At 35.2% G+C, this 144,179-nt stretch overlaps 1 protein-coding gene and 1 pseudogene across 1 annotated transcript; both read right to left on the minus strand.

The window, feature by feature from the left end:
- Positions 1-8,889: 8,889 nt before the first annotated feature.
- On the minus strand, positions 8,890-14,223 carry LOC117023204 (LETM1 domain-containing protein LETM2, mitochondrial-like; annotated as a pseudogene).
- A 4,083-nt stretch (positions 14,224-18,306) lies between these two features.
- Positions 18,307-101,581, minus strand: BAZ1A (bromodomain adjacent to zinc finger domain 1A). The gene is made up of 27 exons (XM_033108549.1): positions 101,186-101,581; positions 100,527-100,697; positions 89,352-89,630; positions 64,673-64,816; positions 61,422-61,523; positions 59,008-59,095; positions 55,136-55,270; positions 53,749-53,848; positions 52,957-53,123; positions 50,904-50,999; positions 50,038-50,176; positions 48,628-48,774; positions 44,291-44,386; positions 43,941-44,165; positions 42,820-42,985; positions 42,540-42,653; positions 39,474-39,598; positions 36,105-36,701; positions 34,317-34,480; positions 33,450-33,604; positions 32,187-32,335; positions 25,613-25,860; positions 25,302-25,528; positions 23,334-23,803; positions 21,553-21,695; positions 19,425-19,512; positions 18,307-19,298 (listed from the first exon to the last, which is right to left on the minus strand). The coding sequence occupies exons 2-27, from the start codon at positions 100,637-100,639 to the stop codon at positions 19,102-19,104; spliced, it is 4,674 nt and encodes a 1,557-aa protein (XP_032964440.1). The 5' UTR covers positions 100,640-100,697; positions 101,186-101,581; the 3' UTR covers positions 18,307-19,101.
- Between the last annotated feature and the right edge of the window lie 42,598 nt (positions 101,582-144,179).

Below are 144,179 nucleotides of genomic sequence, written 5' to 3' on the forward strand. Positions count from 1 at the left end.
CCCTAACCCCTAGCAACCACTAACCTCCTATCGCTATAGATTTCCCTGTTGTGGACATTTCATATGAATGGAATCATGTAATATGTAGTCTTTTGTGACTGGTTTCTTCCACTTAGTCTAACATTTTCAAGGTTCATCCATGTTGTAGTATATGTTAGTACTTCATTCTTTTTTTTATGGTCAAATAATATTCTGTTGCATGGATATACTACTTTTTCTTTATACATTCATCAGTTGATGGGCATTTCAGTTGCTTGCTCTGTTTCGCTATTGTGAATAATGCTACTGTAAACATTTATGTACACATTTTTGTGTGAATATGTATTTTCATTTATTTGGGGTCTATACCTAGGAGTGGAATTACTGGGTCTTACGGTAACTTCATGTTTCACATTTTGGGGCGCTGCCAAACTTTCCCAAAGTGGCCATACCATTTTACAGTTTCACCCACAATGTACAAGGGTTCCAATTTCTCCACATCCTTACCAACATTTGTCACTGTCTTTTTTATTTTAGCCATCCTAGTGAGTGCGAGGTGGTATCTCATTGTGGTTTTGACTTGCATTTCCCTAGTGGCCAATGACATTGAGCAATCTTTTGATGTGCTTATTGGCCATTTGTATATCTTCTTTGGAGAAATGCCTATTAATTACCTTAGTCCATTCTTTCATTGGTTGTCTTTTATTAAGTTGTAAGAGTTCTTTGTATATTCTAGATATGAGTCCCTTGTTAAATATATGATTTGCAAAAAATTTCTTCCATCTTGTGGGTTGCCTTTTCACTTTCTTGACAGTGTCTTACGAAGCAGAAAGCTTTGAAATTTTGATGAAGTCTAGTTTTTCCTTTGTTGCTTCTGCTTTTGGTGTTATAGCTAAGAAACCATTCCCTAATATATGTTTATAAAAATTTACTCCCATGCTTTTTTCTAAGAGTTCCAGCTTTAAGTTTAGATCTGTGATCTGTTTTGAGTCACTTTTTTAGTATGGTGAGGTAAGGGTCCAGCTTCATTCCTTTGCATGTGGACATTCAGTTGTCCCAGCACCATTTGTTGAAAAGATTATTCTTCCTCTCAAATTTGTTTTTTAAATGCTATTACAGGTACTCTAGCAATCACATTAAAAAAATACTATCAATTTTTAGATTTATAATTGCTTACTGATGAATTACAGTATGAATTACTTGTTATGCTTACTGATAACAAGAATTTCTTTTGTATTTCAAGAAATTACTTATGTGTCTGAAAACTAATTTCTTAGTAATATAGCAATAGAAATGTATTTATGTATGTATGTATGTACATATGTATGTATTGTGTTTTTACCATGTGCCAGGAACTGTGCTGGACTCTGGGTATAAGATGAATTTTCATCAAGACACTATTTGCTTTCCTCAAGTCCCGCAAGGGATGGTGGGCTCTGCCCCCTGCAACTAAGATTGAATACAGCACCTTGAGCTGAGCTGATGCCGAGCTCCGGGATGGCTCAGTCGGTTGGAGTGCATCCTCTCAACCACAAGGTTGCCGGTTCGACTCCCGCAAGAGATGGTGGGCTGTGTCCCCTGCAGCTAGCAACGGCAACTGGACCTGGAGCTGAGCTGTGCCCTCCAACAACTAAGACTGAAAGGACAACAACTTGAAGCTGAATGGCACCCTCCACAACTAAGATTGAAAGGACAACAACTTGACTTGGAAAAAAGGCCTGGAAATACACACTGTTCCCCAATAAAGTCCTGTTCCCCTTCCCCCAAAAAAGTCTTTAAAAAAAAAAAGAAAAGAAACTATTTGCTGAAGAAATTCCATTAAGATGGTTCAATTTCTCAAACATTTTTTCTATACGTTGTGTTTAGATAATTTCTTCCATGTTCTTTATTCTGATTTTCCAAAACTAGTTTCAGTAGGATGAGTTTTTTCCCTTGTGAATGTTACAACAAAGATTTGATTTTGTGATCAAAGATTTGATTTTGTGAAACATTTAAAAATTTTCTGTACATTTAAATTTTTCTGTACATTACTGAAAAAATTTTTGATAATGGCACCTGCTTTATCAATTTTCTTTTCTCTTGTTTCTATCAAATCTAATATTTTCAAGTATATAAGGTCAAAAAATTTCATTTGCGAACTTGTTGCAAAGATGTTGCTAAACTTTTGTGATATCAGAGGGATTCATTATGAATTTGTACCAACTGGACAAACAGTTAACCAAGTTTACTATTTGGAAGTGCTGGAAAGGCTGCGTGAAAAAGTTAGACGACTTGAACTTTTCGCCAACAATTCATGACTCTTGCATCACAACAATGCACCAGATCACACTACACTGTCTTTAAGGGAGTTTTTAGCCAGTAAACAAATAACTGTATTGGAACACCTTCCTTACTCACCTGATCTAGCCCCCAATGACTTCCTTCTTTACCGGCAGATAAAGGAAATATTGAAAGGAAGACATTTTGATGACATTCAGAACATCAAGGGTAATAGGACAACAGCTCTGATGGCCATTCCAGAAAAAGAGTTTCAAAACTGCTTTGAAGTGTGGACAAGACGCTGGCGTCGGTGCATAGTTTCCCAAGGGGAGTACTTCAAAGGTGACTGTAGTGATATTCAGCAATGAGGTATGTAGCACTTTTTCTAGGATGAACTCGCAAACTTAATTTTCTGACCTCGTATGGTCCCTATCTTCATGGAGCTTGTAGTCTAGTGAGCAAATAACGGGGCTCTAATATAGATTAGGGGAATTTATTCTCATTCCAGTGGTGGATGAACCCCATTGATCACATTTTTGCCAACAATGGTACAGTATATGTCTGATTCTGTATTGTTTGCTGGTTTGACTGTGTGAACTGGTATTTCACTACAATTTTAATTTTTACTTGTCTGATCACTAGTCCTGTTGACCATTCTATGCTAGTTCATATACTTTATAACATTTTCTTAGAATCATTTTTCTTTTCCTTATTTTTAGTAGTTCTTTATATATTTAGTATACCAACCCTTTGTCTGTTATATACATTGCAAATACCTTCTTCCATTCTGTGGACTATCTTTTAATTTTGTTTATGGTGTCTCCTAAGTAAAGAAGTTAAAAACGTATGTCATAGAATGTATCAAGTTATTCCTTTAGGTTTGTGCCTTTTCTTTTATGTTTATGGTCTTCCCTCCTTCTTTCCTCCCTCCTTTCTTCCGTCTTTCCTTCATTCTCTTCCTCATTCTCTTCCTCCTTTCTCCCACACCCTTCTTCCTTTCTTTCAAGAAATCCTTCCTAATCAAGTATTTGATGAGCTCAAGGAGTTAGTATTAAAGTTTTTTTTTTTAGTGTAATAATTGTATCGAGGTCTTTTTGTTTAGAGTCCCTTTTCCTTTAGAGATACATTCTGAAATACTTACCAATAAAATAATGCGATGAGTGGAATTGTCTTCAAAATACTATGGGATGGGAGTTAGGGGGCTAAATAAAGCAAAGTTAGCCATGAGTTGGTAATTGTCAAAGCTGAGCAATAAGTACACGGGGGTTCATCATACTATTCTGATTTTGTATATGTTAAAATTTTTCTATAATAAAAACCATGAGGGAGAGAGAGAGAGAAAGAGGAAATCCTTTCCAATCTTAATATAAAATATTTTCCTATATATTCTTCAAATAATTTTAAAGTTTTGTTTTTTTGCATTTAGGCCTCTAATCCCTGCGTAACTCAGAAGGAACACCATAGAAGAGGACCAGAGAACAGGTTTTTATTGGGCTATTCAAAGATGGTCAAGACAGAATGCTTGTGCGGTTGGCCAGGTCCTCTGACAATCTTTGTCCTATGAAGGCCTTTCCAAACCAATGAGGACAATTTGTCTTGACTATGTAGTAACATACTTTTTGATCCAAATTTGAAGAAAGAAGCCCATTATATTCTATGAAATAGGAATAACCAAAGGAAGTAATTGACATTCATTAAAAAAATTTTAAACCCTTGCTCTGTTTTTGACCATTTATCTTTCTTTGGCCATAGGTCAAAATATTTTTTAAAATGTGATAACTGCATTTATCTAGTAAAATAATTTTGCTGAAGACTTCATCTCAAAAAGTTAGTTCTTTAAGCTCCTGTGCTTGGAATTCCTACCTTCAAAGTAACATGCATATTTAGAGGTGAAGAGCTTCTTCTACATTTATGTTGGAGGGGAGTGGCAGATGTTTTTAGATCTACTAGGAAAGAGTTCAAGCTAAGAGTCTTTGATCTGCTGGGATTTCTAACACATGTGAACTCTCAACATACTTTCTGTAATTCTACCAGATGTAGCCAAAGTGTTCATAGTGAGTCCATCAACTTATAACTTACTTTAGTTACAGATCTCTTGCTTTCTATTACACAGGATGGATTTTCAGGGCTTTTTTTTGTTGTTGTTCTTTTTCTTCTGATTTGTAGTTTGCTCATTTCCCTCCAGAAATTGTCAAGAGATGGTCAGGACTGGTAGACTGTTTGGCCTAAGAGACAGCATTGTTAGGCCACTCGGTAAGTTAAACAAATACAGTACTTTGCAAATCTGACATAGTTAGTTTAGACTTTAGAGAGAAAAAAAGCTGAGTTGAAATGGAGGAAGAGTATTAGGAAGTATTAGAAAGAAGCACATGGCTTGAGAAAAAAATTATTTTTTCTTGCTCAGAATTAATGAGACAATCTAGTCTCAATGAGATTCAGAAGATCTCAGGATGAAGGTAAATATCCTATTGTAACACAGCCTAGCACACACATCTCTTGGGTTTCTTTCCTGCAAGTTTCACAGCCTTATTATTTTAGCGAGTATCTACTGTGTGCCTGGTATTCTCTTGGCCCAAGCCTTTCTACAGAAAGGCTTAACTAACCAATTATTAACCCTAATGGTAAATTAAGCAGATAATTCAGGAACAGTTCTTCAAGCAGATATACAAGAAGTACATTTTCGTTGTCTCTGCTTATCTGTCCCTGTGGTTAAGAATAGTTACTTGTAAGAGACTCAGAAAACAGATATTCTCATCTCTACCAATACTCAACTTTTAATAACCATAAAAATAAGACCCATTATAAAATGAGAAAGAAAACATCAAATACTCAAATGTCTCAGCAACTTCCACCTTGCCCTGAGAAAAGCAAAAAACAAAAAACACACGAAAAACCCATAATGAGTTTATGTCACTTTTAGTACCCACTGGCATCATTTGATCCATAACCTGGCATCAGCATCCAAGGACTTTGAAAGCGTGAGCTGCTTTGCTGCCATAATGTTGCAGACTGAATCATTCTGAGTCATATTGCTTTTCTAACCCTTCAAATAGAAAATTGCAAGTGTGGGATAAATGTAGATGAGAAACAGAGATGGGATAGTTGAATAAAGTTTAGTAGAGTGTGAAACAATGAGAAAATGACTAGGGTGTCGTTCCATCCGTTTATTTATTTACACTGTAAATTCCTCCAAAAAAAAAAAAAGCAACACAGGAGTTTAAAGTTGCTTAAAAGACACAGGGTTGAGATATTGCACTTTACTATATGTATATTATATTTCAGTTTTTTAAAGGGCACAGAGATGATGAAACATTAAAAATTAGCCTTTAGTTTTTTGATGGTCAAGACAAAAGGGAAAGTCCTTCAATTAAATAGCTCTAGTTAGCTAATAAAAAGAAGCATAAAGTTTGTAAGGAAAAACAGTTTTTTTCCTGGGACTAAATTCTAAGAGAAATTAATGAAATAAAAAAAATTAAAAATTGGGTGCTCGATGCCAGTTTTTGCATGTGTTTTCTCACTGAATCCTTACAAAAGTACTGTGACACAGATTGTGTCATCTTTGTCCTACAGCTGAGGAAACAGGATCACAGCAGTTATGTTGACTAGACACAGCCAGCCAAGTTTTTTGTTTTTATTTTAATTTATTGGCGTGACATTGGTTAGTAAAATTATATAGGTTTCAAGTGTACAAGTGTATAGATTGTATCATCTATATATTGACCAGCCAAGTTTTGAGCCCTGATATCTCTGAATTAAAAGCCTATACTATGCTGGTCACACCACACTGCCTCTCAGTGGACACTCATGTATATTATTTATGTAGTTTGGATGGTGAGTTCATTGTCAATGGGGCTTTATCATGGCAATATTCTGCAGCCTGGACTGAGGCATAGTCCATCCAGAATAGTTTTGTGTTTGTTTCTGTTAGGCCCATCTGGTATGATTAGCTCCCAGGGTTTCTTTTGCTAGGTTCTTGAGGTAGAAGCTTATTGATTTGAGACTTTTCCTCTTTTCTGATGGATGCATTTAGTGCTATAAATTTCCCTCTCAGTTATGCTTTAGCTGTGTCCCACATATTTCGATATATTGTTTTTTTTCGTTTTCATTCTGTTCAATGTAGCTTTTAAATTTCTCTTGATACTTTTAAGATATGATTAATTTAAGGACCTCAAATTATCCTCAATTCTCTGGGTGAGTGTAATCTCATCACATGGGTCCTTAAAATCAGAGTCTTTCCTGGCAGTGGTCAGAAGAAGATGTCACTATTGAAGAAAGATACAGAGAAATGTAAAATCTTTGAAGATGGAGGAAGGGGGCCATGAGCCAAGGAATATGGGTGACTGCTGGAAGCTGGAAATGGATTCTTCCCTAAAGCCCCCAGAAAGGAGAGCAGCACTCTAGAAACTTTATTTTAGCATAGTGAAACTCGCGTCAGACTTTGACCTACAACTAATAAATTTGTATCATCTAAGCTGCTAAATTTGTGGTAATTTGTTATAGCAGCAATAGAAAACTAGTACAATGGAAACTTTCTATTTTTTCATTTGTTTCAAGTATGTTTATAATTGCTAACTGAAGCTTTTTTTTTTTTTTTAAAGATTTTATTGGGGAAGGAGAACAGGACTTTTTATTGGGAAACAGTGTGTACTTCCAGGACTTTTTTCCCAGTCAAGTTGTTGTCCTTTCAATCTTAGTTGTGGAGGGTGCTGTTCAGCTTCAAGTTATCCCTTTCTGTCTTAGTTGTGGAGGGCGCAGCTAAGCTCCAGGTCCAACTAGTTGCGGTTGCTAGTTGCAGGGGGCACAGCCCACCATCCCTTGCAGGACTCGAGGAATTGAACTGGCAACCTTGTGGTTGAGAGTCTGCGCTCCAACCAACTGAGCCATCCGGGAGGCAGCTCAGCTCAAGGTGCCGTGTTCAATCTTAATTGCAGGGGGCGCTGCCACCATCCCTTGCGGGAGTCAAGGAATTGAACTGGCAACCTTGTGGTTGAGAGCCCACTGGCCCATGTGGGAATTGAACCGGCAGCCTTCAAGTTAGGAGCATGGAGCTCTAACCGCCTTAGCCACTGGGCCGGCCCTAATTGAAGCATTTTTATTATGGTTGCTTTAAATTCTTTGTCAAATGATTCTAACATCTCATCTTGATGTTCACATCTTTTTTTTTTTTTTTCATTCCGTTTGAAATCTTCCTGGTTATTTGTGTAATTTTCAATTTAAACATGGACATTTTCGTATTATGATTGGATCATATTTAAACTTTCTGTTTTAGCTGGCTTTCTATGACCTCACTGACAGGGGAAGTAGAGGCACTACCTTGTAACTGTCAAATGCAGGTAGAAGTCCAAGTTTCCCACTCAGCCTCTGCTGACACCAGAAAGGGGTGTTCCTCATTATTGCTGGGTAGTGGTGTGAGTCCCCAGTCCCTCACATGGTCTCCACTGACACTGTGGGGAAAGAAAGGGATACCTCATTACTGGCTGGTGGGGATGAAAATCCAGACTCTCTACTTGGTCTTCTCTAATACCACTCCATTGAGGGTGTTGGGACACCTCATTTTATCTATGAGGGTGGAAGTCTAGGCTCCCATCTAGTCTTTGCTGGTATGAGTGTAGGTGAGGTCATTTTTTTTTTTTTCTATGGTGTTTGGCTGAAATAGAGCAGTCATTGTCTAAATGGTTTTTTCTTGCTAGGCAGCTCCTTTCCTGGTCCTTTGGCTAGAGAAAGCTTTTGCTGTGGTTTTCTCTTTCATTTGGAATTTCTGGTGGCCAGCTTCTTCAGCATTCTTTGGATATATGAGACAAAAAGAAAACCCAGGGAACTCATCACTGTGTCTTTCCTTGGATCCCAAGGTCCCTAGTCAGTCTGCTTTTGCCCCACCTTTCAGTCTTAAGTTTGCTTTATATAATATATAGTGTTCAGGGTTTTCAGTTATAATGAGTGGGAGGATTATGGGAAAGGATGCTTACTTTATCATCCTAGAAGTGGAAGTGTGACTAAGGATAACTTTTTTCTTTTTTTTCTATTTAACTCACCATTTTGTTTTCCAAGAAGTTTTTTCTTTATATTCAGAAAGATCTTCCTGGAGAGTATATCCATTCCATCTCATACTTTGTTTCCAGGGACTATTCCTACTGATAAATAACTCTGAAAAAGTTGGTCGGGTGCTCTTACAGTGTTTTTTGGAGTTCCCAAATTCTTACTCATGTTAGCAAGCTATAGGAGGCAGAGTTACCTCAGGCACTAAGCTGATATCATTATGCAAAAGATTTCCTCCCTTAAAGAACATGGGCACAAATATGAAGGTGTTATAAACAACATGGGGGTGGTTTACACAAAGTGTTGTGGGATGACGTGATGATACAGAAGAAATGGGTTTTACAATTATATTTTTCTAAATGGTCTGAACTTGGTCTCACAGCTGACGTAATCTGGACTGGTTTCAAGGCCTCGAAAGACTGCTCCAAGGACAAAGTGGCTGATCCTGTACCCAGACCAGACAGATAGTCTTAGCTGGGAGGTCTGATATGGATGCCACTGCTGAGGGCAGGAAGCTGGAGAGGGACCGTTTCATTCTCTAGTAGTCCTTATGGTCAAGTCCTTATGCGCCTTGCTGTTCTGGGTTATCTTTTGTGATTTGGCATGGAATATACCTTATTTAGCAGAAGTGATGAATCTTTTAGGTAATGAAATAGGTGTTGATGGTGTTATGGGTGATGATACAACTGGTGGCAGCTGCATACTTTTTTTTTTTTAAGATTTTATTGGGGAAAGGGAACAGGACTTTATTGGGGAACAGTGTGTATTTCCAGGACTTTTTTTCCCCCAAGTCAAGTTGTTGTCCTTTCAGTTAGTTGTGGAGGGTGCAGCTCAGCTCCAGGTCCAGTTGCCGATGCTAGTTGCAGGGGGCGCAGCCCACCATCCCTTGCGGGCGTCGAACCGGCAACCTTGTGGTTGAGAGGATGCGCTCCAACCAACTGAGCCATCCGGGAGCTCAGCGGCAGCTCAGCTCAAGGTGCCATGTTCAATCTTTAGTTGCAGGAGGCACTGCCCACCATCCCTTGCGGGACTTGAGGAATCAAACTGGCAACCTTGTGGTTGAGGGCCCACTGGCCCATGTGGGAATCGAACCGGCAGCCTTCAGAGTTAGGAGCATGGAGCTCCAACCGCCTGAGTCACCGGTCCGGCCCCTGCATACATTTTTCATCCTTAGTATCCTTCAGTTGAGGTGCCAAATCCACCATGCTCTCTTTGGATTCAGGGGAAATAGGGGATTCCACAGGAATATCTGTCTTTGGAGCCTCCCCACTTTTGAGATCTCAGTTGGCTTTGGCTTCACATTTATCAGGTAGAAGGTTCTTGACAGTAGCATAGGAGGAGGGACAGTCTCTTTCAGATGGAGGTCCTGCCACTCTCTTGGCTGTTGTCTTAGTTATTTCTCAGTGAGACCCAGGGATCTTATTCCTTAGGCCCTATAGGAAGCTTATAGTTCTGACACACTCAAAGCACTCACTCCTTCTTTGGCAATTATTTCATCATCTGCTTTAATAGATTTTAATTTCATCAGGAGCTGAAAATGGAGCAAACTGTTGGTTCCAAGGGACTGCAATTCTAGCAGTTTGTAAAGGGCAAGCAGCTCCAGGGTTAGCTGATCCTCAAATACTTTGGAAAAATGAACTTACTCATTTGTGCCAATCTGGACCTATTTGATGTAGGATGACAACTGTGTAGCGCCATCTCCCAGTTTAGCACTGTTCTTCCTTGCCATTTCTGTAATCATTTTGTGAAGAAATTTTGCTAGTTCCAACTTTGAAGCCATTTTATTATTTTTTTTTCTTCCTTTTTAGATTCACTTTCAAAAGTTGATGACAATATCTCTGGGAAGAGTTTCAGAAACACTGGTAATAAGAATTCCATGAAAGGAATGCTGGTCAAGATGGTGGAGTGGGTAAATGCTGTGCTTGCCTCTTCCCATGAGCACATCAAAATTACAGCTAAACTACAAAACAACCGTCATTGAGAACCACCTGAAATCTAGCTGAATAGAAGTCTTATAACTAAGGAAATACAGAAGAAGCCACATCGAGACTGGCGGAAACAAGGAACGGGCTGGTCCCATGCCAACCTATAATGGTTAAAAATTGGGAGGGATACCTTGGCTGTGGAGGTCTCCCTGAGGAGCGAAGGGTCTCAGCCACACATCAGGCTCCCCAACCCAGTGTTCCAGTGTTGAGAAGAGAAGTCCCCATAACTTCTGGCTGTGAAAACCAGTAGAGATTGTAGCTGAGTGAGACAGATGGCTGCTGGGATCCCAGGTGTTTCTCTTAAAGGGCCTGGGCATGGACTTATTCACTGACAGTCTCACTCACTCTGAGCTCCAGTGCTGAGGCAGCAACTTGAAAGGCACCAGAGACATATGGTGAGGAACTGAGTTGTGTGGCCTCAGGGTGAGGGCTAGAGGGGCAGATTTCTCCCAGGCAGAAGTGCTGGAAGAGGCCAGTGTTCTTTTGTTGAGCCCTCCCCATACCCAGCATGCCAGGCAGGTGCCATCTCTGTGTCTCCATCAACCTGGCTAACACCATTTGCCCTGCCCTGGTAATTCCCTGAGACCCACCCTACCCAAATTTCTGGCCCACCCAAGCCACTTCCAGTGGCTTTTCCATACAAACGGTTTGGCTCATGCTTCAGACTTACCTAAAATCTCTCAGTTTCAAAAACCCAAAACAAGCAGCATCTGGCCTCATGTGCCCTGTACCTCTTGCTGAGCAGCCCCAAGCCTGGCACTAGTGGGAGCCGGCCTCAATTCACAGCTTAGCCTCTCCCAGACAACTCCAGCACAAATGGGAACTATCTGCAGATTACTTTGCTGTTCATACCAAGTGGCCCCACGCAGGGTACAGGCTGTGGCTGAACTTGGCCTGTATCAGAGCCCCTCCCAAGAGGCTCCAGAACAAGTACACCTAGTGGCCAGCTTCACAACACACCAGAGCCCCATCCAACCACCTCCACACATGACACACCCAAAGGGTAGACTCAGCAGGCACCAGAGCCCTGCTAAAGTGAATCCTGCTCCATAGGGTCAGCCCCTGTACAACAGCTCCCCTGTAGTCACAGCCATTCCTAACACCTAGTCAGCCCAAGGGTAATCACTCCCACTGATATGCCAACAGCAATTAAGTCTCATCTACAACAGAAGGGCACAGACAACCCAACAAGGGACACATCTGGAGCACCTGACTCAGGTGATCAGGTAGGCTGTATCACTGGGCCTGACAGGACACCTACTATGTAAGGTCATTTTATCAAGACCTGGTGGGGCTGCTGGTTGGCTCAGTTGGTTAGAGCCCAGTGCTCATAACACCAACATCGCCAGTTCGATTCCCACATGGTCCAGTGAGCTGCACCATCCACAACTAGATTGAAAGCAATGACTTGATTTGGAGCTTATGGTTCCTGGAAAAACACACTGTTCCCCAATATTCCCCAATAAAAAAAAATTGAAAAAAAAGAAAAGACCTGGAGACATAGCAGATCTACCTAATACGTAGAAACAAACACAGAGAGGCAGCCAAAATGGGGAGACAAAGAAACATGTCCCAAATGATAAAACAGAACAAAGCTCCAGTAAAAGAACTAAACAAAATAGAGACAATCAATCTACGAGAAGCAGTTCAAAACACTCTTTATAAGGGATGCTCAATGATCTCAGAGAACCTCAACAAAGAGATAGGAAACATGAAAGTGGAGACATAAAACATAAAAAAGAACCAGTCAGAAATGAGGACTACTAATAACTGAAATGAAGAATGCATTGGAGGGAATCAATAGATTAGATGAAGCAGAGGATTGAATCAGCAATTTGGAAGATAAGGTAGCAGGAAATACCCAACAAGGACAACAGAAAGAAAACAATTCAAAAGAAATGAGGATAATTTAAGGGGCCTCTGGGACAACATCAAACAGACCAATCTTCCCATCATAAGCGTACCAGAAGAAGAGATAGAGTAAGGAACTGAAAATGTATTTGAAAGAAAAATGATGGAAAACTTCCAACGTGGTGAAGAAAATAGACATATGAGCCCAGAAAGTGTATAGAGTCCCAAACAAGATGAACCCAAACAGGCCCACACCAGGATACATCATAATTAAAATGCCAAGTGCTAAAGACAGACAGAATCTTAAAAGCAACAAGAGAAAATCAGGTAATAACCTACAAGGGAGTTCCCATAAATTGTCAGCTGATTTCACAACAGAAATTTTGCAGGCCAGAAGGGACTGGCAAATATTCAAAATGATGAAAGGACCTATAACCAAGATTACCCTACCCGGCAAAGCTATCATTCAGATTTGAAGGACAGAAAAAGAGCTTCCCACACAAGAAAAAGCTAAAGGAGTTCATCACCACCAAACTTATATTACAAGAAATGTTAAAGGGACTTCCTTAAGAAGATAAAAAATATGAATAATAAAAAGGCAAGAACTACATATCTATTAACAATTACTTTAAATGTAAATGAACTAAACGCTTCAATTAAAAGACATACGGTGTCTGAATGGATAGGAATACAAGACCTTTACATATGCTGGATACAAGAGACTCACTTCAGATTGAAAGGCACATACAGACTGAAATTAAAGGGATTGAAAAAGATATTTTATGAAAAAGGAAAAAAACAACAATAAAAGCTGAAGTAGCAATACTTATACCAGCCAAAAGAGACTTTAAAACAAAGGCTATGACAAGGTACAAAGAAGGACCTAGTAATTCCATTTTTGGGTATTTATCTGAAAAACCCAAAACACTAATTTGAAAAGTCATATGCATCCATATGTTTACTGCAACATTATTTACCATATAGCCAAGATATGGAAGCAACTCATGTTTCCATCAACATGTGAATGGATAAAGATGTGGTACATAAATTCAATGAAGTATTACTCAGCCAGAAAAGCAAATGAAATCTTGCCATCTGCAACATGGATGGACGTAGAGGATATTACGCTAAGTGAAATAAGTCAGACAGAGAGAGAGAGGCAAACACCATATGACTTCATTGGTATGTAGAATCTAAAAAAAACAAAACAAATGAATAAACAAAACAGAAAGAAACTCAGAGAACATTTCGATGGTTGCCAGGTGAGAGGGCGGTTGGGGGAATGGGTGAAAAAGGGGAAGGGATTAATAAGTACAAATTGGTAATTACAAAATATGGGGATGTAAAGTACAGCATAGTGAATATAGTCAATAATACTGTAATAACTATGAAAAAGGAAACAAACAACAATAAAATCTGGAGTAGCAATACTTATACCAGCCAAATTAAAGGGATTGAAAGATATTTTATGAAAAAGGAAACAAACAACAATAAAATCTGGGGTAGCAATACTTATACCAGCCAAAAGAGGCTTTAAAACAAAGGCTAGGTGGGTATTAGACTAATTGGGGGATCACTTCATAAATTATATAAATGTCTAACTACTATGTTGTACATCTGAAACTAATATAATATTGAATGTCACCTGTAATTGAAAAATAAAATTATATGTGACATAGCAAAAAATAAAGTTTGCAAATGTAAAAAAAAAAGAATTCCAAGAAGGCATGAAGGGTCCAATTATGAACACCATAAATGGAATCAAAGAAATCAGCACAAATCCTCAATAGCTTGTTTGGGCAATAGCTAAGACTGAATTATAACTATAGACGGCCATTTTTATATTTGTCTGAACTAGTCAACATAGGTAACAATAGGGAACTATGCCTGATAGTTGCCATAGTAACCATCTTAGAGTCCTGAGCATCTCTTTTTATAGTTTTTTTTTCTCCTTATAGATTTTGGACCACATATTCGTACATTTTTTTCCAGTCTACATTTTTAATAAAGGTATGAAAAACAAAATTTGATTTTACATGGGTTTCCAATTCAACTCTGATTTGAATAAGCCCCAGCGCTTCTCGCCATGTAGTTTTTCTAACAAAACCCCCATAGTATTAAGACCATCTTTACCTGCTGCCCACTCTCACCAGGACAGTTACAGCTTCAGATCATGTCACTATCACAATGTTTTTTTCAACCACTGTCTTGGTCACTTAGCTATGAATTTAAATAGATGTTCGTTGTTTTTTAGTTAGCATTTCTGGGTGTTTTAAATTTATATATTTTATCGTGGTAAAATACACATAAAATTTACCATTTAAAAGTTCATTGTGGTAAAATATACACAACATAAAACTTTCCATTTTAACTATTTTTAAGTACATTCATACTTTCATGCAACCATCACAACTCTCCATTTCAAGAACTTGTCATCATCCCAAAAGGAAACTCTGTTCTGCGTGTTTTTAACCAAACCAGCTGGTGAAATGATGGTAGAAAGACGGAAAGCACAGCCAGTTAAAAGGCATGGTGTTAGAAGAGTCCTAATATCTGAGAAACAACGAAGTCCAGTGCGACAGGAACCAATACATAGATGATGTGGTGGGGAAGTGATAGACGAGGCTGACAAAATAGTGTCAGATTGCACAGGCCAAGCCAATCCCATTGTAGGTTAATGGGGAAAGGAAATTAATAAGAAGTTGAGTTGCTAAATTTTGTTATTTAGGAAGATAACTAGTTATAGGGAGATCTTGCATAGATCTACACTATTGTCCAATGTATGAAAAGTTTGTTGATAATGCTTTTCCAGTTTTCTAGTTGTTTACAGCAGGATGTCAAACCCAGTAGCAATTCCTCCTTCACACACAGATGCCGCGGACCAGCGTAAGGCAGCTGCTGTCTCAGCACAGGACTGGATAGGATTGCTCAGGGACGATGTACAGACCTCGGATAAAAGAGAACCAACGATGAGTGTACAGGTGAATCTCTACTTTGAAGGAGTGACCAGAATAAGGACTAGTGAAGGGAATAAAGAGTTCTTCCTGTTTGTAAAATACCTTTGTTTAAATTCTGTTATTATTTATTCCAGATCACGGATCAGCAAACTACATCCCGCAGGCCAAATCTGGCCCACCACTTGTTTTTGCAAATAAAAGTTTTAGTGTAGAAAAAAAATGTTTTACTGTAACACAGCTACACCTCAGTTTATACATTGTCTCTGGCTGCTTTTGTGCTACAATGGCAGAGTTGAATAGCTATGGCACAGATGGATGGCTGGTAAAGTCTTAAATATTTCCTATTTGGACCTTTACAGAAAGTCTGGTAAACCGTGTCCTAGAAGATTGTGGTGACTAAACAGTAAAAAGTGCATATGATAAGGCAAAAGAGGAAATACCACAAGAAGCAGCCAAGGCTGGAAAATATTAAAAATTAAATGCCTATTAGCTGTAGAAATGCTATACTGCCCCATTATCCATTTTTTAGTTTGTCACTCTTCTGGCCTTTAGATCAGCTGTTATATACCTAAAAATGATTACTAACATGAGTTAATTATAGTTAGCCAGAATATCCCAAGGAAATTGTATTTTATAACCTAATTGTTATCAGATCACTGGTTAAATAAATGCAGGACTAGGATATCTGAGAGAAAGGTTCTAAACGAGGGAGTCCCAGATACAATGGATCACTGGACAGCACATAAATGAATATAGGTGTCCACGCTAAGTGTATCACACTAAGTGAAAAAGCTGCTTAAAATGATTGGTATACCATGATCTCATTTTTGCTGAAGAAAATTATCTGAAAAATTATATGCTGAGTTTATGTCTATTTTATATATTTAGTGTTTTCTATCTTTTGGACAATGACCATTAATTTAATGACCATTAATTTAATTAATTTAGTCAATTTTTCATTTTACTAGGGAAACGAAGTATTAAATATACCTCTAATACCGACTAAAGCAAAGGCTTAAACGACCTTACATTTTACAGATTTGTTCATCAATATTCTGAATATATTTTCCTCAAACTTCCTTGAGAAAACTTTTTCCTCAAACTTCCAAGACAAAACTTTTATGAGAAAAGAATGACTAGAAAGATTAAAGGCTTGCTCAGTCACTCGCACACCTTTAAGTTACTTATACACTGATGTTCCTGCGTATCAATTCCAATGTAGAGGTTTGCTTTGATACCTGAACACTGTGAGCTGTCTTCAACAGTGCATATAAAGGCTAATAGGGAATACGTAAGCACAGTCTTCCTGGTGTTAGAAAAATTAACCTGAGCACTTGGCCCATTTTTTTTTTTGAAATCAAACAATGTACCCACGTGTGAAATTCACCAAACCTCCTCTTCTCTCAAGAAAAAGCCTAAAAATTTTTAATATTTTAACACAGGAGTAAAAAGCAAACAAGTGAGAGAATGAACTATGTTGGAAGAACTGCTACCTTGCCATACATATTAAATTTCTGTTTCTAACACATTTCTGCATATGCTTAGATAGTACTAAGGACCCTACAGACAACATTAATAGGATCTGTAGCCAAATACACACGGGAACTAAATTCAAAGTTTGGAAGACAGCAGGTTTTTCAATACTCATGCACCCTTCAGCACATATTCTGAGCACATGGCTAAAGAGTATGAGAACAGAGATCTTCAAAAACTATAGATAAAAAAGGAAAAAAATCATGTGCTTACAAGGAATAACACTCCAAAAAATGTGATGTAAACTATGATCTGACATGACTACATAATATACATACACATTTTCCCTTTTGTCCACCCTTTTATATTGTACATAAAAATAAATCTACAAAAAAACCCAAAACCTGCGTTATTTCTCATCTTCCTGGATGTACCTTAGTAATGGAAAGATGGAACAGCCTAGTATCATATACTCTGTAATACTGGGCAAGTATTTAAGAAAAAAATCCATCTGAGTCTAAATCTCATTTGAAAAATGGAGAGAACAACAAAAACCTTACAGAATTGCCCTAATTAACATAAAAAGCATTTTCCATAGTTATTAGGTACAAAGGATAAAAACTTTTCTATTAATGGGCTTGGTATGTAACACAATGTGTTAATTTCTTTCTCTTCTGGCACTCTCTTGCAATTACAAATCAAGTACTTTTAGAAATAGAATTTATCTGGGCTTAGGGACTAAACTCAGTGAGAGGTACCCACCTGACTGAAATGTCTCTTTCGTTATCTTGGACTTTATGTCTTTGTTCCACTTATTCCATTAGTCATTTTTCCTTGAAGAGGAACATTAAAGCAAATAGAAGTCAAATAATGCTGACTGCTTTCCTGATCATGTCAACCACTACCATACATCCTTGTGTTAACTTTGTTGCTGTATAAAATTTCAATTACTGCAGGTATGTATGGGAATAAATGATTTTTGTGTATAAGACAATCTGGCTGGGCACGTTAAAAGGCAATGTCTTATTTTAACTGGGTCTAAGAAGGCAACGTGTATGATAAATTGCAAGTTTTAAAACTGACTTTCAGACTAAATAATAAGTAGTTGGGCAGAAATGGTTCCTTCTTAGTGCTTATTGTCTAGAAAAACAAATATAAAAGTTACTTGTTAACACTAAAAAATAAAAGAATATTAATCAGATATTTTTAAATGTTTTAAATATTTCAGAATTCCCTCCTGAATATTTAAATGCTATTAAGTAAAATTTCCTAAGAAATTTGGCTATTGGCATATGAAATGATTACAAATTTACCAAAATTTATAGATATGAACATATTCACACAAAGAATCCAGAGAATTGATAATCTCAAAGTATCTGAGAAAGAAATGAAAGAGGGGTAACTTCCCAAATAAGTGAGCCTAGTTAAATGAGAATACAGCGTGTTCAGGATTTTAGATGAGAAAATAGAGGGATGGGAGAACCCAAAAAGCCCTAGAGAGGACACCTGCCTTTTGCCTCCTAAAAAGGAACAGCGACTCCTACAAACTGAGGCCCCTGTATATCTTCGACACCTAAGAAATAGCACTTCCTATTTTCCATAGATGTTACTGATGGGATGTTTCCTACTCTTCAAGGGTGTGGGCAAAATTAGATGCAAACCACTGGTCTAGAGATTCAGGTATAATAAAACATCGGTTCCTATGGTCTGTATGTATCAGGTGTAGAAGGCCAATTCTGATTTGTAAAAATTCCAGAAATTCAGAATACTTGAAAAAATGTATCATTTTATTTGTACACTTAAAAAGTTGTACATAGAAACTTATAATACAGTTCTGTAAAACTGGAAGAACTGTAAGGGAAAAGGGAGGGTGTTACCTTGTATTGACTGATCATTAAGGAAGTTAAGAGAAATAAAACAAAAACAGTAAAATGTTTAAAAAATTAAAGAACATTTTCCAGGTACAAATTTTATAAATACAAAACAAATTCACAAATTACTCTGAATGCTAAATAAATATCTAGTTAATAAACTCAGACTTAATACCTCCAGCCAGCACTGGTACAGCACTTCAAGGATATAAAATTGGACTCATTCATGTGTAGTGTTGAAAGAATGTGCTCACTGAACAATTCTTAGACATACATACTTTTTCTAACCTGTGCTATAACAGAAGATTTATCTGTGCAGATAAATCTCCCTTAATACCACACTTCTAAGAAAAATCATCAATGACAAAATAAATCATAGGTGAAAAAATATTTTCCAAGATATTGGGACACATGAATGATCTCAAAATGTACAAAAACCTCTGTAAACCAGTACTGTATCCAATACATCTATCAAACTTATTAGATACTGAAAAAACTGTAGCAAAGGAAATCTTTCCTACATTCTCCTGAGTGCTTAATATTAAAATTGAGACTCTAGTGCAGGCCACATTTCAAAGTGGTCAATCAGTTGTTATTGCTTTATATATATGTGTGCTTTATAGCATGATTTAATGTTCCATTTTCATGAACAATTTGTTTTCCTTAAATATGTCCTTTAGAAGGACAAAATTAGATTCGTGACTTTTTTGCAGCCGGTGGTGCGCTAACTTGATCCACATTCCCAGGTGTGACATGCAGTCCAAGTTTCTGAGCTTGAATATGAAAAAATGCTTGAAGCCTAGTTCCAGCTTTTGCTTCACTTGTGTTACGAGGGTTGTATTCAAAGCAGTTCGAAAACATTAACTCAATATCATCAATAAACTCAGCTAGAAAGAAAAAAAACAAATGAGATTAGAATGGAAGTACTGAAGTATATAACTTTTGTTTGTATATCTGGAAAACAGCCTCTATCTCTTTAAACAAAAAATAATTATCAGAGAAAAATTACTTACATGCTAATTTATATTCACATTTGTTCACTTTTTCACGAATTATATTTAAGGCAATGGGCTTTTTGATGATGTCGTAATAGTCTGGGACCTGTAAAATAATTCAAATATTATCTCTCCTACATGAAGTTTATCAGAGACAAGTGGTCAAATACATGAAGGTTTTGCATTTAAAAGCAACTGCATATTACCCTCTGAATACTATTATTCCATTAAAACCACATAATACGTTTTAGTTATTTAATGCTGTAGAAGCCTATTTAATACTACAAAAAATATTAACAATTCACTGTGAACAAGAAAAAGATTATGGTTTTGTTTGTGCTCTGTCTGCCTTTATATGTATCTATGAAAATTTCTTTAATGAGCATTATTGCATTTGTAATGAAGAATAAAATGTACGTAAGAAAACAATTCAACACAAAAACTCAGGAAAAATGAGTCAAATTGAGATTTAATTTTTATAAGATGCTATTCAATGTTCATTAATTCTTTACATTCTTGCTCTCAAAATCTCGAAGTAGAATTCTGCTGATGTCAGTTTTTCACTTAGAAACTTCACCTAAACATGGACAAATGAGACCCTTTATATAGTGTGTCCAACTAGTCTGCTCCATTCAAACAAACCTACATTCCCCATATTCTCATTTCTGGATTTTTAACTTATCATCACTGATTCCTGAAATGTCTTATTCCATTTCTCACTGTTGAAATTCCATCTTACTTCAACGACCAGACCAAATAGTGCTTCAATAAAAGTTTCTAATTCTGTTATTCCCTCCCTCTAAAATGCTCAATCTCCTTTGCTTCCCTACTTCTGAAAGACCATTATATAACTTCTATTATATTACTATAACACTGTCCTATTGCTGCTGTAGCATATCACATTTTGCCATATAGGTATGTGCATGTGTGTGTGTGTGTGTGTGTGTACACACACAGTTGACACTTGAACAATGGTTAGAGGGTTAGGGGGTGCTGACCCATGTGCAGTTGAAAATCTGTGTATAACTTTTGACTCCTCCAAAACTTAACTACTAATAGCCTACTGTTGACTGGAAACCTTACTGATAACATAAACAGTCAATTAACACTTATTTTGTTATGTTATATGTATTATGCACTGTATTCTCACAATAAAATGTGCTAAAGAAAATGTTATTTAAAAATCATAAGAGAAAATATACAGTACTGTACTTTATTGATACCATAGTTTACCTAAGTTTATGTCATCTGTTTACACGATGAATCGTTTGTTCATACCTACATCAATACTGTCTTATAGGATACAGAACACTGTGGATGTTACACCTATTACTAACACTAGATGTCAAAAATGAGAAGATAATGTGAAAAAGAAATTCATATTTATTTACAGATATAATGATTGCTTTATGGTAGCCTAGTGTAATTGATATATGATTGCTTCGTGGTAGTTAAGAAGTCTCCAAAAATTTTTTCACTATATTTAATTGAAAAAAAATCCACATATAAGTGGACCTGTGCAGTTCAAACCTGTGTTGTTCATGTCAACTGTATAAATAACTATAGCATCATCTCTAACCCCTTAGTTAGGGGGTTAGGCCATCTCTGTTATTTAAGAGTACCTATCTTTTACATCAATGTTTCTCAAACTGTGGTCTTTGGATCAGCACCAACAGCACCATCTGGAGACTTGTCAGTAATGCAGATGGTTGGGCATCATCCCAGCCCTAGTGAATCAAGAACTCTTGGGTAGGACCCAGTAATCTGTGCTCTAATAAGCCCTCCAGGTGATTCTGGTATATGCTGAAGCTTGAGAACCACTGTTTTACAATAATAGAAATACCAAGAATGATACTCAGTTGAGTCAAGTCTATTCATATTCATTATATAGAATAAAAACTTTGAGGTTATTTCAACACATGTCATCACTTACAAGAATCAGTCACATGATTAGAAGGGACTGAGGAGACTGCTAACTCCATTTTTTTCAATATAGGAACCAAGTTTCCAAGTGTTCTTTTTTTTTGGTTTTTTTTTAAAGTACAAAGTGACTAACAGGTGTTTGGACTATCTCAAAATTGCCATGCAATTTTGACTAAATCAGATAATATACATGAATACATTTTATGTAGTCTAGTAACATTACCTGGATTTTAGAAACGAGTTTCAAAAAAGGCCAGCTGTCATCATGCCGTACCAATTCTACAATAAGATGTTCAAAAGCTGACAATTCATGAACTCCTCCCTGTCGGCCTGAACTCCTTCGATTCAGTGTCATGGGAGATGATTCTGAATAAATAATTAATTTTAGGTGACGACAAAGCAAAATATTTGATCACTACAGGCTAACTAGGGCATATAAATAGGAACTAAATTCAAACAAATTTGACACTATACAATGAGATATTAAACGAACATTCTGAGATATATGAAAATCTGGATTCAATATTCATTATTTCCTTTGCGATCTTAAAAATTTCCTATTGAATTGAACATTCATTGGGACTAGATTATGAAAAGAGCGTAACACAAGAGAAAATTCTAGAACACAAAGTTGGTGGACTTTTTACTCCATTTTATTAAAAATACATTTTCAAGTACAGTAAAATAAAAGTAAGCAATTCTCCAGTATTGCTTACTTAGGAAAGTTCTCTTCAGATCTTGAAACCAGGTCTATTTAAAAATTATCTTGCATAATAGAAAATTCTCAATGATAAAGTAAAAGATTATTCTTATAAATCTTAATTTTAGTTGGAGAATTTTCTCAAAGCAAAATGCTTTCTCAAAAAAAAAATGCTTTCTCATAAAATCTACAGTATATAATGAAATCTAACATGTATGAATTAGTAGAAAAGGGTAGTATAATCCATATATGAATTCAGGAATTTTAATTCTCTACTTAAATGTTAATCCACACATTTCCCCCTAACCAGGTCAGTCATTTCACAATTTAGTTAAAAACAACACTTTTTTTTTTTTTTTTTTTAAGCAGAGTGTTTTTGAATAAAAATGTTTCAGGTGTACCATTTTCCCCAACAGTTTTGAGTTCAGATTCAGGGAAAAGCAAAATAGATAAGTGGATAAGAAAAGCTAAATTACATCTTGGTGCAAAGTTACCCGACACTTCCCCATCAAACGTGACCTGATCATAAATATACTAATGGAACTTTATAACACTATTTTATAATAAAATTGTCACCATTTAAGAAAACTTATCACAGCTATGAGTTGGGTATTTAAAAAAACAAACACATCTTGGAATCACACATGAAAGTAATCTAATGTATATTTCAAAACAACTTCAAAAACAGACAAATTATATTCCATTCTTTCACCAATGAGTTCCTTAATCCTGTCATTGTTTGTATCATGCAATATACCCTATCTACAATTCTTCAAAGAACAGTAGCATTTTTTTGTTTAACTTCATTTTTTGGAAATTTTGAAGTTTCTTACTACTGATATTAACAACAAAAAGAATAGGATTGAAGAGAAAAATGGATAAAGAGATTATTATATGGATGAAGATTGTCCGCAAATTTGGTATGTCAATACAATGTAGCTTGTCTAGATGATAATGAGTATGTGTGTTTTGAAGGAAGAGAATGAAATGTGTTATAATGTGTTATTCTGCGACTGTTCAAATATTGGCCAAATCTCTCCATTAAAAACAGAACAATGTTTGCAAATTTCTTACAACTACCCTGCTACACTAGTAGAAATACTAATAATATAGTTTACCTTTATTCCCCAAATAGCTGCCCATTCAATGAATATTATGCTGCAGGTCAGGCTGCTCCCTAAAAACTCTGTATATCTTACTGACAGCCTTCACAAAAATGATCAGAAATATCTCAATGCTCAATCTTTGCACCAAATTATTCAATTTTCTTAGATAAGGATAGTTTAAATTAGACTTCTTCATACCTGTACATTGTCTTTTCCTGCCTCTTCTCTTGTAGTCACTATCTTGGAGAGAAAGTTTTGAAGCAACATTTGGAGATCTTGACTGCTCACTCGACTTTGTGGCAATGACTCTGTAGTTAGAGAAGTTGGGACTATTTTCTGGTGTATTATTAGCACTTTTCCTGCCTCTGCCTTTTCTACGAGGACTAAGTAGTTCCACAAATACATCTGCTTGCAGTGGGCCATGACTCTGGCGAGTAGAACGACTGGCAGTTCTTAAAGATTTCATTTCTGTAGGAGGAGCAGATTTTATTTTTCTTAGGCTTCTACCAGTAGGTTTTGAAGAGACAGTTGTTTTGGGTGTACTCTGCTGACTCCTTGAAGTATATCTTCCAGGATCTTGTCGTTGGCCACGACTTGAGAAAGAAGAGTTAAGTCTCCCTCTTGTTTTAATTGGTAATCTAACTTGTGGTCTTCCTCGTTTTGGTGGGCTACAAATATTGTTAGAAAACACAATTATTGTCCAGAGCAATGATAAATAGATGATTACTTCCACTCTTCTTGTTCTCGTATTCAGCCAATGAGTTCTACATATATTACTTTTCTATATTACTGAGACGTAGTCTATACTCAATTCTTTCCATTTACAGTTAATAAAGTTTTCATGGAGATCTAAAATATGTTTTCATATATTTCTTTGTAATGCAAAGAGACTATTTATTATTTTTTTGGTAACTCCAGGACATTGTCATGAAAATCAAATCCCAAATTGTGATAAACTATAATAAAATCTACAGAACCAATAAATAGACTTAATCAGATTGAAAAACTTAAAAGAATGATGAATTAATCTTAAAATGCAAATCTTCTGTCTCCTTATGTATGCTACAAATGACTGTCACTTTTCATTATCACCGATACTGAGGTAACCCACAGTTTTGGCCAGTGGCTGCCTTAAACCTGTGGTTCCTGAATACCAAGCCAAGAATCTCTCTGCCATCTTCCGATTCTTACTGTAAAATACAAAACTACACTCAATGTTTTAATTGCCTTTAAGTTGTAGACAAGGATGAAACAACCCCATTAAGCCTCCTTTTATCCATCTCCCCACATACCTGAACTTGCAGCTTATCTAAAATATTTCCAAGAGTTTTCCAAATTCTTTATCCTCTTCATGCTTAACACAATATTGCCCTTAGGAGCTAAGGGAATGTGGCTCCCGCTAGTTGGAACTGTTAAAAACCATCAAAATCGATGGGGTGGCTCTCTCTGCTTCCCCTCCTCAGACTGCGGCCTTTCTGTACTTTGTCAGTTCTAGGTTGCCCTTGCTTCACATTCGCTTTCCTGATTCCACATGAATGGAGTTCAAATGTTAAAAGAGGGGGAGGTCTTAGGGACAAACATGGGGAGATTGCCCCAGCACTGCCGCAGCAGGAGTAACCAGGCCCTAAACCCACTGATTCGGCCTGGGTGGCATAGCTTAGTAGTTTGCAGCATACTTGATTTTATGGTGCTACAGAAGTTGTTTCTGAGTGCTGATGCGGTAAAATATAAAAATGTAATGTGCTTCCTGGTATCTCTCTCTCTGACTGCCAAGATCACCAAAATTTGGGTATAACTCCTTGAGAAAGCAAGAGAAACATTGGGAAACTGCATCCATGTTTATCTCATGAATACCCTCTGGACTGTTTATTTGCTTCTTTAGGCATAAAATTAAGTAAAATCAACCTTGATGTGGGTCTGAACTGGCATTCCTGTCCAAAGTTGAACTCATACTTGATTTTATGATCTGGCTAAGCTCACGCAGATACTATACTTGCTTGGGAAAAATTGAAATGTTTATAATACACAAAGCAAGGATAACTTCAGGCTACTATATTATATACTACTTAAAAAAAATTATGGACTCCAACCACTCTATTTGTATTTGAATTGTTAAGAGATTGTCTAATTAAGACTCGAACCCTCATTTATTATGTTAGGACTTACCTGACTTCTTCTTCTTCTTGAGAGTCGTCTTCATCTTCTTCTATCTCATACTCTTCCTCCTCACTTTGACCCTCCTCATCATCACCGTCAACTTCATCATCTTCACCTTCCATACTGTCTTCCATCTCTTCATCACTTTCCAAGGATGGTCTCTGTCTAGAGGAGAGTCTTCTAGAACGTTGCTTTGGCCGACACTCTGGACAAAACCAATCTCCTTCAGGCACAGTCTGACAAATCACATAAATGATTATTAATCACCGCTCACTCAAAATCTCAATTCTAATCTGAGAAGTAGAAGAAGAAAACAATACCTTGAGCTTTGGTCGAACACAGTAGGTATGATGACCCCGATCACAGCCATCACAAAGTACCATGTTTTCAGCATCACCCTTCTTTCGGCAGATTTTACAACGAGCATTCAGTATAGATTTAGACCATATCACACTACGATCCAAGGTGGAGAGATGAAGAAAGACTTGGGATAGACTAGCAGAAGAAAGAAGAGACTCTCTCCAACGGTCCAGGACTGTTTTATAAGAACGCCCACTGTCACTGGCATCTTAAATGAAAAGGAAAAGTGATTATAAAGTTTCTAGCTAAACCCTAGACATCTGCTAGAACTATTTTCTTGGTAGTTTAAGCAGGACAGATTTTACAGTTCTTCTCTTGTAATACTTAACAAAAAGACTATGCTGATATTAAAAGCAAAAACCTCATGTTAAAGAAAATATTTGCTGAGCCACATCTTGTTTATGACATAAGGAATTAATTACTTCTTACATCTGTAAATCAAATGCTTGGGGATTTCAATAGTTAAAAGAGAAAAATAACTTAGGCAATGTGTTCTCAATCTAATCTTTGTATCAAATCTTGATCTAATTTAGAAAACTGGCTAAATATGGTTATAAGTCAGCTACTATTCATTGGAGTTGAGGATGTTACTTCCTCATTTTCAGATGAAAGACTGCTCTCTCAGTTAAGTATCAATCATATATGAGGTTTCTTTTGGGGCTGATTAAAATGTTCTTAAGTTAGATAGTAATGGATGGCTGTACAACTGTGAATATACTAAAAACCACTGAACTGTAAACTTTAAAAGGGTGAATCTTATATATGTAAATTATACTTCAATATAGCTGTTATTAAAAATATCAGTATGTATAAATGTCAACTACACTGTCTTCTATCTCTAAGAAAATATTATTTTTAAAGTGACATAAATAAAAAAATGTTAATCTCCCAAAAAGAACTTTCAGCACTATATAATATTTATATAGAAACATTTGAAACCTTCCGTCATGAATAACATCATCCCTTTGTCTTCTGGGCTAAATAATACATTTGGCTAGATGCCATTAATCTAGCCAGTCTACTCCACTGGCATGTGATTCTATCTTCAATTAATCTTCAACATTGCTACCACCTTAGTTTTCCTAAGACATTATACTTAATTATGAAGGGCCTACCACGTTATGTCAAAATTCTGCATGGCAGATAAGACCCCATGAAGAGTTGGTCCTATCACGCCGTATTTCCTATTATCCTCAAATAAAACCTCCTGGGCAGTAGCATATGTTTAAGAGAATGGGCTCCAGAGTACTAGCTCCCCTATGAGAGCTTGGGCGAGTTCCTTAAGCCCTCTATGCCTGAGATTCTTCAACAGTTATGTAGGTGATACCTACCTCTGAGGAATGTTGGGAAGATTAAAGGAGATAATACACATAAGACATGTAAACTGAATGTCATAGAGAAAATGCTGCTATTGTTATCATTGTTCTTGCATTATACTGTTTCTATGCGCAGCACATTAGAACATATGACACAAGTCCCTACCTTTAAATTTTTTTTAATATAGCCAGGAGGGTGAAGATATACACAGTGAGTTGAAGTCATAAAGCAACAGACCTGCCAAATACTAGTGGGTCTTGAACTCCCTTTTGACTACTGGGCAGGGTAAGAGAGAGAGAGAACACGAAACATAGGGCCCACCCAATATAGTGAGTCCTCTCTAAAGAGCTAGGACCCCAAAAGGCTATACTTTCAAGATGGAAAGGGTACCATGAAGAAATAAAGAGGTAGCAAGGAAATCTGCTCATCTAGATTTTGATGTTGAGTAGAATGGGGAAATAAAGGTATTCTAAGAATACATAACTGTAAAGAAATTCTTAAACACGTTTAAAACTGAAAAACCACAAGCTAAAATTTTTAAGTGGTCCAGAGTTGGTAGTGACCTCAGGTGAATGACAGAAACAAGTACAAATTGTTGCATATTCTCTCTGAACAAATATCCATAGATCAAGTTCTAAGGAATGAGTTAATAGTCAAAACCCACCAGGCTCATGTGGAAATAAAACACTATAAGCAAGAGTCAGCAGAAACTTGAGATACTAGAATTAGACACAGAATATAAAATATGTTTAATATGTTTTAAGAAATAAATGTGCTGAAGTTGAACAATATTGTATGTCAAGTATAAGTTAATATATATAGTCATGGTATATGGAGTATAGCTAGGGAATAGAGTCAATGGAATTGTAATAGATTATATACGATGTCAGAGGGGCAATATATTGGGGTATGGAGGCTTATCACTTTGTGAGGGATGAAATGTCTATTGCATTGTTTTGTACACCTGAACTAATTAAAAAAAAGAAAGAAATGTTTGAAAATGAGTAAATAAAGAGGTTTGAAAAACCATCAGAACTTCTGAAAATGAAACAGATTAATTACTCAATGGGAGAGAGGAAAAAATGGATAGGTCAAATGGCTCCTCAGACAAAGCTAAAGCGTAATCTGAGCAAAGGGGGAAATAAATGCAGTAACACAGTCCATTTGATTTATGTCTACCCTTCTAATTTTGTGCTTTTTATTTATCTGGGGTTTTGCTAAAAGGCTTCATGAAAAGTTCTGGCCTGAGTGGGGACCTCTAAGGAAGGAGACAGTAAGAACTGCTAGTTCCTGAAGAAATCCTGAAGAAATCTTTCTGGATAAATCAGAGGGCATTCTTACTGGTAATGGCAAAAAATAAAGTTGCAGAGGCCAATGTGGAAGAGGGGAAGAAAAAGGTAAATTATGGAGAACCTTTGGGACCTTGAAATTCAGTTTGAATGGTTTTTAACTCAAAGGTTGGTGAAACACTATAGGTTTCGATCAAAGAGGTGCTGTAAGAAAATTAAACAGTGGTAGCTCAAGGTTCAAGTTTTAGCCCACCTATTCCTGCTCACTTTAAAATATTCTAAATATACAATATGAAAATAGATGGATGTCCACATTTTTCTATTTTTCATATAGTACTTAAATAAGGATAAAAAACAGTATACACAATTGAGTCCATTTTTCTGTTGTTTTTTTTTTAAATCTTAAATCCAACTCTCACGGGCAGAAATGTCTTGTTTCTCTCACTTTCCATTATCTGCTAGCACAGAAAAATTCCTCAAGAAATTACTAAATGAAAGCATTTTACTATTGGTAGAGTCATATGATCAAATATTACACTGGGAGATTTCATACTGTTAACTGCCAGTGTACAGTAACCTATGTGACCATGCCACGGAGGCTTCTCTAGGAGATAAAACAATAAAAAAAGCCTACTCTGAATTCTCCCTATGCGAGTAAAAGAAAAAAAAATACTGTGAATAAAGACTATATGCAAAATAAGTAAACATGCATTCCATAGCTGTTCATTCTTTTATGAACACTAATATCTAAGTATATTAAGATTCACCAATGTTAACCTTTTACCTACCAATTCAAAAGAGTGTGATTAGCTCAGGTGTGAAATGTAAAACGGAAAATGTTAGGAAGATGGTACTGTTTTATAAGCTTGCCCAAAAAACTATTCCCTTCCAAAATATAAAATCCAAGGTTTTGGGGTGGCCGGATGGCTCAGTTGGTTAGAGTGCGAGCTCTCAACAATAAGGTTGCCGGCTGCGCTCCCTGCAACTAAAGACTGAAAAACGGCGACTGGACTTGGAGCTGAGCTGCACCCTCCACAGCTAGATTGAAGGACAACGACTTGGAACTGATGGGCCCTGGAGAAACACACCGTTCCCCAATTAGAAAAAAAAAAATCCAAGGTTTTCTTTCAAAAGCTAAATATGTAAACCAGTACTCAGTAGTATAGAAAGTAAAATTATAATTCTTTAAAAAGACAATTCTTTAAAAAGTTAAAAATTTACCATCTCTCACACTAGATTGATCTTCCTCTGTCTTTGTCTTGTCCTTTTTTTTTCTATCTCCCTTTTGATCTTTATTAATTTCTGTGTTACCTAATTTCAAATTGATAAAGTTAGTTTGAGGATTTTTTCACAGCTTAAGGATTTAACCATAAGCATGACTTTATAAATGATGAAATTATCAACCTAAGCAATTTTCACATCTTATCTAAAATAATTAATTGAAATATGATTATCTTCCCCAACTTAAAAAAATCCTAGTTTTGTCAATGTGATGAATCACTAGAATAAGAAGGCCACACTAGGGAAGGTAGAACATAGTAGAATTTGTTATTTCTTATTTGTTTCCTCAAGAAACTGAAATAATCTCTGAACCTAAACAGGAAAAATTCCTACTATAGTTAATTTGCTATGTTGAAAAATTATTGAGAATGAGGAAATTTTATATTCTACTCAATCATTTATAAAGTCGGAACCCTCTTTTCTCTCCCAGATTAAGGATATTCTTGATTACCTTGTTCTAAATATTTAGACTATCTTGAAATCCCACAGGCACCTCCATCTCCTACTATCCCATTCAAAACAGACCCTTCAAAGACTTAAACATAAAGAGCTACTGACATCAGTTATAATATTAACACTTTATGGGTCAGCAATGGTAGATGGTAACCCCCGTATTATAAATGATGAACAACTGACTTTGACCAATATATACCACCAAAGTAAGTTGACCTTTTCCTATTTTACAAGAATCCAAATTAAAAGTTTTTAAAAATATCTTTCAGGATGAAATGAATGTTCTAATACTGCTGTATATAATGCTGCTGTATAGTACGTAAGAATCCTATAGCACTCAGCTGTCATACAACCTATTAGATATAAGTTGCAACATCACCCAATGTTAACTTTTTTCCTTTGTCTAAAGGGTTAATAAGATGTACTGATGGAAACACAGACACACTAACAATTAATTTGATTTTTTTTCCTCTTGAACTTATAAACAACTTTAATAGATGGCAATTTCAGAAGTGGAAAAATCAGAACTGTTTTATCACTTACCTCTTTTGAAATCACAGGACTGATGTGTACTAGTAATATGTTACATTTATATGAGCTACGTGATTTACATGTAACTTTTAATTGAAATTTTAATTGAAATAATTGTAGACTCAACATGTGGTTGTAAGAAATAATACAGAGATCCCTTGTGCATGTAATTTGATTTAGACACAAAAAATATTGAGAAATATTGAAAACTGGGAAATAAGAGTGATATAGTAAATACAAACTCTGATATCTTTGTGAGCTGTGATCATATGCATTTTATTTCTTAAAAATGCTACTTTCAATGTGAAAAGTGAGTTATTAAGCTCATGGTGGAATTATCAACTTATAAAAAAATATGGATCGGCTTATTAGAACAATGAGATACTGGCCAGAGCTCTTCAATTAAAAATAGACACATTACAAATATATTCATGTTCCAAAATTGCTCTGATAACACCATCTATTTATAAAATTTTGTTTTCACTACTCAATAGGTAATATTCAAATATTTTTTAAAGGATTTTAGTCTATATGAGACCAAAATGGTATGGTTTTAAAAAATTGTTTTTCTAGTACCCAGTTATTGATATAAATTATCTTGATATGATGAATTATAAATTAATTCAACATTTGAGAAAGACCACAGGAAAGCAGAGGTAGTTACGACATTAAAATTAATTCAGAAGGACAGTTAGGGGAATGTAATCAATAATGTAAAGATTTTGTAGGGTGTCAGATGGGCACATGTCTTATTAGAGAGACCACTTCATGGATGGTATAGATGCCTGACTACTGCACTGTACACCTGAAGCTGAAGCTGAATAATATTGTATGTCAACTATAATTTAATATATATATAGTCATGGGATATGGAGTACAGCATAGGAAATAGAGTCAATGGAATTGTAATAGATACATATGATGTCAGAGGGGCAATAGATTGGGAGAGGAGGGTTATCACTTTGTGAGGAGTGAAATGTCTAACTATTTCATTGTTTTGTATACCTAAAACTAAAAAAAAAAAAAAAAAATTGATTCAGAACTTGAAACATATTTTCCTAAAGACATAATGATTATGTTCTTGGATTAGTCCCTAGAAGCATATTAATTTCCTAAGCTGCTGAAACATGATCTAGACAATATTATTTCTATCATCCTAGCCATAAATTATAGAGTATTTTCTCATCTGTGTAGCATTTAACACTTGGTATTTATGATTTAGCACTCATACAGTTCTCAGGTTAGTGACCCACATTATCAAACCATACCCCTAATGGTGGTATGTAGTTACATTTATGTAACTCTTTGGGGTTCTGTTTTAAATAACAATAAAATAATTTATGTACAATCTTTGTTTATTCAAGGTCTGGCTAGTCACAGGTTTTGGTCATGTTTCTTTTGATGAAGCTTTCACAAAAGAAGAGACTGACAGAAATAGTTAAAAAGACAGTTATTAAAATGAATGACTATCTAGAACAAAATTTTAAAATAGCATTTAAGTATTATTTAAAAATAAATCTCACCTGAAAGAGCTCATATATTAAAATGAAAACACAATCTCAAGTTTTTCAAACCAATCAATTTCATTATGTCAGCCAATAAAGTTCTACTTCAAAATTATTTAAAACATAACTACTATTTTGAATTAAAAGCAGATACTTACCAAGTGGAGCTTTGAGAAAACGCCGCTCAATGCCCTGCTCTATTTGAAAAAGTGCCATTGCCAGGTAATGAACGACGTTGCTCACTGATTGCGGTGTACTTGTATTAGTTGAGACAGTACTTGGAGTTTCTGTTTTTATGCCCAAAAGTCTACAATTAAAACAATGAAGAGTTTAGGGTACTTAAAAATACTATTAGGTGAAACTTGAGTCCACTCATTCATCCAAATGCTTCCTTATACCTATAAGTGAAATAGTTTCCTCAAACTCAAGGAGTTCTCTTAAGATAGTAGGAAAGGCAGATAAATATATGAATCAAAAGCTAAACTGAATATCAAATTATTTAAGGTGGTCAGAAGGGCAAATATTTGGTGTCAGTAAAGTGGATGAAACAAGGCATAGGGAAAAAGTTTTAGTGAGGTGACAATGATGGGCCTGAAAGATAAGTATCTCACACAGCTTATCTCTGTTTCTCTTGCTTCTACTTTTACTGGGTAGGACACTTACAGGTGCCTTCTTACTAGTCCCTTAGTCTCCAATCTTACTACCTTGGCAATAAATCTCCATGCTGCAGCTGAAACGGTCATTTAAAAGCACAAACCCGTCCACTCAAAGCCTTTGGTACAACGTCTTCCCTCCTAGTATCAGATCTTTCCCATTTAGGTCTCAGGTTTGGAGTCACTTCCTCTAGCATTTCCTTTGCTGTCTTCCATGTCTGTCTACCAAGACAAACATTTGCACTGGGTATTCACTTCTACCAGAACGCTCACTGTATTCTCTAATCGCTAGCTTAATGTCTTTCCACCATTTCCTCCTAGACAATAAACTCCCTTTAAGGGCAGATATTATCCAGAATAACTCCAAAAAAGTAAAAATATTTATCTATAGAGATATAGGTTCGGATAACTAGTTCAAATAATGTTTAAGTCTACCACAATTTACTAAGTTTTCCTACAGAAAAGTAAAATAAATAGTATAAAGTTACTTTCTGAAATTAATCAAATGTTAAGTTCAAAGACTTTTTTTTAAAACTTGAGAAATTACCATTATCCTAAGAAGTTGCCTTTTGGCTGTATCAGTACAAAATAGAGTAACAGAGAGCCTGAGGTTTAGCAAAATCATCATTTCAGTAGTTATAAATATTAAAGCCTTCACGATAAGATTTTAAAATATTTTTTTTTGAAGAAGAAACATTTACATCAGAAAAATTTACAATTAGAGTGGCAGGGAAAAGTGATGGTTCCTTTAAAAAACTCATTTTATACCTGTCTTTTACTATGACCTTTGCTTGCTCATCAATTTCCACCTCTTCCACATTTTCATTCACAGTTTTAATTATCCCATTTTCCTTGTTTTCCTCACTTAAAAGCTCATACCGTCCATTTTCTAATGCTGATCTCCAGATGTGTCGATCTGCAACCTGTAACAAAACTCAAATTTACTAATCCTGAAAAATGGCGTATGTTGCTCCTAAGAAGTATGAGGTTTAATGCACATATGAAAAATTCATGAATATTCTAGAACAGATTGTGAATCAAAAAGGGATCTAAAAATAAGATTGCTAAGTGGTCAAAATGGAATTCGTATCATTCATAGATGGAAACTTGGTACCTTATTCTCTACGTAGGGAAGTCATATACAATTCTAAGATTGGTCACCTGATAGTAGCAAAAAAAGTGACAGATGATAGCAAAGGAATGAACAGAACACATATATCAAGCATGAATTACTTACAGATTTTAAAAAGGTAACAAAGAAACCAATAAACAAACCAGACTCAGCAGAGCAGGCAGGAGCTAGTCAAGGAAGAAGAAAATATCCTTACACATTTCAATATCTCGGAGGAAAATACCATAAAACAGATATTTTAAAAAATATTAGAAATTAATATTAAAAAGGTCAATATGTTCATTAAATTCTGTTTAGGAAAATGGATAGTCATATAGCATATTTAAGAAAGATTTATATCCATATGTAAACATTTTGATGGGAATAAACTTAGTTTTTATAAAAAAAAAATCATCCCCTGGTATTTATTCAAAACACACATGCCTTGCTTATATCAAATAAATGAACAGATATGACCAAAATTCTGGTAACTAGGTAAACTAAAAATGGGAACAGTTACAAACCTTTATTGCTCCTAATGTTCCTTGGTAGATTCTGTCTTCAATATCCAAAAGAAAATCTCTCAGCCTTAATTCAAGCTGCCTTTCTGCAGACATCTGAGATGGATCATATGCATTGGAAGATCTTCCCCGACTGTATGTAGGTTTGCTATCAGTTTGAGGTTTGTCTGAAATAGTTATCCGACACCTTTATTAGTATTTCCTTATTAAAAAAATACAATTACCCCATGTGACTATTATGATTGTGAGATAATGGATATAAAAACACTTAGATAATCCTCAAGTGCAATTAAAAGCGGGGGGAATGTTTGCACATTATTTATCTGATAAGAGACTTGTATCTAGAATATATAAAGAACTGTTGGAATTCAATAAAAAGACAAATAATCCAATTTTTAAAATGGGCAAATGATCTGAATAGACTTTTCTTTAAGGAAGATATACAAATGGCTGACAAGACCATGAAAAAATGCTCAACATCATTAGTCATTCAGGAAATGAATGTCAAAACCACAATGAGATACTACTTCACACTTCTAGGATGGCTAGAATAAAAAAGTCAAACAACAAGCATTGGCAAAGACATGGAGAAATCTTAATCCTCATACACTGTTGGCAGGAGTATAAAATGGTGTAGCCACTTTGGGAAACAGTCTGGCAGTTCCTCAAAGGATTAAATAGAATTACCATATGAACCAGTAATTTCACTCTTAGGTTTATACTCAAGAGAAATGATGTATGTCAACAGAAAAACTTGTATGCAAATGTTTACAGCAGCATTATTCTTAATAGCCAAAGGTGGTAACAGGAAGTCCATCAACTAATGTATGGATAAATAAAATATGGTATACAATGGAACATTATTTGGCCATAAAAAGGAATGAAGTGCTGATACATGCTACAACTTAGATGAATCTTGAAAACATTATGCTAAGTGAAAGAAGTCAGTCACAAAAGACCATGTATTATATGATATCACTCATATAAAACGTTCAAACACAGAGACAGAAAATAGATTTGTGGTTGCTTACGTCTATGGGGGATGGTAGCTAAAGGTGTTTCTTTATGAGGTGATGAAAATGTTCTAAAATTGACTGTGATGGTTGCAAATATCTGTGAATATACTAAAACCACTGAATTTTACATTTTTCATGGTGAATTGTATGGTATATGAATTAAATCTCAATTAAGCTGTTAAAAAAAATTGTGATCCAGTTTTTAATCCTAAACAGAATTAAAGTAGTCATGGTAATATGCCTCTACATTTAAGTTCTCTACCTAGACAATCTCAGTAATATAAAAACTTACACTTAAACACACCTTATTGCTTTTTCTTATCTGTCATCAATGGACCAGCCATCAAATAGGAAATGTTGCTACCTGATCCGCCCTTGTAGCCAATCTCCAAAGAAGTGATCACTAATGGAACCTGTCCCTGGACTCTCAGCCAAAACACTTAATGAGTGGCCTTACTCACTATTAGATCTCTGAAACTGATGGTAACCTTAGTGCCCGGGGTGTTCAGAGTCTACTGATAAAGGAATGAGATCAGGAAGACTATGTATCTTCTCACATAGCTAGATGTGTTCCTCATAATCCAAATGGAACTCAGTGGAACCTAGAGAACCTTGTTTCTCTAAGTGGCGAACTTTCTCTTTCAAACCGAGAACATGGTCCAAACGAAAGATAAGGTGTTTTAAATACAGCTCTAATAGTTTGAAAAATGTTTAATTTTAACCAGAGCTTACAAGGAGAGAAAAATAAAGACAATAGTTTTTATTGCAAGTTTACCTGAAAAATGAAATTTCTCTTCAGAAAAATGGGCTAGCTGTGCACATATTCTGCTTTTCTCTTGCAACAAAGTTTCTTTTAAGGCACTTTCTCTATGTCCTCTAGAATTAAGAGCTTCGATAAGCTGGTCAAGCTGTTCACAAGAACTGTAAAAGCACCACCGATTTGGCTTACGCACTGGTTTTGGCAGCTGCACAGAATAATCATATGGATCTTGGTCAATGTTGGAGGTAGATTCAGACAACAAAGACTCCCCAGTTTTAGTGGATATCTGAAGATTTTGAGACTGTACATTATTCTGAAAGGATGAAGGTCTAGGCAACAGCATGTCTTCAGTGAGACCAGAATAATCCTCTTCAATAAACAATCCAGGAACAGAAGGGAAAATCCAGTATCGCCTATACATGCGGTCACGGCCCAAGGGAAAGATGTTGGTGCATGCTATGGCACTTTGGATTTTTTCTAAGAGCTCTTTCTCTTTTCGTTGGTGTTCCTGTTTTAAAGCTTCTTCCTCATCAGCAGTGAAAGGCTCTCTTGTTACACAGTTGATCTCTTCTTGCCTTGTAAATTCTTTAAATCCATTTTGTCTCCTTTTCCCTATAGTTGAAACAACATTTGATCATCATCAACGTATTTTAAATTTTCACTGGAAAATATAAAGTACTCTAAGTTATTATGTGTTACGGACTGAAACGTATGCTCCCAGATTTACAGGTTGAAATCGTAAACCCCAATGTAACTATATTTGGAGACAGGTCCTTTAAAGAGGTAATTAAGGTTAAATGAGGTCATAAAAATAGGGGGCCCTAATCCAAGAGAACTGGTGTCCTTATAAGAAAAGGAAGAGAGACCAGAGAGTGTACTCTTTCTGCTTGTGGGCACAGAGGAAAGGTTGTGCAAGGACAGAGAGAAAGTGCTATCCTGCAAGCTGAGGAGAGAGGTCTCACCAGAAATCAACCCTGCGGGTACCTTGATCTTGGACTTCCAGCCTCCAGAACTGTGAGAAAATAAATTTCTGTTGTTTAAGCCACTTAGTCTGTGGTATTTTGTTACGGCAGCACAACAGACTAATCTACTATGTTAATAAGAAGCTGGTACACTTAAATATAAAGGGACACATAAAAATCTGTGATCTCCATACTGGAGAGAGTGGCAGAGTCTGTTATTCTACAAAACATATCCAGTCCTTCCTAAGGAAGGAGTCAGCCAACTACTTCTACAAAGGGCTAGCTAGTAAATAAATATTTTAAGCTTTGTGGGTCATATGCTTTCTGTCACAGCTACTCAACTCTGCCATTGTAGCATGAAAGCAGCCATAGGTACTATGTAAATGAATGAGCATGGCTATGTTAAATAAAACTTTACTTATGATCACTGAAATCTGAATTTTCTATAATTTCCACATGTCACAAAACATTCTTTTAAAAAATTTTCAACTATTTTAAACTGTAGAAATCATTTTTAGCCTATGGGTATATAAAAACAGGGGGCAGGGCAGATTTGGCCAATGGGCTGTAGTTTACTAACCACTGATTTAAGATACAAGAACCCCTAACTTTTAGTTGGGCACACAGAAATCCAAACAAAGGACAATGCTTCCCAGACCCTCTTTCCCCAGTAGGCACTGCTCCAGGAGAAACGTCTGGTCAGAGACTGTAGCAGAAGCATTACATGTAACCTCAGAGTTGTGCCTCTCTTTCTTCTTACCCTCTTCCAACTAGCTAGAATGGAGACATGATGATAAATCATTTCGGAATATGAGGATGGGAGAAAAATATAAGGATGGCAGTACCAATAAGATGGAAAAGAGCCTGATTTCTGGTGACCTGCCTGGCCTTTTATGATGTATTGAAGAATTAAACTTCTCTCTGATTTCAGTCACTAGCAAATTGCTTCAATAAGGTTGAAGAGTGTTTTTTCTACTTTTTTTGCTTAAAAGAGTTTGTATAAGATTGGAATTATCTGCTTCTTTAAAACTGGCAGAATTAACTAACCTATGAAGTTGTCTTGGACTGATATTTTCTTTGTAGGAAGATTTTTAATACTAATTCAAGATCTTTGATGGTTTAGAATTACTCACATTTTTAATTTTTTCATGAATCCTTTTTCATAATTTATGTTTTTCTAGGATTTTGCTCATTTTGCCTCCATTTTCAAATTTACTGTCATAAAATTGTATATATTGTCCCTTTATCTTTAAACTTCTACTTTATCTGTAGTTATGTTACTTCCCTTTTGAGTCTCAATTTTGTTTATTGTGATCCCCCCCCCCACAATGAATTGCAACAAAAGTTTGTCTCATTTGTGTCTTTTTCAAAGAACAAACTTTTGGCTTTGTTGTTCTCTATTATGGTTTTATTTTCTATTCATTTCTACTCATATCTATTGTTTCCTTGTATTTGGGTGGATTATTCTATTTTCTATCTCTAACTTCTTAAATAAATGCCCAGATCAAATTGCCTTTCTCCATTCCAAATATGTATTAAAGCTGTAAATTTTCCTTTAAGTAGAGGGACTGTATCCAACAAGTGTTAAGATGCAGTACTGATTAATTTTAAATATTTCCTAGTTTCCATTAGGGTTTCTCTTTTGATCCATTGCTTGGAAGTATGTTTTAAAACCCTAATCATATGAGGTTTATTTGTTTTGGACTTCTAAATCAATTGCATTGTAATCAGAGAATATAGCCTCTATGATACAGGTGATTGTCTGCCTATTTATAATAACCATTTACAAACTAATATAGAAAAAAAAATACCATCCAAATTATAGGCACAGAATAAACATAAGGCTCTCCTTCAATAGTTATCAAATGAAGATGGTTAAAGATCCTCATAAGTAATTTGTATCTATAGTTTTCCAAACATGTATTCTCATTGATCCAGAAATTATTTTAAGGCAGTAGAGACTTCCATTCTCAGCGATATGACACCAATCACAAGCATTTACTGTTCTATTTAAGAGGCATTCAATGTATGTTGAATGAGTACATTACAGAATTAAAATTTCTATATGGCCTAGTGTAATGTAGTTAATAAAAAAACTCAACAAAACTCGCTAACCAAAAGTAGAAGTTATAAGTAACTGACCTATTAAAGAGAGGAATATTGTCTCTCTTCCCTAAAGTATAAGTTACATGTGAATAAAGACCTAACCATAAATATACTAATGTAACTTCATAACACCATTTTATAACAAAATGGTCATTGAAAAAACTTACCACAGCTATGAGTTGGGCATTTAAAATATAAACACATCTTTGAATCACAAATGAAAGTAATCTAATGTATATTTCAGAATAAATGAAATAATAAAGTGCCTTATCAATTAAAAATAAGCAAGTATGTCCTTAAGAAATTTCTGTATTACCCCTTCTGCCTCTTTTATGTGATCCTGGGTCATCTTCGTCTTCAGTGACCGTGTCTTGATCTAGTTCCTTTTGCTCTATTTCTTTGCTCTCAGTGCTAGTATCAAAATCTTCCCTTTCTTCCTCCCTTTAGGATAAAAAAACAAAGATTATATTAATTAATGAATATATAATTCCATTCATGAAAAATTTATTGCCTGCCTATGAAGTGCCCTGCATCATGCATAGGAAGCAGTGAACAAGATGACACAGCATTTATAGTATTGCAGAGAAAACAGATAATTACATAAACCATTGTAAAATTAATAAATGTAATAAGTACTAAGAAAGGAGAAGTTCAAAGTGCTATGGAAGCATTTCAAGGAGCTCTAGATCTAGTTTCAGGGATCAAGAAAGGCTTGAAGAAGTGACATTTAAACTGCAATACTGGAGACTGGGAAGGAGTAAGGTGGCAGAAGAAATCTCCATTTTTGGCAGAGGTGATAATATATGCAAAGGCATTGAGCTGAAGAGAAAAGGAAGAGCTTTTAATTTTGAGAAGACTGTAAAAGAAAAACAAGTAATCCAAGATATGGACGAGAAAAAGGCAGGGTTAGATCATAGTGGGTCTTGTAGGGCATTATTCAAAAAGCAATGGTAAAAAAGTAAAAGAGTTTAGAAAAGGGAAGCAGTATGATTAAAGCACTTCGGCTGCTATGTGGAAAATGATCTGGGAGAGAAGGTAGATGAGGGGAAACCAGTAAAGAGGCCATTATAATAGTGCAGGTAGCTGGCTGGGAGGTTATGGTGGCTCAGAGTAGAAAGGAGATAAACAGACAAAGAGTGGAGGAGAGAAGTAGATAAATTTTATATGTAGTTAAGTAGGCAGAATAAACACAGTTGGATGTTTTACCTAATCCATTATATTGTCCAAATTAAAACTAAAGTTGTATGAACCTTGAAATAAATTCCACCATATATGTCCTATATACAAAATGAGGTTTGCAACCTGCAATGTATTCATTCAGGAGCCAGAGATAATGGAAACGAGTACGGCTAGATGAATATAAAAAATACAAAGTAGTGGGATCTATAACACGCTTATTTTCTTTAAAAAAAAAAAAACCTGAGATATCACAAGGAAAAAATTTGTAACCATATGAGGTGACGAATATTAACTAAACTTACTGTGGTAACCATGTCGGAATATATGCATAAATCAAATCATTTCATTGCACACCTTAAACTAATGCAATGTTATCTGTCATTTACATCTCAGTATAACTGGAAAAAGTTTACAAAATGTAAAAAAAATTGAGATATAATTCACCATTTTAAAGTGCACGATTCAGTATTTTTTAGTATATTCACAGGGTTGTGTGATCATTACCCCTATTTAATTCCAGAACATTTTCTTCATCCCAAAAAGAAAAACACCATAGAAGTCACTTTCCATTTTTTCTTTCCCATTGCCCCTGGTTACCAATCATCTACTCACTGGTATGGATTTGCCTATTCTGGACTTTTCATATAAATGGAATCATACAATACATGACTTTTTGGGACTAGCTTCTTTCACTTATAGCATAATGTTTTCAAAGTTCATCCACATTGTATAATAGCATGTAACAGAATTCCATTCCTTTTCATTGCTGAATAATATTCTGCTGTACGGATATACTACAAAAGGAATATATCATCCATCAATTGACAGACATTTGGTTGTTACTATTTTTTGGCTATTAAGAATAATGCAGCTATGAACTTTCATGTATACATTTTTGAGTGAACATATGTTCTTAGTTCTCTTGGAATTATATGGTAATTCCCTTGCTGTGCTATATGGTAACAGGTGGTTTAATTGTCTGAGGAACTGCCAAAATTATCCAACGGCTGCACCATTTTATATCCCCACCATCAATATATGAAAGTTCCAATTTTTTCCACATTCTCACCAGCACTTGTTATTGTCTCTCAATTGGATTATATAGCCATACCAGTGTGAAGTAGTAACTCATTGTGATTTTGATGTGCATTTCCCCAATGACTAATGACACTGAGCATCTTTTCATGTGCTTCTTATATATCTTGTTTGGAGAAATGCCTATTAAAATCCTTTGTCCATTTTTTGAATTGGGTTGCCTTTTTATTGTTGAGTTGTATGAGTCTTTATATATTCTAGATATTACACTATCAGATATATGATTTGCAAATATTTTTTCCCATTCACTGGGTTGTCTTTTTATTTTCTTGACAATGTGCTTTGAAACACAAGTTTTTAATTTTGATGAAGTCCAATTATCGACTTTTTCTTTGGTTACTTGTACTTTAGGTGCCTTATCTATTAACTTTCTTAAGGTATCCCAAGTCAATTTCTTAAAGTATTGTTGATGGACATATATAAAGTATAGTTTTCCAAGTCTGTGACCTATGATCTTAAAACTTAATACGTATTTTTACACGTAAGTTTAATCAAAAGTCAATGTATTAATTTTGCAATATTGGGGATTTTGGAATCTTCCATTGCAGATTTTTTTTTTTTTTAAAAAAAGATTATTTCTGCTAACTTTAAATATGGTTTGCCATTTACAATATTCCCACTTATCTTCACAATCAATCTTCATCCCAAATATTTTGAAATGCAATAAAATACTTAGGTAGTCACTAAATTGCTTAAGGCGCTTTCAACCTTTCCTTATACCGTCTACCAAAACCGCCCATCTTATCCCTATTCTTCAACAGGCTCAGAGGAGCTCTGGGAAGCACAGTGTATAACTGCAATGATGGTGGTAGTAGAGGGGGTAGATATTACTATTAATACTAGAAATATATTACTGGTTAAAAACAGACTATTAAAAGTTTTCTGGGAAATTATCTATGAGAAAATGAATTCTAGATTCCCTGTATTTTGAAAACACAACACATGTATACTTGAGGACTGTCTATATGTAAATTTCATAGGCTCACTAACATATTAGGTACCTATAGAAAACTAGTTTTCTTTAAAAATTTGAAAGCATTTTAGAATATAAAGTCTTGATTTTTATTCTTTATGGAAAGCCAAATGAACAGTATAATTCAAACCATACCCAATAGATATATCTGCAGCTGAATTTCTTTGCTCGTCTTCCTTCAGTTTTTCTTGTTTCTCTTTCATTTTTTGTTCTTGCTCCTTAAGTTTTTCTTCCTTCCTTTTACGAATTCTGAAAGTTAAAAACCATAATATAGTAATCCATTCATAACCTCTTGGTAAAGCCATTAAACATCAGTGTGAGCCAATGTCACATTATAGTCCAATGTGAAAAATGGTTCTAGATGCAAAGAAATAAACAGCTTTCATTAGCACAACTGACTATAATTATCTCCTACCTAGCAGCTGCTTCTTCCCTCTCTTTTCGATGTTGTTCTGCTTTTAATTCCCGGAACTCCTGTTTTGCCTGTCGTAATATATCAACATAATCTTCAATAAAATCCCTAGTAGAAACTAGGGTCAGTAGTTTCCCACAGAGAGCATGAAGTATCTTCATTTTTTCTCCTGTTAAAAATCAATAAATAATTTCTACATTATTAATGACAAAAAAGAAACTGTTTTGGAAAAATTTTAATTTGTGGCTCAATGTAAAAATGCTTAATAAAGAATAGGGGAAAGTCTCTTAAGATCAAACATGCCAATGGCATGTCTTCAGAAAAAAGCACCTTTGAGTCCAACTGAACAGTTATGTGATATAAAGGCATTTCAAATACTATTGACTACCTTACATACTAGTTACATAGATATGAAAAATTTTCAAACTACAAAGCATTGTTTTTCAAGTTGCAATTTTTAGGCTCACAAATGAAGTTCAAATCAAAACAAAAATATAACCACATAAATTTTTAAAAAATGGCAATAGGCAAATTGCTACTCTGAAAAGACTATATAAAAACTCTACCATAAATTATAAAAACTATATGAATGTTGAAAATTAAGGTACTCTACTTCTATTACATGTTCTCTTAAGCACATTAAACTATATATATTTGTATAATTTTCTTTTTAAAAAATAAAGTGAAAAAGAACTTCATCTTAACTTTATATACTGTTTCTCATACCTCAAATACTTATTCAAGGAAATGTTAAAATTTAGCAGCCACAGCTTACACTTCTGATATACTAATTAATAAAAACGAAAGCTAGTTAATTCTCACTTATCCTTTTAAACTTAGATTCAGTAGATTTACCATAAATTTTTAAAACAATAGAAAATCCAAAAAAAAAGGAAAGAAAATCATAAATAATTAAAGCTAATATGAACAACAACAGTAGTTTCAATTTAGGTCACTATTGGTATACCAACACTTTTTTAAAAAAATAAAACTTTTCTCTCTTTCTTTTTTAAAACTGATTATCATCTAAAATTTCTCATCAGCTACCTAGGTTTTCTGGATGTAAGAGGCCTCAAAGGGTAGAAAGTGGGCAGGTTATACAGACCCTAACTTGCCAAGTTTACCTGGTGTCAAATCATACACTGACGTGCTTGACAGTTTCTTCACCAGACTGGGATTGCTTAAACGAAGCTCCATACAGGCATCGTCTGTAGCATCAAACCCCCCTCGTTTCTGGTATCTGTACTTTGCATTTGCTGATGTGACATCAGCACCTGAAGCTAAGATGTGTAGTCTGAGGATTTCAGAAAGAGTGCAGCTATCAAGATCCAAGCTTTTCAAACTGCAGCCTATAGTTGTTAAAAATGAAATAGTCATTTAGAATATAAACAGCAAATTCTCAGCAATGTAAAATGTACCTTTATAAAATTAAAAATAAAAAGCCAATAAAAAAAAAAATAAAGCCCACACATACCCTGGTGCAACTGCGGCCATGCAGCTGCCAAAGATGCAACTGCAGACAGTGCAGATTTTGTGGGGTCTGCATCTTCATCCAAAGCCTCTGTTAAATCTTTAAGGAAATAAATACTTTATTCTAGTGCAAATCAAAGCTGGAATATTTGGGAACAATGCCCTTTTAAAATGATGAAAGACACAGCAAACAGCTTAACATTCACGAACCTCAAAGGACCAACACTAGGTACAACAAGCATCATTCACATTCTGGCTAGTCTCCATCTGAAACTACAAATCCTACGACATGCACCAAATGCTAACATTCTCCTTACCTAACATAGAAAAGACAATTTCCAAGTTACCAACAAGATGTATATACACATTCCAAAATGGTAAAATGTACTTTAGAGTGAAAAACAAATCTCCTTGCTCAATATAACTTAAAAATCTACTCTGAAAATCAGAATCCACTTGAAGATATCCAATCTTTTATAAATATTTTAAGATTGAATCATAACAAAGTATAGGTTGTAGTCATCACAAATCCAGCACAGAAAAATAGCTAAAAGAACTGATTTATCCTCTTCATTTAAATTGCCCGTTTTTAATTTGAAAACTCTCCAGTCCAAGAAATAGGAAGATTTTCCTGTATTTTCTAAGCAAATTGCTTTAGCTTTGAAAACAGTGCTTAGGGTACAAATAGGACTAAAGAGCAAATCTATAAGTACAGATGTATTTAAAGCACTAGTATACACAATTATTTCTAATTGTAATGCATAGATGACAAAAAAAATTAGTGTCAGCTTCAAAAACTTTAAGCTTACAAAAAACCCTTCTGCTATATCATAGTATAGTGGACACAGCTTCAGACTGAAAGTCAGATAATGTATATTCTGGTCTTAGCTCTGCCAGTCCCTAGTTCTTAGTTATGTAGCCTTCAGACAAATCATTTAATCGGCTTCATTTTTCTTAAAGGGCTGAGTCTAGATGAGCAGTTTTCAAATTCTTCAAATATTTCTTAGAAGCCCAACATAAAAGAGATAAAAAGTGCCCTTGTTAAAGTGGGGTATGCAGATGACAATCCTGCCCATTCATCTTTCCAACTCTCCTGCAGTGGCACCGAGCAATCACAGTACAACTTGTAGGGCTCTATGGATTAGAATTTGGAAAATCACTGGGCGAAACTGGTCCCGTGGTTCATTAACCTTCTACAACTATATGGTTCCTCTCCCCAAGTTCACAAACTCACAAAATGAACCTTAGAGAACAGAACTGCTGTCCTTTACTACAGGAAAAAGGCAGCTCTAGGATCATGTCTGATTACAATCAGTGACAACTTCATGGCAGTTAAAGCATAAACAATATCACACAGGAGAAATTATCTGACTAAGTATTACATATATGCAGAGGTTATTCCTACCAAGCCGTGAATCTAGTTCAAAGACAGACATTACAATTATATTCTTCCTCACCAAGGAAATATTAGACCTAAGACTTTCTTAATTTTCATTTCACATATAAAGCCGAACAAACAAAATTAATAGGCACTCTAAAATTAACAACAGTCCTAGTTGAAGAGCTGTGAAAGTGTACTGGCTCTCTCCCTTTGCCGCAATCACCACATCCAACCTATTTTATCTATTGTAAGTTACAATTTCCTAAGACAAAGGCTAATAAAGGCCTTAGGAAATGGACAACCAACAAAACAACAGTTTACTTTTAATTGTATTAAACTAACATGTTAAAAGACACATTTATTATCATAGTAATCTAAAATTAGGTACATAAAATTCCAACATTAAACAATGATGTTGCGGCAAATACACAAAACTATTCTATATAAGGAGGATACTCTTTTCCCCATACTTTGAAGGGTTTTTAAATTTATGATGTAAGACTAAAGAGAGGAATAAATATTTTTAATATAAGATTTTAAAAGTTGCTGGTCAAAATTTCGAAGATTTGATATAAAAACAGGGAGATTAAGGCCCAAGAATTAGATCTTCTTGCAGCTAATTTTATAGGCAATGCTAGGGGAACAAATATTCAAAATTTCAACTTCTTAGCCATATTATGAGGCCAAATAGCACAGTCACTATGAGGCTAGACCAGGCTGCCGGAGTTTGTATGCCATCACTTTCTTATTAGCCGTGTGTCTTTGGGCAAGTTAATTAAACTCCTCAAGTCTAAGTTTCTTTATATGTGAAAGGCAAAAATAATTATATCTACCTCACAAGGGTGAGATGAGGAGTAAATGAAACAATGCATATATAGTGTTTTATATCACTTATTAGCTATGTGATCTTCAGTAAATAACCTCATTGAACCTTACGTAGATTTCTCATTACTAAGATAAATTCATACTTTTCCCTTCTGCACAATTTCCCCCTTTCTAGAAATGGCAGGAAACACCAGCTAATAACATCAGCTAAAGAAGTCAGAGAATATTTACTACTACCTGACTATTCAATTGCTTTCAGGAAGAGTGTGGAAAAGCTTTCTTGTTACTGAGATGGGAGAACGTATGAAAAATACCTGGGGGAACAATCTACGCCCTTATTAAAACTGAAATAACCAGGTAAAATGTGGCCAATAATAGGGAAGTGAGAGAAAGGTGAAAAATTCCAAAGTATGTTTTTTCCCTCCCTAACATTTAAATATTTTCAAAACGAGCATTAAAAACTTTATTCAGAGGTAGACCTTATATTTATAGATGTAGGACTAGAACTATAGAAATTACAGGTCAAACAAATCATGAATAGAATATATAATAACAATACAAAAATACCAACAGTCATATATATTTTGCCTTTACAATGTAAAGTTGTTTTTTTCAACACAATTTTCTTGTCACCCCACTTTTTGTCATCAAGACTTCCAAACTACAATACTCATCTGCTTCAAATCCTGAATTAAAGACAGTTTTATGTCTTGTATTAAGGTCATAAATATTGTGTTAATGACCAACAACATCACTTGGTCAATAACCCTGTGATGTTATTGGTCGTTACAATAACCTAATGGTTACAAGAATGAATATTTGCTGCAGTGTATCGGTCTTAGATAATCCATTTTTAGTGCTGGTACTTGTCATCTTAGATAATCTTTAGACATTTTATAAATGGATTTTCCCTTCTGTCTTCCCTTTAACAGAATCTCATTTAATTGACTAAGTCACCTGAGATGAAGATGGGGACTATATTGCTACAATGGCCTTGATAAGGGACCTATGGTGATTGGCACTCAAGCTAGAGAATATACCAGTAGTGCCAAAAATATGTATACACATGACTTGTATTCATTTTTTATCGGTATATATTGAGTATTACAATTTTAATACAGTTTTTTCCTTTCTTAAAATGTGTATACATTTTTTGGCACTCTCTGAATTTTCCTTGAACTCAGGCTGTAAAATCAAAAGGCAACCAACATTGGATGCACATTCATCATTATCCTGTTGCTCCAGGGACGAGGCCTAAAAGAAAACTGAGCTCAAATTATCTAAGGCCGACAAATACTATCCAGATGGAGAAATGTCCCACTTTTCTGTACCAGAACTCTGCTATCAAGATGTCTCCCAACAGTTATTTCTTATTGTGAATTTTTATGCAATCCACTAAAGTATTGTTTAATAAAGCTTTCGATCCTAAATCACACATGTGGCAAAGTTCACAGAGTGTTGTTTAGGAAGCCAAATTAACCTCTTAATATAAATGCTTAACAATTGCTGTGATTGAGGTAAATCCTAAACAAAATAGTGAACATATCGTTTTAAAAATAAAAAAGGTTTTCTCCAAGAATCATTCATATATTAATGTGTACCACACACTGACTCTAGATACTTAAGTGCATAGAATTTAAAGAGCAAAATTTCAAGTTCAAACTAATTAATGAAATAAAACAAAATAAATTTTACTTAACCCTGATTTAAAAACTGTTGGATAAGATCTGAAAATGAAATCACAGTAATATTTTCAATTTAAAGTATTAATAACAACAATTAAAATATTTCCTTAGATGGAGGCAAAAAAATCAGTGCTACTTAGCAGAATCTCTTGGAATTACAGACACTGGTCAATGACATCTGCAATGCTCCTAAATTATAGGAGAAATCTAAAGGAGTAAATAGCAAGATAGATTGGGGAGGAAATATTTTTAAGGTCATCAGAAACAGGATACATTAAAACAAAGTTTTTATAAAGCAACTGATAATGTGCTGTTAGTATACGACTCAAGAATCGGGTAACTTGAACAACTATGCTTTATAACTGTAAAAGCAAGTTAATTTTAAAATAACCTTCAAAATGAGTTTCACTACAAAGTTACTATCAATCATCAATAACACTGAGTTCTGACCTTTGGTGTCAGCATCAGTTATTTGCTCTTTGGCTACTTCCTCTTCTTCTTCCGCTATCGCCTGGAAGATGGCAGTCAGGAAGAAAAAAAGCAATTCACATAGTGGGCCTTCACTGTCATTTCCTACAAGAGCTTCCTCTAACACTTCTGTGAATAAAATGTTTAAAATGAATTGAAAGTTCTGGTCAAGTACTAACAAAACAACTCCAATGGAATAATAAACATTTCAATCAATAATAGGCTGTGTAACTATTTTCTTAAGTGCCCATTTATCAAAATAAAACCAAGTATTACCCAAGGCAAAATCAAAAAACAATTTTATAATGATTACAATAAATTCTAATAAAACCATAAGCGAAAATCACTATATTCAAGAAAGCCAAATTAACCTCAGTAGATGAATACAATATTTCAAATAAGTTTAAATTTGAAGTGCAAATTAAGGTACATATTACGAACTATAATTTTATTCTAATTTGAACAACAATGCAGAGATCTGTTATTATCCCACTGTTCTTAAGAACTATGGGGACATTACTGTTTAACAAATAGTGCATTGGGAGGTAATCCTCTGCGTCAAGTGTACTATCGTGTCCAAGTAATAAATGTTTCCTGTCTAATTCATCTTACCTAAACCAGCATTGTTTAGACATTGATCTATAAGGCACAATGACTCATACCTCACCAGCTCATAAAGAGAAATTAAGGGAGTATGAAAGCCCTCCTGAAGAATTCCCTCTTATTAAAACAAGAGTGGCATTATAATTCTGTCTTTGAGGGTCTTTACTTGGATCTCAAGAAAATTATTTTACTATTTGACAGCTGAAAATCCAAAATGGGATCCAAGGCCCTCCTCATACCAATTAACCTCTTAAAAATGATGTTTACACGAAGTAAAAGTGTATTAAGTACAGAGTCAAAACAGAATCACAAATGAAAGGTAGGCAACAATTTGTTTCCAAATACGGCTGACATCAATTTCTTCCCTCCCTCCATTTACCTATTATGCCACCCTCAAGAAGTGGAAATTTATTCTTTTACCCCTTGAATCCCAATAGGCCTGACCAATGGAATACGGCAAAAATAAGGCCTGCCAGTTCCAGGCCTTGCCTGGAAGAAGGTTGGCAGTTCATTTCCTGCCTCTTGGAGCCCTCAGCTGCCACATAAGAAGTGAAGGCTGTTCTCATGGAGTGGGAAGCACTAAGGCACCAGGCAGGTGTGTGAAGCCGTATTGAACATCTAGCCACGTGAGCCTTCAGATGACTCCAGTTCCAGCCATTGTCTGACAGTAAACTCCACGAGATGACAAGAGAGCTAGGCCCAGTGACTCCACAGAACTCTCAGAGATAATGATTTGTTCCTTTAAGCCATTAATTTTAAGGTGAACTGTAATACAGCAATATCACTTGCCTAGGGTTACTCCTTCAGGAAATTCATCTTGAAGATCAAAAAGTTCCCCAAATGCATTAAGGAATTCCAAAACCATCAGAGCATCACCAAAGATTTCAGGAGGTAGTCTAGTTTTCACTGGAGTTGGTTCTGGAAGTTCCTGCAAGATTAAACAATTTACATAACTACTTGAACCATGTACAGGAAACTGTAAAATGTAGATATGATATCCTTTTTCCTAGTAAAACTTACTTCACGTAGACTAGTGCTTCTCAACCCGGGATGTTTATCACAATCATCTTTAGAACTTTTAAAATTATAGATGTCCTGGACTTACTACAACTTCACTAAATCAGTCTCTAGGGACTTTTCCTTCATCAAACTAAGAACATAACTTTAGGCTGGCATGCACTTCTGACTACATCTCCTCATTAAGAGGGTCTTTTATCCTAGATTCTGAGGGTAAGGCATCAGCTGTGCCAATATTATCTTGAATGCAGGATCTCCTTAGGATATGGAACAGAATTAATCCACCATCTACTGGCTTAGAAATGGTGATGAATGAGTTTGATTTGGATACTTTCATCGTTTCTGGAGATGGGAAGAATCTTTACCTAGCAATTAAGCTAAAAGCATGCCTGGCCCCAGTGGTTTTTGAATATATCAAGCACATATAAGCAATTATTTCTGCAGAATCAAGGTCATTACCAAAACTTGTTATAAAATAGTAACAATGCTACCTTGGAACTCTATAAATTTGCTTAATTGGCTATTTCTTCTCAGTTAAATATGAAGAGGCCACTATTAAAAAAAGAGAAAGATTTCTTCAGCAAAGCCACACAGGGCACATAGAACATGGGTGGGTGAAACATCAAATATGCTTATACCTTAAGATCATCACATTCCATATCTTCTCTTGGTTTACTCCACTGTTTTAAGTATTCCATATATTTTCGCTTTTCTTCACGTAATTTCTCTCTTTCCTAAAACAAAAGGTTAATAAAAATTCTTACAAGAAATTGATAAGACAGCATCAGCATCATCTGGGAACTTGAGCCCTACCCCAGCTCTACTGAATCAGGAACTCTGGCGTTGGGACTCAACAACTGATGTTTTCAGAAGTCTTTCTAGTAATTTTGACGCACACTGAAGTGTTAGAACCACTGATTAAAACAATGCCTATCTGACAGAGCTGCTACAAAGACAGATGGAAAATGTCCGACACACAGTAGCTCTTGGATAAATATTAATTCAATCTGACCCTGCCTACAGGGTCTCCCCCTACTTCAAATCAATTAGATCCTGACAACGTTGGTAACATTATTAGAGTACCTAAAATGAAACCTTCCCTTATATTTGCAATACACTTGTTGTTTTCAAGATTCATTTAAACCTGACTGCCACTCTGGGGACACACAGAGGGAGCAGTAATTTAAAGCAATATTAGAATATAGTTGGTGAACTTCTCTTGCTTTTTAATCCAGGCCATTTCTCTTGCTCACTTGGTCTTTTGAAACCCTTACTTCTTGGTTCTGATATGTGAAACTGCAAGATAAATACTGACACTAAAATGTCTCTAATAAAGCGGAGCATAATTAAAATATCTTATTGTAATTATTTTCCAATAAATATGTTTAATGTTAATATTATTCTTCTCCTTTGAAATTTATGAACACCAAAGGTAAATGTCCACTTAACAAATTTTCAACATAATATGACTAGATGGTTACAGACCTTACTAGCCGTGCTTTAAGTAGTCTCCTGCAATAAGTCATACTCCCACCCTAACATAATTCTTGTTGGATGGAGTAAGATGGGTATTTTCATTCACTGTAGCTAACAGCGTAAATAAGCACAACACGTTTGGTAAACAAATACCTATTGAAACTTTGAAAAAAAGTACATCCATAGAAACTTTAAAAAAAATTTTCTCACCCTTTGACCTATTTTTCTGCTTCTACAAATTTATTCAAGGACATAATACATAAATAGGAAAGACTTTTATTCACAAACTTGAATAGAGTATCATTATTTATGAGCAAAAAATTATAAAGCACTTACCTACACCTATCTGATTAACTATTACGTAGTTACTAAAAATTCCAGCTTAGTTTAATAACATGAAGACATGCTTATAATAATGTTAAACAAAAAAAGTATACACAGTGATAAATGGTGGATCTCTTTAAGGCCCAGAGTAAAGACTAGAAATAAATAAATCAAAGTGTTAATGCTACCTCTAAATGTTACCATTTGGATTACAAGTGTTCTTTTTGTTCTCTACATTTTCTGGAATGAACATATATTAGATATCTCCACCCCAAACCGAATGGTCTATTTGAAATAACTCAAAAAACTTCAGGCAAATTAAATGAGCACAGTGTATAACATGATTATCTAATGCTACTTGTGCATATCTCAGAAAACCAATGGCAACGACTGTCTTTGGAAAAAACAGCTATAGAATTCCCTAAGGAATATTTACCATTAAAGATTATAATAAAGATTTGCTGATCTACCCTATTAGCATAGATACCTTATTCTTCAAGGAGAATAAGAACACTATAATAATTCTTATTAGTCATTGACTTTATTGTATTTTTCTAACTATGTATTTTACTTAAAGGTTTTACGCATATCACCTTCCCTAAATCTGTAAGTCTAAATGATGAAGAAGATCAACTTTAGAATTGCATTTTAGAAGAGGCTTTGAGGTGTAAAGGAATGGGAATGCATATATATGTTGAACCTTAAATCACTCATTAAATTTTCCAAAGCAAAAGGGAGATAAACCAATACTGTTTATCAGTGCTCTGTGCACACCTATATGTGAATGTGAATCAACGTGGTAAAAGCACTTGAAGATTAACCGTGAATTTAAATATGTAAAGCACTATTTACTGTATGTAGCGAGCATAGTTAATATACTTCAATGAATACCTTTTCTCTTTCTATTTTAAGCCTTTCTTTTTCTTCTTTCTTCTTTAGTCTCTCTTCTTCAACAATTTTTTTCAATTCTTCCTTCTTTTTCTCTTTATCTTCCTTTTCTTTTTTCTTTGCTTCTAGGGCATCTGCTTTTTCTCTTTTTAATTTAGCCTTTTCAAAAGCTGTGGAGAAGGTCATACTTAGAACTGTATACAGATGGAAAACAACACATTTTTTAATGTAACAAAAGATTCCTGAAATAATTTAAGGTTAAGTGAGATCAGTAGAGACTCACAGGCGTTGTCAATTCCTGGAGGAAGACAGCAGGTGATTAAAATGGGAAAAGCAAGTTGGCTGAGTTTAAGACAAACTACTGCACTGGGACAAACATTTACCTGCCTTTGAAAGCCAGAGTGTGGTCCTAAGACCAGCAGCAAGGTTATCACCTTGTTAAAAATGCAGAATCTCTTCTCTCATCCAGACCCACTAATACAGAAATTTTGTTTTATTAAGGTTCCCAAATGATTCAGTCAAGTTTGTGTGAATCAAACAAAATGGACCAAAAAGCCCTAAAGACTCCAAACTTGTGTTTAATCTAGCATTTGGTCAGTTTAACAGGGGATATATGCTCTACCTTGAAATATTGTTTGAAGAGATGAGAAGAGGTCTCATTTATCATAAAAATCAATAGATATCAGGTGGAAAAAACTATGCTTAAAAAAACAAACAAAACAAAAAACCCAGAAATATACAGAGAAATATTCTTTCCTCTACTTAAACAGTTTTTGGAGAGAATTTAAAACTCACCCAGTGACTTCACTTCTTCCTGTTTCAAAACTTTGTCTTTTTCTTTAGTGGCTTTGTTCCTATAACTTGCAATAGTCTGTTTATTAGCAATGCTGTCCTCCTAAAAAATAGACCAAGAAACTAAAATTGTAGACTCACAACGTTTACGAACAGATGGTCTGCTTTATTCTTACAATAAGAGTAAAAACCCCCAAATTTAAAAGCCCTCATCAATTATACTTTCTTTATACCGTGTTTCCCCGAAAATAAGACCTAGCCAGACAATCAGCTCTAATGCGTCTTTTGAAGCAAAAATTAATGTAAGACCCGGTCTTATATTGTATTTTGTTAGCTAAGACCCGGTCTTATAGTAAAATAAGACTGGATTTTATATTAATTTTTGCACCAAAAGACTCATTAGAGCTGATTGTTCGACTAGGTCTTATTTTTGGGGAAACACAATACCAAAATGAGGTTTTATTCTAAAGCATAACTGAATTAAAAAAAAAAGGTATTTATTAAAGTAACAATGGTTAATAACATTAGATACATTTCAGGGGTACAGCATTATAATTTGACATCTGTATACTTTATTGCATGCTCACCGCCTAAAGTCCGGTTTCCTTCTATTACCATATATTTGACCCCCTTTACCCAATTCACCCTCCCCCAATACCCTTCCCCTCTGGTAACCACCATCTGTTGTCTGTATCTATGAGTTTGTTTTGTTAGTTTGTCTGATACCTTTTATTTTATATTCCATATGTACGTGAAATCATCCAGTTTTTGGTTCTTTTTTCTGTCTGACTTATAACCAAACTCTTAATAACTCTAATCATAGTAACATATCGAATGAGTTAATTCTATAGCTCTACAAATTAATACTAAAACCTCCCAGAAAAACAACTGGTAACATATAAAGAGGGACTTAAAAATATGTGCTAGAAAACAAAACAAATCTTCCAGGGTACCTTATAAACTAGATGGTATTGACATTAAATATGTAAGAAGTAGAGAAAAGACCTACCAGAAACATTCTTGTGGCCAATGTTAATTAAACAATGTCAAAAGTTTGTTTTAAATGCTCTTTATGTTTCAATACCATAATTTATTCCCTGTATTTCATCCTGCTTTACATTTTTAATAATTGCTTATATGCTTGCTTCCACTGTGGTATAAAATCCCCGTGGCATGAAAGCCATGTCTAATTCACACTTGAAACTTCTACAAGCCTCACCCCTGAGCAGTTATCATATAGCACACACGTTTCGTGTGTGAAGGAATGTGTTCTCTCCTACTGGCTACGGAGGCAGGGGAGCCAAACACTACTACTGATTTTGAATAGTTTTATTAAGAGCTTACAAGGTATTTTTTAAAAATACCTGTTAAATACCTGTTCTCTACCTACCTGACTAACAGATCCTCGTTTGGGAGGTCTCCCTCTTCTTCTGTTAGCAGGACTGAAGATAAAGGTGGGTGGATCATCAGGGAAGAAATAAGAAAAATCTTGTTCTGCTATTTTATATGTTGAAAGAGATGATGCCTAATAAAAAAGACATAGGGTACAATAATAACACATTAGTAAACCATATATATATATATACGCTCTAATATGTCATATGACTGCTGTTAAAGACCAGGTCAAAAACATTAGAATTTGTGTTATTATGTAGTAATATCCTACCATGTTGCCCCGAAAATAAGACCTAGTTGGACAATCAGCTCTAATGCGTCTTTTGGAACAAAAATTAATATAAGACCTGGTATTATATTATATTATACCAGGCATTATATTATATCCGGCATTTGTTATATCCGGTATTATACTATATAATATTATGCTATACCCGGTCTTATATTGTATTAAAATAAGACCGGGTCTTATATTAATTTTTGCTCCAAAAGACACATTAGAGCTAATGGTCTGGCTCGGTCTTATTTTCGGGGAAACATGGTATATAACTAATCAGCTTTACCAGAAACTAAAAATAGACCAAGCAAGACCACAAAGGATTGCTTCACCATAAAATACTCAAGAATGTTTTAACAGTTTCTCAATTCTAAAACTATTCTAAAATTATGTTTCTACAATAAGCTTTTTTCGTTTGCTTTGCTTTTGACAATTTTGTATGAGATTTTCTATGTAAATAAATAATCCATATATTTAACATTAGAACCGAGTGTATCAACCAGTAATTTTTTCTTAACCATTTCCTAACTGCTGAACGTTTAAGATTTTCAACCCAGTTTGGGGAGATAAATATTTTTAAACTCAAATATTTTTATGTATCAGAATTTAAAATTGGTCTGGATAAAAGCAGAAATATTGACCAATTCCTATAAAGTTTCCATTCAGAATTTAAGTTCAGAGAAATCAACCTTATTTTTATTAGAAGTGGTGTGGTGCTAGAATAACTACTAAATTCAAAAGTTTCTCTTCTTTTACTTTGTACTCAGAACTTGTTCATCTTTCATCCATGTTCAACTTTAGACTTTTTAACTTTTGATTAGCAATTCTGAAGACTATTTTAGTCTAATGGCCAAGATCATCATTCTTTCTCTCAAAGAAAACATGTGCCATTTACAGAAATATCAGGGAATGTATAAGAAAATAATGATATACAATTTTAAATTATTAACAAAACAGGAATACTTCTGGGAATTCAATTTTCTGTATATTTTCATTTTTAGTGTAACATAGCTTTTAGCATCTAAAATTCAATTAGTTCTAGTCATCATAATAAATTAAGAATCTATTAAGATTTTACATAAATTTCATTAAGATGGTCATCTACTATCCCACATAAATAACCTCTGATATACAGAATTGCCCTTTAAGTATGAATATAAAGAACATGAGTGGTTTCTCTCAAATATGTATATACACTCAAGAAAAGTCAAAATACGCTTCAATACATTAATTGCCAACATTTTTTTTTTTTTGCGGTTTTTGCAATTATTTATTTATTTTTAAAATTTATTGGGGTGACAATTGTTAGTAAAATTACATAGATTTCAGGTGTGCGATTCTGTATCACATCATCTATAAATTACATTATGTGTTCACCATCCAGAGTCAGTTCTCCTTCCGTCACCACATATTTGATCCCCCTTACCCTTATCTCCCACCCCCCAACCCCCTTACCCTCTGGTAACCACTAAATTACGTCCCCAGATTAATTTTCAAACCCCGTGGCCATCTTGTGGTTAGAGATTGTTTTAATTGCCAACATTCTTTATTCACACATACGTAATACACAATAAAGATAAAGATCCATACCCACATCTTTCTGTGCTTGTAGGTACTCCTAACAACAGACTATATACACTCACTACACTGGGTATCAAACTTTGTTGTTTTGGGATGTGTGTGTGTGTGCGCGCGCACACACGCTTGCACCAGATATTCACTAATCATTCATTATACTCTAAGAGAAAAATGTTTACTGTCTCCTTAATTTTCATTTATTTATTAAGTTGAACTTCTTTTCATGTTTATTGACTATTTATTTTCCTTGGTAAATAACTGCTGATGTCCTTTACCACTTTTTTCCAATTGGGTTGTTTTTGTTCATTGGTGTAAGAGATAGGAATTGGCCAAATGGCTATTTATGATACACATATACAGCTTTTCATACATCAGCCTACCAAGTGCCAGGCGCTATGCTAGCCACTTATCACAAGTATCAAAATTGTTAACTTTTTGTAAGCATCATTTCACATGGCTGATATTCAATCAGTGCTATAGATAAAGCATACCGTATTTTGCCGTGTATAATGTACACTTTTTTGCCCAAATTTGTGAGGGAAAAATATGGATGTGTGTTATACATGGGTAGTACTAATTCTGTACCTATATAAATGTTTTTAATTTTTTTATTTATGCTTATGAGTTAAAAGTGCAATAAATAAATGCTAAAATTCCTTTAAAATACAAAATACAAGTACCTACATATAAACAAATAAAAATTTGAATTAAAAAATTAAAATTAAAGATTTTTTTTTCCCCTGAAAGTTTGGGCCAAAAACGTGGGTGAGCAGTATACATGGGAGCTTATTATACATGGCAGAATACATGGTAATTTAAGCATTCTCCCCTTATCAAGACAAATACATAAATATGCTCACATTAAAAAACAACTTTCTTTCAGATGATTCTCTTATGTTTTCAAGTTTTTATATTTTCATCCACTGTGAAGTTTGATGTCTAGTTGTCTAGTTTTTTACTGGGGTGCTTATGTTGTTCTAATTGATCTGAGCTCCTAATTATATTCACTGAGAGTATTTTTCCTCCAGCACTTGCCCTTGAAATCTATTCATGACATTTTAAACCTATGTTAAGTTTATACTGTCAAATCAATCCCATCCTTGGTATTTCTTTTCTATTGCTCCTCCTAAGTACTTCAACATGCATAACATTACAATTTGTTTCATTTCATTTCCTTCTTTTTTGAGTTAGATCTAATTTAATTTTTCCGAAGAGTTAACTAAATGTCGCAGTTTTATTTAATACATAATCTACCTTGGTCTCTAAGAGATTTAAAATGCTACTTTTCACAGAGAATAAACTCGACTATTCCCTTTTTTAAAATTTCTCTTTTTTTTGATGTAACATTTACAAATAATGAAATACATTCAACAGCTGATTTCTGATAAATGTATATATCTCTCTAACCCATTCTCTCTAACCCATTCTATTGCTTTTTTATTTAGATTTAATGTTTCTCCCAATGTGAGATAAATATTTCTCATTTTTAAGAATAATTTTAGTTTTACTTTTTAAATTTTTCTCAGTGTGCAATGTGAGTTTTCTAAACTTGATTTTTCCCTTTCTTAATGGTTATGAATAAAATATAATCTATCTGCTTAGTATTGGTCTCTGATTTTTTAAATATATATATTGTTCTCCTATCTAGTAAGATCTATTTTAGCATTGTTCTTTGCATCTATTTTTATGAGCTAGAACCACACTATTAGAAAATTATAGTTGCCCCACACCCGTAACTTTGCTTTCCCCAAGTTTTCCATCTATTCTCACCTAATTGATCTTTTTTACAAAAAAAAAAAGTGGTAGTACCTGAACCACCTAGCAATTCTAGAAATTGCGAAAACAGTATTTAATCCAATAAATATAAAGAAAATTACTAAAAATTGGCTGTAGATAAAAAGAGAGCTATTTTCAACCAACTTTGAAGTAATATTTCTGCAATGTTACAACTTTATACTACTACCCATTTCTCTATTTTTTCTTCTAACAAATAATTTCACTGTTCTAATTACCTTAATTTTAATGACTCCATCTTGTGGTTCACAGTGTTGCTTTAGAAAAAGCTTTAGTTTATCACGAGAAAGTAGGTGTTTTCTCCGGCTAACGGGGAAAAAGAAGGAGAAAGGAAAGTATTAGTATTAAAGAATTCAATCCAAAGTCCATAATCTCTATAAATCCATAACCTCAATTTCAAGCCCAGGAAAAGGATATTTCATTTTCTAATAGTATTTATGTAGAAGTAACAAGAAACTTTATACAGGAGTATTTATGTAGAATGCTGAAAGATCTACTTGATTAGATCTTTTATAAAAGTCCATTTAAAATAGTATATGCATTATTGCTTAGAAACCACTTAGAAATCAAACCTCATGGAAAATATACTACAGAGAGTAAACCAAATCTTATAAAATTAGGTGCTCATTCCTACAAATATCACCATTAAAATTCTTTAAAAAATTAAAGCCAGTAGGCAGATGTCACATAACACTGAGTAAATCAACATTCAAATGGATCTGTCAATAGAGTTGAACATGGTTTTTATCAAATTCTAAAATATTTGTATTTAAATTTCATATGGCGGCAGGCAACAAATTGATGGGATTAAAATTAAAGAGAATTAGAATTCTTAAGATTCTAAGAATATACTATTGTTGATTCTCCCTTGCCCCCAAATTCAAAAAGAGCAACCACAACAGTAACAAGCACCACAAACAAAACAAAAACAATAAACAACACACAAGTATTTCTGAAAAGGTTCTGGAAAGAAAGTACATGTTCTAAATTCAATGTATTCCTTTCAAGAAAAAGTGTTTAAAAGCGTCTATAAATGAATAAACAATATAGGAGTTTTTAAGTCGTGGCCCTCCCAAAAATGTATATTCTTTTCCTAGAATATAGAAAGGAGGACATGAGAGAAAGGATTCTAGTTTACTGTTATGTCCCAGCACCATATAGGAGCTGACAAGAATGTAATTAATCATCTGTTTATTATTGAGTAAATATATCAGTCCTTGAGAACTGTATTGTCTTATATGGCACCCACTAGCCACGTGTGGTTTTTTAATAAAATTAAAAGTTCAGTTCCTCACTATTACTAGCCACATTTCAAGTGATCAATAGCTATAATACCCACTGGACAGCACACATATAACATGTCCATCATTGCAGAAAGTTCTACTTGTCAGTGCTATTCTATCATATCAAGTCTTCCTTACAGGAATAGTACTACTACGTTTTGATGCTAACAAAGAGCTGCAAGTCATTTAAGCCTTCTATTATCAAGTATAACTTTTTTACCTTATAATTCTCTGGCTCACCAATTAGGTAGAAAATGAGTTAATAAGACTGTGACCAAGATTTAGCAGAATTGTATGTAAAGTATAAGTCAAAGAGTAGGTAGAAAAATGAAAAATATTAAATAGGGAATTACATTATATAAAGAACTAAACTAAGGGCAAACTTAAACTAAAGGCAAAAAAAAAAAAAGACAAAACTCAACTATGAATAAGGAAAACACTGGTAGTTTCAACTATGCCATTTATTAGTCCATAAACGGGAACAAATGAAAAAGTTTGAATAATCCACGAGCATTATCTTGGGAATACTATTTTTTAATATACTATTAAATGTAGAATGCTTCAGAGATCTTAATGATGGACTTAAAAGAACAACGAAAGAAAAAACTACACACACCTCCATAGAATTACAGAAAGTAATATATTCAACTCAGGAGTCACTCAACACTTACATTATTATCAATTTTCTTTGGACACATGAGTATACATGGGGCAACAGGGATGAGAGAGTAAGTAATAGTATTTTACATCAAACGAAATGCCAAGATCGACTCCTACGTGGCAAGTTGATAGTTGGCTGATTAATGTTAACTTACTTTCAGATGACCAAGAGCCTTACTTCAAAGGGCAACAATAGGGATTTTTCTAAAATATGTCTATGTATCCTAAAGACAGTTCTTTTCAATATCAACCACTCACCTCTCTCTTTTGATTAGGTCTCAAAGAGGAATTTTTAAAGATACTCATTTTTTATTATTTAACTTTCTTAAGGAATGAGAAGAGACTGACCAGATGTTTGTGTCTAATGAATAAAATATTACAAATGTGACATATTTGTAAGCACATATTTGTAAGCACCATCAGCTCTGAAAATTGAGTTCTCTCATAAATAGGATCCTTCTTAATTTCTTAGATGTGAAGACTATTAGGGGTTAGTTATTGATCTAAACAAAGGGCTCATGGAATCCATTAGGATTTACTTTATCAGTCTATGAGCATACAAGCATACATTTATTTTAAAAAGGGAAGCAATCACTTGTAACACTACCCATTTGTTCTACATCAAATCGTCTTAATTTAGCATAATTATACTACTTTAAACCAGCATAGAGGAAGATATTGAATTTTACCTGATTTGTGTTGCTTTAACAATAGCACACTCATATAATTCTTTCTTAGTGGGTTGCACCTTGTACTTGAATAATAAGGGATCAACTGCATCTCTTTTCTTCCTAAAAAGAGCAAAGCAAAGACACAAATAAGTTAATATAATTTTTTTTTTTGGAAATGTGAGATTTTAAATGGAAATCTAGTTTCTAAGAACATACTGTAACAGAATCTAATGCATTTTTATTTTAACTAGGATTTTATAAGTTACTGATATTTCTCACCATTCTATAAGCCAAAATAGTACAAAGCACTATTTTATGTTAGATAGGTACTTTAATTCTTGTTTGATAAATAAATTTTCCTTAGGGGAAGAAATTAACAAGAGATGACCAGGCACAGAGTATCCAGTTTAGGTTAGATAAATTTATAAACAAATAGCTCTTAGATTTGCTTTTAAACTTTCTTCTTCACAGCTATGTAATCCAAGAGCAAAAGTGGAGATAATGTAGCTTACCCTGTTTTAAGAATTGGCAAGGAGGCTACACATTTAATCCCCACCTCCAACCAATTTCTCATTTTTTTCCTTCCCTTTGAAGCATTCATTCATTCATTCTGTTATAAAGTTCAACATGCTACAAACATGGATGTACCACACAAAAGAACAGATATTGTATGATACACTTATATGAAACATCTAGAATAGGTAAATTCAGAGACAGAAAGCAGATTACTAGGGGACGAAAGGGGAGGAGGAAATGGGAAATTATTACTTAATGGGCACAGAGTTTCTGTTTGGGGTGATGAAAAAGTTTTCAAAATAGTGGTGATAGTTGTACAATACTGTGAATGTAATTTACATTCAATTAATGAATGCTACTAAATTGTACATTTAAAAAGGTTAAAATGGTAAATATTGTTATATGTGTTTTAACACAGACAGACAGACAGACAGACAGACACACACACACACACACACACACACACACACACAGCTGGTGATCACTTTGAGCACCTAGGCTTAATTCTAAATATACGGCCTTAGTATATCTTGCAGATATAATGAACTATACGATGCTGGGCAAATTTTCTAACTCTGAACTTTTATTTCTCCTCATTATAAGAATATGACTATGACCATCTACCCTTATAGAGTGGTTCTGAGGAATAAATAAAACAATATATGTGAGTGCTGTTATAAAGTTTAACTCATATGGAAAATGCCCAATAAAGAATTGTTTCATTCCCTTCCATTCAACCCACCTACTGAAACATGAGAAAATCCAGATTATGTTTTGTCGGCAGGGAGCAACCTAGAAATAAATTTCTTACTCACCTAAGTAATTAACAAAAATAACTCAGAGTAATAGTTCAAAGATGACTATGTTTCACCCTTCATGGTATTTCAGGGTACAGCAGTAGCAATCTATAAACAACTAGGCATTATGACGTTGATATATAATGAAGGCTCAGATTCTCTGAGAAACACAGATTGAAAGTATCTATAAATAAAATAATTGCCCAGTTTACTCACTTTTCCTACATCAAGGGTCTATTGCAAGTACCTATATTCAAGGGATAAGGCACAGCCTACATAGGTGGAAATTATGAATAATTATGCCTATAGCCAAATTCAATTATACTTTGTGATGAGCTTGTTACAAGTGGCGCAGGTGGGATTTACCAATGGAAATTTTCCTTTAAATGCTACATATAACAGGCAAAATATTTACTATTACTAATTGGGATTCTAACTAATTTGCTTTGTACTCAAGGTATAAATTAGCCACAAAATATGCAGGTAGCTTATATTTAAATCTAAAAGGAAGGGACAGAACATTAATGCGCTGAATAGAGTGTCAGACCTAAGAATCTAGACACTCCTCATCTCAAAGCACCTCAGAGCACCTAAAAAATTTAGAAGAATAGATTAAAAGTTACTACAAAGTAACCTGAAATAAGAAATCATTTTAAAATGAAAAAAATTTAGATAAATGTTTACCATATTTAAACATCAATTTAAAAAATATCTTTTATATACAAATCTGTATTTCACCCTTCAAGACTCATCTAATATATAACTAACTCCCCATTTAAGGGTCATGATCTTTGATACAGTCCATAAAAACACACAAACTAGTACTGTCAGAGCTGCTAAAGGATATATGTACCTTCATTACTGCAATACCCACTAATTTTGTATCCTAAACTCTTCATTCAGTGAGAGACACAGACAAGTGACTTTAATTTCTTTTTCTGCATAATAGTAGCAACTCAAGAAAAACTGAGATGTATCAAAGGACTTATACAGGTCCACTTCATGCTTCATTCACTAGCCCCAAAATCATTTTTCTGTCAGGCAGTGTACTAGCTAGATGTCCTCATGCAAAGCCAATGAATGTTTCTAAAGCTCAGGTTCCTCTTGTTAAACAAAAATAACAATACTCTTGCAGAACTGACACACACTATGCATACCAAGCACTTAGCACAGTGCCTGGACATAGTAAATGCTCAAATGCTACTTACAGATAAAATAGTTCAAATCAGACAAAATGAGAACTTGAATTATAAGGTTCGTAGGGACAGAACTTGATAGTTACTAGTATTTCAGGAGCAAAGGAGTTAAAGGAAGTAAGAGTGGCCTCAGGTTTCTTATTTGAATATTATGGTACTGTTCACTAAAAATAGGGAAGAAAAAGAAAGACATACGACAGGCTAGGAAACACTGTTAAGTCTGAGATGCCGAAAAGGCAGAGAGGAAACAAAATGGAGCAGTGAAGATTTAGACAATTCAAGTGTAGGGCAGGAGGGAGCTGAGCTAAAACATATAAATGGACTTTTAATCAGTTGAGGACTCGGCTGAGATTTTAAATTTACTTGCAGATAGTGCCAATCTACATGTGTTTGTGTGATTTTTCTCCAAGAGCTCTGACTGAATTTCAGGAGGTTAAAGATATTCTTCATCATATGCACCATAAAGTGAATAAGGATAATAATTAAAGTACAGAATGAATTTTCCCAAGTAAACAAAAGTGGAATGTGTAAGTGTAATTGAATGAAGTGAGCTTCAATTGTTCTTAAGCTGCTGATAAGAATTAACTGGGTAAGTTTCAATTCTGCAAACTCTAACATGTACTGTTGAACCACACTGTCTAGATGAACAGTATTTCACAGCATGACTAGAAAGGAAGAAGGGATTAAAGACAAAATTGTTTCAGTGGGATATTGTTAGCCAATTTGATATACATTTTAAAAATTAATAAAAATCACTTACCCATTTTGAAAAGAACTATTCTGTGTTTCTGAATCATCACTATCACTGATAATAATAGTTTCCCCATCTATACTGCTGACATGTCCATTAGCAAAACCATTTTGATGTGATGGAGGGAGGACTTCCAAAATCCTACACTGTAACCTGAAAGAAAATGATACATGTCAAAATGCAAATCATTTGATATTTTAAAATCAAACATTTCAGAACAATCTATTTTGAACTGAAGAGTTATTTTCTTTTATAGAGACTATGGTTGCTCGATGTAACCAATTTACTAAAAAAGAAAATCTATAACATCCAATTTTAGCAAAGTTTAGCTGTAATTTAAAATAACACAAAACTATTTTAAAGGTCAATTTATCAAGGTCCTTGGCAATTGTATTCTTAACTGAAGTTACTATTTAGAAAATCAAATTCTGAAATAATAACTCATTATACAGATCAGGCCTTACAGTTTTTCAAAGCCTCTGATATTTTAAATTCTGAGTTTCTCCTAATCATAACCACTTTTATTCTCACTGTAATTTCCAATCTCTGGAAAGCTTCCTATTTACTAACTCTATTATCCCTATTTTGGTTTCTTTCATTCTGCTCACTCTATCTGGATTTTATGGGGTACAATTTCAGACTCATTCACCACAATCGAAATATTCCTCAATCCCATTTTACTGTGCCAATTTTCAAGTGAAATAATTAAAATGTGGTATATCCATACAATGGAGTATCATTCAGCAAAAAAAACCAGAAATGAAGTACGAATACATGCTATAGTATGGATAAACCCTGAAAACATTCTAAGTGAAAGAAAGCAAATGTGAAAGGCTATAATAGTGTATGATTCCATTTATATGAAAAACAAGAATAAGCAAATCCACAGAGACAGAAAATAGACGAGTAGTTGTCAGGAACTTGGGGGAATGCGGGGAGAGGGTGAGAGAGGAGAGCAATGGCAGGCTGCTTGCTAATGGGCACCGACTTTCTTTTTGGGGTGGAGGAAATGTCCTAAAATTAGTTTGTAATGATGTACAGCTCTAGGAAATGCTACAAACCACTGAACTGCACATTTTAAACGGGTGAATTTTATGGTATGTGAAATATATCCCAAGCTGTTAAAGACAGTGTAAGTAAAAGCAGGATAGAGTAGGGAGGAAAAAAAGAGAGAGAGAGGGAGGGAGGGAGGATGGGCATTGCTAAAATTATACCTATGGTACCCCTGTAACTCTTAAGCAATCTGGGGGGAGGTTTTATTAAGTAAGACTATTTTAAGCACATATATACCTACCAGGGAGTAAATCCCTATTCTCTAGAGAAAAAGTGGTTCAAGATTAGACAAATTAGTTCACTGCATCATTCATTTGGTCATACCAAATGACCAAATGAAACCATACAAAAGTTTTAATATATTGTGGACATTCATAAGACTGCCTGTCTATTCACCAGCCCCATTCTCCTAAGAACTTCATTCTTCCCACACCCCACCTTTTTCCAAATAGCTACTAGTAGAGCTGTCATATTCCCACAAGACTGACCAGAGTTAGTTGATACTGTGGGTGGGCACCTTTTGCTGAGTGAATACATCTTTTCCAAGATTTAAAAATCTGGTATCTAGAAAGTAAAAATCAGCTCCTCTCCTATCATGGAATCTCTAAGATATAAAATACTGGTACTGTTGGCACCCACGTTTCCTGCCACATGGAGCAGGACAATGTGCAGTGAGAGAAGGTAAGGCCTAAAACAGAGAGGAGATGGCAGGGGTACCAGAAGCAATCAATTCTCTTATTCCTGTCTTTCCTCAGACTTAGCTGAACCTTGCCCATCTCAGATTTAAGTGTTTAATCTTCCTTTTGATTCAATAAACTGGTAATTTGCCCTTCTGCATATGTTTTTTTAAAATGAATTTTTGTCACAGCCAAAATTAACAGAATTATACAATTCTAGAAAGACAAAAACGGTATAGCTAGAGCTGGTTCATTTTTGGAAGCAGGTGGATGGATGTTTATAACATAAGAGCACTTATTTTCATTAGTCTACATTTTAGCATATGCTTATATACTCCTTTAGGAAAACATCTTTAGCTCTCCCTACAATATGTGATATTGCTATCAGGCACAGAGAAAATCAGGATGGTTGATTCCTGCTAGAAACTTTGCACTGGACCCAAATAGAAGGAAGCAACTGTTTCTACAGCACCCCAATGTTTAAGAATCAAAATGTAGACTATGTGGGTGAATTCAAAGCACTCAAAACATCTTATTTTCCACCTTCACTCATTTCCTCTCACTCTGAGACTTACACAGGTTAAATTAAAAGTATCATATATGGTTCCTTTATAATTTTGTCTTAAAAAAATTTGAGAAAAAAGAGAGGAGACTCAAATGACTAAAACCAGAAGTGTAGTAGGGACTTTACTAGAGATTTTACAGAAATAAAAGATTATAAGAAAATACTATGGATAACTGCATGATGACAAACTGGATAACCTAGAGGAAATGGAAAAATTCTTAGAAACACACAAACTACCAAAACTGACCTAAAAAGAAATAGAAAAGCTAGAGAGATCTATAACTAGCAAGAAGATTGAATCAGTAATCAAAAAACTCCCAACAAAGAAAAGCCCAGGACCAGATAGCTTCACTGGTGAATCCTACCAAATTCTTCTCAAAATTTTCCAAAAAATTGAAGAGAACACTTCTTAACTCTTTCTATAAGGTCAGCATTACCCTGATAACCAGGCAAAGACATGGCAGAATGTGTAAAGAGCTCATAACGCAACAAAAAACAAATAATCCATTTCAAAAATGGGCAAAGAACCTGAACAAATATTTCTCCCCAAAAGATAAAATGGCAATAAACACATGAAAAGATTCTCAGCATCATTATTCACAGAGGGAATGCAAAGTCAAAACTGCAATGAGATACCACTTCATACCCACTAACATAGCTATTATTTAAAAAAACAAAAAATGGAAAATGTCCAGCATTGGTGAAGATGTAGAGAAATTGTAACACTTGTGTACTGCTGGTGGGAATGTAAAATGGTGCAGCTGTTGTGAAAAACAATATGGCGGTTCCTAAAAAGATTAAACAGAATTATCACTGACCTGGCAATTCCACTTCTAGGATATATATACCCAAAAGAATTTAAAAAGGGAACTCAACAGATACTTGTACAACAATGTTCATAATAGCATTATTTACAATAGCCAAAAGGTGAAAATGACTCAAATGTCTACCGACAGATGAATGGATAAACAAAATGTGGTATATACACATACCACAGAGTATTACTCAGCCATAAAAGGGATGAAATTTTGATACATGCTACAACATGGATGAACCTTTAAAGCATTATGCTCAGTGAAATAAGCCAAACACAAAAGATCAAATACTGTATGAATCCACTTATATGAAGTATCTAGAATAGGCAAATGCATAGACAGAAAGTAGAATAAAGGTTACTGGAGTGAGAGAGAAATGGGGAGTTATTGCTTAATAGGTACAGAGTTTCTGTTTGGGATGATGAAAAAGTTCTGGAAATAGTAGGGATGGTTACACAACACTGAATATACTTAACACCACTGAATTATACCCTTAAAAATAATTACAACGGTAAATTTTCTGTTATGTTTATTTTTAGCACTATTTTTTTGTTTTAAAAAGAGACTTTTTTTGTGTCCTAAAAGTAAAGCTTAAGAAGGCTCAGTTACCAAACCTATATTGGTAGCAAACGGAAATGGTGTCAAAAGAACTGAAGGTTAACTTTCACTACTGGCTGACAGAACTAAACCAGTTAAAGAGGAACAACTGTACAGGAAATCATATCAAAACTTGTTAGGTAATTATGTAGTCTAATGATAAAAAGGTTCTGTAATTTAGTGACATGAACTGCACAAAAATATGCAAGGAATGAAATGGACCCACTTTTGAAGGGCCTGAGTATCACATCCAGGGATCAGATTGCTCAGGGTTCCAGGAGGTGATGAAGAAAGCTTTGCAGTGAACCTCTGATAAGGTTCTTCAAGTTAGAAAATGAGATGGTTTTCACTGGCAGAGCCCAGGTGAGTGCCTCTAAGTGGTGATGGTGGTGGCAGTCATGAGGGAAAAACAAAGTAAATGGGTGTATTCTGGGCACAGGTATGGATGATGTAGTGCCTAAAATGGTTTGACAGTTGTTTGAAGGGAATAGTTTATGACCCCAGTGAGGCTCACAGAACTACAATAATTTAAGAACTAACATTTAAAACCAACAGAAAATTGACAGAAATGCAATTCCCTGACACAGGAATAAGGGAGTAGGAAATCCATACAGCATAGGAACATTGCCTAGAATGTAATAAATTATATATAAATTATACTAGTTACTACCAATGCTACTATTAGCTTTGTACCACACCTAAACAACAGGCCACATTTCTTGTTAATCTAATCAAGGCTAGATCTCTTGTTGGTACTTAAATTTCAGTTAAATACTCAAGATGTCAAGTCAACACCTAATAGATTTCCAAAGAGACTTAGACGATGTCTTTCAAATCCACTTGCTACAATTTCTTCGTTCTAGGGAGTCCAAAGAAGATTGGAGTATTAAAAAAGGTTAAAGAATCACGAAATAAACCCAGATAGTGGGTCTCTGAGAGCACAGAAACTCTCTAAACTAAACTTATGCTCCATTAGGAGGAGGACAGAGTGGAGGTTGCTGATAAGATGGTTCTTAGTAGTATTAGAGTTCCTGAGTGCCAGGTAAGTATGGAAATTATACATATTTCTCTCCTCTTATCAATTCTGCAAGTTACACACTTTCCAGAAGATGAAATTCAGGGTCAGAGAAGTTAAATCATTTGTTCATGGTCACACAACTGGTAATGGTACAGCCAAAATGTTGTTTGACTCTGAAGCCCATATACTTTCTAATTTTCCCATTCTATTACTGGAGTTGAGGGGAAACAGCAACACTTTATTGACCCAAGGGTATTTCAGAGCTTTACACCAAGGCAATCAAGAAGCTCCTGAAGTGTTAACAACTTAAAACATTTCAGAGTGAAATCAAGTCTGTGGAACACCAGCAAGCACAGAATGAAGACATGGCAGAAGTTAGCCATAAATCTGTAGCGGAGACAAGCTAAATAAGGAAACAGCCTTTTATGAGAGTATTCTGGAATGGTATATACCTCTCCCCCAAAAAGTTTTTGTTTTAATAGTCATTTATTTTGTTTTAACAGTCATAGTTTATATCCCAAAATAGAAATTCATTAAAGCAAAAGCAAATTATAAAACACTCTAGAATTGAAATATATGCAGAATTTTTACAAGGCATTGGGGTAAAGACAAACAATTAACAGCGAAAGAAAAGACTAGAAACCTGGGGAGATCTACTTGACATAAAAGAAGGCCCCTCTCCCTTTGGGTCTCTAACAATAGAATGTTGAGTCTCTGGCGTACTTCTTACTTACTCTTCTGTGCTACCTCATTAACCTCTTATTTTCTTGTAATACAGGTGCCAAGAACATTTATTAAAAAATGCTGTGCTTGGATAATTATAGGTAGAAATAGAGTAAACTGGTTTAATTTGAAGTTCAATTTAAAAAACTCAAATTAAGGAGGTTATGTGATACCTCATTTTAAGTTGAGGAAACTAGACCGGTCAACAAGTCTGCTACTTCAAACAAGACAGTGAATTAAGTTCATTACTTGTGAGGGGGGAAGAGGAGGTCAGAAATGGTTGCTTCGTTTGTAACTCCTCACTTTTTAGACAGACTGATCAGAGTAGCTCAACGAATGTTTTATTTTGAACTGTTCTAAGACTCTTTATGGATCAGAGAACCAGGTCTTATTATTTCTCCAATTAGCATTTGACCTACTACTGTGTTTCCCTGAAAATAAGACCTAGCTGGACAATCAGCTCTAACGCATCTTTTGGAGCAAAAATTAATATAAGACCCGGTCTTATTTTACTATCATATAAGACCAGGTCTTTATAATATAATTAATATAATATAATATAATATAATATAATATAATATAATATAATATAATATAATATAATATAATATAATATAATATAATAATACTAGGTCTTATACTAATTTTCACTCCAAAAGACACATTAGAGCTGATTGTCTGGCTAGGTCTTATTTTTGGGGAAACGGTATTATAAGCCTAAATATCATAACAAAAGTATTAGATTCTTACTAAAGATTAAATCTATTATTAAAACATATAGTAGAAATAAAAATCTTTGGAAATAAAATTCTAGATATAAAATATGGATTAAACTTATATTCTAATAAGTTTCAAACACCTGGATATTATCAGCATGCTGCTAAAACTCTTTAGTATTCAAAATTATCTTAAAGCCACCATAAGTTAGTTTGGCAGAAGTATCAACCAAATTAATTAAAGCTTTACCAAAATACTTTAAAATTCCAACGAGTGTATTCAAATTAATAGGTATGCAAACTGTTTGTGGGCTCAGTTTTATGTTGGCCTAGCATACTGATGCCAACACGTAAGAAGGTATGATAACCCTCCAGTGCCCTGCTAAAGCGAATCCTGCTCTGTGGGGTCAGCCCCTGCACAACAGCTCCTCCACTGTAGTCAAGGCCAGTCCTCACAACCAATCAGCCTGAGAGTCAATCCTTCTCACTGATGTGCCAATCAAGGCTCAACTACAACAGGAGGGTACACACAACCCATACAAGGGACACACCTGGAGCACACAGCTCAGGTGACCAACAGGCCCCACAGGACACCTACAGCATAAGGCCACTCTACCAAGACTGGGAGACATCGCAGCTCTACTTAATATCTATATCTATATCTATATCTATATCTATATCTATATCTATATCTATATCTATATATATATACAAATACAGGGAGGCAGCCAAAATGGGGAGACAACTGAACATATCCCAAATCAAAGAACAGCACAAAGCTCCAGAAAAAGAACTAAACAAAATGAACACAAGCAATCTAACAGATGCAGAGTTCAAAACACTGCTTATAAGGAAGCTCAATGACCTCAGGGAGAACTTCAACAAAGAGACAGGAAACATAAAAATGCAGATAAAAAACATAAAAAAAGAACGAGTCAGATGAAGAATATAATAACTGAAATGAAGAATACATTAGAGGGAATCAACAGTGAATTACATGAAGCAGAGAATCGAATCAGTGATTTGGAAGACAAGGTAGCAGAAAACACCCAATTGAAACAGAAAAAGAAAAAAAAAAGAAAATTCAAAAAAATGAGGATAGTTTAGGGGGACAACATCAAATGTACCAACACCCACATCTTAGGGGTACCAGAAGGAGAAGATAGGAAGGAATTGAAAACCTAAAGATAGGAAGGAATTGAAAACCTATTTGAAGAAATAATGATGTAAAACTTCCCTAATCTGGAAAAAGAAAGACATACAAGCCCAGAAAACACACAGTCCCAAACAAGATGAACTCAAAGAGACCCACACCAAGACACATCATAATTAAAATGCCGAAGGTTAAAGATAAAGAAAGAATCTTAAAAGCAGCAAGAGAAGGCAGTTAATAACCTACAAGGGAGCTCCCATAAGATTGTCAGCTGATTTCGCAATAGAAACTTTGCAGGCCAGAGGGGATTGGCACGAAATATTCAAAGTGATGAAAAGCTAGGACTTACAACCAAGATTACTCTACCCAGTAAACTATCATTTAGAATCAAAGGACAGATAAAGAGTTTCCCAGACAAGAAGAAGCTAAAGGAGCTCCTCACCACCAAACCAGAATTACAAGAAATGTTAAAGGGACTTCCTTAAGAAGAAGAAAAAAGACAAAAATATGAGTAATACAAAGGCAATAACTATGAGCATATCCATCAACAATTACTTCGCATGTATATGCACCAAATGCTCCAATCAAAAGACATAGGGTGGTTAAATGGATAAGAAAACAAGACTCTTACATATGCTGCCTACAAGAGACTCACTTCAGATGGAAAGACATGCACAGACTGAAAGTAAAGGGATTCAAAAAGAATCATGAAAAATCATGAAAATCATGAAAAAGGAAGCAAACAATAAAATCACGGGTAGTGATACTTATACCAGACAAGAGACTTTAGAAGAAAGATTACGGCAAGAGACAAAGAAGGACCCAGCAATTCCACTTCTGGGTATTTACCAGAAGAAACACTAACTTGAAAAGACATACGCATCCATATATTCACTGAAGCATTATTTACAACAGCCAAGATATGGAAGCACACTAAGTGTCCATAAATGGATGAATGAATAAAGAAGAGGTGGTACATATATACACTGGCATATTACTCAGCCATAAAAAATGAAATCTTGCCATCTGCAACAACATGGATGAACCTAGAGCGAATTATGCTAAATGAAATAAGTCAGAGAAGGACAAATACCACATGATTTCACTTATATGTGAAACGAACAAAACAGAAGCAAACTCAGATACAGAGAACATTTTGATGGTAGCCATATGGGAGGTGGGTTGGAGGTGAGTGAAAACGGGGAGGAATTAAGAAGTACAAATTAGGGGCTGGCCCGGTACTCCTAACTCCGAAGGCTGCTGGTTAGATTCCCACATGGGCCAGTGGGCTCTCAACCACAAGGTTGCCAGTTCAATTCCTCGAGTCCCACAAGGGATGGTGGGCAGCGCCCCCTGCAACTAAGATTGAACACGGCACCTTGAGCTGAGCTGCCGCTGAGCTCCCGGATGGCTCAGTTGGTTGGAGCGCGGGCTCTCAACCACAAGGTTGCCGGTTCGATTCCTCGACTCCCGCAAGGGATGGTGGGCTGTGCCCCTGCAACTAGCAATGGCAACTGGACCTGGAGCTGAGCTGCGCCCTCCACAACTAAAACTGAAAGGACAACAACTTGAAGCTGAACGGCACCCTCCACAACTAAGATTGAAAGGACAACACTTGGGAAAAAAAAAAGTCCTGGAAGTACACACTGTTTCCCAATAAAGTCCTGTTCCCCTTTCCCAATAAAATCTTAAAAAGTACAAATTGGTAGTTACAAAACAGTCATGGGGATGTATAGTACAGCATAGGGAATATAGTCAATAATATTCTAAGAACTATGTATGGTGTCAGATGGTATGGTGTCAGATTTATTGTGGTGATCATTTCGTAAGTTATATAAATGTCTAATCACTGTGTTGTACACCTGAAACTCATTGTATGTCAACTGTAATTGAAAAAAACAAAACAAAATTATTAAGAAAAAAAGAGATGATAACCTTGTGAGGAGGTAAGACCAACATATGAAGATCAGAGACAACAAAACATTAAATAAAATGAACGCCATCCATTTAGCAGCAAGTGACCTTTTGTTTTTAACATGATAATATCTGAGAACACTTAAATAGGCTTCTGGGTGAAGGATGGATACAGGAAGAGAAGCAGGCTTCTTGCCTTTCTTCTATCTTGCTGTCATCCTGAACAAAGAAAGTAATGGTCACAAACATTGGATGATGGAGCAGAAAACAGCAAAAAGCCTAGGTTCCTGACAACTTTGTGGACCTGCATTCCCAGCCGTACACTACAATGCCTGCACTTAATTTTGCATGAGAGAAAAATTTCGATTTTGTTTATGCCACTAAAATTTTTTCTATTATATGCACCCAAGTCAAATCCTAGCTGATAAGAAAAAGCAATAAACAATCTTTTAGGTGTACTAGGTACTTTTACTAAACATTAGTTGGTTTATACACATTTTGTCTATGTTAAACTTATTTTGAGTGAGAATGTCGTATTCTTCAATTCAGCCAATAAAAACTGAACAAGATTTTCAAACTTCAAAGTTATACCTGGTCATTGGCAATATAGATTTCAAGTCCTATTTGTTTCAGGAAGCTGAAAATCTGAAGAATGAAAATAAGTTTAACAACCTATGGTTTCTGGGTGTGGCTATAAGAGAGCAACAGGAGGGATCCTTGTAGTGACAGAAATGTTGTGCATCATAACAATGAGTACGTCAGTGTTAATATCCTGGGTGTGACACTGTACTGTAACTTTGCTAGATAGTACCATTGGGGGAAATTCTGTATTATTTTACAACTGCATTTGAATCTACAGTTACTCAAAATAGAAAGTTTAATTAAAAACGCTAATTATATTTTTTGTTTCTTTATTTGTCTGGTTCCTTTGTTTTCAGTTTTATATCTCACGTATCAGTGAAATCACATGGTTCTCTACTTTTTCTGTCTGACTTATTTTGCTTAGCATAATAATCTCAAGGCCCATCTAATTCATAGACATAGACAATAGTTTAGTGGTTACCAGAGGGTAAGGGGGGAGGAGGGTGGTAGATGAGGGTAAGGGGGATCAAATATGTGGTGATGGAAGGAGACCTGACTCTGGGTGATGAACACACAATGTGAGATATAGATGATGTATTACAGAATTGTACACCTGAAACTTAGGTAACTTTACTAACCATTGTCACTCCAATAAATTTTAAATTAAAATTAAAAAATGCTAATGATAAATATTAAGAAAGTATTAATTCTAATTAAAAGCACTCATTTCACATCATAGGAAATCAATAAAAGATGAATGTATAATATATGCATTACTAAAAGCTACAGTAAATAAAGACACTGTAGTATTAGCAAAAGGAAGATAAAAGGGAGAGAAGAGAGTCCAGAAATAGGCCCAAGATTCCATTTATATTTATATTCTGCAAAAGGCAAAATTATAAGGACACAGAAAACCAATCAGTGGTTGCCAGAGGCTAGAGGGTAGGGGCAAGGGTTGACTACAAAAGGGCACAAAAGAACTTTTGGGGGTCATAAAAAATGTTCTATGTCATACTGTAGGCGTCAAAAGTCAGAACTATATACTAAAAAGAGTGAATTTTCTCACAAGAAAGTAATGTACTCTAATAAAGCTTTATTAGTTTAGACTACTTAAGATAAAGGCTTACGGAAAGTAAGTTATTAAACTATTCTTTAACTTAAAAGAAAAACATTTATTGCTTTTCTAAAATCATTAATACATATAACAATGGCAAACTGAAGTGGGTTCACTTGCTAGATCTCATTGAAGTATAGACTGGTCCTCTACATTTATCAGAAGAAAAGTCACAGAAAGTTCTGTGTAATGCACAAACTATGTAAAGGGAGTCTTATTCTACATTTTGTTTCCATGTTAACCATAAACATTATAAAAATTCATCATAAAATCCCTATTTTTCATGGAAATAAGTTCAATATACTGGTATTTCCTCTTACAACCTAAGTTATTAGTCAAACCAAATAAAATCAGATGATTTCTATACAACAAAAATACAGTGCATAAAAGTAACTACGAATTTACAAAGAAATCATTACATACACAACTAACAAATTAAGATGACAAAACTATACTTATTACTCTGCATTCTCAAATTCTTTTAGCTGGAAGCTCAAAGAAAATAACCTAAATATTTTTACTATCCTTAGGGTCAATAAACATTGTTAATATACCAATGAAATCAACATGCTGACTCATTGGCTGGAAGCAGATGAAGAAAGATGCAAGTATGTCTTTATAAAAGATAACTTAGGTAAAGGTAAACCTCAGTCCATTCTAATGGCCAATCATAGCAAATTATTAATGGAGTGCTAAATTCATTTGGTACTACAGTACTTTTTATTCATTCTATTCGAATGTTAGTGATGTATCACTAGCCAATAAGACTTATCTATGTCCTTTTGCCATTCCAATTTTGTTGAGAAATAATTGATATATATCACTGTATAAGTTTAAGGTGTACAGCAGGATGGTTTGATTTACACATTTTAAAATGATTACCACACTAGGCTTAGCTAACATCCATTATCTCATATAGAAACAATTAAAAAACAGAAAGAAGACAACTATTTTTTCTTGTGATGAGAACTCTTAGGATTTATTCTTTTGACAACTTTCCTATATACCATATAGCAGTGTTAACTATAGTTACCATGGTGTACATTATATCCCTAGTATTTATTTATCTTATACCTGAAATGTATACCTTTGAACCACCTTTCTTCTATTCCCTCTCCTCTTGATGTCTCTTTATGCATTTATCTTATTAAGTACTTTATTAGTCATTAATATGTATTTCACTTATCTTTGCCCAGGAAACTCCATTCCTACTACCAATAGCTTATACAATGCTTGAGAACAGTTAAGTATGAATGCTTTACTCATATTTGATTATCCTGTTGCATCTAACGCAGTGGTTTTCAGAAGTTATTGAATTCAACTGGCTGAAACAAAAAAACATGACTTGAGACTCTATCACATCAAGTTTCATTTTCTTTACAGCACTGATGAGTATCTGAAACGATCGTGATTTGTGTTTCTCTTGCACTTAAATGAAAGCCCCTACTCCTTGTTTTATTCACTACCATCTTCCCAAGACCTACAACAATACTGAGCACACAATGTTTATTGAATGAATCACATAAAATATGGCTTTGTGTATATTTTGAGTACAAAATTAAAATATTCCCTACCATCTCCAAGAAAAAGACCATAAATAATTGCATTTTCATCCCTGGAAACTGTGCCAAAAGATAGAAAAACAACAAATAAATGAAAATTCGATTTTCCCGAACCATGCTCGCAGTCACCTTTTGTTGCCACTAGATAGCATTCTTTCATCTGCAAGCAAAACATTTGAAAAGAAGATAGTTTTAAACAGCTTAGAGTACAGAAGTAAAATAATTAAGGTACTTTCTGATAAGTACAATGGTTAAAAATTTAAATAGCAGGAGAGCCTGTTTAAATGTTGGAGATTTTCCCTCTTTCAATCAATGATCAGAAGATAATGCTGATTTTTTCAGACACTCAACAATAGGAGCTGGATCACTCGTAGGGTGTACGATCAAAAGCTTAATCTAACCAACTATATACAAAATCCTATGTCTCTTGATGCTTTGAGAAAAGTTATAAAATGCTCAAGTAACGTGAGAAGTAAATCGTGGGTGGTCAGTAAGTACATTCACCTATTATCTTTTAATCCTGCCGAAGTGCTATCCTTTAGTATTTTTTTAAATACTCATGTATTCCTCCTAAACAGAAGCACAGTGGTTCTGACACTGCCTATGCTTGAAAACTTCATCACTTGTGACCTAGGGCAAGTTTTAATTAATTAACCTGTGTATGAACTCCTCAACTGTAAAATGAGCAAGTGAGCACGTATCACATACGGCTGTTGTGGGAATTAAATAAGATAGTATAAGTAAAAAAGCTTAGAACAGTGCTTGGCAGAGAGTAAGCTCTCAAAAGTTTACTGGTAATGTCATCATCTCCCTAAAATGACATGTAGTGGACTCTTAAGAACAGTGATTATGGTGTGAGAAAATAAGGGATGGGCTACAAAAAAGATGAGTAATCACAGTTGGCAGACTCTTTACTTGTCTGTCAAGTACAGGAAGGATCTAGTATTTCCTGAATGCTTTTTGTGCCAGGCACTATGCTGGGCTTCTAACAAATAGTGACCACCGTGGTGGACTGTTGCAGTTATGGCCCCATTAAATCACATGTCCCTGATCCTCTCCCATGTTAATTCTGGATTTGCTCATGTGACCATCCATGGAACACTAACTAACATGGAGCATGCTGAGGCTTGAAATGTGCTTGCATATTGGAGTTTGCCCTCTCTTGATGCTGGGAACCCTGCTGCCACCCTGGGAATAAGTTTGGACTAGCCTCCTGAAGGATGAGAGGCCACAGGAAAGTAGCCACTCCCGTCTGAGGCCCCAGACAGGCGAGTAAGGCTATCCTAAAATAGAAGCCCTAGACAATCCAGCCCCAGACAGGCCAGCCCAGACCTTAGGAACATTCCAGCCAACCACAGAATTGTGAGAATAATGTTTATAGGCCACTAAGTGTTGGAGGTGGTTTGTTATGCAGCAAAAGCTAACTAATACAACCACCATATAAATGTAGATATTATTTCAATTTTATAGATTAGGAAAGAAAATTCCAAGAACTAGTAAGTCAGTTTGACTCCAAAGGCTTTTTTCTACCATACCAAGCAACCTCTGCCGCCATACTGAGGTTCTAGATAAAAAGGGGATTTTATTCTATAATCCTAATTTAAGCAGTAAGCTTTCCTCTATACCAAGAGTCAGCATAGTATGTATGGCCCATGGGCCAGATGCAACCTACTACCGCCTGTTGTGTATAGTCTGCAAATCATGAATGGTTTATACATTTTTTTTTTTAATTTTTACTGGGTAACAGTGTGTTTTTCCAGGACCCATCAGCTCCAAGTCAAGTCGTTGTTTTCAATCTAGTTGTGGAGGTCACAGCTCACTGGCCCATGTGGGACTCGAACCGGCGACCTTGGTGTCATGAGCATGTACTCTAACCAACTGAGCCAACCGGCCGCTCTTGGTTTATACATTTTTAAATGGTTTAAAATAAAAATCAGAATATTTTGTAACATGTAAAAATAATGTGAAATTCAAATTTCAGTGATCATAAAGAAAGAATTACTAGAACACAGCCAAGCTCATTCACATATTGTCTAAAGCTGCTTTCGCACTTTAACAGCAGAGTCTGGTGGCCAGTACAGAGACCACATGGACTGCAAAGTCTATATTTACTCTCTGGCCCTTTATTTTAAAAAAGTGTGCTGACCTCTACTCAGGTTTATTCTCTTGGCATATGTTTTAATTTAAACAAATTTGGCTGGCCTCTAGTGATGAGGTTGTTTTTTTTTTTGGTACTTTTACAACTTTTCCTTTCATTGAAAATAATTTTAGCTTATGTCATTTCTCTCACTTAAACCTTTATCTTTGGATGGTCTCTGAATTTATCTAAGAGAGACAAATAACTCAATTTTTAAAACAGTAATTCAGAACCAATAGGTCAAATGAATTTCACTTATATGCCATACTATTGGCCTCCACGGCAGCATAGAAAATTAACAAATTACGATTTTATCTTGTTCTCAGAAAAATTCGAAATATATATAAGAAACTATATATATAAGAAACAAACTTACGTTGGCCAAATGGAACAGACTATGAAGGAGGTTGAAAAAATTATGGTATCTTATTCACAAGACCCTCTAATTTCTCAGCCCTAAACCGTGTAATAGCCATGTATACATGAACTTCCCTTTTATTCTTCAGAGGGATTTCAGGACAGAAGTAGCTATACACACTCTCCCCTCTTATGAGATTCGTCTAATATTCTCCTGTCTAGGGAACTAAGAACTTCAGAGCCACTACTATTCTGCTTCACCCTCCTGCTGCTGCTAACTAGTTCAATGAGATACAAACTGACGCAAACACTTGATTTCCCTTTATCTTAGAAAAGAGGTAGACCTCAATTTACTTGCCACTCCCCATTTTTATCCTTTTTCTTACCATAATATCCCCCAGTAATGCCTGTAAGTCCTGATGAAGACTCAGCTGACTTACTGTACTTGGCATTCATGCAAAGGATCAATAAAGAAGTTGCCATAGAAACTAACCACCCTCACCCCAAACATTTACCATTCAATGACTCTTGAGAAACATTAGACAGATGCTCCTAATGGCCAATGCAATGTAAAAGGCCTTAGACACTGAAGAAAATGATTAAGTTGGTATATCAGTCTAAATTTCACAGAATTCTTTTGTTAAGCATCACACAGTTGAGTCCATAGAGAAGGATTTACAACATAAGCTTTATGTTATTTGAATTAAACGTTTAGAAAAACAAATTTATATTCATTTATTTCTGTGACTAGGGATTTTAGGGTATAAAAAGGTTTCCCAGGATGGCCTTCCAATTTATATGATTATGCAAGTAAGTAAGGATTCTAAATTTTAACTGTTAAACTTGCACTGACAATCCAGGAGTCAATTAAGTTTTACGTATGGGCCTCTGGTATATAAAACAAATACAATACAGATCTAAAGAAGATGGTTCCACTGTAATTTAGAATTCCAAAAGAACCACCAGCTGTCCCAAATAGCTTTCTTTTTGTTTCTAATAAAAATTATATCATCGACATATTAATAGGGTCATCATTAGGGAAATAAAGACTTAAAAAACAACAATTTGGGAATGTTGCTTAGGAAGCAGGAATTTTGACCTTAAAAGGTCAGCATTATTTACAGTGGCCAAGACATGGAAACAACCAAAGTGTCCTTCGATAGATGACTGGATAAAGAAGATGTGGTATATATACATAATGGGATACTACTTGGTTATAAGAAAAGATGAAATACTGCCATTTGCAACAATATGGATGGATCTTGAGATTATTAGTATGCTGAGTGAAATAAGTGAGACAAAAAAAAGTTAACAACCATATGACTTCACTCATATGTGGGATATAAAAGTGAAAGCAACAATGGAACAAGACAAACAAAGAAACAAACACTCATAGACACAGGCAATAGTTTACCAGAGGGTAAGGGGGAGATGGGTGGTAGAAGAGGGAAAAGGGGATCAAATATATGGTGATGGAAGAACTCACTCTGAGTGGTGAACACACAATGCAATATATAGATGATGTATTATAGAAATATATACTTGAAACCTATATAATTTTACTAACAAATGTCACCCCAATAAATAAATTAAATAAAAAATAAAAGGTCAGTAGTGTAAGCTGATTGATAGAAAGCCTTCTTTCTGAAAAAGAGCTACAAATTTAACTAATATATGTTGCTTAAAATTCTATATTATCTTTGCATCTAAATAAGAAGCCTTCCTCCTTTAATCCTTTCCACTCAAGTATATTTTTCTTTGCCTTCAAATCTCTAGTTACTAGTCAAAAAACCCTTTTCCAAAAATTGCTCCTTGATTAATCCCCCCAAGGTCAAGTCCTTTACATCCAATCACGTATGTTTAAATAAAAAATAACTATTTGTTCCTCACTTACATCTTTTATGTTCACCCTATCTTCTCAGTATATTTCCTTGTCCTCAATATTAATAAATTTAATTATGATTCACTAATACCATTTAGGCTAGAAATATAAAAGAACCCAAAGATCTTTGAGAAGCCCATTTTCTCATTTCAAATTCTAATATAAGTGCCTACTCTCTCCACTATAGGTTTCTTCGGCTAATTTTCTCTTACTTTATTAGACTAAAGTGCTTAAAGCATTTCACTAATGCAACATAGAAAGCCACAGGGAATATACTTTAATATTTAAATAGTTGAGACCTCTAGTTGGTTGGTCTGTATCTGATGACAAAATTGGTATGTTTGTAAGATTAAAAAGTATCTATAATCTTTATTTTACAAGGCAGTTCTAAAAACAATATTGAACTGTAGTTTCTTGTGCTTCTTGATTAGATAATATTTTGTAAATTTTAAATATAAATAGTACTGGGGTAATATTCGGTAAAATCTAGCTACAAGTGAAACTCTTTGGTGTAAATCCCAATTCTTTTATTTTACTGATTTAACCTGCATTGGGAAAAAGTCAGTTAGTCAAATGTCAAAGATTATTTGGAAGAAAATGCAGTTTATTATTTCCAAAGAGAGAATTCACACAAAGCTAGCAAATGGAATAACTTTCTATATCCTCCGAAAAAGGCAACATTACAAGTAAGCTTTTTGGGATCCAGTAGTTTAACTGGTTTATGCAAAACCAATTAGAAATGGTGTACATCTATGTGTTCTGACGCAGTAAGACATCTAAACCCTTATGAACTGAAAAAGCTGCTTGCTATTTTTTAAAAAATTTAGTGTAGAATAGAAAAAAAGAGAATTAGGCACTAAATATTTTGACCGTGGAGATCTCAGGGGAGGATTTGGGAAATGCACTCTAGGCCTTCACCTTCTGTGCTTTTCTTTAATATACGTGAACCTTTATAGGAAAATAAAGCAGATTTTTAAAAAACTATAAACTTCAGCTTCAGCAGAGCATACTTTTTTTTCTTACAGATTTTAGTTTTATAGAGCAATTTTAGGTTCAGAGCAAAATGGAGAGGAAGACATAGAGATTTCCCGCACACCCTGCACCCACACATGCACAGCCTTCCCCATTATCTACATTCCCATCAGTTGCGCCTTTGCTACAACTAATGAACCTACATTAATTAATAACACATCATCACTACCCAAAGTCCACAGTTTACAAGGTTCAGTCTTGGTGTACATTCTAAGGATTTGGGCAAATGAATAATGACATGTATCCATCATTACAGTACATACGGAGTAGTTTCACTGCCCTAAAAATCCTCTGTGCTTCACTAATTCATCTCTTCCCCTCACCTCAAACTCTGGCAACCCACTGATCTTTTAACTGTCTTCATAGTTTTGCCCTTTCTAGAATGTCATAATTGGAATCATACCACATATATCCTTTTCAGATTGGCTTCTTTCACTTAGTAATATGCATTTAAGGTTTCCCCATGTCTTTTCATGGCTTGATAGCTCATATCTTTTTAACACTGAATTATATTCCATTGTCTGGATATACTACCGTTTATTTATCCATTCACCTACTAAAGGACATCTTGGTTGCTTCTGTTTTGGCAATTATTAATAAAGCTGCTATAAATATTTGTGTGCAGGTTTTTTGTGGACATAAGTTTTCAACTCCTTTCCATAAATACCGAGCATATAACAATTTTGAAAATTCTAAGTCACCCATCAATATCATGAGAATTAAAATGAAACTGAAAACACTGCCAACTCTGCAACGTCTTCTAATACTACCATTATGTACGGTGCCAGGGCGTATACTTTGTAGTTAACGTTAACTTCCTGTCCTTCTTTGCTATAGGTGCTACTTCTTGCTGCTGTCAGTATATCAACTTTCAGAAGTACCTTCTCACACCTGTTGCTTCAAATCTCCACGAATTCTTGTAGCTCTGAGAACTTCTTGACTGTGCTTGTAAAATGTCTGAAAACAAGTTGCCCAAAACCAACTCTAATTTCAAAGAAATTACCAGATACACAATTATATTTTGACTCAATTTTCCAGATTCTCTCAAACTCTAGTCTTGAATAATGATTCAGTTGTCCAAAATGTTTGTTTGCTGTGTAACTTCTACCTCCTTTTTCCTTATTTAATTCTCCAATTCCAGGGTAGGGGAGAGAAGATGGGTTTATCATGCAAGCATTTGAGTTCTCTAGATCACAATCCTACCAACTCTTTATTATAAAATGATTATCAGGCTTGCTAAAAAGATATGATAAAGTTAATTGAAACATAGATGCCTTAAAACTTGCTTGTGTAGTGTTTTATAGAAGATCATATACAAATGTGGAATGACTTCAAAAACAAACAACTATGTCTTTCTAAGACACTGAAATTGTTAAAGGGGGTTTCCTTTCAGAGTTCCAATAGGGAATTTGATTCCAAGTAACACTGGCTCCGGCAGCTACTGGAGCCCCACATCATTACTGGCATCTCTTAAAACAAAACAAAAAACAAAACAAAAAACCCCAACAAACTACATGGCACTCAATAAACACAATCAAATACTAACAAGACACCTACATCAAACGGCAATATTATATAATATAGCTTAAAAAGATTCACATTCATTATGTCATTTCAACCTATGAGGCAACACTGTAAGGCGGGGGTCTATTTAACAGATGAAAAAGACTAAAGCTTAAAGAGCTTAAATTACTTGCTCAGAGCCAATACTGCTAGTCATAAAAGGCAGAATCCAAAACTAAGGAGACAGTGATACAGTGAAAGAACTGATTTTGTAAGTCAGCCCTACCTGAATTTAAATCCTACCATTTACTACTTTTAAGGCTGGAATGGAAGCTCCAATGACTTTGTTTTGTTCACTGCTCTATCTCCAGTGTCTAGAACAGTGCAAGTAAATTGCAAGAAATGAGTAAATGTATGTTGAACAATTACAAAAAATCATTTAACTTCTTTGGATCTGTTTCCTTATCTGTAAATGGACATAGTGAGTTCTTGTCTCATATGTGCTGATGTAATGTGTACACAAAGCATCTGGTAGGTATTTAAGAATTAATAGACCTGACTCCTAGTTTAGTGTTCTTTTCACAAGACCACCCATCTTCTCACTTCTCTTGTAGGCTCTAAGGAAGTAGCCTAGAACAAATGTCAGCATTATTAAGAGGCAGGCTGGGTGGTAATCAGGATGGGGAGGGTAAAGAACTAAACTGTTGGCTCAGTCAAGTAGTTAGCTGTTCTCTTTACTACCTCTGCCATAGCAATGACAAAGGATCTCTAGAAGAATCTGTTAGCTGATTGTGGTACTATCAAGAAAGAGAAAAGACAACTCAAAAAATGGGAGCAAATATTTGTAAATCATATATCTGCTAAGTAATTCTTACAACTAAGTAATCAAAAGATAAACAACCCCATTTAAAAATGGACAAAGGACCAGTATAGACATTTCTTGAAAGAAAATATACAAATGATGAATAAGCACATGAAATGATGTTCAACATAATTAGTCATTAGGGAAATGCAAATCAAAACCATAATGAGGTACCACTTCACACCCCCTAGGATGGCAAAATAAAAATTACAAAAAAGGACAATAACAAATTGTCCATACATATGGCGTGTTGGGGATGTGGCGACACCGGAAGATAAAATGATGCAGCTGCTTTGGAAAATGGTTTGGAGGTTCCTTAAATCTTAAACATAGTGACCATATGACTTTGCAATTACTAGAATACTAGACATATACCCATGGAAACTGAAAACTTATGTTCACAGAGAAACTTGTACATGGATGTTCTTAATAGCATTATTTATAATAGCCAAAAAGTGGAACAACTCAAATGTCCATCAACTGATGAACAGATATATAAAAATGTAAGAGATCCATACAGCAGAATTTGTTTATCAATAAAAAGAAATAAAATAGATGTTACAGTGTGGATGAACCTCGAAAACATAGTAAGTGAAGGAAGCCACACACAGAAGGATACATATTATATGATTCCATTTATAAAATGCCAGAATAGACAAATCCATAGAAACAGAAAATAGATTAGTGGTTGCCAGGGTTTGAGAGGAGAGGGCAGTCGGGAGTGCCTGCTAATGAGTACAGGATTTCTTGGGGTGATGAAAATATTCTGCAATTAGATAGTGGTGACAGCGGCACAACCTTGCGAATATACTAAAACACGCTGAAAGGCACATTTTAAATGGGCAAATTTAATGGTGTGTAAATTATATCTCAATAAAGCTTGTTTGAGAAAAAAAGCAGAAGATAAAAATGTGTACACTATGTAAGAAAATTCTTCACATTCTGTGGAGAAAGGATGAAGAGTGAAAGGTGGGAGTGGGAACACAGATATCTCATACTAGTGGATCCCATGAAGACAGTAAGTGACTGCTATTTCTGTCACTGGGAGAAATCCATTTAATTGTCTAAATAAGCCCCTAATGATAAACCTCAGGCTGCTGCCAGGTATAAAGGCCGAAGGAGCCTAAACATGAAAGTCAAAAGGGACACTTAGGAAACTCAATCTGGAGCTTCTCTCATCACTGAAGCTGGGCTCCCGCTAGCCTACCTCTTAAGGATGCTGGGATCTTACCACCACCATCACCACGAAACTGAACTCAATCCCAAAGTTACACAAGTAGATGCGAAGCCAGAAGAGACATATATTCCTTGGGGTCTAGAACACATTCCACACGAAAAACATCATGCCAAATCATTTCTCCGTATCATTGTAACAGAACAAGAGTTTGTAAGCATGACAGAGAACTCAAAAATCAAAATGGGAAAAGACTAACTTTTTTTACTTGTTTATTGAACACTTGCTGTGTGCCTGGCACTTTACACACAGCATCTCAGTTAATCTTCAAAATAATTCTACCAAGTATGCAAAGGAGAGATAAGTGATGCTAAATATTTGCAAAAAAGTTACACATGTAGTAAGTAGGTGGTGGAGGTACAATTCCAACCTGAGGAAATCCTGTCATTAGGCAAGTTTACATATTAAAGTTATTCTAACTGAAATTTAAGTTAGATATTTAAGAAAAAGGTAAACGGATAGCGTATATGCAGGAACTTAGAATCAAAATCGCTGAAATCTCAAGTCAGGCTTGAAGCTTAACTACAATATAAAATATGATTTTTAATAGAAGCTAATCAATAATAGAAGAAAAATATTAACTTCCATATAAGTCTCTTGAGCCAATAACAGCCTTATTTCCCCAGTAAAATGCTGCTATATTCCATTTACGAAGCAATTCAAAATGTATACCGCATACACTCTTTTTAGTCTCACCATAACCTGAAAGGATGTCATTCTCCAACAAGGTCATTCTGACTCCAAAGCCTAGACTATCACACTATTCTGCCTCCCATAAAACTAGAAATTCGTAACTTTTCTCAAACTGTACACAAAAATCAAAGATAAAAGTATTCTATTAAAACCAAGTGGCAAATGCATGAATATTTATTGTATTTCTATTCTTTATTCCTTAATTATATTATTATTCTTTATACATAATTTAAAAATTCTTTTTACTCATAGATTAACTACGTATTTAGGAAAAACAATGAAAAATAAAATGGAAAAACATTTGCAACAACATGACTAAGAGTACAATATCCCTACTATTTAATAAGTAGCTCTCACAAATCTATTAATGACAAACAAGCGAAAAGAAAAATGGGCAAAGGACTTGAACAAGCAAATAAACACTGAGATATCACTAGATATGACAAAGATTAAAAGATTATATACAGTGTTAGAGTGAGTTGTAGGGCACCCAGGCCCGGCCTCTCCGACACTCTATCTAGACCTTGATGCTCCTGAATTACTTCATTCATACGTTTATTTTAACACTTGGCAAGTCAACATGTTTATCTCTCTTTTAACTGAACTCTTTAAGGGCATCTTAATCCACTTCATACCCCAGAACCCAATCCAGTGTCTAGCCTAAAAGTGACACTTATGAATGTCAGTGAAACACAATTATCACAGCAATCAAAAACATGTGGGCCTGAGATAAGGGCAAAGATGGCTAGACTCATGACATTACTTTCTGAGGCTTCTGCATCATATTATCCACCCAGCTGCTAAAGACAAAAAAGCCAAGGAGTCGTCCACAATTTATCCGTTCCCGCACAAAGATTAAGAATGGCCAATATGCATTATGAAAATTAAGCCTTAAGTTTTCAGAAAAATACCAATTTCTTACACTTTACAATTTAAAAGCTTCTTAAACAAGAAGAGGTATGTTTCCTAACAAATAATCAATAAAATTATGACTCCCAGATTTCCCATTTCTACAATGTGCCCTAGTTTACTGCTAACAGCTACAACTACTTAAAGTTCATTTTTAAAGTAAAACAAAAAAAGCTATACAAAAACACTGAACCACTACATTTCTAGATATAAGCAATATTACTAATATTAGTTTAATGTATTCCAATGATTTGTAATCAGAAAACATTTTTGGCATAAGTTAAATAAAAACAATGACTATATGGAGAAAAAAATTCTTCTGGTTCTCAAACATGGCCCTATTATTCCTTTCAGGTAATACAGCTTGACACTCAAAAATCTGTTTTCTATGTAAATCACCAAAAACCAGAAAACATGCCTCAAAACAGTATTTATAATTTGATCTTTTTAAAAAGGGGTATATTATTGGTGGGATTACTGGTGACATATTAATCTCTCCCCTTAAAATAAAAATAAACTTTTTTCCAAAAGTCACTACACATGAAAAATTCTTCAATTTTTGCCATTTGTTGCGTCTATAATTAAGAAAAAAACCTTATTCAATTATTCACCAAAATCAAATCCAAACAAATTTAGATCTTAATATAAACATCTCTTTGCTTTTTAAGATTCATGTATAGTATGATTTAATAACTAAAATGGATTATAATTTAAGACATTCTGAAATTACATATAAACTCATGATTTTCCAAAATAAAAGATAGTAAATAATAATTAAAAAACTTTTGACTTCTAAAGTTTAAAATTCAGAAAGAAAAAACTACATTCAGGTCAATACATAGGGGGTAAAAACATCCAGAAAACATTTTATAGTCACTGCCCCAAAAGTCAAGAGGCAATACAAAGCTTTAATGCAAATAAAGATTATTATGATAAATATCAGTGACTTAAGCAATCACAAATGCTTAAGACTTTAGGAAAACATTGATTAATTTTTAACTCTGTGCCACAGATAGTGTCATTTAAAATTTTCATGTATGAAAAATCCACTTTTTTATTGAAGACCTGGGTAAAAGAAAACTTAGTGGATTATATAAAACTCAGTCCTCATTAAAGGAACTACTAAAACCCAGCAAGAAATATAGGCATACTTAAACTTTCAAGTAAATAAGAGGACATAGTAGATATCTTTAAGGTTTTTTTAACTCTTAAATAAAGATGAAATTTCCAGGTAATGGACTTATACAGTAAATGAAAAAGAGAAGGAATGGTTAATAAAGCAATGGAATGATCTTCAAGATATTTTAAGCAGAAAAAAAGGTACAGTGTAGTGTACGTTAGTTACCTTTTCCATTAAAAGGGGCAGGAGATTGTGTGTGCGTGTGTGTGTACATGTTTTTGATGGTCTATATAAAAATTAGCTTTCGAAAAATACATAAGAAATTGCTAACACTAGAGCTCTAGGGAGGGTAACAGGGTAGCGAGAGGATAGTAAAAGGAAAGCTTTCTTCAATTAACCTTTCTGTGTACTTTGAATTTTGTGCAATGTGAATGCATGGAAAGCAAAAGAAAAAATTAAAAGTACTTTACCTGGCACCATTGTTCCTAATGACTTCCACAGTTTCTTCAACAAAATATCGATCTTTGACATATGCAAAAATATCATCACAAATTTCATGTAAGCGTGAACGATGGGTAAGGCTGGTCAAGTATAACACTGGAATAATTAGTGGTTCTGGAAAACTCTGAAGATTTTGTCTTGCTTTTTTTTCTGACTCAAGTGCTTCCTGATAGGTCAGTCCAGGTCTACCCGTCACAGCACAACTCCACACAAGACTGTTGCACAGAATGGTTCGTTCAAAAAAGTCACTGATTAAAAAACAAAAATAAAAATCCATTACCTATCATTTCACAAATTTTACATAAAAAGCTGAAGAATTGTGCCTTTATTGCAAAAATTTACATAGAATCATAGAACTCAACAAGGGTTTAGTAATGGTCAACTTACACATAAATACAAACTTAAAAAAAAGTATATTTAAACTAGACATTTATATTTTATAATTTAAAGATAAATTCAGCCAAAACCGGACTTTGATTTCCATTAGTTTTAAAATTGGGAGCAAAACTGAAAATAAAGTCAACCTTTCTTTTTCCTTCTAATTTTTAAGCTTTTTGTTCCAAAGCAGTCAAAACACTGGAGTCAATTCAAACACTTGACTATGAAATTTAAAAGACTTTATTATAATAGTGAAAAACTGGGAAATCTAAGCTTCTAAAAGTAAGAGAAAGGTTATGTAAATTGTAGTGTTTCATAAGATGAAAAATTATAATCATTAAACAGTATAAGGGGAGTTCTTAAATATATATGGTCCCATCTGTGTTAAAAGAAAAAAGGAAAGGAAAAGGAAGGAAGGACAAGATAAGCTAAAGAAGCATAAAAGATTTCTGGAGTATTATACAAGGTAATAACTACAGACTGGGGGTGGGACTGGGGAATCATTCCACTCAGTCCTTTCCTGCATCTTTGAAATTTTTTAAAATAAGTATTTCTTTTCAAAAATTCTACCCATTCACTTTTAAAATGTAAGAGCTATAGTATGAAAGATTTCTAAGGTATATTAAGTAAGAAAACTCAAATCATTGACTAACACAATCCCATGTATGTTAATCATAGTAATAAAAATGTGTGTAGTTATATAAATACTATAAACAGATGTTCCCTATAGAGAAAGGGAGAGACTGGGAAGGAAGGAAAAGGAAATTTTGTTCTAAATATTCTATATTGTTTGAATTTTTATAATGAGCATGTATGTGTATTGTTTTTACACTATTTTTTAAACAGGAAAGGTTAGAGATATGCCAAAAGGTTAACAATGGTTGCCTCTAAGTGGTAAGATGCATAAATACTTTCTCCCTCTCTATACTTGGTCTACTTTCCAATAATTATATGTAACCGATAAAATTTACTATTCTCTAATTTTTTCTCCTTCCTGAAATCCCCCTATCCCACTCTCATCACATTCTAAAAGATTTGAGGGCAATTCCATTAAGATAATTTCGTTTGTATATTTGTCTGTAGAACAACAACAAAAAATGAAATCTGTGGAAATAAAGTGAAACTAATCATACCTTAATGTAAATGAGATCTAAAGAGATAGCATGTATATGCCAAGTTACATGACTATAATAATTCAGTACAAAGAAGATCCTTTTGAAATATGTACTCTTAAGTAGGTGGGATAATGGATGTATCATTAAAACATAAAGTAAAAAGTGATTATAAGACAGAGGCAGATATCCTTTGGGAATTCATAGGAAGGGAAGGAGGAGACGCAGACAAAAAAAGGTCAAGAAATACTAGAACATGTTTTGGAGGAAGTCATGTTAAAGAGTTAGGGTTGTAAAGGAAACAGTTGGAGAAAAAAAAGGCCAGAGAGAGAAAAAATATAATCTCTTCCTATAAGCAAGAAAATCTGTCAGATAAATAACTTCTTAGCTAAGAGAGAGGCAACAAACATACCCAATAGGTGGTTATCAATGGTGCAGAACAAAATGAATGGATGGATCTTGAAAGAGGTCTTATCTGTTTTACTGCCTAAAACTACAGTTGACTTAGAAAACTTTATGTTTTAAACTTTTTCCTATAGAAACAAACATGTCTGTGAGACTCAGCTTCCCAAGCTACCAACACATAGCAAATATGTGTGATGTACACTTCTAATAATTTAACTATATCTAGTACTATTTAAGAAAAATGTATTTCAAGCCTAAATACCTCACACATGAACTAGTTTCTAAAACAGTGCTAATAAAAATATAATGCTAGCAATACACATAATTTAAAATTTTCTAGTGACCACATTTAAAAATTTTAAAAGAAACAATAATGAAATTAATTTTATATTGTATTTAATCTAATATACCCCAATTATATATACCCCAAATGATTTTATTTCAATATGTAATCAATATTGAAATAGTTTAACATTTTTTGGTACTAGATCTTCAAAATCTAGTAGGTATTTCACACTTATTGCACATCTTAATTCTGACTAGTCAGATTTCAAGTTCTTAATAATCCTGTACCAAGTCATGGCTCCTATTGGACAGCACTGCTCTAGCCATAGCAGGTCAGTATTTGGTAACCTGAGGTAATTGGTAGGTCATGGATATTTGGTGCCAATGTAAGGCGACAGACTTTACACCCAGCTGCAGTTAACACTATTTACATTTGTTAACATTGTTCAAAACAACAAGGAGAGCAATGGCACAAGTATCACAAACCTCTACTAAACATGGGATACCAGGCAGAAAAATAGGAGTCAGTAACCAGTGACATACAGCTTCCTTTTACACCAGGTTTCTAGCCTCCTACAAAGTGTTTGTACTGTTTGTTTCCTTTGTGTCTACCTACTCTACAAAGATGTTACCGTATTTTGCCATGTATAATGCGCTCCCGTGTATAACGTGCACCCATGTTTTTAGCCCAAACTTCCAGGGAAAAAAAGCTTTCGTTTTAATTTTTTAATTCAAATTTTTATTTGTTTACATTTAGGTATTTGTATTTTGTATTATAAAGGAACTTTAGCATTTATTTTTTAACATATTATGGTACAAGAAATTTTATGTAACAAATAACTACAAAACACAAGAACAGGTACAAGGTACAAGAAATTTTATGTACCGGTAACAAATTCATGACATTTATGCATCATAGAAAGCCAAGAACTCTTCATCGTTGCAAGTTCATTTTAAGTTCAACAAAACCAATTATCGTATTTCAGGGTACTATTTTGTATACGGATATCATTATTGATTTCCAGAGTTACACTTTTAACTCATAAGCATAAATAAAACAATTAAAAACATTTATATAGATACGGAATTAGTACACCTATGTATAATGTGCATCCTTATTTTTCCCTCACAAATTTGGGCAAAAAAAGTATGCATTATACATGGCAAAATACGGTATATTACACCCTGCTGCGCACAACGGTCTGCCTCAGGACAGGGAGGCAGGGCACACTACCACAGTGGCAATTTTAATGCAAGGGAAAAAAAGCCCAAGGACGACTTTTCCTATTTATCACTCCCTCCCAGCATGGCCCCATTTCTAACATTACAACCCTTCACTTTCTTCCATTTCTGTAATTTTGCTTTTCCCCCATTCATCATACACATTCAAATGTACAGGATTTTCTTAATACTAAACCCTAGGGGGAAGGTTCCAGTGCCTCTTCAAGCTCTATATTACAAAATGAAACTTTTACAAGAAGCATATTTTACTATTGAGAGCAAAAAATTATAAAATACAAAGCACTGTTTTATATGAATATATGTGTAGGCTAATACAGATTATGTCTTCAATTTATTACTACATTCCTTCAACAATCCCCTTTTCCAGAGATGGGCATACTGCTGGACCAGAGGGCAAATCCAGCCTTGCACCTGTCTTTGCAGTTTTATTGAACACAACCATACCTACCCCTTTAGATCCTGTCTGACTGACTGCTTTCTCACATCATCTGACAGTTGGGTAGGTGCAACTGACACCCTATGGCCTGCAAAGCCTAAAATATTGATTATCTGGCCCTTTAAGTTTGATGACTTCTGCTATTTACCATTATTTCTTAAGAAAAAATTGCTTGAGTTAGCAGGTCGACTACTGGTAAGAACACACTTCTAACATAAAGTCAACCAACTCTGGTGAACAAACTAAGGAACAAAGGGCAACATACTGATAACTTGCTGGTTATTTGGAAAACTAAAAATCTAGTAGAATAAGATTAAGAATGAACTGACAAAAACCAGAAACCAAACATAATTCAGAAAAGATAAGTGAAAAATGTACTCAAGAGCCAAATTTTTATTAACTAGACATAAGCAAAGATAAGAAAGATCCAGCACAATACTGCAGAAAAGATCTAAGGGACATAAGCAAACTACCCCATCCACAAAATAATTAGTGTAATTGAGAAATGGAGCCACAGGTTAAAAACTGATATAATTCCTGACTTAAACAGCATATAATATGCGAGACATGGGAAGTATGGCTCATAAACTTAGAAAAATAGTAATTTGTAGAAGACAGCATCAATTGTTCTAACAATTTCCTTCACTGACAGGGTTATAAAAGCAGCTTAGGCGATCATAGGCATGGCAGATTTAACACGCTTTATATTATACAGTACAGAAAAATACCAGCTAGATGAAAATTACATTTATTCATAAATGATCAGGGGAAAAGTTTGACTAATTAAAAATATAAAGTTTAATTTTAAAAAACTTTAAAGAAATAACTTTGTATTTTACTTAGTGCTATCAGACAGACTTAGATAATGACAACATACAATACAAGGCAGTCTCCTAAAATCTGCAGATGACACTAAGGTAAGGAATAGCAGTAAAGATTTTTTAAATATAGAGACTAAAATCTTAAGTAGAAATCAACAAAGGTGAAACTTTATACTAGCTTAACAAAAGTCCTAGCTTAACAATAATGAATGTGAAAAGGGCAAATTTCAAGTGAACTGCAAATTCACATTTCTATGCCTTTTTACATTGCTTTCTCTGGTTAAAAAGTATTCTTTAGAGCATTCTCTGCTTAGAATGCCCTTTTTCCCTATTCTGTGTCTTAATAGCTCCATCTTTCAGGACCCCACTCAGATGTTATCTCCTATTTGAGGGTTTCCTCAACTCCGTAGCAGTTATCAGCTCAATCTTCTATGCTCCCATTACACTGGCTTCATAGCTCATATGTAATTTATGCCCTTGTGCTGTAGACATGAATTCATTTCTCACTACAGGGACAAATTATCTCAGCATCTCCGAAGACTCTCCAAAGGATAGTGTCAAGAATAAACAAATGTACCCTCACTGGCAGTCCACATTTCTTTTTAAGTATATCTAGACAGAGAAAGTACACATATGAATGGCAAGGAGGGAGGAAAGTGAATCTCCCAGCTTTACCACTTGTAGAAAGTGAATTTCAGTAAGTTCCACAACCTCATTGAACCCGGTTCCCCTTCTGTAAAATGGGGACAATATCTTTCATGAACCGTCAATACGAAAATTAAATAAGATAAAATAGTATGCCCAGCACAGATGCACTTAATAAACAGTATCAATTTTTATTGTGCAGGTGCCAAATTTGCGATAGAAATCCTAGAGTTGTTAAATAAATCCTCCGGTGTTATTCTACACACCGGAGAATAACCAGTATAACAGAGGAACAATGTCAGAGGAAAACATAAAAGACGTGACAATCTTTGAAGAGAAAGTCTGGCACTGGGAAGAGAGATAAGAAGAGCAATTAACTGCAAAGGAACTACTGTGTTTCCCCGAAAATAAGACCTAGCCGGACAATCAGCTCTAATGCGTCTTTTGGAGCAAAAATTAATATAAGACCCGGTATTGTATTACATTATTATATTATATTATATTGTATTATATTACACCAGGTCTTATAGTAAAATAAGACCGCGTCTTATATTAAGTTTTGCTACAAAACATGCATTAGAGCTGATGGTCTAGCTAGGTCTTATTTTGAAGGAAATAAGGTATTAGCAAACAGCCGAAATCTAATCAGGACAACCTAAGTATAAAATCTTAACTGCTTAGAGGTACACTATTTGCAAAGATGATTGCAATGCCCCCATGTTCTTGGTGCACACTTCAACAAATATTAGGAAGAATTGTCCATAATAAGCACCATGTGATGTAATTAAGAACATAAACTCTAGAGTCTGATGTGGCTGTGTCACCAATTGCTAGGTAGGGGGTTTTCAACACTGATCTTAGGCTTACTCTCCCTATCCCAAACCTAGCTTCCTCATCTGTAAAAGAGAGCTGTTGAAAGGACTGAATGAACAAATGAGGAGCTGATGAATAAAGAAAACAGGAGGCCTTACAAACTAATCCAACACCTGTCACTGGAAAGTCAGGTTGAAACAAACTGGTCAGTGATGTTGTGAAAGAGATTTCTACATTTTGTATGAAAAGTGTGACTCATTCAAAGATGGAAAATACATTCCAATTGCAAGGGTCTAAATGGCTAAAAAAAAGAAGTTATTTTGTTTAGGATATTAAGTCATTAGATAATACAAATCATTTTCCTATCCCACAAATCTAGAATTTCTGGTATTCAGACCCAACTATTCTTTTTTTGAACAATCCACAACCAAATAAAAATTTAAAACCAAAACTGTTGTCAGCTAACCCCATTACAGATTATGTTTTCATCTTATTTAAGAGATTAAATTATGTACTTAATTCGGTTCTCTATATCTATGAGCCTACCTTAATATATAATATATATATACACACACATATATATATATTCTAGATCCCATATATGAGTATAAGAAAAATCGTAAGGCATTTGTCTTTCTCTGATTTATTTCACTCAGTATAATGCACCTGATGTTCATCCATGTTGTCACAAATGGCAAGATTTCATTCTTTATGGCTGATAACAAATCACAGTATACACATATATACAGAGGATGCCAAAAAATGTATACATATTTTAAGGAAAACTATATTAAAATTGTAATACACATGATTACAATTGTAATACACACCAATAAAAAAGAATGAATGCAAGTCACGTTTGACTTCTGCAAATAAGAGAGATGCTCAAAGTGGTTACCATCAGCGTCCAGACACTTCTGATTACAGCGAACTACTGCTTCAGCAACATTGACCAAAGTGTCCATTTGAATACATTTTTTGGCACCCCGGTATATGTGTGTATATGTATATACTATAATTTCTTTATCCAGTCATCCAACAACACTTAGGTTGTTTCCGTATCTTGGATATTGTAAATAATACTGCAGTGAACATAGGGGTGCAGATATCTTTTCAAGTTAGTGTTTTTTCTCCTTTGGATAAATACACAGAAATGGAACTGCTGGATCATATGGTAGTTCTAGCTTTAATTTTTTGAGGAACCGCCATACTGTTTTCCATAGTCGCTACACCAATTGAAGTTCCACATCAACAGTGCTTAAGAGTTCCCTTTTCTCTACATTCCTAACATTTGTTATTTCTAGTCTTCTTTTGTTTTGGAAGTTAGAAAGTTTATTTAGAAAAGAAGCACAGCACTGGCACAGGAATTGCTGGGGCAGAGTCTAGGGCAAACAGCTGCCTCTAATCTTTTTGATAATAGCCATTCTAACAGGTGTGAGGTGATATCTCATATCTCATTGTTTTTTTGATTTGCATTTCCCTGATGATTAATGATGTAGAGCATCTTTTCATGTACCTCTTGGCCATCTGTACATCTTTGGAAAAAGATCTATTCAGATCTTCTGTCCATTTTTTAGTTAAATTATTTAGGGTTTTTTTGTTGTTTTTTTTTGCTATTGAGTTGTATGAGATCTTTATATATTTTGGATATTAACTCTTTTCAGATATACCGTGTTTCCCCGAAAATAAGACCTAGCTGGACCATCAGCTCTCATGCATCTATTGGAGGCTTACTCTCCCTATAGAGTAAGGGAGAAAATTAATATAGGTCTTATATTAATTTTTCCTCCAATAGACACATGAGAACTGATGGTCCGGCTAGGTCTTCTTTTCAGGGAAACACAGTATGATTTGCAAGTATTTTATCCCATTCAGTAGGTTGCCTTTCATTTTATTGATGGTTTCCTTTGTTGTGTGGAAGCTTTTTAGTTTGATGTAGTCCCACTTGTTTATTTTTGCTTTTGTTGCTTTTGTTTTTGGTGTCAGATTCAAAAAAATCATCACCAAGACTGACGTCAAGGAGCTTACTACCTATCTTATCTTCTAGGGATTTTATGATTTCAGGTCTTACGTTCAAGTCTTTAATCCATTTGAGTTAATTTTTCTGTATGGTGGAAAACATGGTCCAGTTTCATTGCTTTGCACTTTAGCTTATGCATTTGTCTATAATTAATGTGCCATTTTTAATGAGTCTACTTATGGAAATCAGGTCAAACAGAGTTAGCAATTAGTTAAAGAGCATGTAGTTCAAACAAACAAAATAAAGGAGTTTGTACTATATGACCACTAATGATCCATCCTAGCCATAGTCCCTGTTTCAAAGAATTCAGGGTCTAGGAAAAGAGAAAATATGAGGCAACAAATACACTGCATTACAATGCAATAACAGCAGATGGTACACTAGATAAAATGGAGGGGGTGATCACTGCTGCCTAGAAGGTTAAAAGAGGAAGCATTAGATTATAATATCAAATAAGATAAAGACAGAAAACGATTTAGCAATTAAAAAGTCACTGGCAACCAGAGTTAGAAGCAAGTGTCTTTGCGTTGTGTTGGGAAGTGAACAAGGAGGGGAGATGTAGAAAAATCTCTTTGAGACTGATTAGAGGGTGTTATATTGAAGAAATAAAAAACCTGAGCAAGTAGTAAGCATAGTGGTCTTCAGACAAATACGGAAGAAAAACATTCAAGATAATGCACTTAAAGGATAATCTTCAAACTCACATAAACCAATTGGTGATTCAACGAATGAGTGAAAACTGAGGTTTTCTTTATAGTTTCTCCAGATGTGTGCTAAGGGTTAAATTACCAGAATACTGCAGACCACCATATAATATCCACCATGAATACACAGTATTTTAGCAGATCTCTTTGTAATCATCTGAGAGAAAGATAAAGTAACTCAAAATTTAAGACAATGAAATGGCAGTCTTATTCCAATCTTGCCAATTCAAAATCAGAAAGACTAATACCTAAGAATATCAGTAGCTCTGCTTGTTCAGAGTAAATTAAATATCTTTGCTCCCAAACCAATCGCCTCTCCTGAACTGCTTGCAATTTCCCCAAACCCAAAAAAAGTCAGCACAGAGGGGGAAAAAAATTATTTTTTTAAATTTAATGTCATAATGCTACAAAGGACACAGTTCCTTAATATTAATGGAAAGTAGTAAGACTTGGATTACCAAAAATCTCTTCCTTTATTTCAGCATTTTGAATTTCTCCATGATTATAGTAAATAATCAAGAACCAAAGTACACGAAAATTGTTTAAAAAAGGTAACAGCCATGTTCAATCTCTCTTCTAAAGTGAGAAGGGCCTCTTAAAAAAGACAAGATTGCTTATATCAAAGGCGAGAAGAGTTTGAAATTTAGGCCCATTTCTTATTTTGTTGGCACTCGTATTTAAATACAATTTTTTAAAAATTTGGATTACTAAGATTTTAATTTAAACTTAAAAAAAAAAGATATCATCCTTGTCTAGTTACCTAATCCAAATTCACTTAAGTAGTTACAAGAGTGAACTCTATTTGAGTAACAAAACAAGTCTGTACAGGAGCAGAGTAAGATGTACACTCCTATTTAAGAAGTACTGTCTGCTAAAAAACTTCTCTAGATATAACATGTTTGTGTGTAATTTTCTGTGGAGCTGAAGACAAAGAAGGCTTACTTAAAAGCTTACAGGAATTGACTTTACTAACTTCACTATGTATTCATTTCTCAGACAGGTGCAGTTTTGACTAAAGCTCTCCCTCGATCAAGCCCCCACTCAGAAAAGGTGCCTCTTACACACAATTTATATTTGGTTGCTGTAACACTTGGTTTCTAAGCCACAAAAGATTCCTTCTCAGTGGAGAGAATAAAGCATAAGAAAAGGGGGATAGGGGCTAGTTCAGTGATTGATCAATTCAGGTTCTCACTTGGAGAAAAACTGTGTTTAAAAACGTATCTCTAAAAACACCCAGTTGTTTAGTATCACAGGACAAGGGGATCCCTTGGGATAAACCAGGCAAGAGACTGAAAATGTAGGGGTTCAAACTACACACGCAACAGCTCCGGATTCTTATCAAAACAATAGCGAGTGGCACATGTCAGGCGGCCCACATGCGCAGGGGGATAAAAGAGACTGGGCTGAAGCTGGAGTTGAACTTGTCTTAACCCCCTCCCCCCAACCCCCACCGCGGCCCACCCGGCTACTCGAAAGTGAAAACGAGGGGCACCCAGGGCTCTGCTCTTTCCCCCTCCTCTTCCCCCGCCCAGCCCAGACTTCTTCCTCACCCGGTTTCCCGGAGGCGGAGACGCTGAGTTCCCCGGGGCCGGGAGTTAGTCACCAAGAAGAGGCGGTGACAGAGCGCACGGCTCGCGTCGTATACCCCGAGGCCTAGCCGCACGAGACAGGAGGCCGCCGACAGAGGGTCGTGTCCCGGGCCCCACGGCCCCCAGCGAGGCCCCTCCTTTCCTGACTCTCAACTCCGCTCCCCCCCCGCCCCTACCCTAGGCAGCTCCAACGTCAGGTTCCACTCCCGACCGAGAAAACGACTCCCAGCCCGGCCGTTTCCTGCCCCCGGGGGCGGGGATTCCCTCCCCAGGCCGGGGGACAGCGGCCCCGTGCTGCTGACCTGAGCGGGGATCCCCTCTGCTGCCGGGCGGGGATCCCGGAACTGGCCCCGAAGTGCGCGTGTGGCCGCGGCGGGGAGGGGTGAGGCGGGGAGTTTCCGCCGCCCGACTGCCGGGCGGCAGCCGCTGCTAGAAGCGGTCCACACGGCGGGCCAGCGACCCTAGCGTCCGCGTCCCCGGCCCGCTCTCCCTACACGCACCTCGGCGGGTCGTGCCGCCCTGGAACCCCGCGCCGTCACCGGGTCGGGCTCAGAAACGCGGGCCTGAGGCCACCCGTCATTTTCTAGTCGCCCCGCCAGAAGCCCAGAGTTAGGAAAGGGAGGGGAGACAAAAGGACACTGGGGAGGGAGTCCCCACACTCCCTCGCACCCCCCGCGCCCGGCCGGGCCCTTACTCGTAGTGGCGGAAGATCTCGTTGGTGACTTTACAGTAGAAAACTTCCTCGTCGGGCCGCAGGTCCGCGGGCGGCTTCTGTCTCACAAACGGCTTTCGGTGTAGCAGCGGCATCTCCCGTCCGCCCGCGGGCTCACCCCGACCCTCGGCCGCCCGCGTCGGCCCCGCTTCCCTATCAAAATTGGAGGGAAAGGAAAGCCGGTAAGGTGGGGAGCGCTCGGCGGCGGCATGGGCCGGTCCGCGCGCCGGGGAAGCTCGACTGCCTTTTGTGTGACTGACGCGCCGCGGCTGCCACCGGAGCCGAGGTCGCTTCGGTCGCTGCCGGGGTGTTAAGCAAGCCGAGCCGCCGCCGCCTCTGCACTCCCAGCGCGCCCCACCTCCGCACGCCCGTTTGCCGGCTCACAATGGGGTTGGCCGCCCCGCCGCTGGCGGGCGGTGCGGGAGCGGCGCCCCCCTCCCCCAGCGCCGGCTCCCGGGCCGCCGCCGCCGCCGCCGCCGCGGCGGGGCTCACAACGTGCTCGGCGCGGAGCCGGCCAGCCCGACGCCGCAAGGGAGCTCGCTGCGGGCGGACCCCGGCGCCCCTCTGCTTTGTTCGCCCGCTCGCTTACACTTCCCTGCCGGCGCCGGCCGGCTCCTGAGCGACCACACGGAGCCCCTCACCTGCGAGCACGCCTACTGCCACTTCTCCACCTTCTCAACTACCGAAGGCAGCGAGGGGAGGCTCTGTCCTCCTGGGGGGTCGCTTCTCGCCGGCCCCGCCGCGCCCCCGGCCGCCGCTTCTCCAGCTGCCACGGCCTGGCTCTGCGCGGGGGATCGCGTCCCACCGCCACTTCCCCGCCTCTCGGAGCTCCTGGGAAGTTTCTGATCTACTTTCGGCTCAGAAGGAGGAAGAGCTGTTGGGAGGAGCTTTTCACTTCTCGCTTCTACCTTTTTATTGGCTACTCGATGACTTTTACAGCTTGTCACTGATACAGGAAGAGACGGCGGAAAGCCTGGGAGAGCTACATTATTAATTAATGGAGCAACCCCTTGTGAAGAATCAGAAGCATCCTCCATGTTTGAGATTATCAGCCAAAAGATCTAGGAGAAGCGCTGGGGTTTCATAAACACATGGCTAACAAACTAAAGCCTTCATCTTCAAGCCTGGTACCATCGCTTGGTTATATGAGGGGGAAATGATTACAATTAACATCTAACTTGTATTTTAAACATAGGAAGAGAAACGAGGAATAAGATAAAAAGTATTTTGATATTTTATTCAAAATTAGAATTCTAGTGTCTAAAACAATATTTTGCTTGTGTAAACATCCATCTTGAAAAAGTACCTTACTTGACAGCAGTTCTCTTTAATACTCAGAGAGGGCAATTCAAAGATTTAGCAGAGGAAAAGATCAAAAAAGTGTGTTAGAAAATGTCATCATTGGACCCCCCACATATTTAAAACTAAAAAACACACCTTTAAAAAGTTGTATCTAGAATATGCCCCTGAAAATATTTTGCAAAGGATCAATAGTTAATTAAATCACTTCAAATTTTAAAGATGGATTTACTAGTGAAATTTCCTCTAAAGAAACTTTACCATATCTATAATTTCCTTTTGTGAAACGAATTTTAATACACATAATACATGTGACTTTTAAATTAAGAATTTTCAAAACTACAAATAACTCCAAATGTTTGCCAGCTTTGTTTTAAATGGTCTTTTTTTTTTGCTACTGCCCTTGACAGTTGCTTCTTTGCTGATTAATATGAAAGAATGAGTCTAAAAGACATTAAGTTTGAAGAACAGTCATTTAACAAAAGGATGTAACTACCAATACTGTGAAATGACCATAGTTACAGAAAAAAATTGGGATTAGTTTGGTATCTTCAAATTAAGTGCATGTGTCCATTGGAGCTGAAAATGTAATCTATCCAAATCTCAAGAATTATCATTTTTTAACTTCTTTCAAGAACCCACAAAGGTAGACTCAAAGGGGGTCAAGGAGGATGGATGATTTTTAACCACTATTGAAGCATCATTCTCACAATTCAAAATCCCAGCTTAACTATTAAACTAAAATCAGATGAAATTTTCTCTGAATATAATAATATTTGTATTTCTTAGATCTCACTATTTGATAAGCTGTTAAAGTAATTTTGGTAACATCATGATCAAAAATTGTAATGTTGATTTTTTCTTTTATTAAATACAGATTTTTAAAAAAAACAGAACATGACTGTATTTCAATACACAACTTCTATACAATTAACAAATAAAACACCACAGTAAAATAATAGCAAAGAACATGGCATTTCATTTGCTTGACAAATGGCTAACAGCTTTAGTCAGTCATATATGAGCTCTTAGACAATACAGATTTTTAAACAATTGGATTTTTTTCTACTAACTTAAAATTGAAATTTTATTTTACTTCATCAAAATACTATCATACTCAATTTCCCTCCTACTATACTCAAATTTCAGTACTATCATAGCTCAGTTTTCTGAGTTACATATATAGGATTTATTTAAATGTTTTGTGATATTTAATAAATGTTATACGTAGTTGTTTATTATTAACTCAGAATAATGTAAGTTTAGTAAATTATAATTAACAAAGTTTAGTTTTGATGTGTATGTAATACTGGATCAAATTGATAGCATACCTAAGCTACCTCAAAATAACACTTCTCTTGAAGTTATCCTACACATTTACTACTAAAAGCTTACCTAATACATTATTTATTTTGTATTTTGGTATCATGATTATGTCCTTGCTTTCTTAATTACTACTTCTAGACTTTTGAGACTGAAAAGCTTATTGCTATATTCAGAAAGTAGTTAAAAGATACTGTTGTGAAATAAGAGTATGAAATAAGACTGTGTAAAAAACTTGGAAATATTATAAAGCAAACTGTGAAAGTTACAGTAGCATAGAAAAAAGAGAAGACAATGAAATTTAAATTATTTTTTTAACAACTTACTCAAATATTTATCAGTCTCCTTTTATGTGCCAAGACTGTACTAGCTCATGTAAGGGATATAATATAAGTATCCTGGCCTCAAAAAATGTATACTCTTGTAGAGGTGATGTAAAGACAACCAATACAAGAATTGTGTGCGTCCTAATGATCATGAGTAACATAATGCAAAAAGAGAAGTAGAAAAGATTAGAAGAATATGTAGAAGGGGGACCCAGAATTGGTCCTAAATGCAGGCATCACAAGGCATGATTTGAAGAGCAATAGAAAGCTCATGTTCCAACATACCCTCACCAGTCTCAAGATGCACATACCCCCCCCCATTAGTTAGTTACCCCTCTGGGTGAAGACAACAATGGCCCCCAATTAAATTTAGAATGTAAACATACTAGTTAGACAATACATATATTAATCTAATATCATCAAGGCATAGTTTAATGTTCGAAAAGGTATAGGTAAAGACAAAACAAGACTATGAAATAAGTATTTTAAAAGCTAGAGCTAGAATACTTTTCCTGTATTCAATTGACTGATTAAGAAAGACTTAGGTGACTTGGCGAGACACCTGAAGGAAACCTTTGGGAACTCTTGTTTCTCTCATTTTGCACCTGAAGAAACTGAAGCTCAGGAACTGGTATCTTGATCTCCTGACTCCTTGTCCACACTCTCTAAACCAAGTGTCTCTTTCCTTGAATTCGGTAATATCTAATTATCTTGTATATCCTACTTACACTGTACCTATAAATAAGCTACAGTACCATTCCAAATACTTTCTAAACTGGTAAAATGTGTAAGGGGATAAGATATATTACTCATGATCAGAAATAATATTTTTTTTGAGAGTTATCCAGGAAAACAATGGGGATAATAGGAAGCTTAAATTTATTTAATTGAACAGCTGATGAGTCCTAGCTCCTTTCTTCAGCTAACACATCTAATAGATAGTATAAATACTTCATGTCCCTTACCTCTAAGTAGCAGTTATAAAAGTATTTAGAGCATAGCTTCCCTGAGCTCTTCTGAGAAAGATGTCTTATAAATATATACGAGGAATATCTTCAACTTCATAACTCCTTTCCTCAATATCTCTGACACCTGTCTCAACACTTCTGTGTTCTCCTTTTAATGTCTTCCTGATTCATGGCATTTTAACTATGAAAGATTTCTATATGTTTCTTTAGTAGCAATGAATATGTTTCTCTTCATATCAAACCTGGCCTAGTGTTAGGGTAGTGATTCTAGATCTTAGCTGCCCATTGAAATCACAAAAGGGGTTTTTGAAAAATACTGATGTATGGGTCACATCCTAGACAAATTAAAACAATCTCTGGGGTAGAGACCCAGGCATTTGGAGTTTAAAATTCTACTTGAGTGATTCTAACGTACTGCCATGGTCAAGAACTACAATGCTTAGAGGAGATTGGATTGTTAGTGCTGAAGTGGTAATGTTGGCAAATTTGGAATGCATTTTTTTATTCAACCCCTTGTGATTAAAGTCATGAGTTATGGGATGGTAGTAGGGGTTGAAAGAATTGTCTATGGCCATCATTATGACAGTAATAGTTTACACTTAATGAATGCTTCCAGCTTGTCAAGCATTATGCTAAATGAATCATCTCATGGAATTCTCACAGCAAACTAAGTACGATTTAGCATCTCCATTTTACAGATGAAGCTGTTGAGGCTCAGAGAGGTTAATTAACGTCATACACTCCAGAAGGAGAAAAGCTCAAATTATCAGCTCCAGAGTCCTAACTCCTTATTACTATTCTATATTTTCATGGGACTGGCTTGCTAAATAGCTCAGATATAAATTGAAACAAGGAACTTGAGCCTATGCACTAAACAATTTAGACTTGTAATGATTAAGAATGTTCGTTAGTCATCAAAGTACTACAGGAAACCATGAAGAACTTAAGAAAATTATCTGAGTTGGGAAAGCCAAAGTATAACACAAAGTCCAGAATCCATAAAGATAATTCTATAAAATAAAAATAAATATTTCTGCATTACAAAAGCTATCACAAACTAACTTGAAAGACAAATATCAAACTGGGAAAATTATTTGCAATTCTCTGACAAAGGGCTAAGGCTAATTTCCTAATATATAAATAATTTGCTATTTCCCTATTATATAAGTAATAGTAAAATCACAGTAACTGAAGAAAAACAGAAAAGAAAATACAAATGGCTTTTAAAACACATAAAAAATTCTCAACCTCACTAAAAATAAGAGAAATACAAACTAAAACTACATTGAGATGACATTTTTCATCCTTCAGATTTGCAACAGGCACATCCTTTATAAAGGGCATGCAGTGGAATAGTATGGAGATATAAGAAAGAATGAGGAAGTAAAAAAAAAAGCTACAGAAAAAAATATGTATGGGATTTTAATATATACATATTTGCTTGATACATAAAATGCATCTGGAAGAGTATATAGGAAAATAACACACTGGTTGCCTTTAGGGAAAGCGTTGCTAGGGGACAGGGATGAAAGGGAGACTTCATTGTGGAAAGATGAATAAAATTTTTTATGATACAGAGATCAAACGGTAAAGAGGCAGGTCAGGACAGATAGCTGATGTAATAAATTATTTCACTTCACAATTGGGAATAAGTTTAGAACTACAAATAAAAAGTAAAAATGTCTGTGCTAAATATTTTACAGGACTTAGCATAGTGCCTTTGCCATGACAGGACTTCAATATGTATTTGTTGGATGGATGAATGGTTAGATAGATATAGAAAATACAAGTTTAATTTGATTACAGTGAAAGAGTCAGATGGATGGCTGCTTTCATCTTAACCTGGAAATAGAATTTAAATTACACTTTCCAAAAATCTCTCTAGATTGCTTATGTTAATGATTAATTATATACCAATTTACAGAACAAATCCTATGTTCAGCCACATAGATTTATTATTGTTTTTAAAAATAAGACATAAAGAACAAGGAGAAGATTTTAAAATTTGAATTACAAGTGTTCTTTTTCTTATTTTCATCACCTGGAAAACTAATTTTTAAGTTTTAGTTTCTCTGTTGTAAAAGAGCTATCAGACAGAAGTTGCACGAATATTTGCTATCTCATTTACTGACTAATTTCTGTTAGTACTGGAGTATAAAATAGAATATATTTTGTTCTTCTTTTATTTTCCCTTTACTGTTCAGGTTATAACCTACTATCAGATATCATTTTAAATATTACTATACAATTTAAAAAATATTTTTAAAATATTTACTACAATGCCTGGAACATAGTAGGCTCTCAAAATCTGTTATAGAAAAGTACTATGTTATTTCATTTTTCTTATATTATTTTAATAATTAATATATATATAATATTCAATTTATAATATTATAATTAGGACCATATCTTTTTAAACCAGTTAGCTCTTGTGGTTGAAGCATCATGGTATTACCAGGTTTGACACCAATAACCAGCTCCACCTTACAATGCATGTGCCTATAGACAATCTGGCAATTACGGATGAGGAGAGAGAATTAGGACAGTAGAAATTCAGAACCCAATTCTAAACATGTCGTTGCTAAATTCTAACCTAAGAGTTCCTAGTGAAACATCTTCTAATACTACAGCTCCCTATAAAATAAAACATTTAGGATTTTCTCCCTTTTGTTTCTTATGCTATCTTCATACCTAGAAACCAGGAGGCATACTACTACTACACTATTTTCTCTAGTCTAAATGTTTAGGTCAAAACACACAACTCTTATTTCCTTAACACAACTGAAATTTTATCTTTTTCAGCTGAAAAAAAGATGAATTTCTCTCTAAGCTACCAGTAAACTGTTTCTCAATAACTTCTTAGCGTCTGGACACCACATACCTGGAAACCAGTTTACCTAGCATCTTGCCTATTTCAAGTACAAAAACCAAATTCCCAATACTAAACACCTTTCTTTTTCCCATTTCAAACTTCCCTCTTAAAATAAAGATTTCACCCTCAGTTCCAGTGTGGTAGGCAGAATAATAGCCTCCAAAGATGTCCACAGCCGAATTCCCAGAACGTGTGAATATGTTATCTTATATGGCAAAAGAAACTTGCAGACGTGATTAAAGTTAAAGGACCTTGAGATGGGAAGATTTGTCTAGGTCATCCCGATGGGCACAAGCTAATGACTTGAATCCTTGTAGTGGAGAACTTTTCCTGGGTATCATCAGAGATAGATGGGATGACTGAAGAAAGGTTAGAGAGATGTGACTGATGGGTTGCTGGATTGGAATGGGGAAACCAAGGAACATGTTGGTCTCTAGAAGCTGGAAGAGGCAAGGGATGCCTTTTCTCTCCTAAAGGCAGCCCTCTAGAAAGGAATATAGTCCTGCCTACACCTTTATTTTTGCCCAGTGAGACCCGTGTTGGACTTCGGACCTACCACTACATTTCTGTTAGAAAAGCAATAGAGAATTAATAAATCCAGTTCCCAGTCAGAAAATATTCTTAATCCCCAGCTGAAGTTCATGGCAATAGTGAATGATACCTTTCGACCTTAGTGAATGATTTAGGTCTTTCAAGCTGAGGTTATTAGCAACTCCTGCTTCTAGAGTTTTCTGTAATGGTTCATCCAACTGCTACCCCTACAAGTTCAGAAGTTCATTTCATAATGCATCATTGCATCATTACCTTAATTACATGCACCTAAAACATACAGACAGTCAAAATTAGCATGTATGTAGTAAGAGAATGATTATAAATGGACGATGACTTTTACCCCCCTCAATACATTCTATCTCCTTAGCCCCTCTTAAGGATTTTGCTCCATCAATCACCTTCCCTCTATATAATATCAAGCTCTCCTTCACCACTGAGATCTCTGCCCTTGGGCTGTAATCTAGTGCAAGTTTCTTTCATTGTGTGTGTGTGTGGGGGGGAGTTGGGGAGTCGGGGGGAATTAAGTGCATGTCTATCTTCAGCACTGTTTCTCTTCTCTTCTCAACCAAGATTTTAAAAAGGAAATCCTATGCTGCTTGTTTCTACTTCTTCATTTCTCAGCCCTCCATTTCCTTCCTGTACTCCCCTAAAACTGTCCTTGGTTCTGTCCCTTCAATTGCAAAATCCAACAGACTCTCACCAGGAAGAGTCCACCTTATTCACTCTGCTCCTTGACATTCTCTGCTATCTTGACCTCTGTGGCACACTTTTCTTTGGTTCTCCTCCTACCCACCCCTCTGAACTGTCCTGAGTCCCTTTGGCATCACCTTTCTCCACAACTTATTCTATAAACCCAGTGTTTCCCATCTTTCTTCCATCTACCCTCTTCTCTTATCACTCCTCAGAGAAGCCTTCTCTAAATCAACATCTCCTCCTGACTAGTTAACTGCCCCCAACCTCATTGGAATATGAGCTCCTCTAGGGTCTTCTTGTTTCCTTACGGACTCTACCACAGCTCCCGTCAAGATTTTTGAGATAGGAATGACTCATCAAACTGACATTTTATAGAGATTAATCTGGGTGTGGTATGTAAGACTGAGTGGATTGGGTAGAGCCTGGAGGCAAGGAAACCAGTTGAGAAGGCAAAGAAATACAAGTATGGAATAACAACAGCCTGTATTGCCTTGGCAATGGAAAGGAAGAAAAGCCAGGAGAAATATTTCAGTGGAAGTACAGGCATACCTCATTTTATTGCGCTCCCTTTCATTGCACTTCATAGGTGTTGCAATTTTTACAAACTGACGGCAAGACGCTCCACCAGCAGAAAGATTATGACTCGCTTAATTGCAATATCCACTTTATTATGATGGTCTGGAACGGAACCCACAATGTCTCCGAGGTATGGCTGTATTTAGTGACAGAACTTGATGATACATTAAGGAAGGGAGAGGAAAAGTCAGAGATGACTCAAAAGTTTTAGATCTGGGAGACTAAAAAGGAGACATCATTAACAGAAATGGGGTAATCAGGTATAGAAATAGGTTTGGGAGGAAGATGAAGCATTCAATTTTAGATGTGGAGCATCAAAACTTAGATCCCCAACAGGCAGTTGGAAGACCAGACTCTGAAATCAAAAGAGAAATCAGAATTGAGGCTATAAATTAGGGAACTGTTTCCAGAAATAAGATAACAAAGGCTACTAAAGTTGGGTATTTAACTGGAACTGTTTCCAGAAATAAGATAACAAAAGCTACTAAAGATGGGTATTTAACATAGTAATTAACATGGCTAAATAAATAAATCCCTTCATGTCCTTTTCTCTATTTAAGTACCCAGCCCAAGTACTAGGATGCCCAAAACACTCAGCATCACTCCAGAACACCTCATTGGCCCACCATGAGTAACCCCCAGCATTTGCTTTTTCTATTGCTTCTTTGTGGTTCATCGTTGCAAAGTATTACAAAAAACTAGGGGCTTTCACAGACTTGCTAAACTCCTTTTAAGTCATCTCATGTTGACAATCTATTGAACGCCCTTAGGTTCTTTAAACCTCTTTTTATTTTTCTCAAGCTTCCAACCTGATCTTCCTGTCTTAGCCTTACCTTGCACTTGACACTCACCTTGCCTCCTAATTTATTTACAAAATCTGGGCCATTCAATATGACTTCAGTTCTCAATTCAACTTTCTTTTATTCTCACGCCACCCTTTTTTTTTCCCTTCCCTATTGTCTTCTCCTTTCCAAGGCTCTATCTGTGCCTTTGATCACATTTCTTTCAACTTCCCGGACCTTATTCCATGACTTCCTTCTCTAATATCTCCTCACTTCAGTTGCTCCTTTCTTTTGGCCTACTACCATATGCATATACTTAAAAAACTTTTTTCCTTCACTTTGATTCCCTCGGAGCTACCATCTTACTACTCTTTTTTGTGTGTGTATTACTAAGTAATATAGACTTTACAACTATATGTAATCTTCATTGTGGTTTGAATTCTTGCTAGAGCAGTTTTATTTGTTATGTGTCCTTTATGTTTGTGTCAGTCTCCAAAATGTAAGTTTCTGTAGGCCAGAAATCACATGATAACTCAACCATAAATTTGTTTTCAGTTATGACTAATCAAGAAATAGCTGTGACATTGGGATGCTGACTCCTGAGAAACAATAAATAATATAATACTATTCACTCTATTATATTATAATAAATAATATAATACTATGCTGCCTTTATCTGTTTCCAAGGATTAAAACTAAATGCTCTTAGAGTTGTCATGTGATGGTTATCTCTTAGTCATAAGGCAGGATTTTTCTGATGTCTATAACAATAGCAATTATACTCATTTAAGGCTGTAAGCAAGTGTCTTGGGCAATCCCTACATCAAGAAATGTAAATGTTAGCATGGGAAGTAAGCAGTAAAGTTTTAGAGTTAGAAGTCATCATGAGAACACTAATTTTTTCATTACTAATTTAGACACCGTCAATTTTACTTTACAAAAGTTATTTACTGTATGTTTTAGAACTTTCTAGCAGGAAAGATAACAGTGCCTTCCCCTCTGTACTCTTACACATATACCTACATTTCTCCTTCTAGCCCAAAAAGCTGCCGTTTAGCCCTGTCCACTATAGCTGCCTTCCTAGTTGTTGATGAAATTGGAAAAAATGCCAGAATGTGATACAAAGTATTTGGACCTAAGGCTCAAGAATGAAATATTTGAAAACAAATTAATTTTTATAACCAACTTTTAGAAAAAGTTATTTTTATAATTTTACAAAAATAAAATATAAATTTTATGTTATTTTAACAAAAATTAAGACACCCACAACTAGAAATCTTCTGAAAAATATTTAAGGATATTGGGGTTTACAGTAAAGCAATGTTATTTCTTACAGTTAAGTATAAAAATTTAATTAAAAGATCATTTAGAGCACTGAGCTTAAATGGCTCAGATTAAAGATCTATATTACAAATATGTATAGTAATACATTCTGTTATTATTATTCTCATTTTATAGATGATAAAGGTGAGGTTTAGCAAGGTAAAGAAATCGCTCAAGTTCCCACAGTATGCAAGCGGAAGGGCTGAGATTCAAACTCAGATTGATTGGATGTCAAAGTCCATTCATTCAACAAATACTTCTGAGTGCCTCCTATATGCCAGACACTGTTCTGGAGACTTGGGCTACATCAAGGAAGAAAACAGAAGATCCCTGCACTCTTGGTGCTTATACTCATTAGCTGACAAGTGCTTTGTCTTCTCTCCTGCCACCTATCTACACAAATAAAGAAAATTTTACTTTCCCAAGATTAATCGTTCTACCTAGGTTATTGATTTTATCCTCTTTATCACAAATTTCTTCTGAAATATGGCTTAAGCAAGTATTGCCTCTTCCACTTCCATCCAATTACATTAAATATACATTAAGTCTCATCTTGAAAAGATGCCTCTCCTTGTCCCTATTTCCATTCCTATTTCTTGCTCCCCACCATATATCCCAATTTCTACAGCACTCATTCTCTCTAACACTTTTCTATGTGGTTTTCTTTCCAAAGGTTGTTTGCAGTCTCTGTACCTCTCAATTTCTCTACAACATTAACCATGCTAACCACTCCTGGAAACTCCTCCCTTGACTGAGGAGAAGTCACCTGATCCTGGCTTTAAAAAAATGGTGTTTCAATATCAATAAGAGTTTCTGTAAGAAGGAATGGGAACTTCTCTGATGAATACTCTCATCACAGGGAGGTGTTGAATAAGTCATAAAATTAGCTAATATTTTTCTGAAATCATCTAGAGGATTTTTGTCTTTTCACATATTTGAGAACTTTCTAATACAAACAAGATCACACATATTTACATCCATTGTGTTCTATATTTTACTGGAAAATAGAGAAAACTACAAATTAGGATACAAGTCAGACATAATTTCTACAACTCAGAAGGTGACTTAGACCTGCTTCTAACTCAAGACACACAGAAGCAGATACAAAAATTTTAAAAGCGTAGGTTTGGAGTCATTTAATGTTAGGACAACAAATCCTGCATAAATAAGTGTATTCCAGCCCAATAATAAATAACATTGTTTACTATAGTACTTCTAAATCATTAAGAAAACATAAAATTATGTTCAACATACTATTCATACTAGTCTGAGAACATGTATACTGTGTAAACACACACACACATACACACACATGCACTTTAATTTTTCCATTGTGAAATACTACACAGAACAGTGCACAAAATAAACATACAGCTCAATGAATTACTACCAAAAAACACTACCTAGGTAAAGAAAGAGAACATAGCCTGCACCCCAATATTTATGAGATTCATTCATGTTGTTACACATATCTGTAGTTTATTCATTTTTGTTATTATGGGGTATTCTACCATACGCATTCACCACACGTTATTCATTCTTCTGTTGATGAACACTGGGTTGTTTGCAGTTTTATCTATGAATATCCTTGCATATGTCTCTAGGACATGTGAATGTATAGATAGGAGTAGAATTGTTGGGTCATAGGTTATGCATATTTTTAGCTTTAATAGATGCAAATTGTCTTCCAAATTGGCATACAAACTGGCACTTCCACCAGCAGCATTATATAAGTTCCAGTAACTGCATATCCTCACTAACACTTGGTACTGTCTTTCTTTTTAGTCATTCTGGTAGGTATGCAGTAATACCTCACTGTAGCTTAAATTTGCATTTTTCTGATTGCTAATTAGGTTATCTTGTTATATGTTTTTTTGGCCATTTAGATTGTTCTTTGGTGATAGCTTCTTTACATTTTAAAAGATTTTGATGTTACGTGGTAGAAATAAACAGAATAAATTTTGTTAGGTAGAACAGGGATAAAGAATAGCCATTAAAGCTCTTCAATATTGCTATCAGGCTTCCTGAGCAAAGCAAAAAAAGACCAAAAGTTTCTCTGAACAGCAATGCAGAGTCATTGTTCCTATGGGCCAAGGTTGAGGCCAGCAAATACAGGGAAAATTTTATTTTCTTAATAGGCTTTAGAGAAATTTATGCTTCAAGTTTAATGTATAAGTTTTGTGGAGTCTAAAAGAACAGGGAGGCTAGAGCCAGAGGAATCCTGCTCCATCACATTCCCTCCTAGGCCTCAGGAGAAAGAAGACATTAGATCAAAGAATGGACTTCAGTCAGCTTCTGGTGGCTTTTGGTAGCAGCAGAGAATCTCATAACCAGAAAATATTTTCAAGAGACACTGTAAGACTGACTTATTCTGCCTCACAGGCTAAAAGTAAAGCTGCAGTGAGTCGGGATGGGAGGGACCCAGTGGTTCCTGGGTGATCAAGAATGGGATATTCACAAATATAGAAGAATTTCATTTCCCCTCCTGTCAGATTATTGAAGCTTTTTGGTAAATTCTGTTATTTCAAATTAAAGAAGAATCCCTTATTTGCCAGACATTCCTACAATAATTAAGGATAATTAATCATGCTAGAGAAACAATAGGCTGTTGCAGAAAGCGAATGCCTTTGTAAAACTGGGTATTTAAATTTCCATTTGGCACATAAAGCCTTGGGAAACAAAAAGTGGAGATAGATTCCAGGCTCATAAATGTTTCTATGCGAATTCTACCAAAACCTTAAGGCATACATACATTATAATCAATAATACCTAGTCTATTCTAGAAAACAGAATGCTATGAAAAGCTTTATTATTAGTTTTACAAAATTAGCATAATCCTGAGAACAAAACTGAGGCACATGGCACTCACAAAAAAGAAAACCACAGACCAATATCATTTATGGAAACCAATGCAAAAACATCCCAAATATGATATTAACCATGAAATCTAGTAATATATTAACAGAATAACACACCCTAACCAAGAAGGGCTTATTTTGAGAGTGTACAGATGGTTCAACATCAGGAAATCAATAAATAAATTTCACCACATTAATGGATCAAAAGAGTAAAAATTAAAATCAGCTTTGCTTTTAGCCTATGGGAGAGAATCAGTCAGGCTTATAGCTTACCTTGAAAATATTTTCTAGTTATGAGACTCTCAGCTGCTACCAAAAGCTGTTAGAAACTGATTTTGAGAGGGAACAAAAGAGAGCTTGATAAAATTCACTGTCTAGTCTTGGTTTGTAAAAAACAAACAAAAGTGTAAATGAAGACATGATAAAGAGTAAACAGAAAATTTCAAAACTAACATTAAAACTTTAATTACATTTTCATCAAAGTTGTAAACAATAAAACATCCCCACTATTGTTGTTATTATTCATATCTATTCTGGAAGCTAGCTAATAAGACAAGAAAAAGAAATAAGGGGTATGATACTAAAAAAATAAGAGAAATTTATAATTGTATGTAGATGATAATTGTCTGGAAAACCAAGAGTCAACTAAAAAAACTATTACTACTAATAAGAAAGGTTCAGAAAGATGTGCTTTCATGACATAACTTTCTTGTACAGTAGCAGTAACCCTTCGGGAAATATAGGGGAAGAAAGATCACATTCAATCACAGCCCAGACTGAGGCCTTTGTACTTGACATTTCTTCTGCTTGAAAACACTTTCCCTAGATCTTTGTATGTCTGCCACTCTCATCATTCCTTTCTCATCTCAATTTCCTGCTCTTTAGGAAGAGTTCTCCCCTTTCTAGGCCCTAACACTATTAAGCATTTCCCTAGGCAGAGATTGCTTCTATGTGTTTTTGCATGTGTTTACTTTTACAACTGGATATTACAGAACACATTTCCGAGCCTCCCTTGTAGTCAATTGGGCCCATGTGAATGAATTTTGGCCAATGTAATATGGGAGAAAGTACCACTTTTAGAGCAGGGGAAAAAAACCTCTCAGGCACTCCTCTGTTCCCCCTTCTCTATTCCCATCAACAAAAGAAAATACTCCAATAACCTAGAGATGGTGGAGCCGCAAGATGGAAGCAAAATGGCAGGAGCCTAGGTCCTTGAGTTACAGTTTAGAAGAGAACTGTCCAAGGGAGCTGCCCAATCAGGAATACCCACTATGTCCTGTTACACGAGCAGAAAGTAAGTTTACGTTTTTCAAGCAAGAAATTTTGTGGTTGTTTATTACAACATTAGATAACTGGACAAATCCATTTTCTATGTGTCAAATATTATGGCGTTTTAAGTAACCTAGCTCTCACAACTCCATTTTCTGATGAGAAAATACAAATTTAGTGATTTTAGTTTATTTGCCCAAAGTCAGATAGCTACTTGAGTGGTGGAGCCCTTGTTTGATTGTGGAGCCTAAGCTCTTTGAAGTCTAAGCTCTTTACCAATAGGCTATACTGACTCACCAGAGCAAGAACATTTTTGGGAAACAAAAGAAAAGGAGTAATGAAAAGGACCCTACCAGAAACAAAAACATATTGTAAACCTATAAAAATGAAAAAAAACTAAACAAGAGAGGTAGACACATAGATTAATGGAACAGAACCACAAATAATCCCAAAAAATATGCCCAAGTGATTTTGGACACAGGTGTAAAAGCTAGTAATGGAGGAAGAATAGCCTTTTCAATAAGTGGTGCTAGAGTAATTGGACAACTATTGACAAAGTAAATAAATAAACCTAATCCTAAAACTCACACCTTATGCAAAAATTAACTCAAAATGGTCTGAAATATAATACATGAAGACTGTAAAACTTAGAAGAAAAAGAAAATCTTTGGGACCTAAGGCTGGGCAAAGAGTTCTTAGTCTTGACACCAAAAATCATGATCTGTAACACCCAAGACCCTGTTAAATGGATGGAAGGACAAGCTATGGATTCAGATAGCTTGTATATATTCACAAACCACATATCCAACACCAAAGAGATCATATAGATTTGATACATAAAGAATTCTCAAACTTCAACACTTAAAAAACAATCCAGTTAGAAAATGGGCAAAAGACATTTCACAGATGAAGATAAGCACATGAAAAGATGTTCAACATCATTAGCCATCAGAGAAATGCAAATTAAAACCACAATGAGATATTGCTACACACTGATAAGAATGGCTAAAATAATAAATAATGATAACACCAAATGCTGGCAAGGAAGCAGAGAAATTGAATCACTCATCCATTTCTGGTGGGAATGTAAAAGGTATAGTCACTCTGGAAAATAGTCTCCTTTAGTGAATCAGTGAACTCATTTTTTTTTTTTTAATAGTTTGTGTTGTCTTGCCCTGGAAGTAAATAAACTCAGTTCCCCTTTAAGAAAAGGGAAGGAGGAATAGACAAATCAATGGAACAAAAGAGAAAGTCCAGAAATAGCCTCTGTAGAGGTAAGAATTTACAACACAGAAAGGTAGAATTTTGAATCAGTAAGGGAAGATGGATCAGTCAAAATGGTATTGGGTCAACTGGCAAACTATTTGGAAGAAAGATCAATTATACACTACCTCATGTTTTATTTCAAAATAAATTTCACATGGAATAATATTATATGGAAAAGAAAACATAAAAGTACAAGCCTTATTATTTTGACTTAAAAGTCTACTACTATTTAGGAGAAAATGTTTGTAAGCATTATACAACCTTACTGTGGAGAAAGACTACCTAAGCATTTTACAATAGGTAGCAATAAAATGAAATACACTGATAGACTTAACTATATAAAAATAAAATCTTTTTTTACCTAGAAACAAAAAGCAAATGGAAAACTCACAGAAATATTTGTAATAATTATGACAGGTAAAAGTTTAGTATCTTTAATAGATAAAGATCTCATACAAACAAAAAGAAAGAACCCAATAGGAAAATGGACAAAGGACATGAAACCCCTTACAAAAGAAAAAATACAAATAACCAAACATTTGGGGAAAGATGTTGTCTCATTAGAAATTAGAGATATACACACCGATTTTTATTTATTAATCTTTCAGGTATAAAATTTGCCCACTTTTAAAACTACAACTATATTCTCCAGAAATTGTGGGTACTATGGGAAGAGATTTATACATAAAGATGTTCATCCAAGTTTTGTTTATATTAGTAAAAAAGTTGAAAGAAAAAAAACAAGTGTTTAGTAAAAAGGGATTAAATAAATGATGTTATATCCTAACAATTGACTACTGTACTGCCATTAAAAATTGTGTAAAAGTGTATTTTATTCCCCTGGAAAGATATTTTTAATATATGGTTCAAATAAAAAAAAAGTTACAAAATTCCAATGCATATGTTTCAAAGATATATCAAAATTTTAACACTGGCCAGTATTTATCTCTGGATTGCTGGGCTAATTGGTGTTTTTAATTTTTCTTTTAACTATTTTTTTTCTGTTTTGCATTTTCTGTAATGGGCATTATTGTTTTTATAACAATAAAAACAAGGTTAGCTGGGTTTTGTCTTTAACTGCTGCAACACAGTAATTTTCATGACAACCGGAAGATAATACACAAACTTTATGGTCGGTCTAAGGAAAAGGGATGTTTACAATGCATGATAAAATAGTTTGTCTTTGCAGTATAATTACGTATGAATTATACAAAGTGCAACACGATCCAGTCCCTAAAGTTTGGCTCATTACACCTGCTCCTACACTGCTTTTAGGTAATGGAACCACAACTGAACATCACTTTTTTTCTCCTTTACGATTCTCTCTGCTAACGATACTGGCAATTTCATATAGAGAAATACATGAAAAAGCTTTTGAAAAATTATGGGTCTAGTAACTTAATTTGATCATTAAGCCTATTGGCTAGCAAAGGTCAGATGATCATAAGCATTGATAATAAATTTCTCAGCCTTCTAATTGCTTGTTTTGAATGAAAAAGTTGTTACCTTTCAGAGAAAGTACTAAGCACATTGACAGTGCTTAATGGGCACTTAGTATTATTTTACCTTCCTCTTAAGCAGTATTCATATTTATAACAAGTCTTTCTACATAGCAGCAAAATCAAAGTGGTCAATGTTTTCAATCCCAAGAGTGGGATTGATCAGGCCTTATTTTTACAACCTGAGAGACCTCTTTTCTACTTTTAGGCTTTGATGTGCATTTTAACTTTTAAAAATTGCTGGGTAGGCACCCAGTATAACAGCATCTGGGCACAACTCTTTCTATAAATGTCCTATTATCCTTCCCTCCAAGTTACAGCCCCACCCACACATTTCACCTCTATTCCCATGTTGTTCTACTTCTTCCCCAGAGTTTATGTAGGCCCCCTGACCTAACTCACTAAAAATGCCCACTCTGAGACCTGTAAGCGACAGCAACAACACTGGAGGAACACTTCGCTTTTCTAGGAAGGTGCCTGGGTCACATGGTGGCTCTAACCCTCACTTCAAAAGTAAGATTCTATGGAGTACTTAGTCTCTGTCTTTCCTAGGGCTTAGCTTCTTAACACAAGCATATTCTCTCTCCTAACAAAGTAGCAAATTTTGTTTTGGCCTGAATATTGCTTGTCTGGCTTTTGAGTGGCTGCAGTCTTACAAATTAGTAACATAACTTTCTATGCGTGTCTTCAAGGATAGCCCAAAATTTAATTTTGCTGTAACTTTGTTCTTCATAATAATGGGTTACACAGTTAGGTAGGCCCCTGTATCTTCTGGAGTCCACCCTTATTGCATGCTTAGACCTTGGGAAGTATATTCAAATGTTCAGATTCCGAAGATGCAATCAACACAGAGGGTTCTCCGCAACTTGCACTTACGTGTGTACAGTTTAAAGTTTGAAGGAAAGTAACAGATCTAATAAAAAGCAAGTTTTGAATTGTAGTATTTTGTGTTTATATTTTGTACAAGTCAAATATAATTATGTAGACCAAGCCATTGTTTTGCAAGTACAGATTAAGAATATATATTAGACTAAGCACACGTCTTCTCAAGGAAGCACTTCCTGTAACTGTCTGGCCCCCAAACACCCATAATACTAAACACTGTCTTTCTTGGTGCCCTTATTTCTCTACATAGCTCCTATAACACATTCTATCCACTTGTTTACATGTCAGTAATTCTGGGATGGAAGTATGCAGGGACAGTGCCTTCCTTCTCTAAAACAATACCTGCCACACTTTAGTCCCTTATTTAATATATCCTGAATGAATGAATGAATGAATGAATGAATGAATATGAATGAATGCATGAATGCTATGAAGAATCTGGATTGTATTTTTTTTTTTTGGATTGTATTTTTTGCATCTCCAGTATGTAAACATAGATTTGAAATAGTTTTTCCTTTCTAGAATCATGATCATTGAAATAAATACGTGTCAAATGTGGAATGGAAAGAACACCAATTGAAGCCAGGAGATTTAGTCTCTGCTATCAATTCTACTCACTCAATTTCTGGTGGTTGTGGGGACTCAGTTTTCTTAAAGGTGAGTGAATTTACCTATAAAACAAGAAGTTTAAATTAGATATTTGCCACAGAACTAGATTATTCATAGATTTTTGTGAGGCCCCTGGTTATTCCATAGCACAGAAATGTATCTTGGTGCTTTAGAAAAATTGGTATTATTAACAGAGTTTGGAGTGATTGTTACTAATTATAGTAATGTCTTTTGCCTTTTTACATGCCATTGTCCTCATGCATGAGAATAGCACTTTTGTAAACACCTCTGTTATAGCACTTGTCACTTCGCATCATAATTATTTGCTTTCTTGATGGTGTCTCTCATTAGACAGCTAGCTCCTCAAGGACAGGTGCCAGCGCTGCCATATCTTCCGTATCAATTGTTGTATAACCACCCCTAGCACATGTCTCACGTGTATTGGGCCTCCAAAAATATATTTTTAAATGAATTAATTTTTAGCATTTTAGGTCCACCTTGAACGAGTTCATGCATGAAGCTTCACATATTTCTAAAGCAATTCTATTTTTATATTTAGGGGTTTTCATGGTTATTTTAAACTCCTTTTTATTTTTCTGTGGCTTATGCCATTATTGTTATTTAAATTTTGAATTTCATTTTAAATACATAAAAGAGCATATTAACTAGGAACTGATCCATATGTCAAGTGGGTAGATCATAGAATGTAATTACCTATAAACTGTTTGTCAGAGGTATGAATTTTAATATCCGTAAAGGCTTTTACCATGGTGGGATGAAAGACACTCAAGAGTAATGCGTCATTATCAACAGTGCAACCAATCCGCACGCACAAATTTAAAAGTACATCTAAAACACCATTTCAAATTTTGTAAGAAGACATGCAAATGTATCATATCGTGGCTACCACCAAAACTAGAAACAATTTAGATTTTTTTACTAATGCTTTTTATAGTCAATTATTTCTAGCTAAAATATTTCATGTTTGTTAATAGAACTTAATCTTCAGTTATATTTTAGGAGGGTTTTTGTTCTGTTTTATGTATTGTACAGTTGTTAATATAATTAGCTCCCAAATTATTTTAAAGCATGACTATATTTCATGGTAAATCCACTTCATTCTCTCTTAATCCCCATTATCCAATCCATAAAAATCCCCTTTTTCTTTTAAATATCACTCAAATCAATTTAATTTTCCTACCATTATCATTATCACCGTCTAAATCCAACAAACCTATCATCTCTTGCATGAAATACTACCATCACCTCAGTCTACCTGTATTTACTCTTCTCTCTCGCAGCTCTCCATGCTAGTGTTCTTTTTTTTTTTAATAAAACCTACTTATGTCACTTTTAACTTTAAAACTTTCAATTCTTTCCCATTGTCCTTAAAGTCCAAAGTCCTTAGCACAGCCTTCAAAACTCCGGACATTCTGGTCTCTCATCTATTCTTCAGGTTCCCATTACAATACACTCCTCGGGCTTTCTTCTCCAGACACACTCATCTTCTTTCAACCCCTGGCAAGTCCTGATCTTTCCTGTTGCTGTTTTCCCTGCCAGGAATATTCTTCCCACTGTTTTGGGCTAGTTACTTATACTCACCCTTCAGAGCTCATCTGTCTCTTCCTTCTGGAAGCCTTTCTTGACTAAATTAAATCTCTATTTGCTATAATCTCTCACAGAACCGTATGTATCTTTTTCATGGCCATTGCCAGCTTTACATTTATTTGTATAATTTTTTTTAATTATTCTGCTTCTCCCACTAGATTGTATACTCCATGAGGGCACAGACTGTTTTTTGCTCACCATTAGATCCCCAGCTCCTAGAGCAGTTCCCGGTACATAGATGCTCAATAAATATTTGTTAATTCTGTTATAGTAATACTTTATCAAGACTTACCATAGGCAGTAAAGTCATAAAGATTTTAAAAAGGGAATTTTAAAAGAAAAATCGTAGAAAAGATAATCACTATTCAGAAATTACTTTTATTAGTTAAATTATTAAATCTGATAATGGAGAATTACATGAGATTAGAAGATTTATGTTATAAAAACTTTTACCATCAATAATGTTTTTACTAGAATATATCAATGTCACTCTCTTTTGAACTATTACTATGAAGTACTAATAAACATAATAGATGGCATTTATTTATGTGCAGGCATTGTGTCAAGTGCTATACATGCATTATCTCATACAATCCTCACAATACCCTTGAGGTAGGTATTATTAAACCCATTTTACTCTTGAGAAAATTAAGGTTCAAAGCAGTTAAGTTGACTTGCTCAAAGTTATACAACTACTAAGTGGTAGAGACAATATAGCCAATAGTCAGCCCAGATGTGTTTGACTCCTAATTCGCTTCCCCATCCTTTCTTAACCACAAATATCTGTATGCTAAGAGATACTAGGACATCATAGGCTTTGATGTTAGACCAGCTCTGAATTTGAGACCCAGTTCTGGCACAAATCAGTCATTTGATCTTAGACAAATTACATAACCACCTCACTCCCACCCCTAAACCTCAGTTTCTGTAAGTATAAAATGGAAATAATATAATAGCACCTATTTTACGGGGTTGCTATAAAAATAGGTATACTATACATAAAGTGCCTGACACACAGTAGATATTCAATAAATCACTTTTTATTATTTTTGTATATGATGTCTTTACTTTTTTCGAGCCCCTCGTTTTTGGCAACATTGTGCTTTATTTTTGTTTATTTTTTTCATTGCATTTTTAGATTGTTCAGAATAGTCCTCATTTCTATGATTTAGAAACAATGTCACCAAAGAGATATTTGTCAGAGCCCATGCCCTACTTTTTCGGTTTAGAAAATAGGATCATTATACTCAAATATCATTTAGCTGAGTGCTAAGCCTATAAAAGGTACCTAACAAATCTATGTTAAATAACTGAATGATTATTATATAGCAAATGTATGAAGAATTCACAAGTAAACAGAAAAATCTACTTAAAATGGATCAGCAAGAATAAGCAGAGTTCACAACTTAACTCTGAGTTTTACGTTGGATTTATTAAGTTCTGAAAATATGGGCTCAGTTTAATTTTTACAAGTTATTGCTACAATGAAAAAAACAACATCATGTCTGCACATTTAAGTCTATCGTTACTGATTAGTCAAAAAGTTATGATTCACCATTCATACAAGCAAAATAAATGAGTAAATATAATATTTGTTAAAATGACGTATGATATTTAATCATGCTCATGTGAAAATCCAAAAAATTGTTGTATTCAATTGAAAGAAATGCATATGATGCAAACTGTTCACATAAATATTGAAAATTAATTAAAATATCTGGATGATGGTAAACATGTACAAAGACCTTTCAACATAATTGCTGAAAACACTTCTGCTTTGGCAGCTATGCCAATTTTTCCCCAATTCTAAAACCTCAGGGAGAAACCCAAATTAGTCACTATAGTTTAAAAATAGAACCCATGAGATCTGCAACTGAAACACACTTGGATCATATACTGTGTATGAAATTAAAAATTATGACTTAGTTTATATCAAGCAGTATTGATTTAAAACCCATAATTAGCACTGATGTAAAGTGCCAATAGTTTTCTTATTTATTCTGATTTACTAATTAGGGAAAATTTTCACACACACAAAAATAAAATTCTGTAGAAGATTCATTTTGAGTGCTTAACACTCCCCAAAGTTTTATCCAGGAGATTTAATATTTATATAAATGAACATTTCACACACTTTTTAAATTGTAAACGTGTAATGCTTTATTTATACCTGTGTAATTTTATAAATGGTAACATTATAGAAAACCACAGGTTATGACTTTAATTTAATCATAATTATTATTTACTTATTTAATACTTATAATGTAATGAATAATCATTAATTTCCATGACATTTCTATGAAATATTGCTATATTTTATTCCTATGTTATAAATGATTAATGTAAAATGAATATAGAATATCTAGTAGCAACAGAGCTAGAAAAAACATTTTCATGTTTCTGATATGTGATTTTTGAAATTAGTCTCCTAATTCTCATTTCAACTCTGGATATTAAAAAAAAAATTCCCACACTGGAGACACAATTAAATCTAAGCAATACTCCCCTTAATAAATAACTATTTTATATTTAAACAATATAATCTTTCCAAATGTACAGTACTTGTCAATTAATCTGATTAGTAACAAGAGCACTCTTAGAAATAAGCGAATTAATCTGTTACCCCAGTGGGATTTGAAAGCCACAGGGAGAGGCCTTTCCCCAACCTCTTCCCCAAGTTTCCGTGGCAGCTGTCAGCCATTAATATGTTAGTTTGAATTATTTTATCAGTTACCAACATGCGTCAGACTTGTGGGAAACAGGAGCTCAGTGCAGGAAGGGAAGGAAAGAACAACTGCCAGGCTAGTGAATCTTCAGTGGAGGTATTAGGAAGTTTGGGAAGCTGCCGCAGGATACAAGACAGACCCTAGAAGAATGGAGAATGAAAAAAGATGCCTCAGAGAAAGCGATAAAGGATTTATGGGGGAAAAATAAACTTCACCTATTTCACAATTTTTCAAATAATCTAGACTTTATACAGTTGGTACCAAGCTGTATTCAAATCAAATTGGCAGATCTTAAATACTAAATGCAAGTTACAGATAACAAAAGTTCTAAACAGCTAAGAAATACTTAATTACCTGTTTTTTTGGTGTTGAAAAGTTATAGGCTGAATTTCATATTGCTGTGAATGTATTCTATTTATTCTACTGGTTTTTTCTTTCTAGCAGTTAAAAACCAGTAACCTATAGGAAAATAGTAGTATAATCTGAACATTCTATTAAAGTTGACCATAATCAGTAGCTGAGCCAATACTGAAGTGGTAAAGTTGTTTATTGTAGTTCACAGTAAGTAATGATACATGTGTGTGTTTTTAATCTCTTTTATTAGAAAAGATGAGATTACTGAACATTTAACTTATTGGAGAAAAACATTCTTATTGTCCTTGGTCTCTGTACAAAATTCTGATATATGGGCTATAATCAGGTGTCGAGTTCAAAATCTGAAAAATATAATATAAGATAAAGTATTTGGGGGAGGAAATGTGCTCATACGTATTTCTGTCTGTTTCAGATATGTACAGAGGTACCAAAGACAGAAAAGAAAGCATATATTCAAATAGGACCTTGGGCACCACTAAATCCACGAAACTCTCCTCAAGAGTAGAGCAGAGGGCCCATAGAAAGACCTTCCCTCCTCTTTTTGCTTGTTTTGTTTTCATATGTCCCTGAAGGAAAGCAGTGTTTTATTAAACCAACCAACAAACAAACAAAAACAAACCACCACCATAGACACACAGTAGGGATGGAATTAAGAAGAGATGAAATTGCTTGGTCAGCGGCTCCCAAGCATCATTTCAAGTCTGAGTCTTCAGTATCTCACTGATAATTTGAAGGAAGGCAGGAAGGCAAGCTTTACCCAACAGTGTTGCAGAGAACAAAAGTGGAAAAGAGCAGTTTGTAGGGTGGTTCCTCACTTATGCCCTGAAGTCAGGCAGGCTTGGGTTTGAATCCTGTCTCTGGCACTTACTAGCTGCAACTAAACAATATGTGCAAGTGTCTATTTCCTGATCCTGTGCCTCTTTCCTGGTCTGCAAAGGGAGTTAAGAATAGTGCCTACTTCAGAGGGTTGTTGTGAGGATCAAACAAAATCGGTGCTGGTCATGGAGTAAATATAGGCTTGGAGTAGCTATGCAGTCATTATTATTCATTCTCTTCCCTGTTACTGTTGTGAAGTTGGAAAAGACTGATTTTGAGGCAGATCATAAAATCTGAGTGCCTTGTTGATAAATATTTGTTGAGCTAAATCTGCTCTTAGCACTCTGACTGTATGCTCAAAACAACAAAAATTTAAATCTCTCTTTTGATATAAATTTTTCTTTATCTTCCACCTGCAGACTCTCTTTAGGAGTTCATGGGAAGAAATACTTCAAAAAAGAAATATGCCTGATCACTGCACTGTACACCTGAAGCTGAACAATAAAGAATGCCAACTGTAATTATATATATATATGTATATATATATATGTATTTATATATATGTATATATATGTATGTATATACTTACAAGAAGCTGAGTACAGCATTAGGAATAGAGACAGTGGAAATGTAATGGCTCTGTGAGATGTCAGGGGGATGGTGGATGGGGGGAGGGGGGTTCACACAGTGTGAGGGATATAAATGATAAACGTCTAAGTATTACTTTGTCTTGTGCACCTGAAACTAATAAAAAAAAAAAAGAAATGGGCCTATTGCCTGAGGGAAATGGTATGATTTTAGTAGCTAAAAAAAAGAGTTGGGTTACTACATTGCTTCCATTTTTCAAACAAAAAGGAAATATTTTCAAGCTGGGGGAAAAAAAAAATCCAAATCCTACTTGGAAACCGGTCTCCAGGCCCTCCAAGATAAAAACTGTTAACATTATCCACACCTCCTGGTACAAGCTTTAAAATCTGAAAATCCGTAGTATAGTATTAGAAATTCAGAACTTTAAGACCAGCTACTTTCACACACAGAATTTCATCTACCCCACGATCCATTTCATTCACACAAAAGTGTGTATTGGTTGGGGACATAAGATCCTGGACCAAGGATTTCAATGTAAAAAACAAAACCATGAAAGTATGAGATAAAACCATGGAATAGCTAGGTTGGAAAAACATTTTTACCTCCAGTCTGATGAAGAAAAAACAATGATTAAGAATGATTAATGACTTGTTCAAGATAATATAATTTGTTGGTATGAGTTGTTTATAGAATTTGGATATATCTTGACATTTCTTACCATATTCTTTCCATCCATTATAAAGATAGTGCGACTTTTGAGAAAGCCCTTTTAGTATAGCTATCCTAAACATGATTTTTATGTTTGCTAGAAAAAGGGTTTCAATAAACCTCTTTTTTAAAATGTAAAATGCATATCCTACAAAGGAAAAATGACTATAGTTTATAAATGACTAATGCTTTCCAAAACAATGACAGTGATGATACATTTTTATCACATTGGGGCACTAGTTTTAGTATATGTCTTTACTATCTTATTTAGTATTTACTAAACACATTTCCTTTTGCTAAGCATGATGATCGTTTTGTGAAGAATTATTGTTCAGGGTCAACATTCTACAATAAACCTCCAGTAAATGCCAATACTCACCAGGAACAAACAATCCAGTTTGCTAATTCTTAAAAAATTAGAGCTAAACCACAAGGAGGGGGTGGGGAAGGTGGTTAGCGCATCCATAAACAGTCTGGCACTGGGGTACTTCTGACCCTGGGAGCAATTAAGTGACTGTGGCCATGTGGCTGACAGGCAGGGACGCTCAGTCACCTTTCTTCTTCCTTCTACCAATCTCCAGGTTAGAAGGTGAAAGATGGTATTTGCAGCATCACTAGCAATTTCTTTTCTACTTCCCCGTATGACAACAAAGTCCCAGTGTACTGAAGAAAGAAAGAGGCCTTGGCTTCTGGCATCAGTCATAAGAAAAGTTTGCTTACAGACTGGTTAAAATGATATAAAACATATTCTTTTCTTGAAGATTCCTGAGAATGGGGATTCTAAATCCCTGGTTAGATAGTTACGTTCTTCAACACGTTTAAATGTAGCCTGGGTACTAGTACGACAGCATGATATAATGGGAAAAGACCAGGATTTGGAATCAGGGCAAGTGTAGTTAAGTCCTGGTTCTGCCTCTTTTAAATTGTGAACGTAGGCAAGTTACTTAACCTTCTCATCCTCAGTTTCCTCATCTTTAAAATAGAGATAATAATTGCATCAGTGTTGTAATACTGTTACAAGGAATAAATGAGGTAGAGTATATAAAAAGTATATTGTAAAGTGCTATGTAAATGTTAATTTTTTCAACAAACTTGTGTTTTGTACACAACTTCTACAAAAGGTAATTTCTTCTATAGCTATTTATTCCCATAACCATTTATTTCTATTTTTTTATCTTTGTAATCAACAGTGACACTTTTCTCTACATCACTGTATTGGTTACTGGACACCACTTTTAAATGGCTATTTGTCATCCATGCTACAGATTTAATTTTGTAAGGCCAACCTTATGAAAATGTATTATTTTCTGTGAGCCATTGTACTTACAATTCAGGTGTTGCCAAATGGATGGTGGTACCTGGTTTATGGTTGCATGGGCTTACTATCTATTCTCTGATTTAGATAAGAGCATATAGATTAGTCCATAACCTAGCCAATTTTTTCTATCACATCTATTTATTAAAAATAATAGTTTTAAAGTACAACCTAATTACTAATGGTATATACTAGATATCATATTCAATAAGGTTTAGAGATGCACAAACACTTATATACAAAGCCATTCCCTCATTCAATTTCAGCTCTTTTTAGTAAAACTACTTGCCAAAACTAACAAAGGTTCTTGTGGAGCTAAGGCAGGGCTGGAATGTTGCATTTATTAGAATGGGTGAAAGGTGAAGGCAGTAGACGACTACTGGAGTGGGTGCATTCCTGAAAGCCCTGAAGAACAGGTGAGTCAACTTGTTGATGTAGAGCAGGTAGGGTAGGAACCAGGAGTTGTGGTATGCACAGAATTAGTCACTGGGATGTCAAAGAGAATGTTGACATCAAGTCAGTACCAAAATTAGCCAGGAATTAGGGAGACCAAAATAGATGCCGTACCAGGGCAGGAATTAGAGACCAAAATGAGTCGGGCTACCGTGGGAGAAAAAAACCAGTGTGTCCTTTGATTAAATCTTGCATGCATAGAAATGCCACCTGGAAATTAGAATCTCCCTTTGGGTTGTTCGTCCACAGTTAACTTCTTTTTTTTAAAAAATCTGATATTTATCGAGCACTTACTATGTCCAATCACCATTCTAAGCACTTTACTTGTATTACCTCTTTTAATTTTTACAACAGCCCTATGAAGTAGGTTATAGGTAATCCATTTATTGCATTTTATAGAAGAAACTGAGGCAAAGGAGGTTAACCAGCTTGTCCAAGTTTACTCATCCAGTAAATATTAGAGCTGTGACTCTAGTCCAGGTAGCCTGTCTCCAGAGCCTGGCTCCAAACCGCTATAGTACATGGCTCCCTGCAGTTTTAACTTTATCTACTATCATTTCACTGGGCTCAGCCTAGTCTTGAGAGAGATAGCGGGAGATATCAGGTCCAAACGTTATGTAGTCTAATTTTTCTTGTTAAGAACATAATATTTTTAAAAAATTTAAAGAAGTACAATGTAAGAAAAAAAAATCTTTAACTTTATTCTCTTGGAGATTTAAAAAGCCGCTATGTAGTGTGCTGCACAAAAGCACTTGAAATTTTGTCATCAGAATTCTTCATGACCTATTTTGCTCAACTTTGGATCTGTTCATTTATAGAAGAAAATTTGGTTTTATTTTTCCTTCTTCAAGGGAAGACCACATTTACCTCTCTGCATTCTAAACTCCCAATCTCCGTGTCTTTTTTCCCCTGTAGTCTTATTGGATTTAAAGAGATTTCAGGATGTCCTGATGAAAATGTCAGCTAGTGAGATGTGTGGGGTTACATAGAACTCGAGAGAAATTAGAGCTAGAGATATGAATTTTGGTGTTATTCATTAAAAGGTTATAGTTGAAGTGAAAGGAAATACTTAAGATCTCTAAGGAAAAACATTCTTTTTTTTAAAAAAAAAAAAAGATTTTATTGGGAAAGGGAAACAGGACTTTATTGGGGAACAGTGTGTATTTCCAGGACTTTTCTTCCAAGTCAAGTTGTTGTCCTTTCAATCTTAGTTGTGGAGGGCACAGCTCAGCTCCAGGTCCAGTTGCCATTGTTAGTTGTAGGGGGCGCAGCCCACCGTCCCTTACAGGAGTCAAACTGGCAACCTTGTGAACCCACTGTCCCATGTGGGAATCGAACCAGCAGCCTTCGGTGTTAGGAGCACAGAGCTCCAACTGCCTGAGTCACTGGGCCGGCCCCAAAAAACATTCAAAAAATAAAAAAAGAGGGCTCAGTTCAGGTGGAACAAACTTCACAGATTTTTCTAGCCCAATCCTTTCTACAAATCTCAGATCACTGGAACAAAATCATCCAACTCTATTACCTGTGATGATAGAAACTCAGTATAACCGCAAATTTAGTGGTTGAAACAATACAAAAATAGAATCTTAAAGTTCTGGAGGTCAGAGATCCAAAATGAGTTTCACTGGACTAGAATCAAGATATTGGCAGGGCTGCATTCACTCCTGAGGCTCTAAGGTAGAATCTGTTTCCTCGCCTTTTCCATTATGTAGAGGCCACCTGCATTCAGTGGTTTATATTCCCTTACTCCACTTTCAAAGCCAGTGAGATAGCATCATCACATCTCCCTTTGACTTTGGCCCTCTGCTTCCATCATCCTATCTTCTTCTCTGGTTATTCTGCCTCCCTCTTTCTTCTTTTAAAGACCATTGTGATTACACTGAAGGCAGTTTAGAATATTATTTAGATTTATGATCACCTAGATAATCCAGGATGATCTCCCTAAATTAAGATGCTTAAATTAATCGATCACATCTACAAAGTCCCTTTTGCTGTGTATGGCAACGTACTCAGGGGTTCCAGGGATTAATACATAGACATCTTTGGGGGAGCATTCCTCTACCACACCCTTCAAAGTAGCCCACAATCCTAATGGTTAGAAAGTTGTTATATTGAGCTAAACTTTGTCTATATGTAGTTTCTATACATTGATCCTGGCTTTGTCCTTTGAGGTCATAAATATCAAGTTTAATATCTGCCACGTAACTCTCCTTCAGATATTTGAATATATATTGACCCATTCTCCCCCAGACGAAACCATTTATTCAGCAGTTTAATAGGACCTAGTTCCAAATTCCTATTATCTTGGTTGGCCTTCTGTGGATAACTTTGATTTATTTAACGTTTCTTTGGAAATGTGGTGTGGTCTGATCAAGCAAGAATACATAGTGCCTGTTTCTCTGATATTAAATTTTAATTAATGAAGCCCAAGATTATAGTCTACTACAATTCTTGTCTTTCCAAATACTGCTGAAGGATACGTTTATATGAATTATACTTGTACAATTGATTTTTAACTGAAATGCTGGCTTTTATAAGTAGGTTTTCCAAATAACCCTTCAGTGTCAATGAACAAATTAGTAATTCTTAACTACATGTGATCTACAGATTTAATTACATGTGAGTTTCTATCCAAATCATTAATAAAAATGCTAAGTGCAATAGAGCCCATCAGAGAGCCCTGCAGTATAAACGAAGGGTTCGTCCACGAGAACATCTATCTGCTTTCTTGGGCCAAAGTCATTCAAGCAAGATCTCACTGCATTATAATCTGATCCACAGTTTTTCATCTTGTCCACAAGGAATACAGTGTTTTACACTCTTTATGTAGCCTTCTCCTTGATTACCAATCTACCAGGAGGAGTTCGGTAAATCTTTGTATATGGAAACATTACCTTTCAGATCACCTATAAGAAGAGAACACAGCAAAATAGGATAAAGATTTTTACTTACTGTATTTAGTATACCTCCTTTTTTATAGATGTGTGGTATTTATTGTTTCTGACCCTGAAGGGGACAGTTCTTTATGAGCTAAGCAATGAAATGAAAAGAAATGAAGAACTAAGTGCCAGTTTTACCCGTTTGACTTGCTCTTAAACATTAGTCAGAGTTATTTACATCTCCTCCACAAAATGGGCCAAGTCAGTTAAATAAGTTTAATGAGAAGTTTGGAGGATATGGGAATGAATGAATGTGAAGAAGTCTTCATGATAACAGCTAAATAAATATTGTGCATATTTAAGAATAGTGCTATGTAAATTTTACATGTATATAAAATTAACAAATACTCTGGTCTATAGACCTCTAAACACCATTATTATACTTACAATTTGAGATTTATACCTTTTAGTTTACCCAGAAATTTGGCTGTTAGTCCTTTCGCACATATACGAGTATGCCCGCGTGCCCACGTATGTGTTTGTGTGTGTGTGTGTAGATTTCATTTTTGCTTTCATGTCAGAATTTCTCATTTATTTCTGGCAGTCACAGATAAGAGTACTTCACAGAGCTACTACAGGAGGCAGTTTAGAATAATTATTTAGAATTATGGTCTTCTAAAGCTAGATTTGTTGTTTGATAGCACATATGTAATAGAAACCTTTCTCATTAAAGTCCTAACCGTAGAGAAAAGTAAATATTAGCTATCTAAACCTTTCACAAAAGATCTGGAAGCCAATGTAACCCTAAGATGTGCACCTTTTTGAAGTCTCATTTTTATCTTTAAAATTTTCTGGAATATTTTGAGGAAATAGGTATGTTCATCATCTTGATTGTGGTATCACAACAGGTGTATACATATGCCAAAATGCATCAAACTGTATATTTTTAAAATATGTAATTTATTATATGTTATCTAACCTCAATAAAATTGTAAAAAAATTTAAGCTCATGGAATAATAAGTGAACTATAATTATACAAAACAATATAGATGAATGCCACAAACATAATGCTGAACAAAAGAAACCAGATACAAAAGAGTACATGATGCGTGATTAGCTCTTAATGGCTGAAAGGAATATAAGGAGGTCTTCTGGGGTGGTGATGATTTTGTTTCTTGAAGTGAATTACATGGCTACATTTGCTGTATGAAAATTCATTCAGCTGTGCATTTCTGCACAGGATCTTTGTGGTGATGGAGTAGTTCTGCATCTTGATTATGGTGGTGGTTACACAAATCTATAAAGATGTGATAAAAGTGCATAGATTTTTATACACACATACAAATGAGTGCATGTAAAAGTGGCAAAACATGAATAATGTCTATGGATTGTACCAGCCAATTTCCTGGTTTTGATATTGTACTATAGTTATGTAAGATGCGACCACTGGGGGAAACTGGGTGGAACTTCTCTTTACTAATGTCCTGTGAATCTATAATTATTTCAAAATAAAAATGATACTATTGTGTACAGTAGTACACAATATTTTAGTGTGAGAACACCTACTGGATTTTCTACTTATATCCCTTTTATAGAAATTTCCTTCTTTCCCCTCCTCAGGATTGTGGTGAAAGATGTAATGTTCAATCTAAGCGGTCCCAACTGTCAACCTAGATGACAGTTGATTAATGCAGGGGTGGCATCTGTTCTAAAGGCCAATTAGAGCCTTTTCCTGGAATATGGCATTTGGACTGAGAGAGAGCCATCTGGATTATAGTTTGTAAATTCTGGACTATGCTTTGTAAATTCAAGAGCTTCCAGGGTGTCTTGTTTTCCATCCTGTGGCCAGGGGAAGCAGAAGAACCTGGTCTACAGAAAGAAGGTGGAAATGAAACAGATGTGCAAAGAGAGAAAGAGACAGCAGAGGAAGGGTCCTTTGGACATTCACCTTCCTGGTTCCTTATGTACAGCTGAAATTTTGTCCTTGGATTCTGTGACACACTTCAGTACCTTTATGATAAATTCACCTTCTTATCTAAAGAAGATCCATTTGAATTTTTATTAATTACAACCATAAAGAATTCTAACTAATATATATAGGAAGATGCAACCATATTTATTCTGAGGTTTACACTTAGAATATGTGTTTTTTTAAGAAGTATAACTTTATAGTATCTGAGGTACAGATTTCCACGTCCCCATTGTACAATCGCACAGGATGTACTAAAGATCATTTAACCCAGCCCTCTCATTTTCAGGTGAGGTAACTGAAACCAGAGGGGTTAAGAGACTTAACCAAAGTCATACAGCCAGTTTGTAGAAGATCCAGAACCACTATGCTGTCACCTCCCTCACTTCAATCTGACATGGTACGTGCTGGAGAGAAGCACCAGGATGTCCCATTGAGGGTTTTATTTGCTTGTTTTTAGTGTATTGGCTGCATAACTAATGAATCAGAATGTGGTTAACAAGAACCTACTTGAGAAGTCACATGAATAAGGGATAAGTAGTAGGGATGTAAGTGGAGTTATAATATAGACACTTAATACAAAAAGCCTTTAGCTTTTATCATTATTAGTCATAGAGATATTCCATTTGTCACTTAGATTCTTTTGAGAGTCAAAGGAAACATAATTTTAGGACTGATTACTCAAACATTTTAACTCAAATAGTGAGTATCTAGAAGTGAGGAGAAAAGTTCAGACGATATTAAACAGGATGTCAATACTCAGTTTGACGTAAACTTCCTGAGAGGTGGAGGTTTGATCTGAAACTTCCTGCTTGGTCATAAAGGGGAACAAGACAACTGGAACACATTAGTCTTTCTCTCTCAATCTGGTCCTATGTGGTTGATTAAAAATACTGATTTGTGATTATTCTCAAAAAACAAAAGTAGCCAAAGCACAGCATCGTGTTGACTGTATTTCGGGAGGTAACTGCTAGGTGGGAAAGAGAAGTATTACCCAGTTTTCAAATAAAGAGAAGTCTGATAAACACGTGACTTGCTGGAAAGCAAAGCACAGAATAGAAAAAGTGTAATTTTCAACTTTCAGTTTTCTGTTCTCTTAATGGAAGTACTTGCTCTGATCACAGCTAGTGTGTTGGACACCTAAAGTTGTAGCTGTTCACTATTGATGAAAGCTGTCTACCCCAGTTGGTTGTGCTTTAACTCTGCTGGAGCTGTGGACAATAAGTTAGTCCTGTGTTAGGGGTACGTGTAACTCTCCTACTCTTGTTCTCTCCTAAGCCGGCAGAGTATCTTACCTTTTAGTAATTCTTTCTGTCCAGAGGCATTTTAATATTGGTTTCTGGGGAGTAGGGATCCCGCTCTATCACCTCCTCAGGTGACTATGCCATTGTCCTTGATCTTGATCTTGGAGCTGTATTCTCCCCAAGATCAGGCATCAACTCAAGCCTGAGACCTCAAAACCTTTGAGCTAGGGGAAAAGAAAAACTTTCTCACTGTAGTTGCCAAAATATAACTAACTCAGAAAAAGCTTAAAAAGAAGGAATGAAGAAAGGAGCAAAAAAGAAAAAAATAAAGACTTCCCAGTCCCTTAAGATTTTCTCTGGTAGGGTGAAAATAGGGCGTAAAAGATTTCTTTGGCCCTCATCTCAAGTATATTTCTCCTAGAGTACAGCCCCCACACGTTCATTTTCAGTTGGCTTCACAGTGTCTCCACTCCTTTCTGGGAACATTGTTTCTTCCTGGCCTACAGCTTTGCATCTTCATAATATTGTTTTGCAAAGAAATGTATCAGGCCTGTCTGTGGCTTTGATATTAATACTGGCCATAATATTAATTTATACCCCCCAAGTCCTCATTACTCAGAGTTCCATCTTGCAACTCTGTCACATAGGCTAACAGGAGGATAATTGCATTCAATTTAATTTAGCAAACACTAAATAGAGCAACACTGAGATAAATTGGAAGCTCATAATCCTATGACTGTGAAACTATGATAAGCCTCAGACATTGACAATTGATATCACAGAAGTACAGACAATAAATAGACACTCAGAAAGTAATGACAGGAGAAAAAAAAAAAGAAAAAAAAAAGAAAGTAATGACAGGAGAGAGTAATTCTAAATGAGAAAGATGAGATTTTAGCAAAGTAGAACTTTGTTTTAAAAAAATTACTGTTCTTTTTTTTTAATGAGAAAATACCAGCTTTTAAGTTTTAAAAACACAGAAAAGCAGAATGAAAGAAAAAAAAATCCACCTCTGAGATAATCACTGCTAACATTTTGTCATATTCCTTTTAACATTTTCATTTATATATACATTTACACACACACACACATACATATATAATTGGGATCTTATTTTATGTAACACTCTATAACATTTTAAAAATTTAATTAAATTTATTGGGGTAACATTGGTTAATATATTAATTTCATCTGTACTATTCCATAAATACGTCATCTGTATATTGCATCTGTATATTGTGTGCTCACCACCCAAAGTCTAGTCTCTTTCTATCATCATATATTTGATCCTCTTTACCTTCTTTATCTTCTACCCCTCTCCTCCTTCCTCTCCGGTGACCACCATACTGTTATCTGTGTCTATGAGTTTGTTTGTTTTGTTTGTTTATGTAACATCATTTTTCAACCTAACGATGTATTGTGAATATTTATTCACATCCTGAAATATTCTTGTATATCTGATTGTGCATTCTTGAATATGGATGCTCTGTACTTAATCCCTGCTATTAGACATTCAATTTGTTTTCAATTTTTAACCATTATAAACAAACCGTAGTGAACAATCATACATAAATCATTTTGTAAACATCAGGTTGTGTTCTTAAATTCCTAGAAATTGAACTGCTTAGTCAAAATATTTAAACATTTTAAGGCTTTATGACACTCTTATCAGCAACATAGGAGGATCTACTATTCTGATGGGTAGAACTTTTCCAGGGGTGACAATATCTATTATTTGAAGGCTTATAACAAAGATTTTCCTCCCTACCATGACATACTAGGAAAAGATGCATTGTTGTAGTTATTCCCCTCTGCTAGATTGGTGTTTGAGTGGGGAAGGGTAAGTTTGTGTTTGAGTTGGTGTCGTGTGAGACACCTTGTCATGTGAGACATAATATGTGGATCAAAGAGAAGAAAAGCTTTGGACAGTTCTTTTCATCTCGGTGTGCTTCTGTTAAATGCCTCCCACACACTATTAAACAGTCTTCTACAGGTGGGCAGTATAGGCCTTTCTTACCTGAATCTTTTCCCCTTCAAAGGTGATAAGGAATTTCATCATTTTCATTAAATATTCATGGACTGAAAGATCAGGTCTACTCAAAGATAGTTTCTTTTTGTATTTCATTGTAAACTATATACATTTTATTAAAATAAAAAAGAAAACCAAGTGGCATGAACTTGGAGTATATGTGTGATTAGGGTTAATCCCTTCCCATTTTAATTAGTATAGCATTATGTGTATATATCTTGATTTTTAGTGTGGTGCAATCTATCATTGAGGAATTTCAAAACTGTTATTTAAGATGCTGATTATATAATATATAGATGTCATAGGTGTGTGTTTTAACCTGTTAAGACATGCTTAGAAAAGGGAACACAAGTATATTGTCACTTTAATACAAACCTATATTAGGAGATATGTAGTAATAGATAGGTGTGTATATAGTATATATAGTAATCCTTGAATAACATTCGGCCGTATGTTATTAAAAAGATCCGTGAAACTAAATTTCAGTTGGTAATTTATTTTACTTGTGTAGCACTCTCCATGCCCACCCCTCCCTGCTGTAGAATCTACACTCCATAAAGACTGTGAGCTTGTTCATCTTGTTCACTGTGGCACTTCTTGTCCTGAACAGTTTCAGATTTGTAGCAAAAATGAATAAATGAAAAATAGAAATGTCATAAAAAGCAGTAAAAAATGACATTGAATTTATAAATACACTATAACCAAAAGTTCTAAAGACATCCACTTCTAAAACAAACCAGATTTGTCACAGACTTGCAAATTTAATCTAATTCTAAACTTTAAAGTGGTAGCATGCATTACTGGTTCAATGAATGATATAATTAGATTTTAATAGTAATAGTTAAAACTCAGAATGAGCGAGTTAAAATAGTTAAAACTCAGAATAAAGGCATAGTGGGTTTCATAATACCAATGTCAGAAGGAGCCCCTGTGGTGCTGACTTAATATTTGAGGAAGGGCAGATCATCAATCCATGTGAGCAGGTGTTTAAGCCTATAGAAGATGAAAAAGAAGGTAACTGCAAGAGCAATTTCCCTTTTTCTGGTTTCTCTCTAACTTTTGTTTTTTTTTCACCCTTTATCATCCTAAACTAAAGGCTTAATTAAACCTGAAGGACCTGAGTAACTGATTCAGTAAATAGGTAAATTACACAATTTTAGGAGAATTAATTACAGTATATTAAACTTAATGGAAGCTTAGAAAGCACTCTTTTTTCAGATGACTATCATATGTACCCTTTAAAACTTGAATTTTTAACCAGTCTTAAATATATTAGAATAAGGCAGAAAACTTGTTTGATGTTTTAAACCTTATTTTTATTATGAAATGTATCATACACACCAAAGAGTATATAAAACATAGATAGAGATTTTAAAGAAGAATAACCAAAGAAACATCTATGTATCCAACAGTTTGAGAATGATTTCTTAAATTAACTATTTATGAAAATTGTCAAGTTGATTGTTTTCCAATTGAACTTTTCACAAAATGGTGGCTGTTTGATTAAATAGATAAGTCTATTCAAATCCACAGCTGTGATAATTTCTACTACAGAATACTTATTTCCAGAATTGACCATAGTTATTACAGAGCTAGGAATACATTATTTTTCAGAATAGTAGAGAACTCATTAGGTACCCATGGCTTGTAAAAATAGAATCTCTTGGTCTTTTAGTGGAAAAATATGATTGGAAACTGTAAGTCTTTAAGATTAATTTCTAAAATCAGAAGTGAAATCGTGACACAATCAGCCGACAAGTATCTAAGCTTTTTCTGGGCAATAACTACTTTGACTGGGTAAAGTAGAAATATTCTCAGATGCATATTAATTTCTTCTTTAATTGAGGGAAATATGAGTTAGGGGTAAGCTAATATTTATCAAATGGAACTTGTATTAGTTATCTATTGCTGCATAACAAATTGCCACTTGGTCGCTTAAAACAATAAACATTTATTATCTCAGAGTCTAGGAGAAGGGAAGCTGGGCACGAGTTAGTTGGGTCTTCTGACTCTGGGTCTCTGACATGACTGCAAGGTGTTGGCTGTTACAAACAGCCTTCTTACTGCTTGACTGGAGGTAGATCCACTTCTGTCTCACTCAGGAGGAAGTTGGTAGGATTTAGTTCCTCTCAGGGTGTGACACTCAAGGCTCTAGTTCTTCACTGGCTGTTGCCTGGAAGCTGCTTGAGGTCTATCCGTTGGGCAGTTCAGAACATGGCAGTCTCCCTCATCAGAATGAGCAAGTGAGAGCAAGGGAGAGAGAGCAAAAGAAAGAAGTCACAGTCCTTTGTAATCTAATCTCAGACATGATATTCTATCGCTTTAGCTTTATTCTATTCATTAAAAACAAGCCACTAAATCCAGTCCACACACAACAGGAGGAAATTACACCAAGAGGTGGGGATCATTAGGAGCTTCACAAAGGAGCAGATGAAGCTATGTTCTTGGGTGATTGGTAGAAAATAATAAACACATCCCCAGACCATTGGCACCCTTGCATAGTAACATTTCTACTATGCCTTCCTTGATATCAGAGGTAGCATTTCCAACACATTTCATACGTTTGACAGGAATGCTGATTATACAGCTTTTTAGGTGATCAGAGTCCAAGAAGCCTACTGGAGAAGTTGCTGTATTACAACCCCTTTTCAGTTGCACCACCCTTTTTGAAAAATGTGCTTGAAACTTTCCACACCAAAAGTGATTATTTTTCTGTTTCGAAAATGTGAGATAATTCATCTGAGGTGATTTTTTTTTTTTTTTACATACTCATAGGGAAAAATACATATTATTTTACTTTGAAAGTTTTCTTTCAAAAATATTTTTTTCTGAGTTGCTTTCTCTACTCTGTCATTCTGTAACTTAGGGTAGAAAATGGTCCTACTTGTTTTTGGCTTCACTAGAGTAACAACTGGCCACTTGAAAATTAAGTTTTATGCTTAATGTCTTTCGTAATTAAATATCTCAAATGTGACTTATCAGCAAAATTGCAGTGGAAGAACAGGTTTTCAAAAAGTTGTTAGTCCTAGAATCTGTTTAATACTTAAAGCTATAAAAATCAAGATTCAATAAATGATTAAAAGAAGTTTTGACCTGTTTTCTAAAAGCCTTTGAGGTGTTACTTAAGTTGCTTAACTATTAGCTACTACTACATTTTGGCAAAGTATCATGATGATTTTATTTTTCTCATTTCTCAACTGTTAATTTTTTAAAAATTTAACAGTTGAGACTCTAACTACACATACACTAGGCTGCCTGACAGTTGTCTGACAGTTCTTTTTCTCCCATTCTTTTATCTTTCTGTGTTTCATTTTTAATAATTTCTATTGCTGTTTCTTCAAGTTTACTAATCTTTTCTTCAGCAGTGTCCAATATGCTTTAATTGCTAGTACTACAATTAACAGCATATTGGACACTTTCCACCTTCCCCATTTTTTAAACTTTCTCCATGTTATGAAATAATTTTAAAAATATAAATTTATATTGTTTATTTAACTAATAAAATATTAGGAAATAAAAAATGTATGATATGACTTCTGCTACCAGCAAGGATGGTGTAAAAGGGACCAGAATTAGTCTCTCACCTAAAATTATGTAAACATTGTTCAAAATGTATGAAGTAATACTTTTTAGATGTCAGATAACAAGTAGTACAGGACAGTGATTTCTCAGAGAAGGCAACAAACATGGTGAGTTCTATAATTGCCCCTGGCTACAGGAGATTTTCCAGGCTACTGTAGGGAGGAGAAACCCAAAGAGACCTCAACCACCTCTCTGAGTTAAAGAAACATAATTTGACGATCTGGGAGGCAAAGGAACCAGAATTTGAGGGTGAAAACCAGAACCAGAGAAGAGAGGTGCACAAAAGCAGAGCTCAGAAGGGTTCCTCTTGAATCCTCAGCTGAGTACTGATTAGCAGATCAACATGTAAAAAAGCTACTAAGGCTGGATAAAGAATCACTAGAAAAGAATAAGCAGAACAAAACTTGGAGTCACACAGGGCCAAGAATAATTTGTATTCAACCAGATAGAGTGGAAAGATCTCCTAACATGCAGGCCATTGAGTAGAATCTTCAGAAGGTTATTGCTTCAGGAGTTGGGACAAATAAGCCCTAAATTAAAGGTTGTTCTGTACCTGCTCAAGAAAGCTTAAAAGTAAGGCTTGAAAGGATCAAACTGTTTCCAATATAACTGCATTCCAGAACAAAGCCCAAAAATATTTAAAGGAATTCAAAAAGCTCCAGCAGAATGGCATCCCATCAAAAATAAGAAGGTATTCAAAAAAAGAAGAAAAATACAACTTCTAATGAGGAAAAATTTAGTCAATAGAAACAATCCCAGAAATGACACAGATGATAGTTAAATTAGTTAGGGATACTAAATCATCTATTAAAACTACTCCATATCTTCAAAAAGGTAAAGGAAAGTGCAAGCATGGTAAGGAGAGGTATGGAAGATGTAAAAAAGACCCAAATCAAACTTCTAGAGATGAAAAACAAAACAATGTTTAAAATGAGAAACACTCTGAATACAATTAACAGCATATTGGACACTGCTGAAGAAAAGATTAGTAAACTTGAAGAAACAGCAATATAAATTATTAAAAATGAAACACAGAAAGATAAAAGAATGGGAGAAAAAGAACTGTCAGACATCATCATGCAGCCCAACATATGTGTAGTTAGAGTCTCAAAAGGGGAAAGAAAGATGGAGGGATGGAATAAATATTTAAAGAAATAATGATGAAAAATTTTCCAAATTTGATGAAAAATATAAACTCACAGATCCAAGAAGCTCAATAAATCCTAAGCAAAAGAAACATGAAATAAAACACAGCAATGCACCTAAAAATGAAATTGTCGAGGACCAGTAGCAAAAATATATTGAAAGCATCCAGAGAAACAAGATATAGATACAGAGAAACAAAGATAAGAATGACAGAACCAATGCAAACCAGAGCAACAATTTTAAAGTACTGGAAGACAAGACTGAAAGTCAACCTAGAATAATAATCACACTTAAAAGTGAAAGACCAAATGCTTTTGCCTCAATATTGGAAAAAAGACAAGGAGGTTTCATCTAACCAATTCTGTTCAACATTTTACTAAAAGTCATAGCTACTGCAATAAGGTAAGTAAAAGAAATAAAAGTATATAGATTGGAAGCGAAGAAGTAAAACTTTTTTATTTTCCTGAAGAAACCAGCAAAAAATCTAGAACTAACAAGTAAATTGAACAAGATTGCAGAATACAAGTCATTAAACAAAAATTGACTATTTCTATATACTAGCAACAAACAGAAATGAAAATTTTTAGAAATATTATTCATCAAAAACATGAAATACTTAGGAATGAATTTAACAAAAGTAGTACAAGATCTGTACACTGAAAACTATAAAATATTTCTGAGAGCAATTAAAGACCTAAATAAATGGAAAGACATATCTTGTTCATGAGTCAGAAGACTCAACGTTGTTAAGATGTTAATCCTCTCCAGGTTTTTGGATACCCAAGATGGCAGAGTAGATAAATACTGTGCCTTCTTTCTTCCATGAGCACATTAAAATTACAACTAAATTATAAACAATTAATCTAGAGAACCATCTGAAGTCTGGCTGAACAGAAGTTTTATAATGAAGGATATAAAGCAGAATCCACATCGAGACTGGTAGGAAGGGTAGAGACACAAAATGAGCTGGCCCCAAACCTCTGTGTGGTGGTTGAGAACTAGGAGGGATATCTCAGCCACAGAGGTTTCCCCTGGAGGAGTGAGAAACCCCAGCCCCACACCAGGCTCCCCAGCCCAGAGTACTAGTGCCAGGAAGAGGAGCCCTCACATCTGGCTGTGAGAAACAGTGGGGATTCTGACTATCTGGGTGGTATGGAAAGCTATGGGAAACCCAGACATCCTCTTAAACAACCCACACACAGACTCTCTCACTGGCAGGCACTCACCTTGGGCTCCGGTGGAGAGACAGTAACTTAGAGGGTGTCAGAGGCATATGGGCGGTAGGCTGAGGTGTGTGCCTTCAAAACGAGGACTGGAGGGCAGTCACCATTTTCCCTGGTTGGGATCCTCTTCCAAAGCAGCCAGCAGGTGGGCACCTTTTTTCCTGGGTTGAGCCCACCCCCACAAATCTGGTTGGCTTGGTGAGTTCCTCTGCTCTACCCTGGTTACTCACTGAGATTCCAACTCACCCAACACTAGAAGTACTTTCTCCGAGAGCAGCCAGCCCTGCCCACATTGCACTTTTCTTGAAAAATTATCAGAGTCCACAGACCCAGGTGTGTGGCAGCTGGCCTCAGTGTGCTCTGAGACTTTTGCTAACTAGCTCCAGGCTCAGCACTGGCACCAAATCAGAGTGTACATTAACATGCTGACCACAATTCTTCCCACTCTAATGACTTCCTGAGACCCTGCCTCACCCAGCTCGTATATTGCACAAGGCATTATCAGTAGCTGAATCTTAAGGGATCTGGCAGGTGGCAGCAGGATTCAGGGTGTCCTGACTTTTTGTGGAGCTTCCCCAGGTCCAGTACTGGTGGAAGCCATCCTGACTTCACAGCGTGGCCTCTCCCACATGCCTCTAGTGCTAGCACAGGCAGTGAACAATCACAGATTGCTTTGTAGCTCCTACCAGGTAGTCCCGGGCTGGTCACAGTCAATAGGTGACTTGGACCTATACCGGAACCCCTCTGAAGAGGCCCCAGAACCAACATACTGTGTTCCCCCGAAAATAAGACCTAGCCGGACAATCAGCTCTAATGCGTCTTTTGGAGCAAAAATTAATATAAGACCCGGTCTTATTTTACTATAAGACAAGGTATAATATAATATGGTATAATATAATATAATATAATATAATATAATATAATATAATATAATGTAATGTAATATAATATAATACAATAACGGGTCTATTAATTTTTGCTCCAAAAGACGCATTAGAGCTGATTGCCTGGCTAGGTCTTATTTTCAGGGAAACATGGTACTTGGAGATTGGCTTCAGACCGCAGCAGAGCACCAACAAATTCCCACAAGTGGCACACCCAAATAAATGCTTGGGTCTCAACAGGTACCAGAGCCTGCTGGGGTGAATCCCACTCAGTGGCGTTAGCCATCCCACAACAGCCTGTAAGCTGTGGATATGGCCAAACCCCACAGCCAATCAGCCTCAGGGTCAATTCCACCAACTGACGTGCCAATAGCAATCAAGACTCAACTATAACTGGATGGCACATACAACCCACACAAGGGACAATCCTGGAACACCTGAAGCAGGTGATTGGGGAAACAGTGCCAGGGTCACAGAAGGCACCCACCCACTACATAAGGCCAGCTGTCCGAGACTGGGAGACAGCAAATCTACTTAATACATAGAAACAGACAGGCAGCCAAAATGAGGAAACAAAGAACTACATCCCAAATGAAAGAACAGAAAACTCCAGAAACAGAACTAAACAAAACGGAAGCAAGCAACCTACCAGATACAGAGTTCAAAACACTGGTTATAAAGATGTTCAAGGAACTTAGTGAGAACTTCAACAAAGAGATAGCAAGCATAAAAAAAGGACATAGAAACCATTAAAAAAAGAACCAGTCAGAAGTGAAGAATATAATAACTGAAAGGAAGAATGCACTAGAAGGAAACACTAACAGACTAGATGAAGCAGAGAATTGAATCAGCTATTTGGAAGGCAAGGTAGCAGAAAACACCCGATCAGAACAGGAAAAAAAAAAAAAAAAAAAAGCTAGTTTAAGAGACCTCTGTGACAACATCAGGCGTAACAACATTCACATCAAAGGGGTACCAGAAGGACAATA

This window comes from Rhinolophus ferrumequinum, chromosome 6 (assembly GCF_004115265.2).
Source record: "Rhinolophus ferrumequinum isolate MPI-CBG mRhiFer1 chromosome 6, mRhiFer1_v1.p, whole genome shotgun sequence".
Classification (NCBI taxonomy): Eukaryota; Metazoa; Chordata; class Mammalia; order Chiroptera; family Rhinolophidae; genus Rhinolophus; species Rhinolophus ferrumequinum.

Excerpts from the sequence above, each read along its gene's own strand:
- BAZ1A (XM_033108549.1), bottom strand. The coding sequence starts at position 100,639 with ATGCCGCTGCTACACCGAAAGCCGTTTGTGAGACAGAAGCCGCCCGCG. Across the intron at positions 50,177-50,903 it reads TGGAATGTGATGATCTTAAG|GAACTTCCAGAACCAACTCC; the intron begins GTATAAGCATAT and ends TTAATCTTGCAG. Across the intron at positions 44,166-44,290 it reads ATGGCCGCAGTTGCACCAGG|GCTGCAGTTTGAAAAGCTTG; the intron begins GTATGTGTGGGC and ends TAACAACTATAG.